Source organism: Takifugu rubripes, chromosome 1 (assembly GCF_901000725.2).
Source record: "Takifugu rubripes chromosome 1, fTakRub1.2, whole genome shotgun sequence".
NCBI classification, from domain to species: domain Eukaryota; kingdom Metazoa; phylum Chordata; class Actinopteri; order Tetraodontiformes; family Tetraodontidae; genus Takifugu; species Takifugu rubripes.
Genome location: NC_042285.1, coordinates 15,050,498 through 15,192,090, shown reverse-complemented (window position 1 = coordinate 15,192,090; position 141,593 = coordinate 15,050,498). Strand labels below are relative to the sequence as shown.

At 43.9% G+C, this 141,593-nt stretch overlaps 6 protein-coding genes and 1 long non-coding RNA gene across 20 annotated transcripts in view; 3 read left to right on the top strand and 4 right to left on the bottom strand.

Annotated features, from left to right (window-relative positions):
- The window catches only part of LOC115251200 (uncharacterized), a 4,076-nt gene extending 1,546 nt beyond the window's left edge, over positions 1-2,530 (top strand). Inside the window, exons 2-3 of the long non-coding RNA XR_003889763.1 lie at positions 641-800; positions 2,260-2,530. This is a non-coding gene — a long non-coding RNA (uncharacterized lncRNA). The remainder of the gene's footprint in view (positions 1-640; positions 801-2,259) is intronic.
- A 53,397-nt stretch (positions 2,531-55,927) lies between these two features.
- ppp2r3b (protein phosphatase 2, regulatory subunit B'', beta) lies at positions 55,928-69,250 on the top strand. Of its 4 annotated transcripts, XM_011607047.2 has the most exons (15): positions 55,928-56,082; positions 56,547-56,933; positions 62,895-63,080; positions 63,405-63,508; positions 63,927-64,029; positions 65,078-65,152; positions 65,246-65,332; positions 65,689-65,845; positions 66,361-66,409; positions 66,476-66,565; positions 66,645-66,820; positions 67,386-67,504; positions 67,579-67,685; positions 67,979-68,017; positions 68,697-69,250. In XM_011607047.2, exons 2-15 carry the CDS (start codon positions 56,583-56,585, stop codon positions 68,749-68,751), a joined length of 1,698 nt encoding a protein of 565 aa, XP_011605349.2. In that variant the 5' UTR covers positions 55,928-56,082; positions 56,547-56,582; the 3' UTR covers positions 68,752-69,250. The 4 variants fall into 4 exon arrangements, with proteins under 4 accessions (XP_011605349.2, XP_011605335.2, XP_011605343.2 ...); XM_011607033.2 differs by lacking the exon at positions 67,979-68,017 and having other exon boundaries at positions 68,613-69,250; XM_011607041.2 differs by lacking the exon at positions 67,979-68,017 and having other exon boundaries at positions 55,947-56,042; positions 68,613-69,250.
- An 88-nt stretch (positions 69,251-69,338) lies between these two features.
- On the bottom strand, positions 69,339-81,453 carry LOC101067307 (cohesin subunit SA-2). Its single transcript, XM_011607057.2, has 32 exons — positions 81,323-81,453; positions 80,894-80,988; positions 80,730-80,814; positions 80,432-80,590; positions 79,990-80,086; positions 79,828-79,904; positions 79,676-79,747; positions 79,382-79,586; positions 79,156-79,307; positions 79,005-79,078; positions 78,798-78,921; positions 78,628-78,726; positions 78,116-78,195; positions 77,904-78,011; positions 77,629-77,749; positions 77,378-77,492; positions 77,004-77,113; positions 76,835-76,927; positions 76,669-76,755; positions 76,297-76,497; positions 76,079-76,155; positions 75,886-75,973; positions 75,730-75,810; positions 75,329-75,421; positions 75,080-75,254; positions 73,313-73,449; positions 72,878-72,979; positions 71,639-71,790; positions 71,440-71,568; positions 71,169-71,356; positions 71,021-71,090; positions 69,339-70,918 (listed from the first exon to the last, which is right to left on the bottom strand). The coding sequence occupies exons 2-32, from the start codon at positions 80,944-80,946 to the stop codon at positions 70,786-70,788; spliced, it is 3,537 nt and encodes a 1,178-aa protein (XP_011605359.2). The 5' UTR covers positions 80,947-80,988; positions 81,323-81,453; the 3' UTR covers positions 69,339-70,785.
- A 780-nt stretch (positions 81,454-82,233) lies between these two features.
- Positions 82,234-85,045, bottom strand: LOC105416900 (uncharacterized). Its single transcript, XM_011607065.2, has 8 exons — positions 84,747-85,045; positions 84,395-84,513; positions 83,640-83,700; positions 83,481-83,548; positions 83,265-83,367; positions 83,009-83,127; positions 82,776-82,921; positions 82,234-82,695 (listed from the first exon to the last, which is right to left on the bottom strand). The coding sequence occupies exons 1-8, from the start codon at positions 84,805-84,807 to the stop codon at positions 82,587-82,589; spliced, it is 786 nt and encodes a 261-aa protein (XP_011605367.1). The 5' UTR covers positions 84,808-85,045; the 3' UTR covers positions 82,234-82,586.
- Positions 85,046-85,608: 563 nt separating this feature from the next.
- Positions 85,609-100,529, bottom strand: med14 (mediator complex subunit 14). 2 transcript variants are annotated; one of them, XM_011607078.2, is made up of 29 exons: positions 99,845-100,529; positions 99,323-99,349; positions 99,133-99,238; positions 98,872-99,045; positions 98,008-98,137; positions 97,765-97,893; positions 97,498-97,605; positions 97,177-97,309; positions 96,935-97,085; positions 96,743-96,854; positions 96,328-96,453; positions 96,115-96,193; positions 95,721-95,880; positions 95,393-95,602; positions 94,627-94,761; positions 94,444-94,520; positions 94,197-94,357; positions 93,869-94,015; positions 92,305-92,549; positions 91,331-91,600; positions 90,950-91,199; positions 90,406-90,528; positions 90,051-90,230; positions 89,216-89,454; positions 88,963-89,142; positions 88,681-88,788; positions 88,341-88,466; positions 86,422-86,611; positions 85,609-86,339 (listed from the first exon to the last, which is right to left on the bottom strand). In XM_011607078.2, exons 1-29 carry the CDS (start codon positions 100,018-100,020, stop codon positions 86,266-86,268), a joined length of 4,326 nt encoding a protein of 1,441 aa, XP_011605380.2. In that variant the 5' UTR covers positions 100,021-100,529; the 3' UTR covers positions 85,609-86,265. The 2 variants fall into 2 exon arrangements, with proteins under 2 accessions (XP_011605380.2, XP_011605386.2); XM_011607084.2 differs by lacking the exon at positions 90,406-90,528.
- Positions 100,530-100,851: 322 nt separating this feature from the next.
- On the top strand, positions 100,852-123,631 carry usp9 (ubiquitin specific peptidase 9). 10 transcript variants are annotated; one of them, XM_029850043.1, is made up of 46 exons: positions 100,852-100,990; positions 103,678-103,937; positions 105,359-105,504; positions 106,018-106,097; positions 106,660-106,772; positions 106,992-107,210; positions 107,605-107,720; positions 107,821-108,072; positions 108,170-108,305; positions 108,398-108,550; positions 108,800-108,904; positions 109,064-109,270; positions 109,378-109,514; positions 109,703-109,836; positions 109,940-110,030; positions 110,146-110,259; positions 110,343-110,571; positions 110,754-110,849; positions 111,470-111,681; positions 111,955-112,195; positions 112,294-112,443; positions 113,542-113,662; positions 113,778-113,908; positions 114,085-114,375; positions 114,491-114,616; positions 114,756-114,893; positions 115,075-115,241; positions 115,357-115,465; positions 115,540-115,686; positions 115,781-115,927; positions 116,030-116,237; positions 116,319-116,539; positions 116,761-116,948; positions 117,031-117,204; positions 117,289-117,430; positions 117,576-118,332; positions 119,123-119,246; positions 119,323-119,548; positions 119,705-119,891; positions 120,141-120,326; positions 120,405-120,625; positions 120,701-120,804; positions 120,892-121,048; positions 121,159-121,371; positions 121,469-121,567; positions 121,655-123,631. In XM_029850043.1, the coding sequence occupies exons 2-46, from the start codon at positions 103,842-103,844 to the stop codon at positions 121,922-121,924; spliced, it is 7,881 nt and encodes a 2,626-aa protein (XP_029705903.1). In that variant the 5' UTR covers positions 100,852-100,990; positions 103,678-103,841; the 3' UTR covers positions 121,925-123,631. The 10 variants fall into 10 exon arrangements, with proteins under 10 accessions (XP_029705903.1, XP_029705943.1, XP_029705930.1 ...); XM_029850083.1 differs by having other exon boundaries at positions 100,858-101,109; positions 114,085-114,363; positions 119,705-119,834; positions 120,716-120,804; XM_029850070.1 differs by having other exon boundaries at positions 100,858-101,109; positions 114,085-114,363.
- Positions 123,632-125,238: 1,607 nt separating this feature from the next.
- rpl8 (ribosomal protein L8) lies at positions 125,239-127,987 on the bottom strand. Its single transcript, XM_003961621.3, has 6 exons — positions 127,854-127,987; positions 127,174-127,317; positions 126,958-127,099; positions 126,601-126,819; positions 126,367-126,482; positions 125,239-125,436 (listed from the first exon to the last, which is right to left on the bottom strand). The coding sequence occupies exons 2-6, from the start codon at positions 127,309-127,311 to the stop codon at positions 125,278-125,280; spliced, it is 774 nt and encodes a 257-aa protein (XP_003961670.2). The 5' UTR covers positions 127,312-127,317; positions 127,854-127,987; the 3' UTR covers positions 125,239-125,277.
- Positions 127,988-141,593: the final 13,606 nt, after the last annotated feature.

Sequence of the window (141,593 nt, the reverse complement as noted above, 5' to 3'; positions counted from 1 at the left end):
AAGGGCCCCAATCATATTTTGACTTGCCGTTTATTTCTATCCAATCCCGCCCCCCCACCCACCCCGCCTCCCCTGCTGCTGGAAACAGACGTGTTCCATTTAATTTTTCAGCTGTTTATGATATATTATTAGCATGTAGCATTTATTATTATTGTTATTTAAATGTTCGGCTACAGAATAGGTCTAACCAATGTGACTTAAACCCATCTTAAAAACTGAATTCATGAAATTGCAAAACCTTGAGATTTCGAGCTGCCCCTGGCTGCAGAGTTGCGCTGATTTCCAGCCCTCAGCTGAGTCAGGAAGTGACAAGCGCTGTCATTCACTGTCCATAAAGCGTCTCGTTCCCTGATCCTCCCATTTACTGCTAATCAAGGCGCTGAGAAATCTCTTCTCTACCTGCTTGTGAAAGCCTTGGAACATTATCAAGACATCAGCAGAGTAAAAGGAGGCTACTCTCAGAGCGCTGGGGGACAGGGAGACAGAGGGAGGCTGAGTGCAGAAATGGGCAAAGAGCACATGGGGACTGGACGATCACATATCAGGTTTACACGTTTGGGTTGTGCGTCAAATATTTGAAGTCAAGCGTGTTTTCAGGCTGCACTGTGGGTGAAAGCTTCATTCCCCTATCTGATTACAGATGAGGGGAGAGGAACGGAGGGATGGTCGGAGCAGCTGCTGCCTGGCTGGACTCAGAGCTGCGCTCTGAAAACACACGCACACACACACACACACGCACGGAGAAGGCTGCGGGTTCAAAACCCAACAGTTGACTGAGGCCTTTTTGTGTGGGGAGCAAGGTTAGTGGTGCTCAACTGGTTGTGTATTATTATTGTGTGTGTGTGTGTGTGTGTGTGTGTGTGTGTGTGTGTGTGTGGGTGTGTGTGTGTGTGTGTGTGTGTGTGTGTGTGTGTGTGTGTGTGTGTGTGTGTGTGTGGATAATGGACAGATATCTCAGCCTATTCTCCCTGCAACATGAACCCCCCATGTTTGAATGGCCGGTTGATCCCAAATGGAGCTTCCTGAAATGTTGTTATGAGAACAGCAGATAATCTGCTGAACTCTGGCGAAGTGTTTGATGGAACCACATTGGGAAAATCGTATTTGCATGTGTTTGTATTACTCTAATCACAGTAGGAAGCATTTTCTGCTCGTTTGAATTTTCCAACCCGTCGTCTCCCTGCTCTATATTTCAGTAAAGTCTTAACCCGTGACAGACACAATCGTCTAATGTTATATTTGACCCCAAGAGAGCCCAGTGTGTTTTGAAAATTGAGCCTTAAAAACAACGCCTGAACATCGAGCTTCTAATATAATTCTCATGGCTGCAGAAGTGGGGTTTTTTTGCTGTTTTTTTTTCGAAGCCCCGTTTATCTCCAAATATCATCATCTCCCACTGCAGGGACAGAAGAGCAGGGGGAAAAAATGCAATAAAGTGTTATACTTGAATCTGATTCAGCCGTGCAGAGATGTCATATACGGATGTGGGCCTGTCCACAAACTGACAATGGGATTCTTCCCCTGGCAGATCACTTTTAACTTTCCCTGAGAGGACAACGAGGATTTTAGCTTCCATTTATGCTAATTGTGTGTTTATTTGTGTGTTTGTTTGTTTGTTAGAGTCCTCTGGTTTGTCTGCAGGCTTCTTTTGCTCGTTACAGCGTTGAGCGCCTTCATTTCGGGTCCTTTTTGCAGGGTTGCAGGAGTCCACAGAGACTAAAGGCTGCGTTTAAAAGCATTCTCTGCCATCTAAATGAGGCTTTTGGGGCAGAAAAGGGAAAAAAATCAATATGAAAATGTTATTGTGTGCTACTAAACATTAGTCTGCACTCGACTGGGGTCTTTTTAAGAATCCACTCCTTTTTTTTGGGCGGGGGGTTGTTGTTTTTTGGGTCACCCTGTTGTCTTGTTGGGGGGGGTGCATGAAATTGACATATCATTAACAGCGGTCCACATTTGAGGAGAAAACAACAGTAATTGACTGACATTCTGGACTAACAAACACATTTGGTGTCTTAGCCCCCCTGCCCCCCCTTCCCTATTAAGCTGCGGTTTGCACTTATGGTGAAATGTTCTGATCAATTACGAACATCTCCTCACAATTATCTCATCTGCCAAAAGGGAGAGAGCGTTTTCCTCAAGTTCCTTGTTAGGATACTTTGGTTGTCCTCTGGGGAAACGCAACAATTTATACAAATCAATAGTGCAGCAATAATTCATGGCTGATCACGTGCTGGTTTACCTCTTTATTTTCAATAGAAAAAGCAGGACTTGGCTCCCAGAGGGCAACATGAAAGACCTCTGGTGGGGGAGGGGGGAGGAATCAGGGCCCGGAACCCGAGACAGAAGACGCGAGGATAATAGGAAGACATCGATCATCTGGTCCACGAGAAGACATCTGAACCGGTGAGTCCAGGCTAACGGGTCGCATCAGTCCTCCATTATTTAAAGGCGTCTGGGCTCCTCGTGAAACGTTCTGTTGCATCAGGTTTTCATCATCGTCTTTGGGATGGGAGGCGTGTGTGTGTGTGGGGGGGGGGGCAGTTACCTGGAACAAGGAGCAGGATGGAAAAACATCTGCTTAAAAATAATGCTGTTGTCGTCCCACCAGCAGAAGAGAAAATAAGAAAATATATGGATGACAAAGTTGTCATTTTGAAGTCAACACCCCAGCTGAAATCAATTTTCATTTTCTCATTTGAATATTCTCAAATCTCCTGTAACAGCATTATTAGCAGGACTGCAGCTGCTATCTGCTTTCATTGTTGATTCATCTGACAGCTATTTATTTACTTATTTTTTGGTGGTGCATGTCCGGACCTCATTTTCATTAGTTATCAGCCGCCGTTTTGTCTACACAAATGTCAGAAAATGGTGAAAAACCATGATGAAAGCCCGGGATGATGCCTCCAAATGTCTTGTTTTCGGCCACAACCCAAAGACATTCACTTAACTGTCAGAGCGGATTAAAGAAGCAGGAAAATATTCAGATTGCAACGCTAAAATTAGACAATTTGTAGTCTTTAGTCCCTATAAAGTACTCATCAAATATCAATAAATAATGGTAAACTGAACCAGGGACAAAACCAGCTCGTACTGTGACAGCATAAATCCTCCTCTGGACGGCCTGAGTCAGCTTGTAACGTAATGGAAATTAATTTTGTAAATGTGAAGACGGATCAAGTTCCTTCTTGGCAGCAGACACCATCTTACAGACATGTTAACAATGTCTTCAGAGACCAATGAGGCCCATTTACAATAAGAGTCTGTTTCAAGTCGCTGGCTGTGTGTGGATGTTAGCGCGTCTCACCACAGCGGGCTACAAGGGTCCCTCTGGTGTCAGACGCAGAAGGGAGGCTGCCTTTTTATGGAGTGATGCTACACTTTCTCAGTCACACAATTCAAGCCTGGTCATGGTTCAGAGAGGACGAAAGTGAAAGAGCTTCTTTGACTGAGAGTGATTTATGCTGGAGTGGTGAGAAAAGGGGAGTCCGTGATAGATGACTTCATTAGATTTAATTAACAGAACTGAAGGCCCGACTCAGACAGAAAGAGATGGAATGAGAGACACGGGGATAGAAGGTGGATTTGTGGGGTGGATTGAAGGATAAAAAGGTGAGGAAAAGCCAGAGAAGGGGTCCGACCGGGATAACACAGAGGGAGAGCGGTGGGAGAAAAGGGGAATGGAGAACAGATGCCGGAGATTAGGATGCAAATTCTTAGTGTGTGTTCGGACAGGAGTCAACTGTGGGTCTCGGAGGAACGACTTTCAGCCAGAGGAGTTCATATCTATTGATAGAACGGTCACAGAACAGACTGTAGGGAAGCACTGAAAGATGGAAGAAAAGTCATCCAGAACCATTCCAACAGTACACAGCAGCATGTATGTATGTATGTGTGTGTGTGTGTGTGTGTGTGTGTGTGTGTGTGTGTTCAGGCCAGTAACAGCTCAAACCTGATGTAATTCTCAGACTTAGAACAAGACTTTATTGCCAACAGACTGGCCACACTAGCTGGAGACAACTGAAATCTGCCCTCTGCCCCGCAAGTGATTCCCAAAAAAAGGACAGATGATAAATGATCTGATAACTAGTCTCTAATTGATGGCGTTTGATATTTCGGGGGAGCCGTGGTGGTGCTGTATGTGTCCTGTGTAGACAGTCATCAGAAGCCTGCAGCTGATGGCTGACAGAGGCAGACAGAGAGCACCTGTCAGCGCTCATCCGTCCATCTTCGTGCGCTTTTACTCTGATGTGATGGAGGGAAGACGACCCTCGTAAAGGCCTCACAAGCTGGGAGTCGTAATTATTGTAATTCCCACTCAATTTATTTGACATCCTCCATCTATAGGTGCAGCCAGCGCAGATGCCTCACTGAGAATGTGTCGTATTAAATATGGAATGTAACAAATTTGAAGTGCAACCCTCAATCCTTTTTTCCCCCCTCCTTTTAATTACATCATCCCTTTCAACCTTCCTCTCCCTTCATCCTACCCTCTCATCCATCCGTCGCCGCTCAGATGGATTTGGGCACCAAACACTTGGTCACATGACATGAATGGTTAATCAGTCAGCGTTAACATCCTCAAAACTGAAAGACGATTCGCTCTCAATATTAAAGAGATAACAGAGCAGGGGAGCGAGCAGCAAATGGCCCCTATCCTCCAGCCATGCTCCCCTCCAAAGATGTTTTCCTGGAAAATTAGGCGATTGACTAATGGCGTAAATGTTGTTAATTACCAGCACCAATACCCCTAAGAGTCGACTCTGCCTGTAACTAATAAGAAATCAATTAGCTAATGAATTGGTCATTAAGTGAAAAGCTAATTTTGGCTGAGGTATTCTTATTTTTTTTTTGCCTGTGATCCTGGCTAATTGCCACTGTCATACAGTGCTCTCAGCTTTCAGCATGCCTAATGAAGCTTCATTAGATCATAACTGGCACTCTTGGAAGATTCACAGGCAAACCTGCTTCCCAATTATTTTTAATTGCCAGACATTCTGCACAAACAAGTGCTGCTGCACCTTGCGGAGCAGGAGAGCTCAGGCTGGCTGTGCCGTGTTCCCTTCATGACTTCATTTGAAGCGATTAGAGCATGGGGCAGGGTCGCTGGCGAGCTGCTGTTGTCTGCGGCGGATTTAAAGAGCCCATCAGCTCAGCTCGCCGGGCTCATTGTTACGCTTGGTTCCTCACTTTGATTTGGACTGAAGAGAAAAGCTGCTGGCTCTAACTGATGTGGCTCCGTGTCGCCGCGTGCGCGCCGGAATTGATGGACACGTTGTCTGCACATTAAAGGAGAGATCCTTGCATTTAACTGCTGGTGTATTTCTGCATAATTAAAGAAACGCGCGGACAGATACACACATTAAAACGCATACGTCAGCCTCCCACCTGAACACGTGTCAGCTGACAAAAACAAAGGAGAGGGAGCATTCCTTACAGGCATGAATAATTAAGAAAAGACAAAAGAGCCACGTGTGTGTGTGTGTGTGTGTGTGGTTCTGTCTTTGAGTTGGAGCTTAATAAGACAGAGGGTTGCTCCGTGGTGCTCGAACAACATGTTCCTCTCTAATGTGTGAAAACATAAACGCTATAAATCAATTTATTCCACATTTGCCACCAGGCTAGCGTTCGGAACGACGAAGGACACGACTACGGCCGCAGAAATGTGCCTCCTGTGGCTGCTTTTGTCCTGCAGAATAACGTGTCGAATGCCGTCTGTATTTAGGACGTTTACGTGAACGTCGTTATAAATACATGCTTTTATCTAATGACCCTGCAAAATGCTGCAAAGCCTTTGAGAATTAAGTCTTTGGTTCAATCCCAGGGGGTGTGAAGGTGGCGCGGAGGGCTGTGATTTCCAGGGATGTCACCTGATCCTGGCCAGGCGCCATTTGTGAGGGCGTGAGCGCCACGCTGGGGTTACCTCAACGCCACAGCAGCAGCAGATGTCCATCAATATTTAGCAGCGAAGGTCCCAGACAGGCGGCAGCGGAGAGCAAGAGTTGGACTTGGAACCCGATGGGTTGCCCTGAGGAGCGAGGAGACCTTCTCAGTTGTTCCCATGTTTAGTTGGTGGTTTGTCCACACCAGGCAGAACACGGCCAGGACCAGGACCAGGACCAGGACAAGTCCAGTCAGTCCAACGTACAAGATTCTAACCTGATGAAGGAACTGATCCAACCAGTGGGGCCCAGTGGTGCGTCTGCTTTAACGTCCAGATCAGCCATTCTGGGCAGAGCCGTCTGGCCCCGCCCCTTCCTATATAACTGGTGCAGAAGCCCGATCCTGCCCTCTGATTGGTCGGAGCACAGTGGACAGAGATGTTCCCTCTCATGCTAACAGTTAGTGAGGAAAGCAGAAGGCCCTGTTGTCTTCTAAACACAACCTTTGGTTGAGGCTTTAACTGTCTAACTGCTTAATGATGCTACAATATCTAGAGAACCTGAATCAATTAAGGGGGTTGCAAGAACGACCCCACGCGTCCGCTAAAACTACAATTGCGTCCGACGTCTTTAAAAAGCGGCGTTGCGAAGGTGTCGAGCAGACACCAGCAGCCGGCCTCTTTTTTTAGTTGTTTTATTTCCGCTCAAATGCCCAATCAAGCAGGCAAAGTAAGTTCCAAAACAACCGCGGCGCCGCTGACCCTTCAACCCCCTTCATGGCACGCCGGTTGTTTTTAGACATTCATTGCACTGATTCCGGGCTCTTTCTTCCAAAACACACTCGGACACCTCCGCCCACTCCGACGCGCCTCCTCAAATCACATTTCAGCGGAGGTAATTGAAGTTTATGATGCAGAAGACAGCATATGTTCATTGAGTCAACGGAATCATTAGGAAAGCACACAGTAGGCTGAGGAGCTGCCTGAGCAAAACGCAGGAGAGCTGCTGCTCCCTGCTCGTCTGCGGCTCCACGCGTGATCGCGCCGGTACTGACACGCGCGGAAGAACGCTTCAAATGCAGCCAGACATTTTTCCATTACCCAAATCTCTATTTAGACCGTCCGTGTCTTCAAATCTTCCAGCACCTTGATTCCCCCTCTGTGTTTTTGGTTTTTTCCCCCCTCCAGCGGAGCTCTGACATCCACACATTCTGCCTGACATCGCACCCTGTGGTTGGACGCTCCTTGACCGGCCTTGATCCGCCGATGAGGGAGTAAGTGGAGGAGAAGCGAGACAGACAGGGGCGAAGCCTTGTCAGAGCTAAAGGCAAACAGACATTTAGCTTTCCGCGGCTGCAGCCGCGCGCTGCGCCTCTCCTCCGCCCCGCGCTTTATGAAATTTACATGACGCATCAGAAAGGCCACAAGAGCCTCTTTGATTGTGGAACCATCCCTGAAAAATACATCAGTCGCCATCTTTTCTGCTGTTGGAGCTGGGAGACAGAATGAAAACCCTCGCGCATATTCATTTGCAAACAGCGCGCTCAAAGGCGAAAAGCCAAAGAAACAGCCCCCCCCCACGACACAGACGCACAGCTACTCCCATTCAGCCGTCACCCCGGGTGTCTATAACACAGCTGGATGCAGCTCCTCAGTGTCATCTTTAATCGCGGTGATCTAAATGTATAAGAATTGATGGCGCCTTCCACCAAATGCTGTTATTGGGGGCCAGGTTTGTTTATTTAATGAAGTCGGTGTCACACTGGATCTGCGTCCTTGCCTTTGGAAAATGGTGGCAGGTGTTGGTGGCAAATTTCCCTCAAACAGGGGCCACTGAATTAACAAATCACATTAACATAACACTGGCGTCAGATCTGGGGGCTTGTTTCTCTGGCACGGCTGTCCCTTCAGTTTGCCCGTGCGGACGCTCGCCTCTCGTGTCCAGATGTCCCCGCAGTGCCAACGTCCTCTGCCCAGAAAACACCAAACCTGCTCCAGATTGGAGTCAAACACATCACGGGCCACAACAACATGTTTACCTTAAGCTATTTAAACCCTTATATGGTGTATAAAATAAAAATGTAATGTTTTAAGTCTTAAACAAATAAAGAGGGAAAGATACTGCTAAAAAAGTAAGTAACTATAGAAGAGAAGAGGAACGTGTTTTATCTCTAGAACTTTTACAGCTGCATTAGTCTCCGTCGGACTGTTCGGACAGATGTTGATGAGATGTTGCCAAACCCATTCGAGCGGCTCGCGAAAGTCGGTGGTGTTGGCAAAAATGAGCTGCGATGAATTAGAAGTTAAATTAGCCAAATCGTTGGTTTATGCCCCGATAGAGTTCTCATAGATCCAAATAAACTTCACAAAAATGGAGCTTCCCTTTCATTTGCGGTGGGTTCTAAACATGTCCCGAGTGTCCCGCCTGGCTCTTTAGCCTCTGTCCCCCCCCGGTCACATCACGGTGAGCTCGTCTGTAAGGTCTATAAAGACCAGGAGCAACACACGACACATAAGCTTGACGGGGAATCCACCTTCATTCGGACCCTCCGGCTGGTCTGAGACGGTCTGACGGGGCTAGCTTGGGTGGTACATGGTAGTGAATCAGGTCTCAGCGGGTTTCAGCAAAATTCTCTGTCTTCCACAAACCAGGCATGACTTCTTATCAAACAACTTTATAAGAAAGTTAGACAGACAGCTGCAGATAGAGTCTGTAAAAACAGTCTGTAAATTCTGGTGTAAATTCTCACTACAGCTGCTGCTGAGAAGGCTTGAAATAGGCAATTACGCGCACGATTACTAGCAATAAAAATGAAGATTTAAACCAAACTAGCACATCCTGACTATCACTGGATGACCAAAATAAAAGATTGTGTGTCCATTGATTGAACACTTTACAGAAACATTTAGAAAAACACCAACTTCTAAGTGTGTTTTCATATTCTTAGCATATGAAACGAGAAGCGATCGGACTAAACTGTGCCGAGGACTGCGCATTATATTTGCTGTTTGCAACTGTAATATATCTTTACAGTCATTTCAGAGGCCTCTGAAATGACTGTAAACTGGCTGTCAGAGTCATTTTAAAACACTTCATCCATCGACCTGATGTTGTGGATGTGCTGGCAGCACAAACGGAGATGGCCCAAAGGCTGTCTTCTACTGTTAAAAACAGTTAGCAGCACTTAGCCGCGCTAACAGAATATTAATGCCTTTGGAGCGAGACGGCCGAGCGCCATTAAAACCTCAAAGTTAGATGCCGTGCAGATATAGATTCCATTACCTCCATTTACCTTTGCTTTTGTTCACTTGCTGACAGTGGTAAACAAAGAGCAAAGAGCTTTAAATGAACAATCCAGCTCCCACTCGTAATAAACAACGTTTATTATTATAGGGAAACTGATTGTGACGTTACATTTTCTAATCACCTGATCTCGCAGGCGGCTGCGGCTGCCAGCGCCGCTTCAATGACATTAGCTGTCCTGAGGAGAACATCTGGAGTGAAGGCTCACGTCCAACCGGCTCAGTGTTACCCAAGCTGTCACCAAACGTAGCCGGACACTCCAGCTCAAGTTACGTATAAATGACACCAGTTCAGATAGAATAGTAGGAGAAGAGGGGGTTTATTCATAATTACTGGTTTCAGTCGCGTGGATAACGTGCCGCTGCCGTCGGTGGATAAACAGCGACGGCTCAGAGACTTATGCTAATGGATGTGTGACAGCGGATGGCTCAGTCAATCATAAATACCTCTCATCTCATAATCACAAGCCAGAAAGAGGCCGGGGATGCCAGCCCGATACAGTACGGCACAACGCTGACAAATATAATGATCAACAACCACTGACAGGCTGCAACCAACACAAACACCAACTGAACTCTCTCAGATCCGCGGATGTGACAGAGGGATCCAAACTCCGCGAGCACGTTGGTGGTGGTGGCGCTGAGCCCGTATCTTATTTTAGAAGGAGGCAAATAGAAACCATTGCCTGCATTTATTCACAAAGGAACTTCCCAAATCAGCTGCAAACGCAAAGTTTGCAGATCACTTTAAAAGAAGGAAGAGCAAATTTGTCACTGCACTCTCCAATTCCCTATTGTTGGAGTTGGGGGGGGGGGTGCAGCTGGCAGCCACCCTGCCTCCTCGGCTCTGTCCATTTCCATAAGTGCTGCTGGCTGTCTTAGCCAGACCAGAAAAAGCTGCTAGGCTAAATGCCTGGGTATCTCTTTTCCCTCATTCTGTTGCTCACCTATTCTGAATCAAATGTTCATTAGCATACGGGCCGCCTTGGAGAGGACGCAGGAGAAAAGAGTGGAGCCGAGATCCTTGACAGCTTGATGTGACGGAGGTCAATTGAAATAACAGGTTTTTCCTCTGTTTATATTTTAAATGGGCCGCTCGTGTCGGCTGTTGGTGGCTCTGGGCAGATGGGGAAGTTGGCGAGCGCGGCTCTGGATGCAGGGCTGTTTGGAATAGCGGGAGGCTGGGACTCGTACAGTACTCACTGTAATGAGCAGGTTATGCTAACGCACAAGCTGCTAAAATCTGTAATTATAATCAACCTTTCTCCACCCCTCCACCACAGCCTCATCTCCATCTCCCTTTCCTCCTCTTCTGTAGTCTACATTAGCGAGGAGACATCAGGGAATCTTTTATTTAGAACCAGAGTTAATGAGGTTTATTGATTAACACACAGACCTGAATTAGGACTCTCAAATTACTGTTGTTTTACATCATAAATAGGCTCTGGGCACTTCAGATTGCTACAAGACCATTACCTCATTAGACCCATCAGCAGTGTTATCAATGTTAAAAAAAATAATAATAATCTCACCGGTGGTCATGCTTTCATTTTGGAAGATGCTAACCTGCTAAATTCCACGGCTAGTTTTTGAGGACTGCTACATTGGTGTTTGTATGCTGGTAATGTAGCTGCTCTCTCAAGCTGCTGGCAGCTCTCCATCTGGCAAACCATCTGGAAGTGGAAGCTCACGTGTGACCAACATAACTGGTCTGTGACCCCCTCTCTGTGACACATTTCAATTCTACTTTAGTGATTTTCACAAGAGCCATTGAAAAGAGACTGATAATGTATCGGATTTATGAGTGAACTTTGCCCCCGTACATTGCATCAAACCTGATATTTAATTGAATCCACTTCCCTGACAAATCAGACAAAGACATAAATAAGCAGTCCTTTAGCTATCGTGCTAATCCTGTGTGTTAGCACTGGTGCAGCTAACGTCTGTAACTGTGGTTAATCTCATTGCACGACCCAAACTCATCATCAAGGCCATAATATAGCATAATACATCACTTCCTGTAGTAAGACATCATATTTCAAGCATTAAGTATTAAAATTCTGTTAAATAATACAGGTCGTGCATGTAATGTTCTATAGTGTTTAATTGTAAAGTCTATGATTATATTTGATTTGGTTTTTGTCTGTATTATTAATGTTGCCGAGGGTTTTTTTCTTTTGCGTTGCTATTTGATGACAGAGAATAAGTTTCAGCTGCTCTATACGAATATAAATCTGTATTCATGTGTGTCTTAGTGTTAGCATTACAGAAGCATTCTATTTCCTTACTCCTGCTTTAGTGCTCACTTCCCAGCACAGGTCAGGAGAGCGAAACCTGCTGGAGCGCACGGATGCAGAACGGAGGGATTACAAACGGTGCAGTTTAGCTTGTTGTGTTAATTAGAATTCGGTTGAATTGGCAGTAACAGGACATGATGCCGGAACAACCCAAAAATGATGGGTGTGTCCTATCAGCACGTTAACCAACCGGCAGGATCCTGTTGAGCGTCTGGAGGACCTGTGTTCCACCTGGAAATGCTCCAGAGAAATAACGTGTATTGAAGTCAAGCGCAGCCTAAAGTGGCGCTCCATCCCTCACAGTCCGTCACGTCGGCTCGCAGCAGCACGCGCTCGTCCCCCAGGAAGGTGACTGGTTTTCACCGCTCAGCCACGGGGAAGTCTCTCTGCACGCTCTCCCCGTTTTAGCCACCTGGATGCTTCCTGTGAAGGTTCCCGGCGTGCAGCGTGTCAGAGGCACTATGAAGACACCAGTGAAATGGCAGAGCAAAGCGTCGACATCAGCCTCTCGCGGGCGCCGCTCGCGCGCCGCTTTGATGTGATGGGCGCTCTTTGCTGCGTGATGTGGAGGAGCTGTCAGATTAGTGGGCCCGTCACGGCTCTGTCTGCTCGTCTGTTGGGCTTGACAGAGCCTGTGATGGAGTCAGGATAAACAAAAGGGTTAGCACCTTCCCTCCGCGAGGCCAAATAGTTCTTTCATATACAAGCAAAGAGGGAGAGGGAGGCGTCATAAAAAAAAAGTATGTCACCCTTCAGCCATCATCAGAAACGCGAGGAACAGAGCATCTAATTATATATGTAGCGGGATATATTCAAAATACGGCATAATTACGAGCTTGCTGTCTCTGAACGGACACCTCTGGCGCCACCCTGGCGTCATTAATCAATGGCTCTTAATAAATATCATTACCTTCGCTGACACAGCGCTAATGTGCGCACCTGAGAATTAGCCTTTATGCTAACCAAGCTCCTGCACACGTGCAAAGAGCAGTATCTTCCCCAGTCGTGAGAGAGTTTGTACAATGAGGGCAACACGTCCTCAGACAGGAAGTTCCTGCTCAACCGACTTCCTGTTAAACACATCTGGTACTTGAAATGGGGCACAGCAAGAGTGATCCTGTTCTGAGGACACCTGGCAGCCGCATGTCTACAGGTGCAGAGTGTGTGTGTGTGTGGGGGGGGGGGGGGGTGGACAGGGGGGCCAGCATAGTGAAATAACACGCTAATGAAGAGTGATCACCGCTGACACGGCCAAGCTTTCACGGTAATACGAACTTCCTCTTTCAAGTAATTTTGATTTCCTCTTTGACTCGTAGTGTAATTAAGAGGCCGGGGTCCAACTGCCGTTGCTGCGGCCCGCCTGACTGTGCACTTCTGTTCAGCGCCTGTACAAAAACACACACACACACACACACATACACACACACACAGCCCACGTTTAACACTTCCTCATCTGCGAATCAAAATGATTAGAGAGATCGCCTCCAGCACAAGGTAAATATGTGCCGCCTGGGTTCTGGAGGAGCCCGGCCGAATATTCAGACGTTCCTTTGAGCAAACGCTCCCCACGTAACACCGACAACCCGTCTGCAGGTGGGGCACATTTCCAGCCAGGACAGATTCACGCCACCTGCTTTAGCGGTTTCAAACAAACTGAACTCACCCCTAATTTAGCAATCAAGACTTGGTTCAGGAGCCAGGCACCGTGCACGATGCCCTGGCAGAGGGCAAACAGCCCAACAGGGGCAGAAAGGGCAAAAGAGGGAGAATATTGGGAAGGTGAATCATGAATCAGGGACACGTGGCCCCCCAGTGACAGAGGATGGAGGGATCTAATGAAGGTAGCCAGCCGGTGCTGCGGCGCTGCACACTGCAAACCGGTTGGACACGCCCACTGAAGCCCACGTGCACGATAAAGACTCGGGCCTGTCTGGAGGAGCTTTCTGACCCGCCGTTCTTTGACAACATTACCTAGCGCCTTCTCCCAGAACCTCACATTGGCCTCAGCACGCGTCTGGTGAGGGGCCATCGCCGCAAACATATGCATGCATGCACTTATGTGCTGTATACGTGCACGTGTCGCTGTGGATAAACGCGTGCACGTATACAGTACGAGCGTTTACGTCGCTGTGCATCCGTACAGTATATCCATTTAAAGATGGCGGTCCTGGCGGGGATAGTAAAGTGTGTGTGTGTGTGTGTGTGTGTGCGCGTGTGCGTGTGTGTGTGCGTGTGCATGTGCGTGTGTGTGTGTGTCCAGAGGAGTGAGCGACAGTCTGGGGAAGTGTGGCGATACACTTATTCACACTGATGGAGAGATCAGAGTGAAACATGGCAGACGTTGTCATCGCAGCGGAGGAACGAAGGCGTGCGAGCACGGATGCAGCGGCCCTGGTGGGCAGACAGCAGCGGTCCTCTGAAGAGAGACAACCACCCAGGACAGCTCCGCTGTTCCAGGAGGAGGAGGTGGAACACGCTCAGCAAATAAATGGTGTCTACACAGTATGGAAATGATAAAGACGAATAAAGTGCAGACCGCCACTAAATATCGAGCGCTTTGAACCGTGTCGTAGTCTTGACTTGCCGGTTTCAGGTGGCAGCATCAAGTTTGACCGGATCAACTGTGTCAGGAGTTTTCTTAGGGAAGCAACAATATTCCCCAACGGAGCGTTCATGTGTTCCAGGAACAATGTGCTGATGTCTGATGTCTTCAGAGAAAACGTTACAATGGCTCCAAGTCAGACTGTTACAGTGGGAATCATTCAATATATGTAGGAAGGGAGGGAGGGAGGGAGGAAGGGAGGGAGGGAGGGAGGAAGGGAGGGAGGGAGGGAGGGAGGGAGGGAGGGAGGAAGGAAGGGAGGGAGGAAGGAAGGAAAGGAGGGAGGGAGGAAGGGAGGGAGGGTGGAAGGAAGGAAGGAAGGAAGGGAGGGAGGGAGGGAGGAGGGAGGGAGGAAGGAAGGAAGGAAGGAAGGAAGGAAGGAAGGAAGGAAGGAAGGAAGGAAGGGAGGAAGGAAGGAAGGAAGGAAGGAAGGAAGGAAGGAAGGAAGGAAGGAAGGAAGGAAGGAAGGAAGGAAGGATATGACAGACATTTTAAGGGTTTAGTAAATGTAGGATCAGAACGTGGTGATAAAGGCATCAGTATTTTAGTCACATGACTTCAGGCTAACACAATAAATATAACTGTCAGGCGTGCACATATGAGTGTGCATGAGAGGGAGAGAGAGTGAGGGGGGGAGGAAGGGAGAGAGAGTGAGGGGGGAGGGAGGGAGAGAGAGAGAGACAGAGAGAGACAGAGAGAGAGACAGAGAGAGACAGAGAGAGAGAGAGAGAGAAGGCCTTAATTCCAGGCTTCAGGGGGACAGTGAAATAAATCAGAGCCAGCTGATGTGTGTTTATCCTCCCTAAACCCCAGGAGAGTTTGGGTAATTGAGCATGAGCCGAGCAGCAACAGAAAACCCTTTTCACACAGATTGATACACGCGCTTAAAGATGCTACACGCTCCCAGTTAGCAGGAAAACACAAACACACAGCCACTTCCTGCTCGCTCCACTAGTGAGAAATGCAAGTCCACAAACTTTAGGCCCAAAAGGCCCCCGGCCAGCTGTGGGACCACCTGTGGAGGTTGAGCACTGGTTCCAGCAGAGGATTCAGAATAATCACCTTTTGACGCGTGTCATGGAGCCACCGAGGTGATCATGGAGGTCTCAGCAGCAGGTCCCTGGAGCGTGAACGCGCGTCGTCTTTATGTAGTTACCGAGTCTCCCAGGTGGGGGAGACAGAGGCGACGCCGACTGTTGACGTAAGATAAATCTAGTTGAACATGGTTAACATTTGTGGTGAGTGTTCAGTGTGTGTGTGTGTGTGTGTGTGTGTGTGTGTGTGTGTGTGTGTGTGTGTGTGTGTGTGTGTGTGTGTGTGTGTGTGTGTGTGTGAAAGCTGAATGCTCCAGACAGGACTGTTACCATTGGATCTTGCCTTTAATCCATGGTTCTATTTTTTGGTTCTATTTTCAAGCAACAGTCCAGCATGTCAGGAGGCTGGAAATGTTTTGGGGGTTTTACGGCCTGATCAGAGTCTAGTTCTAGTCCGGCTCTCGTCCTTGCTCTCCTCTCTGGTGCGGGACAGGCGTGACAGCGCTCTGCTGCATTCAGTGTACCGCTAAGTCTTAAAAGCACCTGATTTGCTGTGTTACGCTACTGCGAACCCGTTCTCAGTCAATAGTTTTATGATAGCAACTGTCTTAACTGAACCAATGGCAAAGCTACAATTATCACAGAGATAAAAGAATCACCCTAGCATGCGTGTGTGTGCGTGTGTGTGTTGCTGCCATCCCTGTGGCCGCGGCTCCATGGTCTTGTAATGTACAAATGTAATGGCGTAATGAAAATTCATGATGAGAGCATGTTAACTGCATTAGCCACTCTCAGAGTTCCAGCACATGAATAAAACGCACAAGGGGAGGGAGAAGAAAACAGGGAAACTCATATTGATGCCTAATTATTTTTAGACTTGACAGCCATGTGGCCTGCTCTCTCTCTCTCTCTCTCTCTCTCTCTCTCTCTCTCTCTCTCTCTCTCTCTCTCTCTCTCTCTCTCTCTCTCTCTCTCTCTCTCTCTCTCTCTCTCTCTCTCTCTCTCTCTCTCTCTCTCTCTCTCTCTCCCTGTGTGTGTGTGTGTGTGTCCCCTCGGTGTTCTGTAGTAGATGCACAGCAGGCCCCTTCATTATGGGCCATAATGAGTACATCCTGATACAACAGTCCCGGAACCTTTGTTGCATTGTTTTGCTCCACCACTTTGAGCAACAAATCAACACATTTTGCGAGACTCAATCACCATTTCTACGTTTTTTTCTCCCATATTTTCTATCCGCGCTATCAGCTTGAACTGGACCGGCAGGAATGATGACGCTAAAGCACCATCCGCACCACAATCCCCGTGCCAATATCCTGGACGGCTGCGGCTGAGAGCTCATGAGTTTGAAAGCAATCATATCTTAAGCAGCACTAGTGCTCGGAATCCATTTACTGACTGTTTCTTTCCCCCTCCCGACTGTTGACACAAGGCCTGATCTGCATGCTGGAGTCTCCCATGTTTTCTTTGTGGTTGCTGACATCTCTGTGTGTAATCCTGACACAGTCGTTGTTAGTTTAGTGGACTCAGATGTTCCTCTCAGCTCGCTTCGCTGGCAACAAAAATAGATCCTCTTGGAGTTTGTGGTTTGTTTGATTCTGCGAACGCCGTCTCGCAGAGATGAGCTAAAAAGGCGAACGGAGGCGCGGCTGCTTTCGGAAATGGCGTTTAGCGCGCGCCGTCCCGCGTAAATGCCGCTCAACTGGCTAATCAGCTGACCAAAGTTTTCTTGGATAATCGGAAGCGCCTGTTCGGCACAAATGACGGTAAGTGTGTAATCAACCCCAGGGGACTGACGGAATCCTTCCTGCTCGTGATGAAGACGCGCTCCGTTGCAACGGATGGAGCACAGGATTCCTGAAATCACAACCTCCTAGGATTAGGCATGGAATGAAACAGGAATGAGACATCCGGACATCCTTTGCTGCTCTATGATTGCCCTTATCCTAACCGCATTAACCCCTGATTGCTTAAGCAGACTTTATTAGAAGCTTCCAGTGGAACGCCAAGAAGAAGAGGAGGCAGTCACGCTCGGCGGCCCGTGTAAAGAATTTAGGAAGAGGACACAAAGAGACAAAGAAATCAAGAGGAGGGGAGAAAGAGGAGGAACAGCGAGGGAGGTGGGCCGTTCGATCCTCCGTTAAAGTGCAATTGCGCAATTCCATTCCTGTTGCAGCACAATGAGGAATGAGATTAAGCTCAATTTGGACCTGTTCAGGAGCTCTCCTCACCTCCGTCGGAGGCACGGCCTGCAACAAACGCGTGCACAAACGCCCTCGCGCGTGCACCTGCGTACGCACGTGCATCCCTCCGGAGCCCCTTACCGTGTCAGCACCCCTCCTGGGAAATCAGGCGTCTGGAGACAGGTCAACCCTGGCCCATGTATATATTCATGGGCTTAATCTGGCATCATTTCTCTCCGCTGCCGGAAAAAGAAATGTATTTAATTTACACAATCCCCATTTGGCCTGTTCACCAAGGAGAGAGACATATAGGGAAAGTAGGACTAAAGTCGGGGTTTCACCCCTTCAACAGAATCTATTTTGCGGGAGTGTGTGTAGGTAAGTTTGTGCCTGTACGATTGTGTCTGTGCAAAGGAGAAAATAGAAATATATTATCATATTCCAGAGCTGTACAGTAGACTCAGAGGCAGCTGTGCTAGTCAGTTTGAATGGGAGGATGGGAGTTGTACCCAGCAGATGCTGTGTGTGTATTAAATAGATTAATTATTAAAACATGCTTGACAGATGAAAAGTGGGTCCTCGGGCTATAAAGGAAAATGTTTATTCTTCTGCCATAGACTGTAGTACACTTAGCTTCTGCTCTCAACTTATCCGGCGCCTCAATGAAGAGAGTAAACACTTTCTGCCGCGTGGTTTGAATCTCACGCACAACAATTTGGAACGGCCGCCTGGGACGAAGCTTCAAGTCTGAATGTGGGTTTAGTGAGACGTGAGGAGCGCGCAGCACTGGCCATCTCTCTCAGAACGTGCAGCTGATCAACACATTTATATCTTCCCCATCAGCATTGGGGGGGTTTCCACAGGGCAACGCTGCAGTACACTGATGTATATAATGAGTGTGTGTTCTTAATTGGATCGTGTTAAAATATATGTTTAGGAAGTGGAAATGGACAATTTGACCAATTATGATGGTTCAAGTGAAAACAAAGTTCATTTTATTCAAAGATACATTTGATTTTTGAATAATAAAGTCGTGCAAAAGTGTGGGATGCCTTTTCTTTCTCTTCCACCACAATGATGCCGACCTTCTGTTCTGGTCTGGCTGCATTGACACAGGTTTGGGGTTTTTTTTTTAATCTTTTGGTCTGTTAATCTAGAACCTTTATTGAAGGGAATTGTTGGGCCTGGAGTGTTGTGGAGTGCCACAGTGTCATTCTGTTCCTGCTGTCTGTTGTTTTGTACAGAAGGAGACGATGCAGGCGGCCCCAGGAGAAGGAGAAGCCATAAAAAGGGGGGATGTTTGCAGCAGATGTGCAGTACACGGCTGTTCTAATAGGAAAGCTAAATAAAAGTAAGGCCACCGGCTCTTGCTTTTTAATGTGCCGAGTCCTGTTGGCCTGTAGTTGACAGCAGCCAAGCGTTCCAGCCCCTTCCATAGGTGGTCAAGGAAGGCGATGCAGTTAGCCCCTTAGCATCCCTCATGACTCCAGCCTGACTTCACTCACATAAACACTCACAGACTGAATAAAACCATTCCTCCCATCCCCCACTCCTCGCTCTCAGACGCACACAGACACGGGTTGCTGGGCCCCCTGTTGCCTCATCTGTCAGCCCCCGCAACAACGCACACCCACCAACATCAGGCGCACATACACAAACACTGTCCCGGGGGAGAGGGTCTCAGATGCAGATCATTGGTATTAGCGGGCGGCTGAAGGATTAGCATCCCCCTGCAGTGACCTACAGGTGTAGCCCAGGGTTAGTGCAGACACTTATCTTCCAGAGCATCGCTGGGTCCTGACCCCTGGGTCAGGTCCAAACACACCTAACAGGAAAAAGAGCACACAACGACTGATTGGGGGGAGGTTGCAGGAGGCATACTAAGGAATCAGAAAATACATGGTAACAGTTGACTGAGAGTGATTATTATTTGATATTTTAGATTTTAAAGATAACAAAACAATGACTGCGTTGGATGCAGTGCGACGCTCTGCCTGATCACCTTTATTTTGGCAATCATGTTGGGACCTTAGTAGATGGAGGGTAGAGAAAATGGTTGCGACTCATTTAACATTAACTTCAGTAAGATTAAGAAGTCTATGAACAGCTAAAGGACAACAGGTGGAGAACTAAAAAAAGATCAAGGATTTACTCTTTAATAGTGTGAAATAAATGTAACAGTGTCCAAGACAACTGTCACTCTTGGTGTCTCCTTTTGCTCTTTATATTTTTACTCATGAAATATGTGACATTTTTGGATGGCCTGGTAATGTGCGTCGTAAGTTTCGGCGTGATCGGCTTCATTGATCCATATTGTCCCGTCTCTCACGTCTCCACGTGTCTCCACTCAGCGCCACATTTCTGACAGGCTGTCAAACAGTCTGAGCAAAACAGTTTTTAATTAAGTGATATTATCCTACTGACAAATATCCAGATGAAACAGGCCCAACAACCAGAAAAACTATTCACAAATCAAAGCCGGTGTCATTAAGATTTTTAAGAGTCAGGTAATGTTTTTTATAGATAATCTGTCAGTGAACGGCAAACTGTGTGACAACAGCTATTTTGAACGTTTGTAATAATTAATGTGTTTCATTTTTTATTTAGTAATGACTGAAGAACGCGTTCTATTGAGATCCTCTTCAGTCAAATGTGTGGTTTTTTTCTTGACAGCATTTAGAAAATGTAAACAATAAAATCCACGAAGAAAAGTGGAATTAAAACTAAAATGTGGATACCGAAACACCAATTTGTAAAAGCCCAACATCATCTGTAGACTGTCACAGCGGAGATTGAGAACGTCGGTGAAAAGCCTCTTTTGATAAACAAACAAAAGTCAAAACAATGTGAGGATCAAGATCGACAAACAAAGGGCCTTTGGTGGTTGACATTCCCGTTTTGTTCGCAGTAATATCATCTGAACCTGGCTTGTGTTGCTGCCTCCCGTCGGACCTGCCTCGCTCTGTTGACATTTTGCTGTTATTTGTACGCGGCAAATCGGTCCATTTTCCTTGCATCAAAAGTGCTTTTTTGGCGCGTGTGTCAGGATGTCTTTGGTGCTTACCTTCAGCTCCTGTCAGATAGTGAGCGCGCGGGGCCTCTGCTCAGGAGCAGAGGGGGAAGGCTGCTTTGTGCCCTAAGCGTTTTTACCGAAGGCGAGAACTGGCTCAAAGGCTGTCAAAGCGCATGGAAACACACGCACGCACGCACGCACGCACACACACACACGCCAACAAGCACTGATTTCACTCTCAGCTGCACCCCGGAAAAGAACCAAGTGTTTGAAATGAACTCGGATTCATAAAGCAGATCTACACAGGAGCGCGCACGCTATGCTCATTACACAGGTTTCCCGCCCGCGTTTGTGCTTTTCTAAGGTTGTAGAAACATGAGGGTGGTGACTGCAGCCCTGATCAAAGCATGTAAAGTCAGGACTTAAGACCCCACAAAGGAAAAGAAGCCTCAGTGGGAACCGACGGCAACATAACATACGACAACATTCTCCGTGATACCACAATTACAGGAGAGACGTTCGCGTCTTCCCCCGTTGTGTGGCGAATCCAGCAGATGGAAACAGCGCTCTGCTGCTCTGGATGGCCTTTCTTCGCTACCACAGTGGTTTGAACAACAAGGTCACGGCTCAATGTGGGCACAGAGAATGCCTTTCATTAACGACCTTAGTGGATTATAGCATGTCGCCCTCTAAAACATGCTTTTTGTGACAGAAAGGGGAAAAAAACTGAGAAGCCACACATGCCAGTATAAAGTATAGTTGTGGAAAATTCGAAAGTGGTTTAATCACTTTATTTTATTGACTGAATTATACAACAGTATGTTAATTCTCATTTTTGACTGACACATTCATCCAAATAAAGGTAGCCTGTCTTCTTGGTGAGAGTCACCAAGTCTCCCAAGTGTTTTGGGGACGTCCAAGCACTAAACAGTCCCGGTACGCTGAGGACCAGTTGGACCTGGTCGTTGTTTTGCTTGCCTTTCCTCTGTCTTTGGCTGGAGGCTATATGCAGAATACAGACAGCTAGCGCGCTCAACACTAGCTCGTCCTCAACCTCCGAGGACATTACCAGGAAGGATGATGGGGAAAAACCTGTGTTTATTTATGTTTTTTCTAAAGAAATGGATGGAGAGAGGGGCAAACAAGATTGACTGGAAGAGGTAAGAGGACAGAGCTTCGTAGCTAAAACTAAAACAATCCATCAGGTGAAATATTGTTCAGTGGAATGAAGCCTTTCACCGACTATCAGCATTCCTCTTGAGTCTCATTCGCTTTGGTTTCAGCCGTTATAAAAAGGCTGACCACAGGCCAACGCTGCCTCGAATCATTCTCCTCCAGAGGAACATTCTTGAGTAGGTTTGGGTTTGCTGGCGAGCCACAGGTAATTATGAGTGAAGCAAAAACACCCCCAGCAATGTCCCCTCAATTAGAAAAAACAGGGTTAGGAAGATAGCCTGTTCTTCCTCAGCCAAACAAAGGAACGTCCCTGTAATTATTTTGTGCTGTTTACATCTGTATTTCAATCCATCAAAAAAAAAAAAAAACACCTCTAGTTGTGCAACTAAAATGTAGAATTGCCACTGATGTCACTTCTCAACATGTATCAGAAATCCCACTTGGCTGCTGCGTCTCCAGTGGTGATCACTCGTCTTTTTGATTAGTATAATGTCCCCCGTTTCTCTTTGGTCCTGATCCCTCATGGCTCGCCTGGTGGTCACTAAGCTCAGACAGTCTGAGGCCTCTCCAGCCCATGCCTGTTCAAATATGCAGTTTTAATTGAGTGATAATGAAGAGAGCTTGTCTGAGATGAGGTTAACAGGAGAGTATTAATTTGAATAGGGCCCTCCGGATTATCCCTGGCTCCCCATCCCCTTTGAGCTCAGAAAACGAACACTGCATGGAAAAACCAGGAGCAAACTGTATTTCTTAATGGACCACAAGACAACATAAGGGTGATTAGCATGAAATTCAGACCAAGTGTGAGGATATCATGAAGTACCTGGTTTATGTGCATTAAGATAAAAATCTACACAGATAACACTAAAGTAGGAGGAGAGGTAATAACCAGAGGGCAAAGATAAAAATCTATATCTCTTAATCACAATGTTGATTTCTATCGTTCTTCCCGTGTCTCTTCCCGTCTGTCCCTTTCCTTTTCTCTCCGTCTTCCACCATTGTTGTTATCAAATGATACAGTTGCTCAAGCGCAGCGTTTGAATCCTAAGGACCTCTGGGAGCAGATTTGTCTCCACCAAGCCCGTTCTAACGGGGATTAAGCGGATTAAAAACCATAAAATGACCCCAGCTCAGGGTCCCCAGAGCCAGGACCAGCTTGCTTTAGCCCGGGCCAGCCAGGAACGGAGCAGAGGCCGCAGGCCTTCTTTACCAGTGGCCCCTTAAAGCTCCCTGTTAGCATGACAAAGAGGAGAGCGGGCTCCTGATCTGCCAAGGAGGCAGCACAATGGGCTGACTGCTTTCTCCCCTGCTCATTTTCATGGGGACAAACAGCATTACACTTGGCAGTGACATTGTTCTAAACTCCAACATGGAGCCCCTCTTTCTCTGCTGAGCTCAAGGTGTCATATTAATTATTTAAATCTGATGTGGATTTTCAGCAAGAGATCCCTCCAAGGCCTTACCCACAGCCAGAAGGTCTGGGATCTGCATTCGTTTGGTTAATTAGACCTGAAAACACGCTTTGATCTCCACAAAAATTGAAAAAAAGGGAAACTTCCAGAAGGTATTATTTCCAGGCCCATCCTATTTTCCACTAAAGGTCCTTCTTAACTATTATTTTTATCTGATTTATAATTTTGTGGGGATGAACATGCCGTTGTCTCCCCCTCTGTTCAGCCCAAATTTGAGTGTGTAAAGAGTGTTTAGGGTTAAGGGTTTTGCCGTTAACCAGCTTCATGAGGTCAATGATGAAGGTAATTGAAGGCCACTTTAATCCACTCAAGAGGCCTGACAGAACCATTTTCTCATGTCGTCTCACTGTGAAGGTACACTTGGACTCAGATGAAAGGGTAAAAAGTGGGCGATATAGAGAGAACCAGACAGCTGAGGCTGGGGTGGTCCTTCGTACATTCTCAATTCAACATGCAAGAGTTGAGCGCTGTCGCAGCGGAAAAATCAGAAACGCAACCAAAATAAGGAATCCGCAAGTCGGGACGGCTGCTCACCATGAGGATCACTGCAGCCGTGGATTACAATAATTTAAACAGTCTGGTGGGACTCGGGAGTCAACAAAGGTCCAGCTTTGTTTCGGCACGACTAATCAGAGTCCAGAGTTGGCAGCTATAAAAGAACATAACGTCACGTTGCGGTGACTCATTTGCTTCCTGGGTTTGATAATAGCAATGTGGGTGTACGGGACAAGACAGGCACTAAGACATGCATTAAGCTTCCTATTGTCATCCTCTGATAGATATTTCCAGACAGTCTCCTCCACTGGATTCCATGTCATTCCTCTTTGAACGGCCAAACTGACGAGTTTATGCATAATTGAGAATTATCGTACGAAAAAGACAATGAAGGGAGTGTGTTTTTACTGACTTTGAGTGGGAGATGAAGGGAGCTGTAAGTGAAGGGGGGGCGTCAGCTTCTCCCCCAATCATGCAGGAGACGGCTGAGAGGAAACTCTGCCGGAACTAAGTCCGAACAGGCGGACTGTCGAGAATCAATCTGGAAAATAAAACCAGTCGCTGTGCAGCAGCATCCTGTCATCCTCCACATTACCTGAGAGGAAAAATCTGATGAAATGTTTTATCGTGCAATGATTTAATCGGCAAATTTATAATACCAATGCACATATGTCAATGTCGTATGACAGGCAATTATAAATATAACGTGTATAATGAAGAATTTTACCGTAAATGTTCGATAAAATAATTGCTCCTTAAAGAGAGAATAAGTTATGTCTGGTCTTACTGTATGACGTCAGCCCCAAATTTGAAAGCTTTGCTTCTCATTTATTATTGTTATTGTTGTTTTAAATCAGGTTTTGTGGCTCTTGTGCTCAGCGTCTGGGCCATCCACCCAACCCTTCCTGTATGTGGCCAATTTAACTTGCTCCTCTTTGCTCCATTTCTTAGATGTAGATCAAACTCACACAACAAATATATCTCACTCTAATCTCCCATTTATTTACAAGATATACCCCTGACCAAGAGAGAGCATGTGCACAGGAACACACAGGCGTGTGCACGTCCCTGCACACGCTTGCAGAAAGCAAGACTTTAATGGCAGTTAGTGAAATAATCACCCACCTTGCCTGTAGTACTGCGGGCTTGAAGTTGACCCCCTGCCCTCAAACACACACATACTCAGGCACACGTACACACAATCAGCGGGGCCCTCTCCTCGGGCCCATACGACCAGCCCTCGATGAATACAAAGGATTGTGGGGATTAGCCAGACATTTGGTTGGGCATTGTTCTGGATTTCTAAATGAGGTTTGGCCGGTGGCAGCAGGCACGGGGGCTGGTTCCTGTGTGAAGCTGAGGCAGAGGTAACGGCTGCCCCTCAGAGGAAGAGTGATAATTACCTCTTCCTGAGAGAGATGACAGCTTTGGCCTCTGCATCCCTGAATTTTGGACATTAGCAACTGAATAGAGAGCTTTCATACTGTATATCATTTTAATCTTTCATGTTCAGATCCAGCAGATGGCTTATTATTGGCCTGGGTGAGGAGGCAGCGAGGAAGACAAATGGCCCATGTCTCTTTTAAGGAGGGATACTGGGGAAATGGCATTCATACAGGGCAAGAGCAGCAGATAATTGTATATCTGGCTGTTTGGAGGTGCAACGCTGCTCAAATACTGCCAGGCTATAAATCATAAAACTATTAATCTTGGGCAAATACTGTACCACTCAGAAGGCTTGATGGAGGACAGTGTGTTTGGAAAAATGAGACTGATTCCGAACATGAGGGAATCTCTTGTGAAATGCCACTTAACTTTACGTGTTCCTGCTGTTACGTATCTTTCATTTGTTCCATGTTCATGTATGTTCGAGGATTATCTATACGTTGCTGGGTGTGTTCCAATTTTATCTCCTCATTGTTTTGTTTGTAATTTTATTTTATCATTCAGGGTATTTTACTGAGATTCCTGCTGGGTCCTGCCCTGCAGTTCACGACTCACGATTAGTAGGAAGCCAGCAAATAATGCATGAAACCAGCATTTGACCTTTTACTCGTTGCTCTTTTTAAAAAAAAAAAAATGTGGGTGTGTGATCATCAGTTTAAGATATGCTATTTTGTTATGTTTGTTTGATGGTTTGGTTTTTACATTTCACTGTTTCGGCTATTTAGGAAGGGCTACATTTGGCGTTGCTTTTTCCTCATCCTCTCTTCGGCATCACCCAATCCAGGCAGAAACAATACAGTTTCATCTGGGCGCTGACACTGATGCATGAGACTAACAGGGGAAACACTTTTCAGGTGTTGCCATTAAAAGCCATTTTTCCATAGGCCCTGATGTGAAAGAAATACAGAGGCAGGCCTCGGTGTAATAGTCTAATACCTCCAAAGCTTTTCGTTGGCATCTGTGGAGTATTGGCTGCTGGACCGTCTCTTTTTCAATTACCTGGACTTTTTTTAACTCGGTGGGAAATGAAAAATGTGCGGCCCTGTTGGAGCGCCGCTGCAAACTGCCCCCACGCCTCTCTCACTGTGTCTCCCACTCTTTCATTCTCTTTCTCCAATCATCAGTTTCATACGTGCTGGACATGTTTTAGTGGGCGTAGATGGCTAAAGAGTAAGTACAGTAATGTCGTATTCATTTAGGAGCACATTAAAAAAAACACAGCAACGATACTCTGCAAAACGAGCCATCGTTTACGAGAATGCAGGGATTCAGCGGGACAATCAGCAGGTTTAACATCACCTGAGGCGCCGCCGATGTCTGGCTTCACTCTGCTGTCCAACTGCATCCATGAAGACGCAGACCAGCTCTTTATTAGGCCCAGCAATTCGAACCAGGAAGGGTGAGAGAAGGAACTGGTTATTAATAAAAAATGATCTTTCAAATGAGTCATAGTTTGGAAAGTCAGTGTAACATTTACTTTCGGCCGATCTCCTCATTACATGGGTTACACGAGTAGCTCAATAAGGACACATTATTTGGTAAAGCGTTAACTAATGCAGAGGATGTGCACCTTTTCACTGGATTTCAATTGAAACCATTTTTAAGTCACTGATGTTTCTAATGTCTGGTTCTTGCATGGCCCATCATCACTGAATGACCACTCAGATCCTCTCCGTGGCATGTTTACTGTTTTAGGGCTGTCCTGAGACGTGTGAGAGTTTTACCAGTGTTGCAGGTTAGCAAATGCGCAGTAAATATTTGATACCAGAGGAACAATACAGATGTAGACTTGCTTTGTAGCATGTGCTCATTTCTGTTTCTGCTTTTTTTCTTTCTTGGATCTGCAGCACAAATGCCTTTCAGTGGAACGATTTGCGGCAGCGCGCAGAGAAAGCTGATGGTTCACACCTCTGCAATCCACCACCAAAGCAGCTACATGCTGATTGGGGGCAAATGAAGTGAGCTGCATCTTTTGATTTTAACTGAAAAACAAAACTGAGACAAAGAGAGCTCCGTTTCCCTGTCTTGTCAGTGCTCCCTTCAGAAACAGAAAAAGATTTAAGATTTCAAAGTCGCACGCAGCCGCAGCTGCAGCGTCTTTTAACTCCGGTTGGAGTTCAAAACCTCGCAGCTCCTTCGATTGTGGCGGAATGAACTCACCACACAAGGTGCACACAAGCAGATGTAAGGAGAGAGCAGCTTGGCCTAATCTCCCTGGAACTGCCGGAGTCAGAGGAAAAAAGAAATACAGCTTGCTCGCAATAAATAGCAACATCTGATAAATAGGGTACAATCATTATTTTGTTTGTGAATTTCTAATGATTATCCCAATAGCCTGGCTGCATGTAACAAAAAAAGCCACATGTTCCACTTTAAGCAAAACAGGAGTGGGATAATACACATCACTCAATTTTGCATATTGCTGAATTTTTGCTTTTTGCTTTTTTTTTTGCTTTTGTTGTTTTCCTGTTGTGGCTTCGGCTTCACGTGCTATTGTTTATGTTAATTAAACAACAAAGAAGTCATTTTATTTTTATTACATACTCTCCCCCGTGACTAATTACTACTCGACTCCGAATGATGTTTCAGCCCCAGACAAAAGAGGGCCACGCTCGCTTCACGCAGGGAACCAATACATTTAGCCTGGATCAAAACTGCTGTGATTGGAGTGATTGGCTGATAAAATGCAAGCATCTGAGCCAGTTATTCAGATCACAGTGTGTGGAGGTTCCCTCCTACGGCTTGTCCCCCAAGATCTGTGGGACGAGAATGGCTGGTTTTGACTTTTCCGTCTAATACGATCCAGTCATTAGAGAGTTGCCGCAACAGGAACTGTAGGGTGTCCCTGGTCTATGGAATAATCCAGGAAAGACTTTGAAATAGAGCAGGACTGTAGAAATAAAACAGATGGAAACAAGACAGAGAGGAAGAGGGTGAGAGTAAGAGCAAGCTAGGCGCGCTAGGCCTCATTAGCACAATCCCAGAGGTAAGGGTAAGGGGCAGGGTGGGCTCCCCGCTAGTGATGTCATCAAACTGTTCCCATTTGTGGCTGGGACAGTGCAGGGAATGTAGGGAACAGCTGGAGCCAGTTTGAGTCAGTGACCCTCTAATCATCAAGCTGCAGGCCTACCACCTAAAGGTCAAAGTGAACTGCTCGCACTAAAAATGTGGAACAAAGATTGTGCACAAGCGTGAGGCAAGTGTACACGTGCAATGGCATTGGCTTTGGCCTCATACAAACACATCAGGGTTGGGTTCTTATCTTTCATAGTAACCTCATGATAAACATTTGGGGGGAAAAGCAGGGTGGAGAATTGCTATTCAATGTTGTGGCTCGACTCTTACGAGTGCAAAAAGAAATACAAAGAAGACACAATGTGAGAAAAAGATACATAAATGGCCAAACAATACATCCAAATTGAAAATCTAGATTTAATTAAAGCTGCTCTGGAGGCACTGATGCAGACAGATTAAAACACCTCTCAGTATGTCAGAAGCAGCACAATCCTACAGCAGGGGCGGACGTGTTCTGAGCGTTCTCTCCCGCTACCGTGCATCACGTTCAGATTTGTTGCCTTTCCTGACCTGTAACTGTTATTTCTGCTTACCCAACTGAACCACAAAAAAGGCTTACAGTCAAAAAAAGAGGCTGCAGCAGTTTCACTGGAAGACATGCCAAATAAATCATGTCTTTCAACATCCTTACGTCTCACTCATGCTGGTGCAAGTGTTTGTTTTTTTAAATCTGTTTTTTATGATAATCAGTAATAGAAAAGTTTTTTAAAACTATTTTTGGTCACTTGCATACTGGGGTTATTGTGTTTTTCAGTACAACTGTAACAGGACCGTCCGATAACTCATTTAGAATAGTTTTTTTTTCCTCTGTTTTCCTGTTTTGAATGACTCGGTCGGTTGTTAAGGACTATTTATATATTGTCGACTGCGGTCATTCTGCCTGGTAACTGCAGCTACGCAGGCGCAAAAGAAGTAATTCAAGGTCAGTTGTTCCGTTTGTGTTGAAGAGCTCAAATGTAAGTACGGTAGTTATAAAAATTGGAAAAAACAGTTTTTACTTGAGAGGTGAGAATTAAATTAACATGGCCCGTTGTCAAAGTTCTGTGCGTCATATTCACATTTAGTTCTATAGATTTGGTTATTACTAGCAGGCCACGCCAGAGCACCTCAGTAGCTTTAAAAACTGGAATAATTAATTGGCAGGATATTACTTTATTAGTAAATACCCAGCTAAATCTGCTCACCAGTGAGCCTTCCATTCCCATTGTAAATATAGGGAAATGACACCAAGATGCAATGTTTGAAGTATCAAACATTTTATGGGAAAATAATGTCGCAATTGGATCATTAATGGGAAATAGGTCTGCAAAATTATGCAACTAATAAGCTCAGGGAAATGATGCTTGAAGGTAAATTTGGGTGTGATCCAGAAACATCTAAAACTGCTTCACAAGTTCTGTGACCACCTCCATTGGATGCTATAAACCAAAGTGACAAAAAGTAATGGAAGAAAACATGCATGGGACATCCCATTTACAAAGCATAACACATTAAACAAGCAAGATAAACATGATGGGGCGCCTATAACTGCCAGTGGAACAGGCAGGTATTCATCAGCTATGGTTGAAACCAGGTTTACCATGTGAGTGGTAAACAAAGATGTAAAATATCTTACCTTTGCTTCATAAACCATATAGAGAATTGTTTTCAATTCAGATTGGTTCATTAAATATCTGTTTTTACGGTGTATGAGGTAATACAGACAATGAGGACATCACTGTGGTCACAGAGTCAACCTGTGGTCAAACGGCGAATCTGCGTCCTGATGAAAACAACTATCAGATCTGATTAATTAATTTGAGCTTCAAAGCCTCGGCTGTCATGCCATTAGTGTTCAGATCATCAGTTTATTTTAAGGTTATGAGATGTAAATATAATCAGGGGCTTATGTGTTGTTTATGAATCAGTGCCACTAATATGGAAAAGGCAGGCTTTTGTTGTTGCTCTGTCAGCACACACACACACACACACACACACACCTTATCTCCACACACACTCTTTCAGGAGGTTGGACACATCTCACTGTATATCTTTATCAAAACAGAATTGTATCATAATAATTGTCAGCTTTTACTATTTCCTGTCTTTTTAACATCATTTTGGTTGTATTTTTAGATCTGGAGCCTGCTTGAGATTCAGCAGCCCTAATTAAATACGCAGAGACACTCTCCATGCCAAATAAACTCCTGTCTTTTCCCAGGAACTCCACGAAGCCTGTCAGATGGACAGCATACACACTAGAGCACACGCACACACACACACACACACACACACACACACACACTGTAGAGCAGAGACATGCACACTCAAAACAAGCATCCCTGCCAGTAAGAGATGTGTATTCCAACCCCATTACCACATTTGTCAGAGTCTGACCAGCAAAGTTGTGAGGAAGCTTTAAGGGATGATTACTGAAACGATTAAAAACAGGAAAAAGTGTGTGTGTGTGTGTGTGTGTGTGTGTGTGTGTGTGTGTGTGTGTGTGTGTGCGTGTGTGTGTGTGTGTGTGTGTGTGTGTGTGTGTGTGTGTGTGTCAGAGAGACAGCCAGAGATTCAGCGAGATAATGACCTACGTGATTGATAATCAATGGCCTCTCTCTCCTCCTGGCTTCTGTTTCTGTTCTGGGGTTGTGTTTTAATGTCGCTCCTCGGCTCGCTGACCTCATTAAAGGATCTGGTTACCCTCAAACAGCTTTTTAATTTAGCCTAATGATTTTTTGCATAATAGATCAGATACTTGGTAACCTCCAGGGAGCAGCCCTCCTCTTCAAGGTGCCTTTATAGTGAGAGGAGTTGAGATTTGGGGTTGTTATTGTGCTATACATGCTTATGTATAATTTGAGTTTTTTTTATTTCACTCATTAGCTTTTTGTTACTTATCTTTGTTCATAAATGATTATGTGTGTGCTAAAATCGGTCCTCCCTTTATTCAAGTCTCCTCAGCAAGACAATATTCTATTAGTTTGTAACTCTGTGTATCAGCTAAATATGGATAAAAAAATAGCTGGATAAAATCTTTCTGTGGTGAAATATGTGCAAATATCAATTTATTTTATTCTGGTAAAAACATCTGGTCACTGTGGAGTGAATGCTTACTGCTTCAGAGTGACACCCTTGAATGACTCACCCACAAGAGGGAACAAGTCGCCGCATTTTTGAGTGATAATAGAGCTTTGTGGCTACACATCGAACAGAAGAAAGAATATTTTACACTGGCCTTTGGAAAAATGGAACAGAAAAATGATAGCACTGACTGGTTAGAAATGAAAACGCAACCGTGCTGCACTTACTATCTTTGATAACGCCGGGCCCAGTAAAGTGGTCATTTTCACCACCATCTGTCTAAAACTATCCCAAACTGGACCGTCAAGAAAGTCAAAGTTAACTAACACATTCACACTTCCATTTCACCAAAAACTCACACAGGTGATTTGTTACCTGCTGCGTTTCTGACCAATCACATCTGTAGACTCCATGTATATATGCAGGGTGGCGGAAAAACTGGAGCTATGGAGGTGTCAACCGGTCCAATGCAGGATACAGCCTGAACAAGCCGTCAGGTCATTAAAGGCTGGTATTTAGAGGCACGTAGAGACTCTCAGTCACACCTCTTTACTGGCTACTCAGAGTAACCAGGTAAGCTGATGCCTATGTCTTAATTCTGCTAGAGAAAGCTGGACTTCTCAGAGGAAACCCATCCAGGTTCACTGCTGCGCCCGTTAGCATTAGAACTGCTACTATTACTACTGCCACAACACGGCGGTTTGTTGTTTATGCTTAGAAACGGGTTATTTTCTGTCTTCCTCTGGTGGATCAGAGCAGACTGGGAAACTGAACAGAAACTAAATTCATATTATAATCCATCTCTTCCAGGATGCTGTAGAAACACGACAGAGAGCAAAATTCTTGCACCCATGGAGGCGGGGGCCACATATATATTTATGTAAATATCTATAGTAATCACCAGGTTTATGAATATTAAATGGATTTTCTGACAATAAATTATTAAATATCAGATATGTATGAGAGACCTTATAGATGAAATAATTATGAAATTATGAGGGCAGTGTTAGAGTCTAAGTGTTGTTTGCCTTAATTAATGTAGCACTGAACTATGTCATAATTAACCCCTCACTGGCTTTAACATGGAATGCTCCACCAATCAGCGCTCTTCTTTGGCAGAACTCTTCCCCATGATCACTTTGCTGGAGACACAAGGTTATTCAAAATTCCAGTTAGCTGCAATGGAAAAGGGACAAAGGAGATTTATTTCCCAGCCCTGGGCTTCACATGCGCTTCTCAGTCAAATGTTTTGGGGATTTACACACACAGTCGATGAACTGTCGCACACCCAACCAAAGCGATGAGTGGAGCTCAAAGTCTCTCTCTCAAATGTTGCTTTGCTCTCCATGTCTGTGCAACATCTTGTTCTAAAAACACAATCATATTTCTGCCCCTCACCCACAAAATACATAGCCAACACACACACACTCACACAACCCCACACAAAACAGAGGCAGCAAATGTGGGTGGAAGCGGCAGACAGCGAGCTTGATCAGCAGTCACCCAGGCCTCTTCGTCTCGACATGATCACTGCCTGTCATTAGTCAGTTACTCAGTAAATTATTTAACCATGCACATGTTTGGAACCATCTAAACACAGCAGACACAACGCCCGGCAAAGTGCTTTCATGCACAGAGCCATGCGCTGACACACTCTCAGAAAATCAGACTCTTGGAATGAATGAATAAGTAAGGCGGGGGGGGGGGGTGAATAGATAAGTGAAACAAACAAAAAACAAGATTCGATAGGGTGGAAAAGGGAGGGGGGCCGTGTGTGTGTGTGTGTGTGTGTGTTTGTGTGTGTGTGTGTGTGTTTGTGTGTGTGTGTAGGGGAGGATGCTGTAATTTAGAGCTCGACTTCAATCTCAATCAAATTAAAAGGGAATCTTAATGCACGTGTCTCTCTCAGCATTGATGTGTTCTCACTTAGCGATACAGCACCGGGATGGTGGAGGCAATATGCCTGCCAATCTATTCCCCTACTGGCCCGGCTGCCACTCAAACTAAACACAACGCTACTGTAGCTATTAGACAAGCTCTTTTGGGGAACTGTTATCTTTTCAGCAGAAAGAGAATCATCAGAGCTCTTTTGTGTATGTTTTTGCAGCTGTGCCTCTCTGCATATTTCTGTGTGTGTGTGCATGTGTGCATGTGTTAGTTTGCATGTGCACGCGCGCATCATGTTATTTGTCACAGGACTCTGCACATTTCTGCATATAGCGCTCATGCATGCAGAGTCGGTATGAGTGTCAGAACTCGGGGGCCTTGTAATCAGCCTGACGAGGCCCTTCCCCACCTCTGAGCCAGCTGGAACTTAACACAACATTGAACACAAAATGGGTAAACAGTGTTTGACATGTTTTCAATATGGTTACATTAGAACAAGCTGCGTTTGATTGAAAAGCTAATATTCAAGCCATGCAAATCATCAATCATGGGAAAAGGCCTATTAATTATTCAATAAAACAGTCTAATTCAAGAATCGATGTAGGGAAGGAAAGAGAGGGATGAGGGGGCTCCCAGCAGAGAGAGAGGGAGAGAGAGAGTGGGTAATATAAAGGAATAGGGAATTACCCCTCTCTATCGGCGCTGCGGCCCGTCTCGTCCCAAGCTGTCAAAAACAACTGCCACTCCAGCGTTTCATCTTGCCAAGTTTAAAGATGACTTTGGAAACACTTCATTTTCCTCACAAAACTTGTTAGGTCTTTGTTCCTCATTAGTTCATCTTCCTTTCTCCGTCTCTGTCTCGGTTACTCCTCCTCTGTTACCCCCCCGCCCCCCATGCCTATGTCTCCCCTTTCTTTTTTCTTCGAAGCCATCGTTACGCTCTTACGACCGCCTGGCTCGACCGTTTTGAAGTTTGGTATTGTGCTGTCTGATCTCCGGCAATTACAACCGGGCCAAATCTCTTCCTTGGGAATTCATTATTTACGTTCAATTAAACAAATTCATCAGCAGTCTGCTCTTTAGAATCCGGGGACTGTAAGTGGTCGACTGTAACGAAGCCGGGGCCCAGACCGGCTCAATCAGCCCTAATACAAAGACTTGTCGTGTTTCCTACAGTCGGGCCCCCCGGCCTCCTGCACCTCAAAGGTGGCTTCATTAGTCACTGGGGACTTCTTAGGACACAAAGTACACCCACTTCAAAGGTCATTATTATCTATTATTAATGAATTAATATCCAATCTATGATAGCCCGAGACATCTTTAAAAGTTCTACAGGGAGAGTTGACTTCATTCGGATCTCATTTGGTCGGCTGCTGACTTTTTTCTGAGGATATTTTGGCCTTTCTTTCCACTGAGTTCCCTCAAATTGTCTTTTAGACTGAAGGGTTTCTGGAGGATTGGAAATGTTTTAATTCCACAACTGCAGCTGACCTTATTTCAGCGACTTTGGACTCAGACAATGGCTTTACAGTGAGGGCCGATCAGGGAATATCACTACCGGTCCTGACAGGTCGTTATTGTACGAATACGTGAGCTCGTAGTTTCGTTTATTATTTAAATAGCAACGACTGAAGTCCTTTCGTGATCCTCCTTTTCCTGACAATAAACCCTCAATCTGAACTTTTAAATCCTTAATGAAACGTTTTTAATCATTTTTAATCGTACATTCCACATATTTTATCTGTGTATTTGAATCCATTTGTCTCCATTTTGGGGGCCAGCACTTCCCCTGCACAGGACACACACGTTTTACTCAAACTCTGTTTCCAACCTGATGTGTGTGAACTCAACTGTGCTACGAAACATGCAGCAGAGCTGAAACCGTGCTCACGTTTGAATATCAACAGCTAACATGAGGTCATACAGGGGATCTGAGCAGCATGTTACCATATAATGAATCATACTGGAAAAAGGATCTTTTTGAATGTACACACTATTATTCAGTCACAGTGGTCAAAAACAGTCACTTGAAAGTGTTCACAAACACGCGTGCGCACATATACACACACAAATGCAACAACAAGGGCTCTCTGTGTGCATGTTAAACAATACTCTGACTGTCAAATATCAGGCATAAATTAGCAGCCATTGCCTTTACTGTATTTATTCTGGTAATTACCTCCCAGGAGGACATTCACAGACGCATACACACATGCACACACGCACACACATGCACGCATTCTCTCTCACGCATACACACACAACAGCATGGCACAACACCCTTCCAGTGCAGCATCACTTTGACTCTGTGTCTGAAGGAGGGAGGGGTCTGTTGATGTTTCATCATCAACATCATCGTGTGTGTGTGTGCGTGTGTATTTGTGTGTGTGGGTGTGTGTGCACAGACGTTATTCATCCTTTGATTGCGTTCAGGAGCTTTAAACCATATAAAGCAGCGAGCTGATAAAAGCTAATCATTCTATTCCATTAGGGGACAGCAACCTCCGAGACAGATAGTGACTGATGGATTGACAGTTCTGAAAAGATTACAGATTTGGATATCAGAGTTCAATAAAAACTGACAAAGAAGAGTGAAACAGTGAGGCAGACAAGGATAGAAAGAGGGAGAGACAGAAAGAATAAGAATAAGAGACAGGAGAGCCAGAGAGGGAGACAGAGAGAGACAGGGACGCAGGCAATGACAGGGACATGAAATCTCATCTCCATTTTTGACAATGGGGGAACCATCTGAGGAGCAGAGAACAGAGGGAGGAATTTAACGGCTTTCATCTTGTCATAATTATCTCCAAGAAGCCACATGAAAGTGAAAATCTGTGTTTTTTGTTTATAAATTAGAGAACAAGGACATTTTCTGTGTCAACTTTGATGGCATTTTTCCTCTGTGCATGGTTGAGCAGTCCTGGGCTAATGATCCCTTCTCTTCTAAAAGTGAGGGAAAAAAGCACTGATGAAAATTACAATAAAAACAACACTAAACACAATTTAGCAAATGAACGGAGAGCCGAAGTGTCATAATTCAGACAGCATCATTATCAAAATTGCCACAATTGTGCATCCATGTACTGCGAATGCATAATAATTTCCCAATTTCAAACTGACTGAAGACACGCTTATTATTTCCGTGGTGAAAGAACCCAACCGCCCTCTCTCTCTCTATCTTTCTCTCTCTCCTCTCTCTCTCTCTCTGAGGTGTAAACTTCATTAAAAGGACCCGAGGTCCTGTTTATGATCCACACAGTTGGGCTTTTTCATGAGCAGATCAACAAATGAAGGCCAAAACCAACAGCAACAACGATCAATAACTCCCTTCAAGACACACAGGAGCACTCTGGGTATCCATCCATCTCCACCCTCAAGACATGAAGTGAACCACAAACTGGAAATAACTGCATGAGATCGTCAGCACATTACTGCTACAACAAGTCATCCTGTTCATATGTCCGTACAAAATATATTCCAAAATCCTACAGTATCTTAGATTTTGGGATTCAAACCAGGAATTCGTAGCCAGCACCACATTTTAATGTAATTTTGGCCGTTCCCACGGTGAAGATAGCTGACAGGGGGCAGCCCAAAATTACACCATCTGTCTTAAGACTGGACACATCAGGCAACAAGCTGCTTTGTTGAGGGAGATAAAATAGTACATGTGTGCAATATTAGGTCACGTGAAGTATTGGATGAATACTGACACACAAACTGCAGTTTGGGTGGATACAAGTTCTATAATAAGTCTATTTTTTTTGCAAATCTACTCGTTTCAGTTCCAGGTAACTATTCTCTTGCCAGATTGTGAATTATCTGCATTGTGTCTCTCCGTCCTCTCCGTCCTGGTTAGCAGTTTCTGACCATCTGTGGCCACTTTCACCTTTGACCTTTCCTTGAGGTTAACACAGGTCAAACGTCTTAGGTTCTACTAATGTAACAGACACACAGCACATTTCCATATGTATATGGGATTTGATCACTTGTCTTAATAATTAAATCACAATCCATGGATAAAGAATAAAACTTTAAAAATGAATAATCTAATATTATTACAATGTACATGTATTTATGAATACAAAACATAAGAAAAATAACTCATTTTATGAGGACAATCTATGTTTACAGGATCAATAACTGGCTGAACTGAACTGAGACTACTACCATTCCATCAAAGGCCAGAGAAAAGATGCCAGCAGAAATTAAGATGGATCGCCTGCCTAAATCCAACAACATGCCGAGGGTTTTCCTTTTCGTTTTGGAATCATACATGCTTTGCTTCCCCTTTTAACCCTGGGTTGCAGTTAACAGGGACAGGGTAATCACTTGTGAAACAGGGTGTGTTATTTTCTTGCCCACAGTGTGAATCCTAAGCAGGCCAATCCACAGTTCCATTGCTCTATCTCTCCGGTGGCTGAATCCTAATGGCAGGGTGAAGAAGAGCAGCAGTGAGGAAGAGAAAGAGAGAGAGGGAGAGGCTGACAGCAGGGCTTGACATGGGCATTAAATCATGCCCTGAGGAGTCCTCCATCCACAGGCTTCTGACAGCCGCACTGTCATCATGCTCAGGCCACTTCCTATGCCTCTTGACAACACTGGAGCAGAATTAGTCAGAGCATCAGATGTAAATTGGAGCTGTTCAAGGATAATAATGAGCACCAAGATACATGTCGATGTCACTGACGGGACGCCATCATGATTGGCTGCCTCTCGCACCGAGCTCTATTAGGCCTAATGGTATTCAGGCCAGGTACGGGGCTGAAGGCCGAAGCTCGTCTGGAGGAGGCAGAAGAAGGGATGGCCAGGGCAAAAGTTTTCTGTTGGGATCGCTTTGCTCTGTTTCAGCACGTTAAACCCTGTGGCCAGACAGGAAGACGTTTAAGGAAGGTGAAAACCGGCATAAAGCTGTCCATTCCCTGACATGCATTCCTGTCCGGACTTTCTCACACTTCCAACTCCTGTAACATCAAACTAACTAACAGAGAATCAACCTTTTATACAGTTACAGTGGATTTGGAGGTTGGAAGTTCAGTGTCATCGAGGAGTCTCCTGTAAAAACGTGGCACCTTTCTTACCCCAGTTTAAACACTTCCCAAACACTCAAGTCCAGGCAGCTAACTTGTAGCTTGACGCGTGCTCAGCACAGTTGCTATTCACAGTGTGCACCGCTTGCTAACATAATGCAGTAATAGTTGTAAGCGTGCCATTTTCCCTGCCCATGCTGTGGGTGAGCCAGCCAGAGCTTGCCCCAGATGCATACATTTCCCATAATGAGGCAGGTGGCCTCGACAGACGGCTCGGTCGTGTGGGTGACACCATGTACACCAAAACTCTGGGCATCTGACTGACAGATCGTACCGGTCCTGCCCTCCTCTGCTCCTTCTCTTTTCTGTCTTTCTCCTGCTCCTCCTCCTCCTCCCCTCACTTTTCCACATTTTCTCTTGCTTATTCATTCTCATTTTTTTAAATTTTCCGAGTTGGCACAAGTGCGTGTTTGTATGCCTGCCTTTCACCTTCTTCGTTTCACCCTGGGATTTGGGTAAATTCCTGAGCTCCACAGCAATTTCAGATGAAGATAGCTGAAGGTCATTAATTGAACCGCCGCCATTTTAATGGTATAAAACTCCCAGTAATTAAAAGCGAATAAATAATTGATTATGTATATTTTCTCATAATTGGGTGCTCAGTACCCTTATACACGCTGAATGCTAATTGATGCTGAGAAATAATTACCATTTTACTACTGAAGCTGGCTGTACATACAAAGGGTAGTTGAAGATAACATATCATGGTCGTGGCCTCTTCTGTAAGGTCAAACCAAGAGCATACTAGATAAAATGGCATGTGAATGAAACTTGAAGTGATGGAAATACCCCACTAGCCACCTAATTGAGACTATTTAGCAAACTAGCAGAGCAAGTAGTAAATGGCAAGAATTAGGCCAGAGGCCATAAGTAAAAGGATCTATTAGGAAGGAACACCCAAGGCCCAACACTCCAATCTGAACGCAGGTCTAGTAACAGAGCAGCATAAAAACACAAGAGTTTGCTGTAGAGCAAATGGAATTTACTGGATGCCATTAAAAACAATTAAATAAATCTTGCAGCGACAGGAAAAACGACATAGACTGAGATGTCTCTTTTGTGTGAAAGACATTGGAAAGAAAAAGAAAAAACCTTGCCCATCTCACATTAGAGAACCCCCACTGTCTAGTGAGCAAGGGACAGACTGCTCTCGGTCGGTCGGTCTGTCTGTCTGTCTGTCACACCGTCTGAGGTGTCTTCCATCTTCCACAGCAGGCCGGGGCCGGGGCAGCTGTGTGAGGACAGCAGCGGCCTGCAGGTTCTCTGCATGTCACTCCAGAGAGGCGCTCCTCATCTCTCCTTATCATCTCTTCTCCATCATCTCATCTCCATCATCTCATCTCCATCATCTCTTCTCCATCATCTCTTCTCCATCATCTCACCTCCATCATCTCACCTCCATCATCTCACCTCCTCAACACCTGCATTACTGTTCACATCATAGATTATTTAATTATTCCATTACACAGTGACAGAAATATTATTAAATATATGTGGTGGCTTGTTTCTTTTTAAGTACATTGCACACAATAAAGCTGTTTACTGTTCCTAGAAAAGCTGGAATTCTTTGTTATTTCACAGACGGTGCTGCATTACACCGTAGCAACATATTTCACTCCTCTTTTTTTTAGATTGTTTTATTTTTCCCTAGTGTCCTCCAGCAGCTTTGTGCATGTTTAATGTTTCAGTCATTCAGGTGGGGAGTGACTGGTATGGCATTGTGTTTTAGAAGTGAAGAACTTGCTGTTATCCGAAGGCTGTGCCGGGTGTAACTGAAATTGACGCGCCTTTCAGTACACGGTGGAAATCTGTGATTGGAAGAGACAGCGTTTATTCTGTAGAACTTTTCATCAGACTCTATCTCTGCACAGCTTTCTGATGTGGATCCCTTTATTGAAGGGCAGCCTGCACATGTATGTGCGTGAGCGTGTTTATTAAATAAATAAGTCCAAAGGCAAATCGATTACCTCTGAGAAAAGTTTTGTGAAAGGCAAAAAAAGGTTAACTACAGATACAGTACTCTGTGAAGTTGGCCTTTTGATGGGCAACAGTGCGATGTCATCCGTCACTGCACCACTTTGACCTTTCCGGGAGTTTCACAAATCGTTGTGTCCCAGCGCACAAACTGCACAAGCATGGAAACTTCCCAGTTTGGGATTGTGGAGATGCATAAATGTGACAAGAATGCTTTGTCATTACCAACAAGAACCGCTGCTAAAGTTGGAGAGAGACCGTTCAGTTATGTCCTCTGTGAAAGGAGGAGGTAACTGTTCCACCAAGACCCAAGATGGAATGAAATAATCTCTTTTAATCATCGAAAATGCACAAATTAGTAGTTCTAAATCTCTTCTAAGTCTCACAGACCTCTGTACAAGTACTAATACAATTAAAGGTAGAATTACTACCCCGATAATAATATTTTTTTCCTTTTACAATAATTATAATAACAATAAATCTCTATCATCTTCACACAAATGGCCAGGAGGGATGGAGCTACAAAGACCCATAAAGACGTCTCTCTGACCTTTGATTTCTTTTAATGAATAATCATGAATTGTGGAAAGGGAAAAAACACTGATTTCTATTTTTACTTGTTCCTGCAATTTTATTGTTTATAAAGAAAAGCATCATCTTCTTTACAATAACTACTGCAGAAGCCTTTACCTCTGGCTATAAGAATCCCCCGAATCTAAAACCTTTCTTATATTTGGCCTTTGATAAACACAATAACTGTTGCTAACAGCCCCCTCAGCTGAGGTCCTGCTTGATTGCACCTGGATGCAGGCCTGAACATCTGTGGCACCGGGAGATGAACCAGGCAGGAAATGAGAGGATGCTGATCCTGGAAGGATGACATGAGTTGGATCCGTACGGCAGGTTTCAGTCCAGGATCTTTGAACTGAATGCCACACTGACTTCTTTTATGCTCACGTCTCTGTTGGGAGGTATAAGAGCTCTTCCGGATGTTTGTTGGCTCTGATCATGTTTGGATGGGTTCTTCTGGCCTCCTAAATGTAAATGTAGTTTGGACTGGCTTGACATATGTGAAGACAGACTGGGGCGTTTGAACTTGTGCACAGTTTGGCTTCATCTGCCCAAGGCCTCGGCTCACCATTACACACACATTTTTGCTTTCTCTCCCATTTTTTTCCCCTCTCGCTCCCTTGTGGCTCTCCATCCTTTTGTTAGGGTATGCATATTGATTGAATGAGTGCCAAACTGGGCTGAATCTGAGATGCTGATACAGTAAAAACCTATGCCATCTCTCTAATGAGTACACACACACACACACACTTAATGCTTCTTGGCTATTCCGCACCAAGAAGAGGAGGAAAACTATTTGAAAGTGAATTTTAGATTTCCGTTTGTGGAGCTTTGCCTGAGAGTGGCAGCCAAGCAAAGGTGCAAGCAGAGCACACACATGCGCGCGCACGCACACACACACGCTCAGTTTCGGCTCCAGTTGCTCCTGCACACAGCATGGATGATCAAAAGAGGCCAACGGCTGCCGACCATTATGCCAATGACACTTTGAGTAAGAGTCCAGAGAGCGCACCGACATGACAGCCATTAGGGATTGAAAGTGAGACTTTAAAGGAGGGCTGAAGGACAACTGTCAGCGGAGAATCAAAGGAAGAAAGTGAAATCTTCATAATGTATTGCAATGGAAAATCCCTGCACTAGCTATCTCTCAGCCACTCCGATTCCTAAGCATGCCAAATGCTGCTATGCCATTCACCTCTCTCCACAAAAAAAACATGAAACAGCCAGGAACAAAGGGTTGATGAGGGGAGTTCAGAAAGTGGCACGCTGTAAATGAAAGTGAACAGCAGTGTGGGGCATTGTGCGGGTGGCAGACAGATAGATCATTAAGGACTAGAGCAGGTTGCAGTCAGAGCAGAGGACTAGCTAGCAACTCCGGCAGTGCACCTCTGTTCCTCCAGCTTAGATCCAGCCAGCAAATGTGACTGAACCAGTATGGCAGCACAATTACACGTAATGGATCTCACTCTGTCAGTTATAAAACTCAGTCCAACTTTTTTCAAAAAAGCACTTTGTGATAATACGTGTCCAGAATACACCTTAGCGTGTGTGAAACTGTTACAGTACTTTCACGTTTGTTTCCCCCCCGAAAAGTAGCTGGTTTTTGGTTGTTTTTTGGCGATCAAGGCATCGTGGCACTGACCACACATTCTGTTGCTCTTTAAACTTGGCAAAATAAAAGTGTCTCTCTGTCGCATAATCAAGGATTTCACAGTCTAAATCTTTGATCTGGGAGAACCCTCTCTGATGGGAGAACCCTCCTACCCCTAACACACACACACACCATACACACAACCCTCTTGGATCTCTGATCTCACTCCAATTAATGATGTCAAATGAGTGTGTTTACAGGCTCATTAGATTACTGCTGCAGAAGTATTGCACCGCCCTGCATGGTATGCACACTTCATTGCAGGCTCTCACTGTCTTGACACAGCCCTTGGAAAGAGGCCCGATGGCAACGGACCAAAGTGCTATTGCCACTACATTTATAATGTGGATTGGTATGGTTACCGTGCCATGTTGGCATACAAACACTAGGTGTTAAATCCAGCTGGAACAGTTTGGAGCCTGTTAAAGAGCTGGTTAAGCTGCAGCCAAGCAAATCCCCAAAGACACCCGAGACACAGGCTGAGGCCAAGGCTCATAGGCAGGTGTGTGAATGATAAATGAAGACAGTGGGGCAAGGATGGATGGATGTAAGAAGAAAAGGAATAGATGGGAAATGCTGTGAGGCCCAGCAGCTCCATCCAGTGATTCTTAGTGTTTCATTAATCAGCCAGTCTGGTTGTTTTGCAACGATAAGAGCTTTTTACCAAGACCCATTTTACGTGACCTCTTGGGCAAAGTTGCTGACACCAGAGGCGGGATTATTATTTTTGTGCTGCCACCCACTGGGCTGGAGGTCAGCCTCAACCCCCAGCTGTGAGCAGCACAGGCCCTCACACTCACCTTTGCACTAACCACCGAGCTTGCAGGGCCCTGCTTTTCAACCAACGTTAATTAAGGCTCTAATTAGAAGAGTGTGAATCAGAGGGTTAGAGGCGGACAGGAAGACAACTTTGACATGCTGCTTCAATTACAGAGCAGTCTGTCTTTGTAGAGCCCAGAGACGAAAGGATTTGAGAGGACTTAAGAGGATGAGAGAGTGGGGGGAGGAGGGGGGCAGATACAGCCCCTGTAATTCATATTTAATATCTGCATCTGTGTTTCACAGCACCTAGCAGGCCACTTGTGACGTAACCAGCTCCCTAATTGGATGGGATTGTTAATGTATGAGTCAAATGTTTCAACATTAACTACAAAAAAGATGGAGATATCCACCAGGTGATTTACAAACTGGACATATAATTTTCTTTTTATCGTTATCATGTATTTATTTTGTTGTGGAAGGAATTTTTGGTTATTTCTTTTTACTCCCTTTCTCTATTTGCGGCACCTCGTTAATTCATTGCAACCATGTTGTCTCCGGGAGCAGTGAAAAATGGCGTACAGTGAATGCATCCTCTTCCTGTCTTTGCTTCATTCCATATATTGATGATTGATGATGATGATTGATGAAATATTCTCCTTATTGTCAGCTATGTATTGAACAGATATTTGTTTATTTATTTTGTCTTCTTCTTGACCGCTTTATGCCGTTCAGGGTCACAGGGAGGGTGCACATATGGGTGAAGGCAGGGTACACCTGTCGATGGCTCACCAGTTCATCGCATGTGAGCATTTATGGCTTCGGTACCTTGCTCAAGGGTCCCTCAGCAGTTCTGTCAAGTTGTTCTGGCACCTTCCTCTACTACCAGAACACCTGCAACGTTTTGTCCACACTAGGTCTCAAACCAATAACCCTCTGCTTCTCGGGCCAAGAGACTCAGCTACCACCACCCTATTTATTTATTTCTTTATTTATTTATGATTGTGAATTTGTCTCTATAAAGTGCAGACTCATCCGCAGCATCTGGGCAGCACCCTGAGCCTCTGCAAGTTTGGCTTCTCTCTCTTAAAGTAATTCAGCTCCAGTAAGTGTTTCTCGACAGCATCTTTGACACCGTGACCTCAGCTGAAGCGACAACCTGTGACAAGAGTGCCGCCTCAGCAGACACCACAGCACACTGAAACTCCAAATTTAGCAAAAACCTGTGCACACATTTGTAGCATGTATAGGCACCCACAAAGGAACAGGAGAGACTGAGAGACGGAACCAAACACCTGGTCCAGGAAACAGCACATTCCCAGGTGGCTCCATGCAGATACACTCTCGAGATTGAGCACAGCGACCTTTTTTTTGTCCATTAGAATCCAATAATGAAAATCACTGCATTTTAAACACATACAAGATGTTCAATCTTAGCAGTCACTGTTCTAAAATTATTCTTGTTGAAGTAAGTAAAAAAAAAACATTAGCAGGGGCAATGCTCCTCTCGGGCATCATCATATTAGAGCCATTACAGCTGAAGCCTTTTTCTTTAGGGCTGTAGGTTTTAGGCATCTTTCCTCTATCCTTCGGTCCTCTCTTATCTCGTTACACACTCTTCAGGCTCTGTGGTTAAATTATGTATTAAGGTCAATGTCAAAACATGGAAGATGTGTAATCTGCAGGGAGTTTCCTTTTATTCATTATTACAGTGAAGGCTGAGCACAACTGTCAGCCAGCAAGGGTTGTGCTCAGCATGGAAGCTCATACGCTCAGCAGGGCCCCACCGAGCCTTTCTCCCCTGCTTTCCCTCTCCACCTATCCCCTGCCCTGCCAACACACACACACACACACACTTCTTCTCTCGCCGTCGTTCTCCTCTTTCTTCTCCTCGTCCCAGATGGACCCCTGATAGATTTACCCAGATAACTCATCTCACTTTGGGATCTCTATTCTACAACATCAATCTGAGAGCTGTCAAGCACACCTATACATCCATGTCATAAATCTGTGCACGTAGGATACCAATTGGAGAGAGCAAGTAGGACAGACAAAGAGGTTGGTGGAAGAGTGTGTGTGTGTGTGGGGGGGGGGGGGGGGGGGTCGGTGTGTGTGTGTGTGTGTGTGTGTGTGTGTGTGTGTGGTGTGTGTGTGTGCGTGTGTGTGTGTGTGTGTGTGTGTGTGTGTGTGTGTGTGTGTGTGTGTGTGTGTGTTGGGAACTTGTAGTTTAGGAAATGTATCTAATCTGAAATCATGTCAGGATACAGAGAGGCTGTGAAAGTCACTCTGCTTCTCATGTTTCACATGTGTGAGGACCTAAAATACTGAATCGATAGGACAGAAATATCTGAATATTTTTTTGTCTTGCTGTACTGGCACTGACATCAATAGCTGATTGATAAGACGTCCACGCTGTCCAACGCACTTGTTCTACAATTATATTTGAAAGGAATCAATCAGTTATTCCTATCTTGTATTATCCTTGCATTGTAAAAGATTATTACTAATTATTGTTATTGATCAACCGTCAAAAAGTGTGTTACGTCAGCAACGTTAAGTAGCTGTTTTCCAGAGTTTTCAAAAGTATTTTATAGGGTTTTGTTATTTAAGGGTATATTAACAACATTAGAAATGCAGGTATGAATTCTGCTGTTTTCCACAGGGATTTAGATGGGGGGGGATCCTCTCTTCTGTCTCACAACAGCTCAACACTTGACCCCTTGTTTTCTCAATTGCTGTCAGTCAATGTCAAAGCCCCCTTTCTGTGTCAGATATTTACTGACAGCTCAGGCACAGGAAGCTTTGAGGTGCATAAATGTCTTTAACCCGACTGAGGCTTATAGATCTCTTTCTTTAATCGCTCACCAGGACAGCAAGCGGCGTGATAAATCTGCTCCGGCTTTGTCCCAGCCAGTGTAATTATCTTCCTATTAGATTAACTCAGTTAGGCCTCAGTCACATTTACAATACTAACAGAATTCCTCTGAGGCGACCACTCTGTCATGGTAACGTTACGCAATTATGTGTGTAAGTGATAATATAACTGCTGTTATTATCAACGCTACAACATGCAAAGCCCACATCAACAAACACCCGCGACCAGTCGGACAAATTACAATGAAACTGAACCAGTTTACAACGTGAAAAATGGGAAGAGATAACGGGAGAATGGACACGAGTTCAGCAGAACAGATGGGGAGTCGCGTCTGTGACGGGCTGAAACAAAAGACCCACGTTCTCAACCGCATTCCCACCTTTTTCCTCTGCAGGATTCTCTCCTGGTGCATCTTCTTCCACAGCACCACGTGTTGTGCTTACTAAAATGCCTCCTGACTAGTGGGCCTAATTACTGGCTCTTCGCTGACCCACACAGGGCCAAGGCCTCGTCAAAACACTGATTCAACATGAACCCCGCACCAGCCAGCACCTCACACTAATGAATACTAATGAATAATTATCAATGACTGGCTGGCACGCCGGCCCACTGAAGGGACACGTGTTAACACACCCACTTGTCGAGAAATGTGTGAAGAGCACGGACTCTTCCTGGGAAACAGGCAAAAAGGCAGTCATTCCAGGCCTTAACAAAGATGCAACTCTCCAGGGAAAATATGGAAACCTTCAACGTTAAACAACGGCTGGAATAACTACGATCCTCTGATATCTGGGGAAACTGCTGGGATTTCCCCTCCTCAAATCAATGAGATATATACTTTTTTTTTTAAGGAAATATTGATAATGTTATAGCAGAAGGTAGGAGACATTGTTAATATTCCATCAGTATAATATTGTTGAGCAACAGGTTCACATTTGTTTCAAACCTTTTATTCAGTATCTTATTAAACATTACATGTAACTATAGAGAGCTCTAAATTATTATTATTATTAGTAGTAGTAGTAGTAGTAGTAGTAGTATTGTTGTTGTTGTTGTTGTTGTAGTATAGTCATAGTAGTTGGAGTAGTAGTATGAGCAGCTCTAGCTTTTATACTTTACTTTTACATTCTATCTCACATAAGACTAGAATAGAGAGAAAATACATTTTTCCTATTAAATAAAAAGCTGTAAAATAAGTCTGATCAAAACACCAATAACATATGTGGGTTTGGGCCAAAGCTCATGAAATTACCTTTATATCTGGGGTGCGTGTGGTTTCTCATGTGCTGGTTTTCCCCCTTGTGAGGAAATGTAAAACTTCTCGCTGTATTATTTTTCTCCCCACCGTTTGTTCTTTTGATCTGTGTGTACATTATCTGCAGCTCTTTGAATTTCAATTTCACTGTCATGTAAGCTCTTTTCATCACACTCGACGGTTGCAGCTCTAATAATATTCAACTTTAGGTCACAGTGGAATGCTAATTAGATTGCTATTTTAATTAATATGTCCCTGCAGGTTTCCGTATTGGATCAGCTTTAACACTCTACCGTGCACTTTGAGCCAATAAATTGGAGGGAGACCCAAAATAAAAACCTCTTCAAAAAGGGAGGATTTTGAGGTGTACAGGAGCCAACTCTCACTTGAACTGTTTTTACATAAATTCCTTATTGTTGCTTAATAAACTGCATAAAATTAGCCACATCGGGGGGGGGTCTGAAAGTGTTTCAATGGGATATAATTGGTGATTCTATTTTCTACTGATAAATCTGCACATGAACCCACTCACAGGATAAAAGCCTCATCTCAACTGATTGTCACTGAAAGTAGAAGCAGGAATCAGTGCAGGTGTTGGTATATTTCTCAGTGTCTGCTAGTGTAGCCATTAAGCTGCGTGTGAGCACGTGCGTTGCCAAAGATCTACAAATGGTTGTTTTGTCCTACAGCTCAGGGTGATCCATTTATCATGCTGAGAAGGATCAGAGAGGCCTCAAATGTGAGCATCTCATATTTTCCTCTTCTGATCAAAGGTCACACTGTGGCCCAGGCTTCAATTCATTTACTTCACAATTATACACAATTATACCCAGTTTTGCCCATATTTTTTGCGAGGATCGGGTTTAGATCACATTATTTTATTGTTAAACAACCTGTTTAATATAACAATGCAGCACATCACCACCAAAAACTGGTAAACACTGCATCATTCAGTGACCGCACATCTACCGTGAGAACAGGAGCCAACACAAAAATAATAATAATATTCATGGGTGGGGACGGGGGGAGAAACTATTTGGATGTTTATTATACTTTAAAATGAAGTGATCCGCATTTCGCTGCCTGCGAGGTAATTAATGAGGGGAAATCTTGAATTAAAGATGTAAATCCTGACACTTTGGCAGGGGGGCCGGTAAGGGACAGTGGTCTCCAAGGTCTAGATTATTCTTAGCATATACCAATTAACACCATGTATCTTCTTTTATGTTCACTTCAATTAAGAGCCTTTACAATTTTTAAGTTCTTTTCTTCTTGGTAGTTAGAGAATGTCAGAGAGACTGATCAAAGGCACGAGCTGCCGTCCTCGCACCATAGGTAATGCTGCTTTGCATAAAGAAATCTGCATATTGCCAAGAAGGTTTTCATTTCATTTTGCATGAATTACACAGACGGAGTTGCTCTGAAGCTGAGAATGTGTGGAGCTACACAAGCGTGCAAAACTATTTAGCAACAAATGCAACTTCCTACAACAGGGGGGGGGGAAATCCCAATATCAGGATGAAATATAGTCTCATAGTAGCTGAACGAATGAATCCATGGTACTTTTGTACTTGTAGCTGTTTGGATTGTAAGTGAGAAATTGTGGTTGGCTGCTGTGAGAAGCTGCCACTCACCATTAAGAGTGTTAATAACAGTGGAGAGTGAACACAGCAATGTTAGCACCCAATAACTCTGTATCCAGAAGTAATCAGATCCTGATTTATGTTGGTGATTTCAGCATCACTAAGCTTTGCTTTTTTCCCCCCTAAATCTTTTAATGGACAAATCAGAAAGGACCAAAAATTGTCTGCTTTTCCTATTTGTTTCCATGCCGAACCTTCTTCTGTTGCTCTCATTATCTATGCCTCAATTTTTTGGGACTTTTTGGGACCCTTTTTTTAAACTCAAATGTCCACGTCTCTAGCGGTGAAGCATTCGCTGTTCTTAAGGTATAAATCCAAGAAAAAAGAGAGAAACAAGCACATTTGTTAACAATAATCACCGTTAATTCAATTACGCTGTCAGCCACCAACAGATCAATGAGCAAATGAACTGACCAACTATGAGGAATAGCCACGCCGTGCACCGTGCGTCTGCATTATTCTATTGATGTTCCAACAATGGTTGTCCTGGAGATATTGAATGCTCTTTAAGTGAAGTGCTGACATAATAATGAAAGGCCACCAGGAACTGTGCTGCTGTGCGGTTTAGAAGCTTCAGGCTAAAGACACAGATGCCCTCTGATGAAAAAGAAGAAAGGCAATCTTCAAAGTCAATACTGCTACCAAGTGCTCTGTGTGGCCACATTTATTGTTCAATATTAAGCTACAACTGGTCTTTTCCACACACCGCGTATGCAACGATATTAGCCAAAATTACAGAAATGGGTTATAGTCAGGATGATAGCAATCGTGACGTGTACCTCTGACCTGCAAATGTACCCTTAACTTATTTTTCAAATCACTCAGTTAGTCAGTCAGTTTAGCTGAGAATCAGATCTGCACCAGAAAAAAGGGTTTGCGAAATATATATTAAAGTTGACATTGCATGGAGTTTATTTTTAAACCTATTCCAATGCTATCTGACCCCAGTGGGTGCACATCTGTACCTGACTTTTGTGTTGACAGTATATTTCATCCATTGTTCGTGACTTCATAAAAAAAAGAATAATAATAAAATAAGGCTCGGCAAATTCAAACATCAAAACATTAAGTTAGGTGCTTTGTCGGCGTGGCTGTGTGTTCTCATAACCCGAGTGTCTCAAAGCATTATTAACAAAAATCTTTTGTAGGTCCCTGCATCTCCAGGGCCAATGAAAGCAGCATGAGCACGGTGAACCGGTTCAGATGCAGAGCATATGGCATAGACAGCCATCTAGTGTTGCAGTGGTGCAGATGCATCACACACGGGGGGGGGGGGCAAAAAACAGTTGCAGTCGACATCAGCTGTTTTTCCTTTTAGAAAGAAATACAAACGAGGATATGAACAGCAGCACCAGACCAACAAAGCCTATGTTATCAACAATGAATTACTTATTATTGTTGGACAATATGAGATGGACAAATCGTCCCGGTAGTTTAACATGGAGTTCATAGTCAGGACTGGAACAGACCTGGTTAAGGAGCTTCTAAGAGCTGAGCCTTTTCTGACCATCACTGACTCCAGACAGCAGCAATGACCAGAGAATGCATCCACTTTTTATTTGCCCCCATTTGTATTATATTCAGCAATAGTGTTTTGTTAATGTATACACCCCAAATAAACAGAAATTACCAGCAAATGTGTGTTATTTCATGCATATTGAGAGCATGAATATGCATATGCTGCGCGTTCAAACAAAGACACAAAGGGAGGCCCAACCTGTTGTTGACTCAGCCCCTTTTCTCCCTGCTGTGAAATTTGTGCTCCCTAAATAACCTTGCGTCATTACGACAATAGATGTTAGGCAAAACACATACACCACTCGTAAACAGGGGAAGGAGAGCGCAGACAAACGCGCATAAATGCTCCACGATGTACGTGCCGGTGCAGCTGTATAGATTCCTTCACCTCGGTGAAAATCTAATCAGACACATTTTTACAGATTATCTCCTCATTGCCTCCTGTAGCAGGGAGGGAGCTGCTACGAAAGGCCATTCCAGCCAAGAGCTGCTTTCACAGACTCATCCCCTAATTGTGTTTCATTGATCCTGTCTGACCAGTTGCCGAGTCTTCATTTTTTTTCCATGGCAGTCCCCCGAACACTCGGGCCTGATTTGAGAAGGGGGTACGTCCTTCCCACCGTGCTGACTCACAAAACAGAGGCCGCGTCTTTTCGCACAGTAAATGTGAAATAAAGGGTTTTGTAATTCTCAATTTGCTTTGTGAAATGTGATATTTTGGCATCTGACAAACATCAGTGTTCATGTTCAGGCTTTAAACTGACCCAGAACAAGGAATTGCATCAGAATGTCACTGGTGTGAGTGTCGGAGGACAAATGGACAGAGAAGAGCCCATTTTTGCTAATATATTTACAGATGTGAGCATATTTATGATTGAAATGTCTCTAAGGTGTTAACACCACATCACTTTAGTAGACTCATCAGTTCTTAATGTTAAGCTAAATGACTCTTTGGGAAAGAATAACTGAACTTCAGATAATTACATTTATTTATATTATGCCAAAAATTAAAATCACAGGCCTAAACCCAGGTTAAAAACATGCAACAGTATAGTATAAACACTTAACCTGCAGCTGTTTTTGAATGTGCTGTCAAATTTTTTGATACTCAGCTGGTTCATATTATTGTCTTTATTCATGTGTTTTACTTGCATGTAAACAAAGAGAAGCTGGTAAAGCCCTGTTCATCCTCACAGTATGTTCTTCCATGTTCATCTTTTTTTTTTAAGAAAAAGCACCTACTACTTTACATTTCTTTAACAGCTTACATTCCAGAATACCATATTGAAATTCCAAGACATCGTGTACCGTGAACACTCAAATGACACCAGATTAATGTTATGTAAAAATAAATGATGAAATTCAAGGAGTACAAATGAAAGCGACTCTCTCTCTCTCTCTCTCTCTCTCTCTCTCTCTCTCTCTCTCTCTCTCTTCTTCCCCTCCCTCCCTCCGTGTGCGTCTATGTTCAAAGGTGAGGCCTTGGGTGATGGAGGACAGGATCCCATACCTCCTATAAGTACAGAAGAAGATAAAAGGCAGCTATAATGACCTTATCTTAATAAGGCCATGCTGATTTTCAGCATTTTCTTGCTTTCACACCATAGATCCCTCCATAGGAGCAGCAAAAAGGGAGAGGAGGGTCATTTGTACGTCCAGCCACAACATTTGCTTAAAATTGATCATAAACTTTAGTTCCCATGTACCAGTCATTATGTAAATGATGCTATCTCGAGGCAAATGAATACATAATACGCACTTTCTTAATGGGCTGGCCCAGTTTTAGATAACCAATTTAATGTATGTGTAATGTCCCTAATTTGCAAAATGATTCCGAATGTGATGTAATGCTGCTTTCTTTTTATCTTGAAAGGCGGTCTGTTGTGTGGGACCGCTCCATGCAGCTAATATGGCACAACTAAATGAAAGGCATTTAAAAAAAAAAAAAAAGGATTTTCCACATGGAGCTGATCTAGTGGTGCAGCTGACCTCCAAATATGATTAGACGGCGGGAATGACAACAATGGCAAACAATAAACAACTGGTAATTGGTGTGATCCTCTCTTCTAACAAAATCTCTCTTGATTTGCTGTGAATTATAAGCATTAATGTTTCTGTACGCCGTGCCCTTCTGAGGATATCAAAAAGCTTCTGCGCCGTCTTGATGGGCTTGTCTCATTAAAGGAGAAATGGAGGCCAATGCTGTAAAGTGATGTGGAGTACATTTATTAGGATAAGTGGCACTGTCTCACATCTAATCCATGCTGTCTCTGTGCCCTGATATGAGATGATATGGAGGTCCGCTTGCGTCTGTGTGAGGCATAGCCTTGAAGCATCCTGGGTGAAGTCTGCCCCCTACAGGCGCATGCTACCACTTCGCTATTGCGCACCTAATCCAAATGTACAATATCTCCAAATTTAGCCAAATGTATGGAATGCTTATCACGCAGGTATCATAAACAGGGCACACATGAGTCCATAATATATCTGTTAACACAAAGGCAATTCTATTTTTGGTATTATGAGGTTTTTCCTCCATTATCTCTCCAACTCCATACATGTCACCGCTTTCATTAATATATGATGAGATGGCAACTCTCCAAAGACCACAGCAGGGAGAGGCTGTTTCTCTTTTAAAGTCATCTCAGATGGAAGTGGCAAACTTCATAGCACTGCTGAAGTGTCTAATGAAAGAAGTCTCCTCCTCTGTGGCTCCATTTCGCACAGCGTATTAGAAATCTAAATGTTGACTGAAGACGGTTTGATTTGCTTCTGTGATTTTTCTTAAGGAATAAAAACAGTGTGGCGTGTGTATATTTTAGCCATAAAAGAGCTATGAGGAGGCTCATCACCACCCAATGCCATTTTGGGAGGTGCAAAGTGAGGTTCATGCCACAGTTCATTTGATAGCCAAATCAAACAGAGGATGTTTAAGAACGAGATCAAAGCAAAGAAATGACTTTAATTTATCAGCTATTTCAACAGGATCTTCCTTATATAAGAACTCAGACAGATAAAATAATATTTTCAAGTCTTAATGAGCTATCAGCTGTAAATAGTTGCACTATCCAAAGTTTTTATTGATGAGGGAAATATATGTATGTTATATTGGTCTGCGCTTGTCATAAATCAAATGCTGTTGTCTTAATTGCACCAAAACTCAATAAGGTTTAAGTTTTTAAAAATATAATTGAAATAATTGACTTTCTGGATTGAGTCACAACAAAATCTATAGGACTTTGCTTTTTAGCAAGCATTTCATTTTTTAAATGCAACACAAAACAATACAAATCTACTCTGAACTGTCATTGTACTATAGTGTGGTTGTAATAATAACTACCAACCCATGAGGAGAACTACCCCGCTGCCCGCTAAATGCAGGATATAGTAAAGGCACTGAGCAAATGTATGTAAGATTTTAATATAGTTGCTAGATAGTGCTCACAATTAAATCAGCCCAGTGAACATCTTGACATAAGGATCATAAAGGTCAGCAGCTGCAGGGTCACACAAATGTTTGCAGCCAGGGACCTTCATCCATCTGGTAAGAATGGCATGAAATAAACTTAAAAGAATCCACCTCTATGCCAGGAGGTTTATTTTGTGCATAATATGTGCACTAATACTCTCAGTGCAACTTGACAACGCATAGCAACAACGGAACATTTTTAACTTTTTTCACTTTCCTTCTTAGAGCAGATTGCTTATTACCTACTTCACAGAGCAGCTGTATAATATAGCTGACAGCATTTACAGAGGGATGCACATATAAACTCCTCACTAACACTTTCCTACACTAACTAGCTGTCCCCCTGTGGTTTCCGCCTTGGCTAAACCTTTGAAATGTCCTTCAAGGCGCAAAAAAAAAGAACATCCAGACTGCTTTGGGTAAAATCCTATTTGTGTTCTGTAATTACGCTTTGAAAAGTTGCAAAGTGTAAAGTTTAAAGACCTTTACTTTTTTCTCTTCTTATTTTTGATATTGATTAAGGTCTAAAAACAAACCTAAAACACATGCAGCTCTGAAGATCTAAGTGTTGCATTATATGTTGCACCTCACACCACTAAAAAAAATCCCTTTTGATTTATGGAGTTATCAAGAGAAGCTGTCAGAAAAATAAAAATCAATGTTTCATGTTCATGCAAGCAACTTACTACTAAAAAGCTAGAGGCACTTTGTCTTCTTTGTTTCTTTCTTTGTGCTTAAAAATATGGTATTAGCAAAGACATTAGAAATGAAAATGTTGCTTTTGGTTGCACAAGTTCTGGAAGATTTAACATTCGAGTCTGGGAATTACTTTGGAGTCAATAAATCTGATTCTTACTTTATATTGATAATAAACTCAGGAGTCTCCAGAGACTCCAGGTTCATCTATCAGTTCTAACTGCTTTCTACAAATGCCTCAATAAATCAGTAATAACCTTTAAAATATCAGTCTGGATTAGCTCATTACCCAAAATTCATTGCAATCCACTAAACTAAAACACAACAATAAGAAGCAAAATAATTGGAATGACATAGGAACCATTCCTCAGCAACTACAACAGACAGACAAAACGAAAAGGTTCTCAGATCACTTTTGACACCACGCACACGCTGCACACCCACTAAAGTCTCCTACCGCCAGGTCTGAGAAAAAGAGCAAGGGAGCCGTGCCAACTTTTGTGGCATCATCCAACAGATTAATAAATGGCCGTTGTGTAAATAGCATATATAGCTGTTTTTATCCCAATGTATGGGTTTTAGTGTGCCTGCTGGATGAAGTTCACAATAATCAATAAAAACTGACAGATATCATTTGACAGATACATTCGGCGACAGATGTACATTTATTACTAATAAACAATAAATACATGAATTTACTTTGATTGGATGAGTGAATACATTTTGAATTCAGATTCAAACCCCCAAAAATACATAAACAGGTATGAATGTGATTAAAAAAAGAAGAGAATTAAGAAAAACAAGGTACTTATTTTAGACTCATCATATATGTTTTATCAGTCCATTAGAGATAGTATAAAATAGATCATGAAAATTTTGTTTTTGCTTTACCATTTGTACTAGGACTTAACAATTTGTACTAGTAACCATTTGTACTAACTATTCTTCTAGTAAACTCAACAACCTAGCACAACTAGAGATTTTTTTTTTTTTAAGTGATTTATTTCTTTTTAAAAGATATGAATCCAATGAGTGATGGGAATATTTTCTTTCACTACCATCCGGGTGAACTGAGAAGTTTAAGAATCTGTCTGCTATTGAAAACTGGTGGCTGGCTGAACACTTGAAGAACATAATAAAATCTTGTTTTATTATCATAGCAATTTTCAACATTTCAACAGTTATCTATTATTATCACTGTTATCAGTAATTGTGGTATTACATGTTTGTTTCCACAACTTTACATTTCATCACTTTGCTGACTTAAGAAATACATGTATCAATATTGATTTATCAATTAAATATATTAGTAGAATAATTGCTTCTTGTCGTTCAAACGTGTCCACTTAAATCTTAAAACGGGCGGATGACGTACTTCCCATTCACACTTCCTGGTTCCGCACAGTTTGTCAGCTTCTGATTGGTTGAGCTCTTTGTCAATCACATCATGGCCTCTGATTGGCCCAAGCAATTTCTGACCGGAGGGAAATATGGGAGAAACGATACTTTGAAAAACGCCAAATAGAGCTCACGTGACCAACCACGGAACCCCTTGGTTACCAGGGGAACATGGACCTCAGAATCCACTGCCGTCATCTCTGTTTTTGCCCATAATGTACGAAGGAATTACGACTTTTCATCTAAAAAGCTCTTAGGTAACCACGCAGTCTGTGTGCGGCCAAAGATATGTACAATTATACACAGCAAATATGCACATTTCCATTGACGTTAGCTTGCTATATTAGCTTAATGCTATCGTCGCTATCGCACCGTCGTTCTTAATTATGTTTTATTAATCTTAAATTAAATGCGTCCTCTTTGCTAAGAGTTGGGGATTATTGTTTTTAGTTTGCCGCTTTGAGCGTCTGTATTCAACTGAGGAATAAAAAAGACAACGTTACCGGAATCAATAGTTTTAATAAGATTATATTTGTTTACAGTCCTTGATGATTCATTAGCTAGTCAATTATTTCTCAAAAAGATAAGTGTCCTGCCTAAATTGTCTGTGTTTTGTTAGTACAGTTGTGACGCCTTTTAGAAGTCTGTGAAGGATGTTGATGTGTATTTTGACCTTTTTTTAAAAAACATATCTCTTGTTTCTTTTTTACCTGCTACACAGGCATTTTGATCCCAAAAAGATTGGCAAACCATCAAAATGCCGTCGTCGTATCTCCAGCCAGTTCTGAAGATGAAGGTGGACGAGCTCTTTTTCACCTGGTTGAGTGATCCTTCAACACAGTCATCACTCAAAGAGTATCTTGACCTAATCAAATCGGGACAACGCGTTGATCTGGATGAAGGTGACGCCCCAGACAAAAAGTCATTGACCTTTAATGAGAACAACAATGTGGCCTCCCAGAGGAACCTGGCAGAAGAGAGGCCTTTCTCCAGCAGCACCCTGTCGAACCCTTCGCCCACCAGTGCCCTGCCCTCTGGGAGTAGCTGCAACGCCAGAATGACTGGACCCAATGGCAGAGTGTTGAGGAAGTCTATCAGCACCAGAAAGGTAAATTACATAGAATATCGGGGAGAGCATTTATATGTTGCCCAATGTTCTGCCATAACTTGGATTCTTTGGGATTAAATTATGATGCTAAAAATGTCATTTTCGAATTTTTTTTGTAGTATTAGTAGTGAATTATCCATAGTTTACTGGACTGGTGCATCAGATTTTTTTCTTTTCTTTTCAGAAAATAAGTTGTTGTTTGGCGGTGCATCATCCTGCTAGGTCGCTTACATTGAACAGATCATATAATTCAAGTTTGTAAAAAAAGAATAATTTAAAAGAAAGCCTATTGGATCCCTCCATACGGGTGCATTTTTTTTCAAAAGATGAGTGTGGAATTGAATGGATGTCACGTTGATGCAGGCTGGAGCAGCTGCTCTCACTTTGACATTACTCAGTGATATAGATAGCTTCAGTTCCCTTTTGTTGGTATTAGATACCCAGAAGTCAGCCAGCGGGTTGAGGTGTGGCAGCACATTCCTGTGTAATTTGCTCTAAAAACATTCTGATAGACTCCTCGGCAGGAGTGTCCAGCCTGTATTGAGAATCCTGAACAGTTAATCTCTACTCATTAGTCTCCGTGGTGGCTCAGTTTGATAAATCACCTTTTTTTAATCTCTGTTAGATGAGTGCGTTTGGCTACAAAGATCTCAGCGGTTTTAGTAACAGATGAGTTTGTAGATTTTGACTTTTGCACTTCGAGTATTTTTTCCATAGATCCATTTTCATGGTATTCCTGTTTTGGCTCAGCAACACCGCAGCTATTTGCAGCAGGGGTCATATTATCATGTGCTGGACCTGTCGGAGAAGTGTTAAACTGTTTCCCCACATATTCAAGCACAAAACATTCCACAGTGCACGTTTTAGCCAAACTCTAGCAGCTTAAGCCTCATGGTAACCCAGCAGATGTTAACAGCGCTGTTTCATCCCATAATAAAAGACAAATAAATAATCCAAAAGAAGAATTCTGTTCAGAATGGGCTTTTTTTGAAACTCGACTCACTTTTTTTTTAAACTTTTAAACGTGCCATGTTTTATTTAATGTAAAAGCCTTTTTCCATCAAGAAGCTGGTTTGGTTTAAAGGGTTCTTTCTTGAGTAGGTTCCGTGGGTTGTTTTGAAACGTGTCTTTTTCGCTGTAATCTAACTTCTGCAGGGATGTAAACCAGCCCACAGCTTTGGTATCGCTGCATGTATCCCTCTGCCCTCGTCATGTTAGCCTCGTTAGCCTCCCGCAGGCTGACCTTCTTGTCAGTGGGGTCTATTTTTACCCCATATTGACATATAACATAAATCCCTGTCTCAGACATGTGATTGTGCTGGAACGTTCTGGATTCTGCTGTTGATGTCGCAGCAGTTGTGGCTCTGCTTGACAAGCACGCCGTGGCCTGATGGAGACAAACGTCAGCGGTACAGTTCATACTGAGGCTCTGCACATGTTTGTGGGCCAGCGTGCACGTACGCATTCACAGAGAGAAAAGCCTTCAGGCTCACTTTGATCACTTTGTTTGCCCCACCCTGGAAACTCTCCGCATCCCAGGTTTCCTGTTGAATATTGGTTAGAGGAAGAACAAAGAACCAAATTGTAATGTGAATCACTGTAAAGAATATAGAATCTTTACATCGTTCAAAGATCTGTAAGTAAGCCAACGGCTGCTGGATTTTCCAACGTGCACATGTGCAGACGGCAACAAATGATGTGATCCTAGCATCTATTGTGCATCACAACACACGAGTGTTTCCATGTGTGGATGGCTAACAGCGATACCGGGATGGAACGCTCGTCCGTGGGAGCCAGCTCTCCTTTGGAAGCTCTTATTTGTTTTGAGTTGATGTTCATGAAAAACAGCCATCGTCAAACACTAAAATAGACCTTATCAAGCATGGGCAGTGTCCTGTGTGTGTCCATAACAGGAAATGGGCTTTAGTCAAACCCCCTGCAAAACCCTGTGCTTTGTGCTCCCCTTCTCTAAAAATACTATGGGTGTGCTTTCGCTTTCTTTTTTAAATAAACAAATACGGGACTGTTTACACAGCCTGCCAACGCGTAGATTTCAGTATCATTTACACCATCAGGCGTTGAAAGGTGTGCACGGTGTGTGTTCGTGATCAGCGGAGATAAGGCCGCCCCGTCAGCATACCTGCTGGGAATTGGTGTAATTGCCAGCCGTGCAGGACAAACAGCCACCGGAAGCTTGTCTGAGGACTGAAGATGCCCCCTTGTTCATCAAGATCTGGTTTCTTGGATTGCCCAAACAGTGCTCGCTGTTGCTTTTAATAGGCGCAAACTTGTTCGGTCATCATTCTTTGAATTTGACATCCCCCCATCCTCCTGCTATTGCCCGTCAACTATAATAAGACATGGAATGGCAGCACAAGCTCGCGGAGGGAAGGGGAAAAACAAAGAACACCATCGGATCAAATCCAGAAGAGCTGTTTCTGTGTGCGTTGTGTCTTTGTTGTTCCTGATTCTGTGTGGTAACGTCATCAGATGTGGGCATTTTCCCTCATTAGGCTTGCTTTACCTTCCCGCCGCTCTTGTGAGAGCAGATTTAGCAACCCATACATGCAGCCTTAATAGTCACACTTTCTGTTTTCCAAGAGTGAACTCTTCAAAGCGCCTGTGGGTGGTTCTAATATTCACGGTTGTAAAGTTTTACTGAGGAATCTGGCAGGTTTTCAGTAAATAAGCTGGTGAACGCGAGCAGCACCTTTGGAACAGAAACCTATTGCAGCTTCTGCCTGCAACAACAGGTTTGTCTTTTTACATAACCTTCCCTGAGCACAGAGGAATGTCAACTGGAAAGACGGATCCATTGCACACACGCACACGCACGCACACACCCACCCCTCTCAGTCCACATGTGCAGTACACTTCGTGACTTCCACACACACACTTCGTCACCTCTTATCTCCCCTGCTGCTTTGAGGTGAGGGCTCCCTGACTCTGTGCTGCGTGTGTGAGGGAATTTGCGAGCAGATCAGGAATGGTCGAGAGAGTCAGAGTAGCAGCTGCTCTCCTGCATTAAGAGGCTCTCGCTCTGCCAGAGGACAGTCACAGGGACACCAGGACTGCCGCCGCCTCTCTCTTCCAGCCCCGCTTGCGAGCCGCCCGGACGTGGATCACAGCCGACCCGAGCACTCCGCCTCCGTGCATGTGTGCCCCATCCTGTCTGGAGCGAGGATGAGGATGAGGGAGCTGTCTCTGCGTCAGGACCCTGACCTGAGGAAGGAGCTGGCTCTGCTGGCACGCGGCTGTGACTTTGTCCTGCCCTCTCGGTTCAAGAAGAGGCTCCGAGCCTTCCAGCAAGGACAGGCAGGTTTCTCGACGCCCCCGCTTTCACCACTGGCCTTAGAAGTTTTTCAAGCAGTGTTAAGCTACAGTCATTCCGGCTGTCGGTTCTTTAAAAAAGGAAACTTTGAGCACGTGAACGTGGAGATTCCTCTTTGTGGGGCTGTGTTAAACCCCCCCCCCAGCTCATTGACAGTGATGTGCCTGATGGAATGTGGTTGCTGTAGAGAGCAGAAATGTGAGATTTGCTTCCTGGAACCTGGTTCGCGTCATGTTTTATGTTGCTTCAATATTTGTTCATGTTCAAGCTTTATTATTGGGATGGTGCAGAAGGTTCCTCGGGCTGTTTGACTCAGGATCCCGTTAGCATGGAGCAGAGGGGGAGACAGTGTGGGGCAGGGCAACGGGAGATGTTTCTGACCTTTTATAGCCATGACTGACACCAGCACGTAGGACAGACATGAGCAGAGGAGCAGCACTCATCATTTTTCCACTTCTATCGAGCAGCTCGCTGCCAGCGTGAGGGGCAGAGGAATTGTGTTGCACGAGGAACAAATGTCTTCTTGCTTAATCCGAATCTTTTCTCTTGGTTGGCTTTGTTGTTTCCATGTACATTGTTGTGGAAAAAGGTCATTTATCCTCTAGAATACTTTTTGTCTTTTGGCGTTTTTGCCACACATGCATATCCACCATTTGTGTAGATTAAAAAATGCAGTTTGAACAAGCAAAAATGCTGCTTTTTAACGAGTTAAACCACAAACACATCTAAGCACGTGTCAGCAAAGACAAAAGGAATTTCCCTGTAACCTTATTAAGAAATTGTTCCAGCTTTGTACCAAGGTGGCACCAGATTGAAGCCTGGACCTTGACCGGGTCCCTCCAAAACCGTTTGGAACCACCCGGGTGTGGACCTGGTGCCTTTCAGGTCTTTGTCCTGCTGGTACATAAGCTAAGTGCCCAAGAGGTCACACTGCCAGCCAGGCCCTCTCCCCGGGGGTCGTTCTGGTAATGATCCCAATCATTAATTACAGGAGGCTGTCGGGTTCCTGAAGCAGCCCTGGACCAACACACCGCCCCCACCTTTGACTCGGTATCATGCTTTTTTGGGGGGGGTAGCAGTGGTTTTCACCAGTGGTAGCAGTGGTTTTCACCAGTGGTTTTCACCACTGCTACATGTTCTGGGTTCTTCTGTGACCTCCTGGATGAGTTGTCGGGACCCCGTTGGAGTCATTTTGGCAAACCTCAGGAAGTGAAGCAGGCAAAAAGATTCCAGAAGCAGCACATCGTGTGGTTCCGTGTTTGATTTCTTTATTCAACAGGTTAAGAAACCTTCATTTCATAAGTGCGTTGTGTATTTGGGTGGTGTCCGTCTTCTGAAGCATGTTACTCAAGCTGTTTTAGTAGCTGGCCGTATGTTCGACCTCACCCGCTGGGTTCTATGGATGAAGATGCCGTATTGACCCGTGTTGGTGCTCCTGTGCTCATTTATGTACAAACCAACACTCAATAGCACGTACTCACAGTCCGAACGGAGCAGGTGGAGCAGCCGTGTGCGCTCATTTAGGGTTCTGGTTCAGGTAAAAGCCTTTCCTGACATGCTCGTGTACAGACGTGCACTCCTGGAGCAGCCATTGGTGTTTGTCACTTGCATGGGTGTTGGTGTCTACTTGTACTGGATTCAACAGTCTGCCAGCATCATCCGCCCTCTCTTTGGCTAAAGGTTGGCTCAGACAAACGTGCACATAATATTCAGCTGGCATCTCCTAACAGTAGGAGCTGTTGAATGAAACTTAGCCGTGTCCCAACGTAGTGGGGGAAAAGTCTCTAAACAAGTCAACGCGCTGCATGTGTGGACCTGACCTGAGGAACATGACCTGAACAGGAGCTTTCTACTTCAGCATCGGGGGGGGGGGGGGGTTGCATGATTCTAATAACTGACCTTGAAATTTGGACTTGCTGAAACACAACGAATGTAAAACTGTTGCTTAACTCAATCAGCCATGGTCGCTGGGGTAATTATAGCTGTTCTAAACAGCATGTGCATGCCTGGTTTCTTTATTAAGCCTGACTTTGCTTTGCTGCTGAAGCTGTTGCTCGGCCGAGACAAAGGCAATAATAAAATAAAGCCCTTATCGATACCAGTGACTGAGCTCCCTCTCTGCTCCTGCTCCTAGCTAAGTGGGATACGTGCACGACATTCGCCACATACCGTGCTAACCCAGCTACGGTTTCACACCGTTTCAATGGCTGTCGTAAACAACTGCTCTCCACTCAGGAGATTCATATAAGATCAAAGTGTAACTGAATTATGGGTTTTGTGTTTGTTTTTATTGGCTCTGAATTCACACGAAGTTAAAGTTTATTCCAGCTCTGACTATAATGTGATAAATGACTTTAATGTGTCATTTAAGCTTTCAATGAATTGATTATTAGTCCTCACACATGCATATTTCCTAAGATATTACACCCTTTAATCGGTCTGAGAGCAAAAGCATAAATAAAAATAAATAAATAAAAATGAGGAGTCATTACTTTTTGCTGGTGGGCCTCCAGCTACCTTAGTGGGAGGCTTGCTGTGTTTATGTGAGCCTCATTAAATGTTGGACTGACTCAGTCATGTTAGCGTTAGCTAGCATCTTGGGCTAACTGTTTACTCCTGTGTTGTCTCAGGCCAAGCTGAGGACGGAGGAACCTGTTACCACAGTGCTGAGTGAAAGCATTCCAAAGTTTCACTTCCCACAGGGCCGGCCTCAGGCCAACCTCAACATCGACAGCCTCATTTCCAAAATAGAAAAAATATTTTCCCAATTTCCAAATGAAAGGGCCACCATTGAGGAAATGGGGCAGGTTGCCAAGGTGAGTATGTGAGCTTTGCCATTAAAGTCCTGCTGCTATTTTTCATTGGTGCTGCTTTTCTTTTGACTTAGCACGTGGTTTCAAGCCTCTGGAAAATATTATCTGTCTCTCTGAATGTAATAAATAATAGCTGCCTTGAAGGGAGCCTGAGTGAATCGTAAGTTTCCTCATGGAAATCTTAGTGATGCAACGCTGCCTGTCAGCCGCGTAATGCCCAATTCTGTCATTTGTTTTTGTTGCATTAAAGCTCACATCATTATTTAAGAGCTCCATATTTTCACGTCTTTGTTCCCTGCCCTCGCTCTAATTTCGCTCTCCCTGTAGGCCTGCGAGTGCTCCCTTTACTGGAAAATGCCCCTCTTCTGTTTGGCTGGTGGCGACAGGACCGGCTTTGTGTCCGTTCACAAGTTCGTGGCCATGTGGAGAAAGTAAGACAATGGTTTCCTTCTTTGTTGCTGGATGACTCGCAGCTGGATTCCTGATACTGTCTCTGCATGCAGCTGTCTTCTTTTTCAGTTCTAAACAGGATTCCACAGTTATAACGCTTTTACAACTTCCCACCAAGTCATTGCTGCACTTGTACTGTATTTGAACGGAGACATCCACGTTCTGCCTGTAACCCAAAGGATCTGTCACGCTAGCAGCACGTCCTGCTGCCTATAACAGCCACACACACTCCTGCATTATTAGATACAGATATTAGATGCATCCAATCCTCACAGAAGGCGGTCAGTTATTTGGAATGCTAATGACACAACTATTGAAAGCTAATGTTTGAGGTGGAACAATGAAAGTGAAGAAGGGAACATAAGGGTGCAACCATCTGGTCTTCCTTCCCTTCCCCAGGACTCTGCAGACCTGTCATGATGAGGCCTCGAAATTTGTGCACCTCTTGGCCAAGCCTGGCTGCAATTACCTGGAACAAGACGACTTTATTCCATTCCTGCAGGTACGGGCTGCAGCACTAGCAGGGAGGGGCTGGGCTTCGCTGTGTGGTGGTTACAGTGCACTCATGCTGGCTGGGACTCTGGAGTTCCGTGGGGGGGCGGGGGTTCAAGGGCAAAAGACGATTGATTTATAGTGGATTAGAGGGACGTGCAAGGGAATGTTGTCACTCGCTTAAGACTGGACTTTGGTTATTTTAGCTCTGAAACACGGATGAAATTTGTTTGATAAGGATGGTAAAATGGATAATTCACTCAGTCTTACTTGCTGTGCTAGCTTTTTCCACTCCCATTCCCCATGACAAGCTGTTACCCCCCCCACACACACACACACACACACACACACGCACACACACACACACACACCTGAATCATTTCCATGCGATCAGCAGTCACTGTGCCGCCCCAAACACCCACTGGCATCCCAGCAGAGATGCCTTGCCGCTCACGCTTTTTAATTTGTATTGTCCCTTTGGGCAAATGTCCCCTGACTGCTTTGATGAATGAAGGCTGGATTGCTGCGGAGTAGATCTGACTGTCCCCACCTGTTTCCTGTGCCCAGTGATTTATGTGTTTCCCTATGATTTAATTCCTCACAGCAAAAGTCAGGGAGCCACGATAGCTGCCCTGAAATGAGGCCTTTTAATTTCACTGCCACCTTCACCATTGTGTCAACAATTCTCACCCCCAGCAAATGAGAAACGGGGCTGCAGTTTATCTGAAACGCCGCGCCGAGCCCGGCGCCAGCGAAAGGTTAAGCATTCATTAGCAGATGTCTTCTTTTGGTTAAGAGAAGCACAAGCTCGCCCAAAAACCAGTTCACCCAGTGGTTTCAGACTTCAAAGAATCATTTCGCTTTGATGGGAGGCTGGAGAAAAGATCCAGTTACAGAGCATCTGTTGCACAGCGATGTCGGTAACCACTGGCAACGGCTGATGTTATCCAAGTAGGCATTTATGTTTGAGCGCCATATGCTCCAGCATAAAAGCCGAAGTGTTTTCTCCATGTAGCTGATGTCTGGCAGTATTTTTGACATCCTGAATTCTGTCTCAGGACGTGGTGAACTCGCACCCAGGCCTGGCCTTTCTGAAAGAAGCCCCAGACTTCCACTCCAGATACATCACCACGGTACGCCCCCCCCCCCGCCACAGGGCAGCCCCCCACGTTTAGGAGTGGTAGGAGAGCAAATACGCTGACTTTATGGAGTTCAACTCTTTCTAGGTGATTCAAAGGGTATTCTACAACGTCAACCGGTCATGGAGCGGGAAAATAACATGTTCTGAGCTCAGGAAAAGCAACTTTTTACAGGTACATTCCAATATTTTCATTTATTGTGTGTAGTTCTTTAAACAATGAAGTGAAGGCAGCTGGGAATCTTGTAGGTGTCCCACCACAGCCCTTCTTTTTTAGAACTAAAATAATCTACATATAATCAACGTATACAAATATAAAATGATTTCATCATCAAGAGTTAATTTCAGCTCATCATTAAACTATTGTCATGTTTATATTTTAATGATGCACAAGTTGTATCAAGAAAACATCAGTGTTTCAATAAAAGCAATCCGTGTTATTTTCAGACAAGCTGCTCATTTATTGGAAACCTTGTTTACGATCCCTTCGTAACTTCTGTGTTGTTGTTGTTGTTGTTTTTGGAATGGCAGAATGTGGCGTTGCTGGAGCAAGAAGAGGACGTGAACCAGCTGACAGAATTCTTCTCCTACGAGCATTTCTACGTCATCTACTGCAAGTTCTGGGAGCTGGACACTGACCACGACCTCTACATCGACCAGAGAGACCTGGCACAGCACAACGACCAAGGTACCGAACACGCCGGCGTTGCTCGCCACCCACGAGCACGACTGTCCCCTCACGCTCGTAACAAAAAACCCCCAGGGTGGATCGGTGCCTGGACACGATCGCTGGCCTTTGCTCCACTGTCTGGGATGTTTCTGGCCCTTGCAGCAGTGTGTGTGTGTGTGTGTGTGTGTTTTATCTGGAACAGATTTACTACTCACATTCACACACTTATATATATATATATATATATCTCCTTGATATCTCCATCCCAAACCCTCGCTAACACACGTTCTTGGCTGATGGTGTGTGAGTGGAGCAGGGAAAATAAAAGGAGCTCTATAAAAGTGCTGTAAATACGTTAGCAGGATGACAAACGGTCCAAATTTAAAGTTTCAAGTCACAGCGATGATACAAAAGTCTAAATCTACAGCCTGATAATGGGTAACAGGTGGAGGGGAAAGAACAATCAGAACCACTCTTCTGTCCTGGTTGTTTATGTCCTGTTGTTTATTGTTTCGCTGGTCTTTTCTTTTCAGCCATTTCCCAGAAGATGATTGAGAGGATTTTCTCAGGAACAGTAACGAGGTGAGCAGGAAGGTGAAGAGACCAGCGTTTGTGTCTCGGTGCTGATGTTGAGCGTCGTTCCCTCAGGGACAGGCGGGTGCATAAAGAAGGACGGCTCAGTTATGCGGACTTTGTCTGGTTCCTCATCTCTGAGGAGGACAAGAAGACAGACACCAGGTACGGCCGCTCCATCAACCTCCACTCAGTGTTTCCTGACCTGATCCTTTCTAGTTCTCACTTCTTCTTGGGTTTCTAGCGTGGAGTACTGGTTCCGCTGCATGGACCTGGACGGGGACGGGGTGCTGAGCATGTACGAGCTGGAGTACTTCTACGAGGAGCAGTGTCAGAAGCTGGAGGCCATGGCTATTGAGCCCCTTCCCTTTGAGGACTGCCTCTGCCAAATGCTCGACCTTGTCAAGCCCGAGTTTGAAGGTCGGACACTTACAGCCGGCGCCGCACGTGGAGGGTGGGGTTTTCTCTTGAATGTTGGTGCACGCTGGGGGCAACAGGCCAAAGGGAGGCTAATTCTGCCCCACTTTCTGTCTTTAACCTGAGTTCTACACCTGAAATGTTCCTCCGCCGTAGTAGCGTTTCCACATCATTTCAGCTAACATCTGTGCACCAAACAGAACCAGAACCACTGATCACATGACCACGCTCCTGTACACTGGCAGTGTGTTCATCTAACTTAAACCCGGCCTCGCACACAGAGATGATAACGCCTTTTAAAGCACTGGCCTAGAACGGTTTGGCTCATAATCACGGCTAGCAAAACCAGCAAAGTTGTTGTTGTTTACATGGTCGTCAACGTTGACCTGCGTTGTTCCTGTAACGGTCGTATAATAGCAGCCTGACCAGCCAGGGAAGGACGGCCAATGTCAACATGGTTTTTCTACACATGAACGCATCATTCAGATGATCTGTGGATGGTCTTTTACTGTAGCCACTCAATGTTGCATTAGCTCACCTGTGTTCACGAGGCCCCGCCCCTTCACAGGTAAGATTACTCTGCGGGACCTGAAAAGGTGCAAGCTGTCCCACATCTTCTTTGACACCTTCTTCAACATCGAGAAGTACCTGGAGCACGAGCAGAAGGACCCCTTCTCCGTCATACGCGTGAGTGGTGCCAGCTAGCGTCGCCGCTTGCTGTCGGCGCTTAAGTGGCTCATGTGACCCGTCCTGTCCCCCAGGAGTTGGAGACAGATGGACAGGAGGTGTCCGACTGGGAGAAATATGCTGCCGAAGAGTACGACATTCTGGTGGCTGAGGAGGCAGCCAACGAAGAATGTAACGATGTGTAAGTCTTTTCTCTCTTGTCCTGGAACGCACCACCGGCTGCTCTCTGCGGAATGTCCGTTTGTCCCAGTTTGTCCCAGTTTTAGATGTTGTCATCAGCTTGATGACGGGAGGCAGAATATTTCTCCCAGACGTTGAATGAAGGCAAACGGAGAAAAATTGCAGAATGTGTCATTTTTAGGATGAGACGAGGACAAGCTGGTTTTAAAAGACTGTCCAAAGGGACGCTGATCTGTCCAGAGCGTCATTGACTCAGACTAGACATTTGTACTGTATGTTGTGTGGCGGTTTTAGGAACAGCGCCAAGTCAAGATGGTCGTGGACCCAGAGCAGGTAAGATGCTGAGGGGGAAGCGGAGCGGGCCAAAGTTCCTTCCTGTCCATCTCTGGTGAATCCACTCCTAGTTTCCGCCCTCGTCACCCTCATCAAGCCTCAGTGCTGCCTGCAGGAATTAGCTTCCCATGTCTGACGCCTGCACCATTTCCAGCTGTTTCCCTCCCGTTCTCTCCAGCCCCCATGTTCTGTTGCCTGTTCAGAGGAAAGGGTGGGGGAACCTTTTGACCTCATCTGACCCGGTTTTACACCCACCCCAGCATCTTGTTGGCTTAGATGAGCATGAAGACCCCCTCCTCAGCGCCTGACGTTATTCCCGATTATGTAGTGGTTCATTTGCTTTTCTATGGATTGAACATTTCTAGCTTTTATTGTCATTATACAATTGTTGTACTTGAAAATTTCGATTTTCTGAGCACATTAGAGATGCTGGGATCAACTCATCTTTGTTCACATCTAAGCTAACACCAACTGCTGGTTTCATTATTTTTTTGTAGCACTGGTGTTTCTAAAGCGAGCAGACATCTTTTGAGTTGAAATGCCGTCTTCCAAATGTCTGGAGAGATGCAATATTAATATCATTCTCCTTCTTTAGGTATGAAAATGACTTGATCCCTTTAACACAACACAACTCCAATGAGCTGGGACTGATGAAGAGACACTTTTTTGACTTTCCCAGTCCAGGCTGCAACCTGAACCTGCAGGAATATGACTACGAAGATGACTTTGAATGATGGGCTGGAGCCCACGGACGGACGCTCGTATAGGAGCAGTGTGAATTTTTAAGACAAGATGCCCTGATGCTGAGGAAACAGACACAGTATGACAGGAAAGGATGCGGTGGGGGAGGTCCCAGGGAATGAATGCTTCCTGAAACTCATTTTCCTCTGGAGTCATTGGCCAATGTACATTCCAGTGATCAGAACTGAGGCTTTTGTAGAAGAGTGTAAATACTGATTGTTCCTGTAAATGCCAGATAATTGAACGCGAGTGCGCACGTCAAGCTGCCGCGCTGGTTTGTACAGCTGTTTGTGGGAGGTGGGCTTTAAATTATGAGTGAAACCAAAATGCAGATATTTATTTGGGGCTTGTGGTGTTGTAAATGATGTGAAGAGTTTTAGTTTTTTCTATGTTATGTCAGTATTGAAATTGAATGTACTTTGACAGAACAAAAGGAACCAATATTTTAAGTTTTGCTTTCAAATAATAAAGATTTGGTTAATGAAAATTAAAGAAGCCCTTTTTTGACGTTGTTAGTCAAATGTTGGATTCAGGAAGATAAACCCACGGCTGTCACATCATGTACGGCTCCGGAGCACCAGGTCTTTATTCAGATGGACAAAATATGACTGACAATGATTTGGAATGTGTCCAAAAACACATTTATTGGAAAGGACTCCCAATATTTATTTTAATACGTAGTCACCACAAGGAGGCAAATATAAAGATAAAAAGCAAAATTTGTAATAATCTCTTGATTTTATCCACCTATTTCAAAACAACTGGTGTCACTTTAAACATTAAAGAGCAGGATAATCATGTGTTCTAAGGTTTCCGTGGACATCACATGAAATCTTGTGACCAAAGCTTAAATGCCAAATCACAACAGTGATCACGATTGGTTTACTCTTATTTTTTAAAAATAAAGATTCACTCCCTTTATGCTCTTCAGTAGCTGAAGGAAGCACAATTAATGTGCGGTGATTTCAGCAGTTCAGGGCTCCAGTGTCTGATCCAGCACTGGTGACCCAATAGTGGTGCCGGTCAGCACGTGCACCTTTTCACCATGGGGACAGCCTATGAGCCGCCCCCTATGGTGGGGTGGGGGGGGGAGCACATCAGGTCAGCACTAAGGACAAGCCAACCTTATTTAGTAAATAAGCAACATAAATGACATTTGCATAGCATATTATTACTTAATACATGGCAAAAAAGGACCAACGATGTCTGTAACTACAGGTTAAATATTTGAAGCAGTTCTTGGAGTGTGAGAGTTTCTGAAACCGTCTTCCTCCAAACGGAAACCCAGTTTTTCCTTCGATATGCACAAATACGGAGAACATCGGCTGCACGTGGAGGCGTTTCCACTGCGGGAACATCGGAGTCGTGGACGCCGGTGTGCGCCTCCACTGCAGGGAATAGACGTTTACAGGACAGGAACCTTTACGGGGCCTAATCGGGTCCCTGTAACTAGGCAGGTGAGGGGTTCGACCCCACAAAGCTACACCGAGAGCACGATGTGACGCAGGACCCAACAGGCAGCGCTGCTCCCGACACGAACACACAGACCACAAACGCGGCGGCCGCCGGTCTTATTTTAGAACTACCACAACACAGCACGTGCTGTTTACTCAATATTTATCGACACTGATGTGTACACAGAGTTTGCTGCGACAGATCGGAACAAAAAAAACCTCGTGGGCAAAACTCTGTGAGGTCACAGTTCAGAGAGCTGAAGGAAATCATGTTCTCTTCGACTGTTACGCCCCTTCAGCTCCTTTCATGTTTACCCCCCTTCCTCGTTGTTGTTTTCTTTTCTTTGTTAGGATTGTTGCTTCTGGCAGCTCGCCTGGGTGACACTGCTGCACAATTACGCGCCCACCAAGCTCATGACCTCGCCGAGGGGGACCTCCCGACCACGAAGAGGGCTGAGTGAGAGGACCGGTTCCTGGGAGGTTCCCACCCCCAGGATTCACCAGGAACTCCCGCGGTGGAAACCCGCCTCGCGTCCAACATTTCTCTCTCACGATTCCCCAAACTCCCAGTCGCTACGCCTCGATCTCCACGGTGTCGTCCTCCGGCTCCTCTCCACCGAGGACGGGCGCGCCCGTGTTTGCTCTCTTGGCAGGAGGCTCCGTGGCGACTGGCAACAGCTCCAGGTCCGAGGCCTTTTTCTGATGGCTGAGGGGTAAAATGAGGAGGATGATGAGGATGATGCTAACAGACCCGGTGCTGCTGCGCGAATCCTGATATTTGCTGCAGCAGAGTCTTGCTGAGCCTCACCTGTGAGCGAGGCCCGATCTGGAACTTTTGCAGGCCTTGGGGTCAGCGGGGGTGGACACCTCGGGAGACTCTAAAAAGCCAGCGGAGATATTTGGGGATGGTGAGAGTGGAAATGTAGCGTGCCTCTATGCGCTCTGTAACAAGATACCTTCCAATTTCTGCTTGGATAACTGGCGAGTGGCCACCGGCTGCCTTTTGTCCGAGCTAATGCAGGACGCAGCGTCCTCCGCGTCAGCCACGGCCAACAGAGAAGCACGGTAGTAGCCCAGCGGCTGCCAGCACTCCTTCCTCAGGTCAGCAATACAGTCTGCTGTGTGCTTCTGCAGGTACGAGAACCTACAAATGCCAAAAAAAACCAAGAAGCGGAATTCAGGACATTTGAAAGCAGGTTTGTGAGGCCTGCTGAGGGCAGCACTTACACCGTTCTCTTGTCTGGTTTGAGCAGCTTACAGGAGAACTCGCTCAGGATGGCCAAGTACGACAGGTTTGGAGGTGCAGGAGTCTCAGGTGTCTGACTAAACTCCTGGAACACAAACTCTATACCGTTCCTGTGGAGCACACACAGACAGAGTCACACTCAGGCCCCCGTAGCAAACAGCAAGTCAGCGCAGCACCGACCAGTGGATCAGGACGACGCCCTCGCGGAACTTGATGAGATCGCCGAAAGTGAGGGCGAATCTCCTGGCGAGCTCTCTGATGCCGGTGAACGTCTGGACTCCAGGATGGACTCCACCTCCGCTCTCCTGCTCCTGTTTAAGCCGAGTGAACAGCTGAGAAGACAACAGCGGGTGAGGATGAGATCTCTCCTCCTTCTTTCTAAATGATTGGTCACAGGCTGAAAGTGAATCAGTCCTGGATGTTTGCGGTCTCTCTCTTTTTGTCACATCACAGACAGATGCGACAGAAAAACGCCACCACAGGGAAATTTGCAAATCACAGAAACTGTGCAGGAACAAAAACTTACAAACCCCAAAACAACTGCAAGAGAAAAATGTTTGCCCCATGATGGAAGTGCACCAGGCCACTAGGGGGAGCCAGCGGTCTTGAAAGATGAGTAAAGTTCGCTAACGTTAGAAGGGGACAACAAAACGGTACGTTAGCCCTTACGTTGGGGACCAGAGACTGTGTCCAAAGGGAAACATCAGCAGCATCGAGGGCCCTCGGGTCGGACTGGGAATGATAACTATGAGGGCGGTACCAAGACTGCATGGCTGCTGGTACTGTAGTGACAAAGTGCTCCTCACGTGGGCGGCCCCCTCGTCCCGATCAGCCTTGAACGAGCCTGGACTGCTGTGTCCAGTGCGGGCCCCTGGGATCTACACTGCAGCTACTGCCTCCATTTGGAGGAGCGATCAGCTCTTCCTCCGTTATGGATCCCACTGGTTTGCCCACATCGTCACCCGTGGCTACCAGACAAATGCCCGCTTCCCTCCGTGGGAGGTGCCACGCTACCAGGAGCGTTATGACATCACGGGCTGCCCTGAGGGGAGCGCCCCCTTGAGGACATTTGCGCCGCAGCATCACCGAGCACATTCTACTCTACTCCCAGTATTTGGTGCTACTCTGGTGCCACCTGCTCCATCAGGGTGGGGGGGGGGTTCAGAGAGTGTGTGAGCGAGTGTGTGTTCGTCACTGCAGTTCCCGGCGGTATCTGGGGGCACTATTTTTCCAGTGGAAACGCTCCCTGAGATCAGTCCCGTCAGTGGAAATGTGGCAGCAGTCTCCTCCGGGTCATCCAGAGGTCACGGGTGACATCGTCCGTATATGTACTTGAATGGCACACGCGCAAAATTCAGCGCTTGAAAGCAGCGATTGTTGCTGTGGTAACCTTTGGTTGCCTTCCGAGACGAGCTTTACCTGCTGCAGACAGAGCACCAGCGCAGCAGCACTCTCCATCTTATCCACCTGCCTGCTCCTGTAGATGGTCTCTTTGATGATGTCTCCAAAGCTGTTATAGTGCTGAAGACAGAGAAAGAAATATATTTAAATATCAAAAATAGATATATTTCTTCTTGCTCACACCTGCATGGCTGTGTCATTTATTAGGGATTACTTCAGCCTCTGCAGCATCTGGGGCTTTATGCCCTTCAACAGGTGCTAGCTTCAGCCCAACACGGGTTATTTCATGGAGATCAAAGATCCCAACCTCAAAGAGATGAGCTCATGACAGAGGTCGATGTGTCGCAATGGTAGGTTTTTTCTGGTTCCTTTTTAGGTGAGTAACTGATGGAATTATCAGGAGAGAAATGCTCAACATTGATGCTTTTAGGTGGAGGCAGAGTGAACTGTTACCTTCACATACTGCATGAGGACCTCGGCTGCCATGCTCATCTCCAGCACCCCGTGGATGATCAGCTTGCAATAGGCCGCCAGCACGTTTCTGCGCCTGTGAAGGTCCTCGAGCCTCTCCACCTCGGAGCGTTCACCCACTGAGGGATCCAGATGGAGTCGAAGCACACGGTTGACGGGGGAGGCGACGATACATCAAAAATCAGAGAAAAGCAAAGAACAAAGCAGAGACCAGTGTTTCAGTTTGATTCAAGACAATGGCTTTAACAGGTGGAAATCAAAGATAACAGAAGGCTAGAGTTATGCTTGTGACACCATGTGGCTTCAATTCTTCACAAGGCTAATAAAACGGGCTCGGAGGTGAGCTAGAGTTAATGGTATTTTCTCACGGAAAGACATTGTCCTGATTTTATGATTTAACTCAGGGCCCTCGGCCTCCGAGTGATCTCTGATCCAGCGGCTAATAGAAAACACTGTCTGTGTAACCAAATCGTTACCAGACCAATCCAATAAAACAATAGTTTTTATTGCATGTTCAAAGAGCAATAATTCTAATATCTGACTTGGTTGAGGGGAGTTTAAGGCGTCCCACCAGGACATGCATTGACTTCTCTGGACAAGCCCATATTTGGATTCAATGCATCTCTGGACAGGCTGATCTGCTCTAATAAACTGTTCTACTTGCAGACAGCTTGGACAGCCTTTTCGGAGACTTCAAAACAAATGGAAACTTACTGGCATCATAAATCTGGTTCTTGAAGTCAGCATTCTCTGTCAGTCAAGTCGGTGTCTGTCTGGACGCATTAATAAAATCATCTCTCGTCACGTGGATACAATTTTTAAACTAGTTTAAATATCTGAAAGCTGCTCGGTGGCCACTCATTAAAGCAAACATGTGGCCGTGCTTATTTATACTACGTAGTTACAGCTGCTGTACTGAATACAAACTCAACTGGGAGAGGAGAGAGCCCGACAAAAGGATGCTGCAGTCAGACGCAGCCCCTTCTACTGGGAATTGGTGGATTTGATGCTGACATTTGTACAACTGCACCAATCTGCAACAGTTGGGATAACGATGTTTATACTTTATGTGAAGTCAACTGTGCCACATTAACATGCACATACAACAACAAATATATACTGGCTTCAAAATATAGAAATGAACAAAATATTCTGAAATGGGTAATAGTTCAACTACAAACAGATTTTAACTCTCAACCTTTTTATGATATTGCTTTGGTGACATAACTTTAGTCCATCATGAGGAGCGGTCAGCAGCCATGCTGTTGAGCCAGGGGGCATTTGGAGGTTAAGGGACTCTTTATGGAAGCATAAAGACGCGTGTTATGTTATGGTTCAGTTTGCAGAAGCCAGACTAACAAATCTTAAGTATAAAAGTTAACTCAATGCTGATTTCAAAATATATCTACAATAACGAAATATTCATGGCTATAGAATGTTAGGGTTCAATATGTCTTGATTTATTTTTGCACCAAATTTATTACAGATATTTAAACGACAATTTGTCATAACTTTTCTTCCACAAAGACATCCTTATTCAAAGAAAGTACTCTTTAGATGTGTAAAACCCACTCTGAGCGAAGACTATTGTGGCTGGGCTGTTTCCCTACAAAAATATTCCCAAATATATTGTGGCCACCTAAAATTTACTTGTCACAAAATTCACATCAGACTGTTATTTACCTCGAATATACAACAGCCTAATATATAAAACCTGTCTAGCGATGTGAAGTCAAGCCGAGGCCTCACCACTGTCGTGACTGTCACAGTCCGCACCAACAAAGACGTGCAGGCATACGAAGGACAACAGCGCCCTCTGGAGTTTGGGACTGGGAGTGTAAAGCACCACACTGAAGGAAGCTCGATCACACACATGAAGCTGGTAGGAATGGGCCGTCAGCACATCACAGACACTCAGAAAAGCCTAGAACAGAGAAATGGCATAACTAACGTCACAAAGAGAGAGGAGCAGACATGAGGTCGTTGTTCAACCTTCACCTGATGTCGCACACTGAGGTCAACGTGGGAGAGGCAGCGATGCGCCCACTCACAGAACAGACGCAGCTGTAGTCTCTGGTCCACAGATTTCTCCTAAATCACATGTAAATTAAAAAAAAGGAACAACTGTTGAAGTTCTTCAAAAGCAGGCTTGATCCACCTTGTTCGTGTACAACAATCAAATTCATAATCAGATCATGAAATGATTAAATTATATTTAAGATAAAACTTTGTCCATTAACATTCAAAATATTTCTGCCATTCCAAACACACCATTTTGATAAAAAATACTAATAATTAAATAATCTACAGTTATTATTAGTGGACAGTTATTATTAGTAACTAGTTTTTTTTAAGACGCATAGGCGCACAAGTCGATATCCCAAAAATATGTGACTTACAGTGGAAGAAAGACGTTCACAGCTTGTGTTGAGAGACCAGAGGATGGAGTAAGACAAACACTGCAGAACCTCCAGCAGCACCTAAGGACAAAATAATAAAGAGAGGAGGAAACACAGCACAGCAGGAGCGCGGCCAGTTCCAGCCCATGTTGGTACCTCAGGCGGTGCTCCTCCCTGGCTGCTCTTTACTGACAACAACGGTGACAACAACTCAAACAGGTTCCATTGTTGGAAGTCGTGACAGCTAACAAAGACACAAAGGAACAACTAGAAATGAATAACTACATTCCTCGCTGCCTGTTGCATGAGTGTGCAGCTCAAGCTTGGCACAAGTGTTACCAAGTCTCACTTTTGAAAAGCTCCAAGTTTCTTCATCGTAGCCAAAATTTCTCCAGTTCTTTCTCCATCAGCAGTGAAACAGTTACCCTAGAATGCACAATACCAGAAAATGATACGGTTGTTTTCACCTCTTACAAAGTTTTTCATTTCTTTATTTTTATGCAATTTAAAAAGCCTTTTTTTCTCCCTTCTAGATGAGTCGGCTGACCCTCCAAGAGGTAAACGCACCACAAGTGAGTCATTCAACAGTAGCGTCAGCTGGTCCACCCAGCGCTGGATGAGAGAGTCCCTGGTAGCCTGGGCCACAGAGCACCATGCCGCCCCCTCCTCACAGAGACTGAGGAAGGTTCGAGCTGCAGCCTCCAGAACTGCAGAGCTGGAGTGGAGCTCCAGAGCTGTGGCCATCTCTGCCACCATGCTGGCAACAGCCTGAGGAAGAGCGGACGAACAGCACACTGTCAAAACCTTCACTATTATTAATGAAAGCAAATAAAATCAGATTCAACCCCTCGCCTTTTAAGTAGTTGCTTATAATGGTTTTATATGTTCTTTTAATCTGCCATTTATATTGGTGGTATACACCAAAGCAGGAAGGTAGACCTGTGTGTCGTGTGTGTTGATGCATTCTGGGAGGAAGTACTGTGGAATCTTCATCAGGGAGGCCACAATATCACAACTACTGGAGAACTGCATTTAGAAAAACACCAGTGTTAAACTCCAGAAACTGTTGATGTATCAACGACTGCATGAGAATTACGTAAATAACCTTGGACAGAAGCTTAGGAAGCATGATGAGAAGGTGGTGAGTGAGCTTAGTACAGTCATCTGTTTGAAGTTTCTTTTCCCTGGCACTCATCACCTGAAACAATCAAACACAACCCTTGTGTGTTTTTGCAAGTTCTTGGATTCTTTAACAAATATGGATGACCTCTGACCTTCTTTGCTCCAGTCCTCCCTGCCAGAACTGGTCCTTCAGAGGCCTGACGCACAGATGCCACCAGGACCTCCACCAGCACAGCCTGTTGTGCCTGCGTAAGACCCAAGTCTGTATCCATAGACACACAAGCACAGACAAACCAATTAATCAGAATTTCCTGACCTGCAAATTCAACAGCAAAATGAGCTAATTGTTTTAGCACATAATGCTATATTAATTAGACTGAAAATATAATTCTTTATAATCCATGTTAAAGCTTCGACGCTGGCTGCAACTATTGCCATATGTTAGTGAAGAACTGAAAAATAACATTCTTGTCTGCACTAGGGTGATTTGCTGCCAGAAACTGGTGCAACTGGGCATCATATCTACCTGAGCTGGGGGAACTGTCTTGCAGGAGTGCTGATGTAAATGCAGGCCAGTCCTTCAGAAGAGCCCCACCACAGTCCCACAGACTGTCCACCAGGTAAACCACATGTTTGTGCAACTGACAGTGAAAAAAATCAGGGAATACACGGTTTAATTACCAAATTGATAAAAGACCCCAAACAGCACATTGACGTGATTGTAGGTTCAGATCATCTCATATGTTAAAAGACTGACTGTAGCATTCGGGTTATCACCTCCGACTCCTGATAGAACTGCAGCAGGGCCTTTATTCGGGCATATGTCTGCTGTTTACATGTCTCCTCATCATTCATTTCATCTTGGGTGACAGAAGAAGAGGGCTCAGTACTGAGGACTCTGAAAGCGACCAACAAAATGCCAATTAACCTTTCCTAGACCCTGATTGCGTGTGTTGGTCACACTCAGTTAAAAACTCAGATGTTTTGCTTGTTAAAAGCACACGTTATTTACCGTCATTTATTTTTGCTTAAAGCAGTTGAAATATAAATACCTTGAGAAGACCAGCTCCCCCGCAGAGGCCGCAAGAGGGCGCTGTGATGAATAAACAAACTGAAAGAGCTGTTTGTAGTCCTCAGGCGTCAGTACATCATCAGAGGATCTGAGGAGAGAGAGGAGAGAGAGGTGAGCTGCTGCTGCTGCTGCTGCTGCTGCTACAGCAAAAGAAATGGAGGATGCTTGGAAAAACAAGACAGAAAGACTCACTTGGAAATGAGAATAAGAAGTTTCATGGTCTGCAGAGACACTTCATTGTCCTTATCCAGGGTCATGGAGATCAGGCGTTCCTGTATTAGAAATTCATAAACACACACATGCACAGGACATTAAGCATGTCTGTCTTCATGTGGATACATGGCCGTGAGCGATTTGATGATAATAGTGTTTATAGGACAGAGATAAATGCTTGTCGTATGATCTTGATAAGGTCGCAAAATTGGACAAAGAACCATGAATGTGGTCTTTGATCAAGCTTAAACATGTAAAATGTGCAGCCACCATCTCAACATCAACCCTTACAAAGTTGGCCAAGCTGCAGTATGTCAGGAGTAACTTCAGCCTTCAGGTAAAAACGATGCACATGATTTCAAGATCCAGATAAATCGCTGTGCGTTGCATCTTTGCCCATTTTAAGGAGCTTCATTATATTGGCTGAATTTATATTTCACAGTAATGTGCAACATTCTTTAACTTGTGTTCACTTTCCACCAAGACTTTACCTTAAATCTGCTAGTGAACAGGTCCAGTTTTGGAAGGAGCAGAGGGTCTCCATACAACCGCTGCAGACTCAAAACACACTTCAGGCGAACATCTGGTACCTAAATGATGACACGTATATCAGTGCTGAGAAAACATTTTAAGCAAATGCTTTATGTTTGTTATTGTTCACCTTATCGTACATCATCCAGCCCATGTATTTGAGGTAGCCATCATTGAGGAATGCAGAACTGTAAAGCTTCATCCACACACCCAGCTCCTCCATACAGAGAGAGCGGACTTCTGGAAGTACGTCACTGAAAGGGTACACGAAATATTAACATTAAATTCAAAGGCACAAACCAGAAGCAACGCTGAGGTCGGAAACAAAGAAACTCACCGATATCTTTTCAGGAATATTCCTTTAAAGAGGATATCCATCATGCTTTCTATCTCTGCCCGTTTCTCCTGCAGCTTTTTGAGGAACAGCACGGGACAAATGAGACAACACTCGTGCACTGTTGTGCTTTACGAAGTGGCGCTTTTCTTACCTCTGTGATCTTCCGCTGTATCTTCTCAAGCTGCAGTGGGCTTTTCTGTCTCGTTGTCTTTGTCCTCTGCACGTCGTACAGCTTCTGACTGTTCTCGATGCTGACATGCAGGCTCAGATTGACGCCAACAAGAGCACTCACAAACTTCAGCGCTGATCACGGGAGTCAAAGATACCCATTAGTTTCATGAATGCAGTTAAACATCAGCACATGTTCAATGATTTACCTGCTAGTGTGCAGGTGTGTCTGAAGGCCCGTATAGGTGAGTTAGACAGCTCAGTGAGCAGTGACATAAGAGAGTTCATCAAGTAGCTGTCAAATAGGACACTGTGCTGACACTGGCCCACCAGCACCGATATGAAGTCACAAAACTCGGAGTGGAACCAGCGGCCATAGGGTCCTGACTGTGTCAAAGGATACTCCACCCCATCCTTCATCAGAGAGATAGAAACAGAGCGTTGACCGTTGATAGGGCAGCAAATATTTGAAGTGTGGAATCATAAAAATACTGAATACTGACAGTATCAATGGGCCATGTGACTGTGAGGATCCATGGGAAGGCCAGAAACTTCTTGTATTGCAGACCAGCAGCCTGAAGCACAGAGTAGCACATGGTTAGTTTCAATGTTCAAACTAATGTGCCAGTAAAAGCATCAGGAAAATCCATTTAACCTCATCCAGATCCTCCACCATCTTGCTCATGATACCATCGCCTTCTTCGTTTTGACACAGCTCTGCAGTGACAACACCTAAGACAACAGGCCAGAAACAGAGCTGTTCTGCTTTATCCTCCTTGTGTGCATGTCTGTGTGTCAGCGTGTAAGAAGGTATTACCTCTACACCCACAGCACTGGATGAAAAAGTTAATGAGATCAAGCAGAGGCATATCTCTGTCCATTGCATATGCCTCGATCCAATCATCGATTACCATCTGTGCAGATGTGGATGCATGTTACATTACTCAGAACAGCTGTATAATGACAGTACATCTCAAATTTCAGAAAGATCCAATTTGACTTTGTCAAGTATTAGTATTATTATATTAGTATTAGCAGTGATATAATAAACAATTACTTGCTTTATTCAGCCTATAATCACATCAGCACTGTGTCTTTCTTTACTATAAAATAAGATATTACATAAAAACTAACAAGGTCCACCTTCATGGGTGGGTTTGTATACAATATTTCTGCAAGACTGAATTTAAAAAAACAATAATATATTTACTCTTAAGCATGAGTTATAAACCAGGGGCAGGGAACTGCCTGCACTTTACCTGCATGGCACTCCTACCCATTGAAACCACCTCAAACAGGGTGACGGCCTCCACCTCTTTCCGTTTACCATGGCCACCTCCTGCTTTTCTTTTGTGCTTTACTTTGGGACTTCTGTGTTCACCATTCTCTGAGTCTTTGAGGACAATCTTGCTTCGCCTCTGCAAGAAACAACGTATCGGCAAACGGATCCATCGGATTCAGAAAGAGGTGGAGGCTCTTTCAAAACTTTCATCACATTAATATGAAAATATATTTATTGGGTTTTCATGCAAACTAAATGCAAGAGGAAGAACTCACCTGGCTCCTTTGTCTGTTTTCGTTGCCTGAGTCTTCCTCTGAGTGAGTGAGGGCTGCAGAGGTGTTGGCATCCTGACAATCTTTACTGGGAAGTCACAAACCAGGAGTTAGTTTACATTTAAAATCCATAGAGACGTAGAAGCTAGAAGTAGAAGTTAACACACTCTTTGCTCTTTGAGAATCTGAATGAAGTTGTAGTTGTGGGCTCAGGTATCATCTCCTCCTCAGATCTGGATGTGCGGCGTTCAATCACGTAATTCTGCGTATGAAAACAAAGTTGTTATTGAAACGGGTCTGGAAATAAGCAGCCGAACCTTGTATTTTAACGAATATGGGTTGAAATGAAGCTTTGAAACGTGAGAGATGTACAGTAACACTTGGGCAGCCTCCGTAATTGGCCTCACGAGCATTGACAATGACAACAAAATAACACAGCATTCCCGTATCCTATAACTCAGCTAGACAAAAACCTATTTTAAAAAAAAAATAAAAAACTTAAGTATGAGCAATTATTTTCTCAAGTCTTTCTTTTATGTTTATGCATTCTCAGATTAATATGACATCTTATATGTCACGAACTATCGCAAACCTACCGCTTTCACAATCCATTGGTGCTCACTGATGTGACTTTATTGCTAAATCCGAACGGCTGTCAGTTTTATTATATTTAAACATTTCCGGCCCGTGGACGTCCAGCGTCTTCCTTGCTCTCACAGTCAAGTTTCTGAGCACCCTAAACCTAACGCTGATTGGGTGACGACCCCAGATGAATGAAGGCGATTGGATGGTGAGTATAGCAGTCACTTCTTGTCCCGCCCCTAATGACCGTGACGAACACACGCGGTGATGTTGGATTTAGTATAATAAAAACATCCGTCTGGACTGACACTTGTGTCCTTTATGTTTGATGATTTACAAACAACACAGAATTCCCACTATACGAGACCAGTCCCGTAAATTGTTTTCATGTTATCCTGTGTCATGTGTGTATTTTACTGCTCAGTTGATTAAATAGGGAGGTGTCTATTTAACATGTTATATGAGCTGACCGGCAGGAAGAAGGCTGAAATGAAGGTCCGGACTAGATTGGATTATAACTAAAAACAATCAAGATGCTGAGGAAGTATAGACTTGAAACTTCAAGATGTTTCTCAAAAACAATTCACGTTTCGATGCAGAGTGCTTCAGTTCTTAGAAGATCAAATGTATTCTTGACTGCTTTAACCAGCAGTTTGACGGGTAGTGTCTATGGCCTCATTAGTTTAAGACCAAATAAAGCAGATAAAAAGTCTGGAGTTGATTTAAGATGATTAAACATATGGTTGTCATTTGAAACCAAAGGGATAGGGACAGTGAAGGAGGAAATAACTGAACTGAAGAATCCAAAGTAAATCTGGCAGAACAACCATTTGGTACGTTCCTATAAAAAGGCACATGAACAGATTTCTGGATGTGTATACACAGGATGCAAAACAGCAAAATGTCTGAAAAGCCTTTTCTCAATATCAATCAATTTTATTATTCCACTTTATGTAAAAAAAAAGATTTATTTTGTTAACTTAATTAGCTAAGTTGTAACACTTAGCTAATTAAGCACACTAAATGATTCAACAGTTTTACCTTCAAACAGAGTCATATGGATTAACTTATGTTGCATTCAGACAGAATATAAAAACATACGTTTTATTTTTACCACCCATGATTGTTCTTTTCAGCACATAATAAAAACAAGGAGGGGGAAAAATGTGGCCCCACCAGTTAGTTCACATGATCAAGTATTTCACCATCTCACAGTCAGTCAACATGTGTTTGTTCACATCATCCACACAAATCAGAGAGAGGATCTTGTAGCCTGCATCAGGACAAAAGTTGTGACACAAATGTAACGGCTTGATGAAGTTCATCTGTCAGCTCCTCCGGTAAGGACAACACCATCGACGTCAAACTTTGTGTTATCTGTAAAATCCTACAAAGAGAATGGCACCGCTTTGTTATGTTCTTCCTGGCGCATGAACATTTCCGGCAACACGATGCGTCACAACTCACCATGTGGTGTACTGAGCAGCCAGCTGAGGTTCGTGCTTGGAACCTTCATCTGTGGACAAACACTGTTTCATTTGCTTGAAGTTGGCTTCGATATCTTTCTTTATTTCAGAGAGCGCATGACTTCCTCTGAAGGTGCAAATGACTTGCTGCACAAAGCAAACAAAAACATTGTTTTCAGTGGATTAAAGGCATAAATATCAATGCAGAGCAGTTTAAAGGTTGGTACTACTTGCATAAATAACAGAGAGCTGGTGAGCGATGTATTTATGACTTCCGAGGTGTCTGATATCTTCCTCTAGTTGCTGACTCAGCACCAGGAGTTGGTTTAGTTTGGCAACATGGAGTAAATAATCTACACAAGAAGCATGTGGTTAGGATAAAGGTGCCGATGTAAACCTAAGTGTGTACTGGCTTTTTCATTTTATGGAACAGTGTAACTGTAGCCCTAATAAAGGGTCTTTATCTGAATTGTGACAGTCTTAATGTTACCATCCATTGGTGGCCTCTCCAGCATGTCAACGGGGCTGCCTTGAATAAGGAAAACCTCTACACGAGGAAACATTGCTGATAAGCCCACGATATCAAGGTAGTCCTGAGGAAACACACAAGAGTTCTCATCCAGCAGATGCCATCAATCAGAGTCCTTCTGAGTCATAGGACTGTTCTTTTATTCTGGGGTAAATTTGATGATCATGAAATGATCACCTCTAGCTCAGGCATTGGCTTTGGTAAATGTTCAAGGCACTGCAACATCCGGTCAAGAATTTCTGACCCTTGAGAATGAAAAATGCAAAGATACAGCATTTATTCAAAACAAGGTGCCACCAAGTCAAATAACACATTTTTATAGGTAGTCCAACCAACCTTGAGCCTGGAAAGTGTCCGACTCCTCTGGGCTACAGCCTTGTCCTAACTGCTCCTGGAACTGCAATATAGAAACGATGACTGAAGAAACAGAATGCACCCAGATAAAAACCATGGTTTTTTATTTTTTATTTATTTTTTTAATTTAACTTGAAGACACTGCATATTTATACTTTATATGTACATGGTAAAATGTTGTTGTTTCTGTTGCTGTCTGTTTGGAACCTAGGAAAAATAGTTATGGTCACCTTTTCCCCGACATGTTGATAATGTTGAAAGGGGTGATTGAAAGGTAAGAAGCAGTCCATTGGAAACAGCATTCCAGCACGTTTTTGTTCCGAAGCTGCATTATATACCAAACACAAATGTCTAATTTCTAAACTTCCATGGACACCACCTTTAATGCCCAGTACCTCAATATGCAGAGAATGGCCAGAGCATACTTGGAATGGGTATTAACATGTGTTCAAGTGAAAAGGGTGGAATAAAGCCATATTGTCGAGTTAAAATATTGCCATTGCTTTTGTTCAATATAATCTTTTACACAGGCGCCTCTGCCTGGTATCTGCTGCAAAGAAGACAAATCTTAACACTGGAAATTAGATTACCTTTTGCATTTTTATTTTTGGAAAAAGAAAAAAAAAATCCACATCAGCTTATATATTCACTACCATATTTAATACACAGAACATAGGGCCAGGGTGGCTCCCTAAAACTACTACATCCGCACCGACTGATGCAAGTGATGCATCTACCTGCTGCATCTGTGCCCTGATGAGGAGGTCCAGTTGCCCACAGAGACACAGCATCTCCAAGCCCACCTGCTCTGGACTCAGATGGACAGGCATAAGCGGTCTCTTCAACTGTAACTCCACTGGACACACAAAGATCTGGAGGTCAGAACTGTAGGTCCTTCATCACAGAACCACCCAGCGTTTCTCTCAATCTTAACAGGCCACGGGAAAACCCACCGCGGCGTCATGTCCACAAACAATAGACATCACAGCCTAAATGGGAGCGGCCAGTCATTGTTTTAAGTGACTCGAATGGACTAAAATCTTACAGGACAGTCCGAATCATGAACAAGTGGGTGCTGCTGGAACTTACCTTTGAATACCTGATGGTACGCGCACGGTTGACAGATCGGTTCTGATGTGTTCACGGCCATGACTGTCTTGAAACTGCTGGTTTTGGTCGGTGATGTTAGCTGAGCTAATAAAAAAATGATACTAATTTAAAATAAAACCACAGGCCTTGTGTAGGTAAGGAAAAACGGTTCCATTTGTTTATTTCACTGTAGTCCATCTGCCTACCGGAACGGGGTGTGTTCAAGTGTCAAATGTGCAGGCGCGGTGAATAGAATCTAAAACGACGTCATTTCATTTTTCACCGTAGTTGGTCGTTTTCTTATTGACGATGCTCCCCCATAAGGTAAAAACATAAGCATGTATTATGTGTATTTTTTCAGGTATCGAGTTTTTCGTGCGGTGATAAGAGAGAATAGCGCATTCGACAGCAGCCGGTTAGCGGAGCGGTGGTTTGTACACTTGAACACACCTCGAGTGACTGAGAACGAGCCATTCCAAATGATGTCATGTGCCGACAGACCACCGAGGGTCTCTTCAGGTTCTACCCCGACTAAAGTCATTGCAACAAACACATCCAGACACTTTTCCCAGGATCTCGATTTTCTGATGCATTTTATAAAGCCTTTTTGGTTCTGATGTACTTTCTTGTGATTTCTATTTGTGTCATCCAATGTGGAAATCGTGGTTGGGATAATAGGTAATCCTAAGAATGAAATCCCACCCTTTAGGCTCATTATTACTGCATAATGTTTAAATTTATACAGCTCCTTTATAGTTCAGCATCATTCAAACATACTATGAGCTGAGGTTTTCCCATGTTTCAGTGCCCTTCTGTTTAAAAAGCACTAAGATTTTAACTTTGTGCAAATTTGTACATCCCATTGGAAGATCAAAAACCAACTCTGGGCTTGGTTTATTAAATAGCAGTCAGAAGACATGGTAAAAATCCTTCATTAAGGACAGGAAAACATCCATAAAAATAAAGCAGGCTTATAAAGTCTGTCACAGTTTTTCATTGAGCCAAGTGAAAGTTTGTAATAGAAAAAGCAGAGAAAATGAATGCAAAAGACATTTAAATAGTGTTTAACATATCTCTTAGTTCTTTTGTAATAGTCTGGTGTTATAAAAGGGGGGAGACAAAGAAAGGAACAGAGACAATCCTCACAAAAGATTATTTTCAACGCTCAAATATATAACAATGTACACATCTTGTAAACAACCTCAAGTTGACAAGATAATGCCGTTTACAAGTGCACCTAGGGAAAAATATATAAATCCATTCGCATCAGTTGCCACCCCACAGCAAAAATATACTAACAAATCCTGATCTTAGCAGGAATTAAAACTGCAGTCCAAAAGTGTACATTTGACTCTTAGAAAACAATTATTTACAAGGTCTGGTGGCTGTAGGCGTGCTTTCGATATGTTGGGAACACCGTTCATAGGACAAATTTTATAAATGAGATGAGGAATAGGCTGAATTCTGGGGCACAAAAGGAGTCCATCTGAGGTCAGGTACTAGTTCTGGACTGGTAAGTCTACTGACGAGTGCAGGGGGGCAAAGTGAGGTTGGCCATCAACTCGTGAACAGAAGCAAATATTGTACATTCACCTGAAAAGAAAAGAGAAAATGGTCAGTGTTCACAGATCCATCTGTATTCGTATTGTAAGCCTGCACGGCCCGCTAGACTCACCCTGTCTGGCCGGATGCAGTTCATTGAACCTCTTGAGGATATTAGAGACCATGAGCGCTGCAGCCCCAGACGAACTGTGCTGTCTGGGAATGTCAGCCTGCTGCGTGAGGCCTGTAGCCATGTCGTACACAATGGGGACAATGATGCTTACTGGGTCCTGGGGAACTGGGAGCCGCTGGGTCAGTTGTAACTGCAAACATGGAGAATCAGGGTTATGACGACTCAGGCAATAATGTGAAGTATTTAACAAACTGGCCTTCTCAGATATTATCAATAAGCTGAGGCACCTATCAACTGTCACATGAGTGGATTGATAGGGAGCTAAAACAAGGGTGAGTTTCTAAAGACAACAAATTGCAATATTTTTATCTGCCAAATTAATCTTTTCAACTGCATGAAGTTCAGCTAGTGAAGAACTAAAGACTGGATATTATAAATATGTCATGAACAGTGTTGGGCAAGTCACTTCCATAATGGACTATATTTCATATTACTTTATATTACTTGCATTTGATAATAAGTTACTTCACCATATTACCCCCTGTCTAAAATTATAAGTCACTTATTACTTTTCAGCTACTTCCACAACAATAATCACTGGGTATATGGCATTCCAAAGTCAAGGTATGCAATATTTTGCCATGTCAAATAATCCTCATTTATCTGGTGTTTCTCTACTTTAAAATATGAGGAAAGCAACATCAGTGCTTGTGTTGAGCTCCGCTCCCTGTTGATGTTTCATTGCTTTTACTGTACAGCAGCGACTAGTAAAAATGTGAAGTACAAATAAATGAAAAGCTGCTGAATAGACTGGACAAAAGCGAGAGGCTGCTCGTTTCACAGCAGCTACTTTTAGCTGTAGATAATTCCCTTGCTCTTCCACCAGCTCAACAAATGCACCTTACTGGGACGTTCTTATTTCCTCCACCACTGAGGTTAATGTGAGTTGGCATGTTAGCAACACAACAAAAAAAATAGTGATTTGAATTTTCAAGAAACGTTAATAATGGACCAAGAAAAAGTTTATTCAATTTTGGTGAGGTTCCAATTCCGGAGGGACCTTGGCCTTTAATCTTCCAAAGATCAGAGGGGCCGATCAAAGGTTTTGATCAAACCCCACCTACTATTTTATGCAACCTTGCATTATCTCACAATATGTGGGGATACGACTTGTTTTATGTCCAACAGCCTCCATGAAAGGAAGATAACTCAGATCTCTCTCCAAGTGCCTCGATTCTCTAAATGGGATCATAGTCTGTAATCGGCTGACTCATCAGCAATCCTTTCACCGAGGCTAGACCTCGAGTACAAAATGAGCAACAGATGGAGGCAGACAAACTCGATGAATGAAACGTAGATCCATCAGCAACGCGCCACCTCTTTCTGCAGCACCAAGACTCCCGCCTGTGTGACAGCTTAGATTGTGATGCCTTACCAGACTCAGCAATAGTAATTTGACCAAAATATAGCAATGCCTTGCTTACCTTTGTAAGCCATTTGCCCAACACTGGTCATGAACTGTAGCTGCTATTGCCACATAACCCTCAGGTATGAAGAGAACATCAGATCAAGCTTGACTATGTATCACTGGCTAATGGTTTGGTTTTGGAATGGTGGATAAAGCCAATTTTTGCTCGTTTTCATGTGGTCCATATTTGTATGCTCACTACCAGGAGGATGTGGTCAGCTATAACCAGACACATCTGAAAGTGGTTATTATAAACACTTGCAACCACTTGTGATTGGACAATTCAAGAGGCATATGAAAACAATACTGAAACTGATATTTTGCATAAAATTACTAAAAGAGTTGCAATTTAAAAACCCTGTTGAAGCCAAAAGGAAAGAACAAAGGCCCAATGCACAATGTCTTTAAAATTACAACCGAAGAACCATTTTTTCCTAATGGGGATACTTACAAAGAAAAGCATCTTGGACTTGAGAACCACAGCGATGGTTCCTGGGGGTGCAATTGGAGGAGCACTGGGAGGAATAGTGAGGCAGAATTGGACATTCCATTTTAGCTGTCCAGCCTGATCAGGGAACTGCAGAAGCGACAAAGGTTTGTGTTTAATGTACACACTTACAGCACAAAATATGATTTATGATGACACAACCTCAGCTTCATCTTTATGTTACAAAAACCTGCACAGACACCAATTTTCAATTGTTTTGTAGACTGTTATAAATTACATTTTACAACTCTTCAGTTGTGATGCAATACATGTAATTTTGTATGTAAAATAAGCTGGTACACACCAGTTCAAGCTTCATAATGCGCACACAGTCCCTCAGGATGTTGGTAGGTGCCCCCAGAAGCTTTGTGAAAGCATTCAGGGTATTGTACTTGAATGGAGGACCAGCAACCTAGAAGTTAGACAGATTTATGGAAGGAATGATCAATGTTTACTGGAGGACAAGAATTTATCTTTAGTTGAAACTAGATAAAATGTAGAACTCCAAGCAAAACCCAAAAATCTTTAAGTATAATATCACATGTGTGAAAATAAAAATGTTTTTAGTCCATATAGGGTCACTTACCCGTGTCTCAAAGAACTTTTCTAGCACCTGAAGCTCCTCTTGAGACCATGGACCGGTGTTTTCTGGAGTGACCTTGAGCTGCAGTGTCTGGTAGTTCTTTGGGTTGAGCGCCACTCGGCACTTGAGCATGTCTGTCTTGAACATGATTACCCCTGGTTCATTTGAGTTCACAATGGACAACTAAAGAAAAGTAGACAGAATTAGGAGGGAAACAAAACACCAGCATCTTTAAAATGTTCTAAAAGGCTCTTACGTTAGCCTCCTGCTGGATGATTCTCTGCAAGTGCCTTCTCATAATGACCGAACCTAAAAAACGCTCGAGCGGCGAGCACAGGTAACTTCCTGCCAGTCCAGGCACCAGGCAAGGAGTGGGTGAGGGAAGCAGCAGCACATGCAAGGCATTGTGGGTAAGGATAGTAGGAATGGAAGCAGCCCAGGGGCGTTGAGGTAGCTTTCGGGGTGGAGGCATACTGGTAGGCATGATCTGTGAACCTAGACCAAAGGAAAAAAAGATATTCCATCAATCACAAAAAGATACCGTGACATTTTTAAGAACCATCTCATTAATGAGAGAATTACCCAATTAACACAAATCTGACTTGGCAAAAGAAACTGGGTACTGAATAGAACAGAAGCAGATTAAGGCTTCAAGTTCTGGTGGAATGTCTGGCTAAATGTATATATATCTGTCTTTGATTATTTATCTTTCCATTCCCACAACAATGAAAAGTGAAAATCGAATTATGGGGCAGATTTTGGAATTTTAAAGAATAATGAGTGATCCCCAGCTTTACCCCAGCTTAAAAACTGTCGATCATTTGACAGTCTCAGGATTTATAATTTGTACCCAGAAATTGTTAGTTGTAATAAACACGTCAAGTCCCACTATTGTTTCCAACTAAACAATAGTGAACTAATGATGCATTATATTTGTTAAGAGCCAATTACTCAACTTAAGTAGATCGGTAGAAGGAAAAACATCTGCCTCCAAAATTTAGTGGAATAAAAGTTGAGCAGTAAAAAAGTAACTTAAGTACAAACGCTGCAGTCCTGTTTTATAGTATTAGTAAATTGACATTAATACTCACTGGTCCCTGCACGTGGTGAATGAGGGTCTGGGATGGGTGAGTGTAGTGATGGGTTACCAGGGGACATGCTATGGATCCTTGCCCCAGGAGAAGGCCCTGAGAACTGTGGCGAGCCTGGCCACTGACCTCTGTGGCTTGGAGACACCATGGCATATGGAGAACTGGGGTCCATCCCGGTACCTAGAATGAAGGACAGGTGCTATTTGATTAATGTTCCATGCATCCAACCCTCACATGACTACACCACTGTGGGACAGGTAACCAAAGAATAGTCATCATGTGCATCGGTGTTCAGTTCAGCCCAGCAGACCAGATAGACCACCAGCTTGGCGATTACAGCCACCCTGCTGCTTACCATGGGGACTGGCAAAGCTGGTCTGGCCCATGGCTATACCCAGAGAAGACGGAGATGGGGTGGGCCCAAAAGGAGAGGGTGCCCTCAGGACTCCACTAGGGGAGCCAGAGGTATGGATATTTCCTGCATGTGCGTACACACAGACACACACCAAAGGCTCATCAGACTCTCAGGTTGACAAGATCTCTTGAAACACACACACACCACTCCGTCACTCAGACACACACATGCTAAAGCAAGACGGGAGGGCTGCACCCTCTGGCTGGTGGAATGAGATGAAAAGGAATGAAGGAAAAGCAGGACGAGTGAAGCCGTTGTCCCCTGGGAGCAGGACGGACAGCCTGCTGAGTGAGTAGCTGATCTGAATTGATACAGGTAAAAATGCTGATACACAGTAAGCAGTGTGAAATAAAAAGCAAAAAGAACCTATAAAAAAAACAAAAAACATTTTGTAACCCTGTATGGAAGATTGGGATTGATGACAAGGCCAATACTGGACATCATTCATTCACATTTATAAAGTCTGAAGTAAGCTTGCCAATACCTGGTGACTGTGTGGGCATCATGGATGGCGAGGGAGCCACATTGGCGTGGTAATTTGGTGGCGGTGAAGTCAGAGGAGGATAGACGCCTCCTGCGGTGGCTCTCATCGGCTGTGGCTGCTGTTGCGCTTGTAACTGATTCATCAGAGTGTCCGTGACGTCGACACCCACTGGCGAGGGGGGGTTATCATCTTCATTGACCGAGCGTCTCCTTGCGTCCTGATTACTGTCTACAAACATGGTCAGGAATGTCTAAAAAAACCAAAGCAGAAGTGCATAAGTTGCATATTGTTTCAGATGGTTCAGCTGCCAAGTCAAAGGTATTTATGGTTTTTTCATTAAGAACTTTATATACGCTACAGCGACAAATACAAATGGCATACCTTCAGCCCAGGAGCAGGATAGAAGCCCTCAACAATCTTGGTGTTGTCAAAAAGGCTGTAGGCTCCGTCTCTGATGGCTACCACACCGCGACTGCGACAGTAGATGTCGATGCAGTACATATTGCGAAAGGCCAAGCGGATGTGTGTGGCGGACTGGGGTAAGATGGAAAAGCACTGGTAGGCAGTGTTGGTGCGCTGAGTCAGACCGAGCATGGGCACTGTTGGCAGCTTGTTGATTGCATTTAGTGGCGCCTGTGTATCGTAAAGAACCTGAAGGAGACAGCAAATGGTAAATCTTTAGCTGGACTACACAGAACATTGAAGTTGACTTGTTAATGATGTGTAGTGCAATGAAAAGTGGTCTGTGTCTGAAATCACACACTCATTCCACTACTCACTACACAGGGATTTGGCTTGAGTGAACTACGACACACTCACTGATAAGCTGAAATTCCACTTTTGGACACTTAGCCATGGTGCTTTAAATGCATCATATGTCCCAAAATAGATAACTAAATACCAGATTGACATCAGCGTGGGTAGAGTACCAGTAATTATTTTAAATTAATAAATATAAACCGCTCACTGGTTGTTTGTTGGACTTTTATGTCAACATTTATTTTATTAATTCATTAATAATTAGCGTCATGTTTATCTCATCACATGTGATTGTAAAGGATGAGGGGATCAATTGTTCGGTGATCCTCACTTAACATTCAGACACTCCAACAAAATGGCATACACAGTAGTGAGTGCACTATATAGGGTATAGTGGGAAATGTTTGCACTCTAATGGTTCCTCTCAACATGAACCACATGAGTAAAAATATTATTTGCAATTTGTGTTCTCAGGACTCAATGAACTGGGGAACAAATACACATATTAACCAGTAGAACATAAACCAATAGTATGCATATATTTACAGTATGTAGTTAAACAGTGTGGCTGTATTTTCATTACACTGTTAATGTACCTGCAGCAGTTGCATCACATTTGGATTCTTGTTGAACATCTCTTGTAGCTGATGGAGGATGATATTGTGGCAGTTGGAACAGCCAGAGTTTGGGCCCACTGTGCCCAAGGCAAGGTGGAAACGCTGGCTGCTTGAGTTCCACTGGATGGTGACAGAACTGCCTTTGGTGGCACCGTAGCACAACACCAGCTTACGGTAGTTGTATAACCGCACCTCTGAGAACAGGCTCAGGTATGATGGCATATCTGTTGGACACGGGCCCAGAGACAAGTTTAGTCTGTGACCAACAAAACTGGTCCCACATATTGATCACATGGAAAGGTGAAAGAGGTCAGCCGATGAGAAAACTGTCGCTTTTATTGATCATAACTATGCTTGGCTTTTGGATGCCGCAATGTGGAAAATGGAAAAATGTCCAATGATTATCATTTCTTGAGCGGGATGTGTTGTTCTGGACCGAAGGAATAGGTGGATTTCTGTGATCATCCTTAAGGATCGTGAATCTCTGTAGCGAACTTTTTATTGATATTACCCCAAATATCATTTGTACTTCACTACTTGTGCGGTTTTCTGGTCTTGATACCCTTAGTTTATGTTTTGTGTGTACTTTGACTAAAATGCTTATGATTAAAATCCTATGGTATGATTCACGCTAGCTAACCTGATTAAATTTGACGAGTGAAATTCATATGTACCAAATGTCCAAAAACTGATTAATAAAGTCTTCCTTCTTTACACTAAGTATAAGTACCAAGTATATTTGATCACCTGTTACATTAAAGACTAGGAAAAGGCTCATGTCAGTTATCTGGTATTGGTGCTCACTTGGTGCATACAAACATTGTTGCAGTGATCTTGCATATTATCCAAAGCAAAACATTTATCCCTCTTTTTTTAAATTTATATTTTCCAGGCACCAAGAGGAATGATCTGCTTTCAACAGAGTACAGGTGCAGCCGCAGATTAGAAGCTCCGTAAACATGGATTTGGCGATAAATATGGTTCCTGCAGTACAAATTTCCAACACTTTTGTGATATAATGATTCAGGGCTTCTCCACTGAACTGGCTGCCCTCACTGGTGAAGATAACATTGCTAATTCCATCGGATAATGTGACTTATTTGCAGCAGAAATGCTGTGGTTAACTACTCATATTTCCATCCAACATGGCAGTAGAAACATTGGATCACGTGGTTTGATGGCAAAGGCCTATAGCCTCTATAGGCAGTAGAAATCAAAGCTAATGTGTTTCATGTCCTTCTGGAATTCGCAACACCACCAAAATTAAATCATCTGTCGTCTAGTTGATTATCAACATATCCTAAAAATCTCATTAAATCAATAACATTTCAACTTATTTTCCAGAGTAGCTCCTCCATTGATGGAGGTAAAAATGTTAAACAGTCTTGAGTGGTGACTATATTTTTATGTCATTACATCTTTCTTATTAATATACTGCAAATATCATTGCTTATATTTACTTTTGAAACACAGAGGCAATGTCAAAACCATTTGTTTTGCTTCGAAAAGAATTAAAAGAAATGCTTTCTTTGTGTGCACCTACCTGGCAGTGTACGAGAAAAATTGAGGACGCACTGGTAGAGCTGACTGATAGCAGTCCAGTCATTAAGGAACATTTCCACCACCTTTCTTCCTCCAACTGGCTCCGACAGAGGGTTTTCATAGGTCAGGTAGATGTGCCGCGTGGAGGCTGGTGGTGCAGTTTTTTGTTTAGAAAAAAATAGCAGATTCAAGCCCCCCAGTCAAGTATGTTTAAATACAGTGTAACCATTTTTAAATAGAAAAGAGATATCAATATTAAACAGCTGCTGTATAATAATGGCAAAAAGAATTTCAACACTGTTCTCTTTCATAAATTTGGGGGGGTGTACCTTGCTCTTTGCTGTGCGTGCTGTTTAGAGGGCAATTGGCCAGCACGAGTTCAGCCACCCAGGTTCGGTTGTTCCTGCCCTGCAATCGGAATGTGCAGTCCAGCAGAGACCGTTCCAAAGCTCTCCTTGTTTCTTCTCCAACACTTTTACAGGGAGGAATCCTGCAGGATGAAACATTACACATTTTATCAATTAGTCATTGTGAATGCGTATATTAATTTCAGGCATCTCTGCTTGAATCTCTTACTTTAGTAGACAAATTGCATGACTGCTGCCATCTCCTTCCACTTGGACTCCTTGGTTTGGGATCTCCATGTTTGCCAGCTGGTCAAAGAAAACAATGAGACATGCAAATGAGGTGTCCAAGTGTTCTGAATCTTTCTTAAATGTTGGCGATAATGATTCACACTTCCATAGCATCATATCTTACCTCTACCCTAAGGCCTATAAAAGGCATATTGGTGTCACACATTGCTACTACATGAGCCAGTTCTTTGTTGAAGGCACACATTTCTCCAGACCGCTTTGGCTTCTTTGGCTCTGGGTCCCCGTGTTCCCCAGATATCTACAGGACGGTAATAAAATGTTCACATTTCTCATTGCTGCTGCTTTCACATTCTTAAAGTGACACACATTGTAGCAATGCAGTCACCTCTTAATGTTGGCAGCTCAACACCACAAACAGATGACTTTCCAAGAATGTCAACAAAAATGCATCAACACAGCCTTTAATAAATGAGCAAAATGACATTTTGGTATGATACTACACTTTATAGGCCTCTTTGCACTGAAATGCTTTACTTGTATGAACATCCTTTGGAGAATTAATCAAGATACGTTTCTGTGTTATTCTAGAATTGGATTCATGCTGGTAAAACAGGAACTACCAGGATTGTTGTATATGCTGGCTAGCCGTGTTCATAGAGTCAAAGCATTAATGGACATAAAAAATGACCCTTCTTCGGCACAGGTGGCAGGATTAGTGCAACATGTAGAGGTCTAATCTGCCTAGTTTAACTGGAGATGAACATCAGCGGTTCTTGTATAGCAACAGCTGATATTATTTACAGAAATTAAAAGCACATATGGTTTTGCCATCAGGAGACGAGACGTCACTGTTGATGGGGTCTTATGTCACTTAATATCTAACAGGTCAAAGGCAAGCAAAGCCGGAAAACATGCTTGGTCACACGTACTTTAGCACTTGCTGCTTTTCTCTTTGTTCCTGGTCGAGCTCCTTTCCCTTTTATGGTGTCTTGGGCGAGTTGCTCTAGGTTGGGTTTAAATGGCTGCAGGAGTTGTGCACATAAAGGGCCATCTTCTCCTTCCAACTGAGACACAGACAGGAAAGAGTACTTGTACTGCAGAGCTGTGGGACTGTTGGGCATTTCAAACATTTCCACCGCCTACAGAAAACAGAAAAAAAAGAAAAAATATATAAAAACAGAAAGGGAGGACACAGCAATGAGCAGCATTTTTCCCCAGAGGAAGTTTCTCCATATTCAGCGATGTTGACAAACTTACAATGTAGTACTGTGGTAGACGAGTTAGCTTAACAAAGAGTTTGTGTTTGGACAGGCTGTCAACAGGGTGAGAAGCCGAGTTTGACAAGTGAAGGACATTGGTGCACACAGTAGGAAGGTGTTTCACAGACTGTCGACAGCGCTGCTCCCCCAACCAGAACCTTGACGGAGAAAAGGAAAGACCTGTTGTTACTCTCAGTAAAGTCAGAGAACTCTAGCACTGCGGGCTCGGCCGAGCCAAGTGTTTGACAGCTATCATTACCTACTTCAATTATTCAAGGTGACATGACGGAAGCAGGTGTCAGACTGCAAATGGCTCATATTTCTCCACTGTCTTTGGCTTTACAATACAGTACAACATTACACTAGTGCCTATGATCACACATCATACTTACTTCAGCTGTTGAAGCCAAGAAATGATGCGTTTCATATTATCGTTTATGGACTTTTCAATGTCATCCAGCATAGACTGATCTAGGGAAACAAACCAGTTTATTGCTAGAGAACACGCATACAAACTGCCGTTTGCATTTCTAAATCAAGATATTTTAGTGGCTAAACAAGGAAAATATGACAGAAAAGGAAAAAAGAGAATCATTTGTCCATACCTAATCCGTACAGCATAGGTTGAAACATGCCAGAGTGCAGGTCTACAAAAATGTGTAAACACTCTGAGCGGCCACAGGGTTCAAGTATGGGAATGATGAGTGTGGGTAAAGCCGTCTCTATGAATGCTGAAATAAACATACCAGTGTAAGCAGTACTGTAGCTACAACTACAGACACCAAGTTACCATCAGAGCAGCACAAATCAGCACAATTTCAGAATAAAAATCAAACTTTCAGTGTCACTTTTCATCACTGCCACTAAATATTAACTCGTTTTCATCTACTAATTGGTATCGATAGCTGGATATTTACATTGGTTAGTGCACATCTGTGGAACTGAAAACATGTGAAAATGTAACAAAAACGTGCTCCTAAAATTTGAAAGATTCTGTATAATGAGAAGTTAAACACGCACCATTGTCGCTGGGATTGTTGGCTTTCAGAATGGCTTTCAGCTCTTGTAGCTTTTGATGGGACCGTGCATGAACACTGTCAATCAGAAGCTTTTCTACCGACAGATGATCGATCTAAATATGCGAGAGAGAAAAAAGAAATGAGTTTATTTTGATGGTAAATCATGAAAAACATTTTAGGCCAGCATCCTTACCTTCATTGCCCTCTCTATTAATTTAGAGTCACAAGACGGGAGAGGAGGCTCATGAGAGATCTGCAGTGGTTTTGATCCATCACTTTCATCGATCTTGATAGTGACTTTATATACAGATGCTGTGCCTGTTTTTCTGCCTAAAACCTGCTGGCTAAAGAATACAAGAAAAGGACATTTAAAATAGGTTGCGTGATTTTGAGCATTCATTCCTCAGTGTGTTTGTTCGAGGAAGGCGAGCATACTTCCAAACAGACAGTGTCAGGTATTTGGCAGGGACATATCTCTCTTCCTGCACCAGGTCTCCCCATCGCTCTCTAATCAGCATTAATGTCTGAGAGTGAAGCACTTCCAGTTGAAGTGACAGACAGAAAGAGTCTGGCAAAAACACAGTCAAGGAAGAGAACATATGAGACAGTCAAAAACAGTCAGGTTCTGCAGTTTTTTTCTTCTTGACCTTCCAAACTGTACATTTCCCATCATGTTCACTTTAGGATTACTGCAGTTCACACCAAAGAGAGAATAAATTACAGGTTTGTGCAAGGTGATGCGGACTGTAAGGATACGCAAACAGGTGTACATGTCCTGTAGAGGTTTTTCATCTGCACAGAGCCGTGCCTGGACCAACTCATGGATAAAATTCACCTGCAAACTGTGGACCAAGGCTCTACCATCTGCCGAAAATGAGAGAGGTACACAGGAAATAAAAGTGTATGAGACAAGTGGCAGATGAACCAATTGGTATTAAAGGAGACAAATATAAGCAGTCAAGTTGAACCAATGCTTTATGATAAACACTGAGCTGTCCAACCAAGACCAAAGATACACCTCACCTCCAGTCTCTTTGTCCTCCACAAGGATGTCCAACTTCAACAGCCTCCAAGGAATATCAGGATCATCCCCCATCACAGTCAAAGTAGCCTCAAACTCTCCCTCCACGCGAAACTTTACACGGCCGTTAGCTGCATAAATGTAGAAAAATAAAGACCTTTTTAATGCAACACAACTGAAACGGAGCCAACAGAGCCAACAGAGCCAACCTCACCGTGAGACTCACTACCAAACATTATGCTTACCAACAGTGAGATTGGCCAACTGAGGTGGCAAGTCTGTGGTGACAAGACGGTGTCGTAGGATCTGATTAAGCTGGTTTAGGGTGGTCTGCTTCTCAGATTTGGTGATAGGATCGGGTGGTATGATCTTATCCTATACAAACGAACCAAGAGATACAGTTAGCTCCACCGGTGGCTAAATATACTTTTTTTTATCATTTTCCCTGCAATTAAGTTCAAATCAACAATATGAAAGTAACACCAATGAAAACCTAATGAGGAATTACAGCTTTTCTATGAATAACACCTCCACTTTAAGCAGCTCAAATCATCTGGACAAAGTTAACAAAATGAATTTAAAATAAGCAAAGAAAAAGAAAAAAGTGTATAATGGGCAGCAGACAAGAGAAGGAGCACGTCAGCGGAGTGATGTGGGAGAAACACAAAAACCTGCCTCTCCGCTTGATGTGATGAGTGAACATTACTATGTGCACAAAGATGGATGATGTTTTCATTTCACTAACGACCCTGCTGATGCCAGACGCACTACTCAGGGGCTTCAAGATCTGGTACAGCGCCTGGATAAATGGATACGTCCTCCTGGGGACATTAATCTGTGCGTTCCCTCAGCAATGACTAGGCACAATTGAATTTATCGAGGACATTTTCAAATCGGGACTGTTTTTCCCAATCCACACTATAACATCAGATGATGTGACAGTAAAAATGTGTTCATTAGTTACAAATGGCGCATGAGGAAAATACAACTGTCAAGTAAAAAGGAACAAAATAACAAATGCTCTGCTTGTCAGATGCTTAAATCTGCCGCGAAACAAATCCACAGCAGACGCGGTGGCATCTGGTGACCATCTGCAATCAGGGACTTACTCGTATACACGTGGGCAAGCGCGGGTACGATCCTGTTGTCAGGACATCGATTGCAAAGGGAATGGCGAAGCTGGGCAGGCGAGCATGGACGAGTGCATCTCTGGCCAGAGAGGCGAGCCTGTCAGCCGTGTCCACAAACAAGATCGTCTGTTGATCCAGGAAGCTGGAAATCATCTGTTACGATGGATACGATGGAGGGTAAAAGTGAATCGACAACATCTGACAGATTTGACAATTTACATGTCTCTCATTTTGACATACCGCACATTTCTCCACCTTCCCGGCATTGCTCGCCCATTTCACCAAGGCCAGAAGACGCACAAACAGCTGCCTTGTGCGACTCGCAAACTGGACGATCTCAATTTTCCTGAAACCAATTCAAAGGTTTAATATCTGCTCCACAATGTTAGCAAATAATGAATCGGTGACTTGGTGAAATTGAGAAACGTACCTCTCCATGTCAGTTTTCCTGGGCAGACTAATGAATGAACAAACAGAAAAGAAGGAGAAATCAATAAAAGACATAAAAACAACAATGCAGGTAAAGTTTTGGTCAGTGTCTTCATCTTTGACACGGCCACATGTGATATTAGCTTCCATGTGTCAGCAGTTTTAATGCAGGTTCTTCACAGTAGCCTGTTTTTATCCGCCTGTAAAGGAGATAAAAACAGCAACTAAGTGCTGGTGAAGGTCCTGCTGTGGTTTTGTACTGGGGCTGTACTGGTTTCAGCATCTTACTGGGACTATTTACTGTAGCGTCCTGTGACACCGTCACCGATGGTCGGCTACTTTCTCCTAGTTCATGTAAGCCAAGAAGGAATACAAGACTGTACAAAGGCCGCAATCGGTTTATTGAATGATGTGTGATTATCGCATGGCATTTATTTAATGAGTCTAGGAAGCCTCTGCAGGTCATCATGGTTAATTAGCACACTGATTAGCACTGAGGCCTAAACGTCCTGTTGCTACTTACAGTTCTGCCAGGAGCGTAATTTCATGGTAGGTCCTCTGGAGGAGAAATTCAATCAGCAGGCTTAATCGGACCCCCTGGGTGGCCCCTCCACCCGTCGGCGGAGGCTGTGGGCCCGAAAGAACGGGACCTCCAAGCGGGACGAGCTGCCCATCAGTCCCGATCTGCACTGGAGCCATTTTACAAAGACGATGGAGGAGTTCGCTACGGCGACGCGCATCTAAGGCTGCAGCTGAAACCTGCTGTTGTAGGAGCCCGAGTCCCGTGGAACCGCGATTTAAGCGGCCTACCACAGCATCGTGGTTCCTCGGAAGACACTCGATTTCTCCAAGATGTCGCGGAATTAGAAAATACACCAATTTGCGAAAGTGGTTACGGGAAAGGCTCACAAGCCCGCGACCGCCATCTTTGCAAGGGACCCGGGCCGCCTGGTGGGAAGGAAAACCCGGACCGGATCTTCGAGGAGGCGCTCCACGTTTGAGGGCACCAGTGGGCCTGGGTGTGATGCTAAACGCGTATTACTCCAATAGTAAAGCTTGGCTGTATTAAATGACCTAATAATGTTAATTTCTTGCAGTAATCAATACGCTGACTGACACGTAAATCTATAAATGAATAACAACAAAACGCTCTTTATTTTGGCAATGGGCACGGATTAAAATACCGAACGCTTAAACATGAAATAAGGATCAATTTGGTCATTTGACAATGACGTTACTGGTTTCTGACCAGTCCCTGAACTGGGAGGAGCGTCACTTCCCCCGCTTGGTTGGAAGCAAACCCCGACCTGGATTCCTTAGTGGAACCGGAGTCATTTTACCGAAATCGCGAAGGATTTAAGTAATTTCCATTCGGAAGGTGTTTCGTATTCCGACCTGTATTTGCTTGCGGTGCAAACGGGACCACACGCAGCGCTGACACGGGGTTTGGCATCCCCGCTTTGGCCTGTTTTATCCCGCAACATTGAGTGTCCGTCTGCGCTTCCGCCATGTTGAACTGATTCAAGTTGTGTGTGACTGCTGGGACCGAAGTGACAAGCTCCAGAAATCGGACCAGATAGAGTTTGGGGGCTGTTACGGCGCCGGGTGACGCATGAAAAACACCCAGATGCAGAGGAAAATCGTAGGAATTAGATTTTTCTCGTAAGAGGTTTGTGTCTTGCGAAAGTATCGCCGATATAGGCCACGTTTATGTAATATACGACGACACCATCGTTAAAGACTGCACTTTATCCCTTGAATAGAGGGGGAAGTCAAAGCGAATTCCTGGTGAGTTCTTAGCTAACTAGCTCGGTACTCTTGCTGGTAAATGTTAGCTATCTAAAGCTAGTACTAGGGTCAGTTGGTGACGGATGCAAAATGATTGTATGCGGTTTAGTTTTTGTGTAAATTTCCATTTTCTTTCTCACTATATATGCCACCTCAATGTATCTTTTACTATGTCAATTGATGTAATCGCCTCTGCACAGTCGAAACAATACACGATTTGGTTAGCTTGCTTCTCTACAGTGACTGACTCGAAGCTAATGCTAACTACGTTGTCCATAACAGTCGATCTACAGATTGGATAGGTCCTGTGAACCTCTCGTCTACAAGGTATTGAAAAGCATTTATTGTCTACGTACGACTGCCAAGCTTTCCTTCGTTACATATTTATCACTCCACTGTCGCTGCGTTAATTTGCAGGTGCCGGGGTTTAAATGGACAAATTTTTATTTATTTTGCTGTGTGTTTGCCTGAGCGTCAGGTCTGAACACTCATTTTCAGGAAATAGACGACTCCCCTGTCAATAACGTTTGGCGTTACGTTAGCCGGGTCGAGTTGTTTCTATGACCCAAATGGCGAGAATGAAGACATTTGGCTTGTTGGTTAAGTGTCCATCCTGCAAAGTTTAATGGGAGTCTGGTAAGTTGGACTAGTAAGGCCATATCACCAAGCCGCTCACCACAACACAAATGTTAGCTCACTGTTGCTTCGGGTATTTACTCGCACGTAGCCAGCTAACAGCTAATGTTAACGCTTTACCTCGGCTGGTCCTTTAGCACCCTCGCACAAAAGAGCTCTCTTGTAACATCGCTTTGTGCGTATTTGCCACTGGGAACGTGTTGGTAATCGATAGTGGTGTAGTTATTAACCGGCCCGTGTGTGTTTTTAGGGGGCAAATTGTGTAGCGAAGGCTCGCTTGGTAGTTGTGCTGTCAGGCCTGACCGAGCGATGAGGCCTTCGTGGCTCCGCACCGTGGACTCCGGACGATAAGGCCGTCATTACTCTGGTCTGGGCGGACCGTCTTGTGGGCTAACCCACTGTTAGTTTCCACGGTTAGCTGGTAGCAGGCGTCAACTACCCCGACATGCAGCCGGCTGCGTCGTTTTACGGCGCTAGTGTTGTGATATGTGACCGTGAGATTCCTGGATTCGGACCGTCTAATAGTCGATCTGCCCCGCGTCTCTTTGCACGAAAATGCCCCTTTAAGGCTCCGCGTTGAGTGTTTCCCCACGGTAGGACCGATTTCTGCAGCATTTTCGGGTGCATTTGTGCTTTTGTGCGTCACGAGGAGCCGATCCACCATTATTAATGAACTAGTGCTACAAGATAACAATGTTGCTGCTCTGCCTCGGCCAGAGACCACTACTGCACTTTATCACGCTATAACACATGTTATAAGCCATGCATGGCGCAATGCATATTGTAGTTATTTAAGCAGGTGTCTGTGGACATCTGGTAAACAGGAAATAACGGGGTTTCGCATATTTAAGTACAAAAAGTGCATGAAAATGAACCTATTCTTCAGAGAAATGAAGCTTATTTTGGATATATTTTCATCTCCACCTGTGTTTCAGTGTTTAATTTTAATAGTTCCTCATAAAATGGCCAGTTGATTCCAAGAAGACAAACCGCATTAGCTGTCTTCTTGGTTTATTGCACAGCTAATACATGTTTTTATTAGATTTCCTGGCATGTTGTCTTGATGTTGGTGAACTTGCAGCCCTCCGAGGTCAGTGGAACAGCAGTCCCATTGAGGCCGTTTAACTGCCACTTAAAATACTTTTTATTGATCTGATCTCGAGTTTTCTGGCTTCATCACTTGTGTTTGTCTCCGCTTTTGACCTTTTCGCTCCCTGTTGATTCACGTCACTCAGATTTGCCCTGGATTCCTGCGTGTCTCTGGTCGCCCGCTTCCTTGACCTTATCTGTTACCTTCGAACTTTTCTGCCCGTCTCTGAATATGTAATATAGCTGGTGGTTGTAGCGACGCTGCAGGAAATTGTTATTACACATCCTCCACAGAAAATATCAGGGGACTGTTTTTTCTATGGTCGGTGTGTGGCTGCTTTAAATGAGCTGGAAGGCTCTGAAACAGCAGAGGGGAGCGTTCATTCTGCCTCCAGAGAACATGACAGAAGCAGGAGACGATGCGTTTGTAAACAGTAGCAATACTCAGTCCTGTGCTTCAATTAATCAATCATTTTATCCTTAATAATTGTGGCTGCACAGGTGCAATAAAGCCCGTGGACCGGGCTGTGTCCGGAGCTTTGCTGGAGCGTACGAAGGATTCCTCAACGCCGATGTTGTCTTTCAGACAGCTTCTGTTTAGTCTAAATCAGATCACATGGGTCACTGTGGAGAGCGGCTCTGGGTTGAGCCCCAAACTGTAAATATATTCATTAATTAGTGACAAGAGAACAGAGCAACAAGGTTGTCTGTACAAGACAATAGTGCACGTGATGGTGTTTTCACTCTTTTTTTATAGATATTGAATGAAATAATGCAGATGCAATGTGATTTGTATGGATCTGGGCCTGGATTCTGACCTCTGCTCCTGTTTCTGTGTTCCAGTTTATGCAATGGTCTCAGCAGCACACCCAGACCTCCAGCTTGTGTCCCGCTCTTGTGTCTTTGGGCTCTCTTCCCTCTGCTCAACAGCTGAGGTGGCTGTGATTTCACTCCTGGGCAGCACTCCCTAAAAGGCCAAGATTGCCAAGATCTGCCCTGTGGCGAGCATGACGGCCACCACGCGTGGCTCTCCGGTGGGGGGCAATGAGAGCCAGGGCCAGGCACCCGATGCTCAGAGCCAGCCACCGTTGCCACAGAACCAGGTATGCCTCTCTACTCTCAATGGCTGTCTTTGCGTTATTGTATTTGCCCCCACGTTTCTCTACTCGGTATTAAATTGTGCGGTGGCGTCACAGTAGCAGATGCTAACGGATTCTAGCTGTGCTGACACGAAACCATAGTTACGCCACTGTTTCAATCAGGCGTTGCACCACAGCTTTCTGACAGATCCAGCTCATACCTAACCACACAGATGGAAAAGGGGGGGGCGAAAATGGAAGGGACGAGGGAGCGGAAAAGGGGGAGAAAGGGAGCCACAGCGAGGCATCAATGAACAGAGCTTCCTGAGTGATGGATAAGGAGTGTGTATATGTGCAGGCCTGTGTTGGTGAGAGCGAGTCTGGGTGAGACGTGAGAAGCAAGCTGCCTATGTAGGTCAGCCAAGCAGAAGGAGCCTTTAACCATACACCCCCACATCTCATATTTTTCATTTGTGCCTTTCTTTTGATTCTGTTTATTCTTTAACATCTTATACAGCACAAAGCTGCTCACTGCAAGCGCAGCCGCCTTTGGTTTCAACATAAACGAAGAGGGGAATGGTCATATAGGGCTTAAGTGGTTTGCTCGTGTTGCCTTTCATTCCAAATTCATCTTTTTCAGCACTGAGAAATACTCTATTGTGCAAATAATGCACACCTATACATTCCGCTTGCATATTTCAGCTTTTTCTGCCTTTGGTCTAAATGCAGATAAGGATGAAAACAGCATTTCATTGTATCCTTAATACAATGAGTAGAATGACCTTTTTGTTTGATGGCCTTTCAATAAGAACACCTGTTTCTTTATAGCTATAGTGAATGTTTGTGCTCAGTAACGGGGCTTCAAGACATCCCATCACACCCAAGGAGTCGACTTTGCGTGACATATGTCACTATGGAAACATGCATAATTCAAAGGACTTGCTTGCCAAATATTGTCCAGTATGAACTTTACTTTCCCTCTAAAAAAAATAAGAGATTTTTGGAGATGTTGGGTTGACAAATGACGATGTCATAGAATCTGGATATTTAGAATGTCTCTTTAATGAATGAAGGTTGGAGCTTCACAGTCTCATAGTTTGTTCATGACTGGGTGGTGAAGGAGTCAGTCCAGTCATCCACACGTTTCTACCTCAATTCCAAAATCCTTAATGTCCATATGGGAGGTATTAACCCCACATTGCTCCTGAAGCTTCCATGCGCCCTCTGATGCAGGCCTGTGTTTATGATGATTTCAAATCTAGACAGACTCACTTTCTTCGGAACATTTTAATGACAATATTAAATACATATGTGTTAAATAGCTAGAATTCCATTTGCAGTCACATTTATACTATGAGAAATAAGGAATAGAGGTTTACTTCTGAGTCCATAACTGAGGCTGATTTTTTTTTTTTTTTTTTTTTAATGCAACCATTCCATTGCAGACATCATCTCCTAACTCGTCAAATGAGAACTCTCCAGTGAGCCCAACAGATGAGCAAGGCCAAGGAGACGGGACACATCGGCTAGAGAAGGAGGAACCGGCCTTCCCACACGCCGACCTGGCCAAGCTGGACGACATGATCAACAGGTATTTTCCAGATGTAGTTTTGTTTGTCTTTAAGTGGATCATGACAGCATCCACATCAGTGTCTGAGTGCTGACTATCAAAACAGCCCCTCCATTACAATTCAGACTTACTGTTACTTGCTCATTTATGCAGAATCTTATTTTATATTACAGCCCCTGCTGTAATATTATTCCCCCACCAGGTGTCGCTGTTAATGCAGCGGATGAAGCTTTGAAACTGAAACTTTTTGACAAACCCGGGTGTAAACATTTTATGTTTGACGGCTAAAGTGGGCTTTAAGGTTACCTTTGTGCTGTGTGGGCTCCCCTCTTACTTAAATCTGCTTTTACTGTAGACATTTTGGACTAATACCTGACTTATTGCACAGCTGTGTTCAACGTGGTCACCATGAATGTATATTTTCGAGATTGGATTCATCTATTTACCTATATTGCATTTGTTTAACAATGTGGTACATCTTACTCATTAACAAAAACTTGTTCTCATTCACAAGTGTTTCTTTTCTTCCTCTAGGCCTCGTTGGGTTGTGCCAGTTTTGCCAAAAGGAGAACTAGAAGTTCTTTTGGAAGCTGCAATCGACCTGAGTAAAAAAGGTAGAAATGCACACATTATTGGATGGATTTGTTGTGTTGAGAATAAACAATCAGAACTATTTTATCAGTTTTACTGCAGTTGACTTGAGAGCATGCCATAGATTTCATTCTGCTCCGTGCGTAACCAGACATCTCCAACACCATCATGTCCCATATTTCCAGTCTTGCGTACCATAACAGTGCACAGGAGTTTTCCTGGAACAGAATGCCTCTAAAACATGTGTTCTCATCAGCACATGATTTTATTTTATGCAATTTTGCAATTAGCAGTATTCTGTACATTTTGTAATTTGGTGATTGCCTCCGCTGAGGAGGTTAGGTGACGTTTATCTGTCTGTTTGTGAAGAAAATAACAAGTTTTTTTTTTTTGAAAAAGTTATGAACAGATTTTAGTAGAATTTACTAAAAATGTTAATAATGAGCCAAAGAACAGATGATGTTGGTTGTCTTACGACTCATAATATTATACCATCAGTGTAAATCTCAATTTGTGGAGAAATGACCTGTTTGGCGGAGATCTGCCCTCAACTACTTTTTTCTTAGTTATTTATTTTGCTTTCAGGACTGGATGTGAAATGTGAGGCATGTCAGAGGTTTTTCCGAGATGGTCTAACAATCTCCTTTACCAAGATCCTGACAGATGAGGCCGTCAGTGGCTGGAAGTTTGAGATCCACGTGAGTTCATATTTGATAATATATTTAATGTAAAATTTTTTCTGATGTACAGTTGGCTTTAAGGAAAAATAGGTTATATATTGAACCCCTAAATAGGTGAACTGAAGAATTGTAACAAGAAAAAAGTGGTAGCAAAAAAATTAGGACGGAAGTCATTCGTGATTCATGTCTAATTTATGTTATATGATTTTATTTGTGATTTGTTTTTTCTCCTCACAGAGGTGCATCATCAATAACACCCACCGTTTAGTGGAGTTATGTGTGGCCAAGCTCTCTCAGGACTGGTTTCCACTGCTGGAGCTGTTGGCCATGGCAACGAACCCTCACTGCAAGTTCCACATATACAATGGCACTCGGCCTTCTGAATCTGTCCCAGCCGGGGCACAGCTTGCTGACGATGAGCTCTTTGCCCGACCACCGGATCCTCGCTCTCCCAAGGTGGCTCCTTGCTGTAAAATGAACATTAGTTGTTCAAATAGATGTGTCAGTTACTCACAGTGATTTCAGTATAATTGTCCTGTCATGCGTAAGATAATTGCCGATCTAAAGCTTTAAAGCAGACCTCTCTGTGATGGTAGTGATGGTATAGTAGAGTGCTAACATAAGCAGCAGCCGAACACGCCACAGCTTTATGTAGACCAACTACTTATTAGAGATATTTTCTTAATGAATGTATCCAAAACCAGAGAGGCACAGTTTGATTATTGATAAATTATGGATCAAAAAAATTAAGTGAGTTGTGTGATGTGCTTTAATTCTTTACTCACCTTTTTTAGTATGTATTTTTCTTAATACTGTTCCTTGTGTCCTATTTCCTTTTTGATATTTACAGGGCTGGTTGGTGGACTTGATAAACAAGTTTGGCACGTTAAATGGTTTTCAAATTTTGCACGATCGCTTCATGAGTGGCCAAGCACTGAACGTCCAGATCATCGCTGCACTTATAAAGTAAGGTGTTTGTTTTTTAAGATGAATACTCAAAGGTTAACGATGTTTTTACGATTATTGTGGACACAAGTTTATGTGTGCTGACTGCTCTGTGTTTCAGACCTTTTGGCCAGTGTTACGAGTTCCTCACATTGCACACTGTAAAGAAGTACTTCCTTCCAGTCATTGAGATGGTTCCCCAGTTTCTAGAGAATCTGACAGATGAGGAGTTGAAAAAAGAGGCCAAGAATGAAGCCAAAAACGACGCACTGTCCATGATAATCAAGTCTCTGAAGAATCTGGCCTCCCGAGTACCTGGGCAGGAGGAGACTGTGAAGAATTTAGAAATTTTTAGGTTAAAAATGATACTTAGGTGAGGCTCATAAAACAAACTCTTTCAGTCCCCCTGATGTTATCAAAAACATCCAACATGTATTTGATGTTAAACAGGCTTTTTTTTTCCTTCTCAGGTTATTGCAAATTTCTTCTTTTAATGGCAAAATGAATGCACTAAATGAAGTTAATAAGGTAATCTCTAGTGTGTCCTACTACACTCATCGGCATAACCCAGAGGAGGAGGAATGGCTGACTGCTGAACGCATGGCGGTGAGCAGAACTCGGTAGTTTCGTGGTTCTTATTTTAGAATTAATTCCTTCATATTTAAAAAAAACCCTCCCTTTTGTGTCATTCATATTAGGAGTGGATCCAACAGAACCACATCCTGTCTATTGTGCTGCGTGACAGTTTGCATCAGCCACAGTATGTTGAGAAACTGGAGAAGATCCTTCGCTTTGTCATCAAAGAGAAGGCTCTGACGATGCAGGACCTGGACAACATCTGGGCAGCGCAGGTAACCTCAAACTTGCTAACCATCCGAAATATTGAGTCTGGCTTTTTAAGTGTCAGCAAGTAACTGTGGAAGAATCTTTCTAAACATTGTTATTTAATGTAAAAAAAAAAACCCGTTTCTCTACATGAATAAGGGAGTCTTGATTAAAAAAAATTAAAATGTTTTAAATTTTTTCCCATCAATATGTATATATTCTTAGATAATTACAGTTTTTACTTTAATTACTGCCTTTTGTCTGTTTATCTCTAGGCTGGCAAACATGAGGCAATTGTAAAAAATGTACATGACCTGCTGGCAAAGCTGGCCTGGGACTTCTCACCAGAGCAGCTTGACCACCTATTTGACTGTTTCAAGGTAAGAAAGAGATACCCTAGTTCTGTTTTACTCAGTATGGGGCTCATCTGTGTTTCATTCTTGTTCATTATGTAGTTCAGTCATTTTGGGGAGGGGGGGTTGAAAACCAGTTTTTTGTAAAATGTCCATTTAAAATCCTGTTTGGTATCTCCTCTGCAGGCAAGCTGGACCAATGCTAGCAAAAAGCAGCGTGAGAAACTGTTGGAACTCATCAGACGCTTGGCTGAAGATGATAAAGATGGGGTGATGGCCCACAAGGTCTTGAACCTGTTGTGGAATTTGGCACACAGTGATGACGTACCTGTAGATATCATGGACCAAGCTCTTAGTGCTCACATCAAAATACTAGACTACAGTTGCTCTCAGGTACACATTATGGCCTTGGTCAAAGTGTTTAAAGGTGAATGCTGTGCGAATTATGATATAGAACACTTGTTTAATGCAATGGGTGTGATCTTAAATTTTCCTCACAGGACAGAGACACACAGAAGATTCAATGGATAGATCGTTTCATAGAGGAGCTACGAACCAATGACAAGTGGGTGATTCCTGCCCTGAAGCAAATCAGAGAAATCTGCAGCCTCTTTGGTGAAGCCCCACAAAACCTCAGGTATGGCCAACGGTGAAAACTATTTTGCAGGATAATTTGACTGTAAATGTGATGTTCATGATGTGCTGGATGTTATGTCATCCACCTTTATAATAAACCCACTATTCATTCATTCGTTAATTCCAGACATATTTTAAACGTGTTGCATTTCTCATTTTCTTATTGTGAACTTTAATTTTGTTTTTCAGTCAAACCCAGAGAAGTCCTCATGTCTTTTACCGCCATGACCTTATCAACCAGCTTCAACACAACCATGCTCTGGTGACCCTGGTCGCTGAAAATCTTTCAGCTTACATGGAAACAATGAGGCAGTTGTCTAAAGGTGCATGACACTATGAGAACGGCTGCTAGTCAGAACTTTTATTGATGTGTGCCAGTGTCTGTAATGTGCACTGTTTGCAATGTGAATATGTTTACGTTTACAGAAGAACAAGCTGAGTTTGACCCTCAGACAGTCAGGCCAGGTAGCCGCTACAGCCATGTCCAGGAAGTCCAAGAACGACTTAACTTTTTGAGGTACATTTCTTTAAGCCTAACATTGTCGGTATATCTACGGTAAGAATCAAGGGATACTGGGAATAAAACATTACCAATCGCACAAGAAAGAGATGGCTATTGTTTGTTTTGCCAGGTTCCTGCTAAAAGATGGCCAGTTGTGGTTGTGTGCCCCTCAAGCTAAGCAGATCTGGAAGTGTTTGGCTGAGAATGCAGTGTTTTTGTGTGATCGTGAGGCCTGCTTCAAGTGGTATGAGGTTTTACCCAATGTTGCTGTTAAACCTACTGAATTTCGTGACATTTACCAATGTGTTGCTTTTTGCCACCTAATAGGTACTCCAAGCTCATGGGAGATGAGCCAGACCTGGATCCAGACATAAATAAGGACTTTTTTGAAAACAATGTCCTGCAGTTGGACCCTTCTCTATTAACAGAGAACGGCATGAAGTGCTTTGAGAGGTTCTTCAAGGCTGTCAACTGCAGGGAAGGCAAGCTGGTAGCAAAGCGCAGGGCCTATATGATGGATGATCTAGAGCTAATAGGCCTTGATTACCTCTGGAGGGTAAGTATTGTTAAAAACTAATTGCAAAGGTATTCACTGATGATTTTGAGTATTGAAGGGAAGAATATTCTGTACAGTTATAGTTGCGTAACCCAGTACAGACAGGAACTTGATGACAATAGCTCGTCCTTGAAATTAATGGTGTGTGTTGTTGACGTGTAAGGTGTCTCATTATCTTTCAGGTGGTAATACAAGGAAGTGATGACATTGCAAGCAGAGCCATAGATTTGCTAAAGGAGATCTACACCAATCTTGGACCAAAACTGCAAGTCAATCAGGTACATTGACGTTCTCGTCCTTATTGTGGCAAAATTTGGGGATTTTGCAGGCTTGCATATTATTCGACCGATTTCTGCCTACGTGGAGAGACATCCCAACTGTCAGCTGTCATAATGATTCGATTCTTTTAAGATAGTTGGCCACTTATGCAGGGTTAGCATATGTAGAAACATTCGGATTCACACCTGAGGTCAAGTTACAAGTTCACTTTTCCTAAAAATGCGTGATTTCGGACTCTGGGGGGAAGCCGAGGTACCCGGGGAAAATGTGGAGAGAACATACAAACTCCACAGCAAGAAGATCCCAGGTTTAAATTCCCATGTGACCGGGGCTTTTTGTGAAGTGGCAGAACTGACCACAAACAAGAGCCATCTGTCATTATATGCCCCCCCCCCAAAAAAAGATTATTCATGCCAAACATTAAAACACAAATAGTTGGTAATCACAATTCACATTTGCAAGATATGATTTTGCATCAATAGTTGCTTGTCTTAATACTCGGATAGTTGGCCTTTTTTAAATGTAACCTTTTTAAAAAAAAAAAAAAAAAAACTAGGATTGGTTGTAGAATCATTTACATTATTTTAGCTCAAATTCATTTGTTTTTGTCTGTTTTTAGGTTGAAATTCACGAAGATTTCATCCAGTCATGTTTTGACCGTCTGAAGGCGTCCTATGACACCCTGTGTGTGTTAGATGGAGACAAAGACAGTATCAACTGTGCTCGTCAAGAGGCTATTCGCATGGTGCGAGTTCTCACTGTGCTTAAAGAGTACATCAATGAATGTGACAGTGACTACCACGAGGAGAGGACTATACTGCCCATGTCAAGGTGCAGTCAAAATCTTTCTGGAAGGTTTTTAGGAAACAATATTTCAGCTTTTTTTTTTTTCCCCTGATATTTTACAAACCATGTGTCATTCATTTGTGATTGTGTCTTATCAATTTTTTCACACCTTAACAATGCCAGAATAAATCCACATTAAAGACAATATGACAAGTGATTCAATTAAATAGGTGTAAACTTTATTGAGACGAGTGTCAACTTAAAATAAATGTTCTTACTCGGAGGTAATGTTAAATTTCTGCTTTGCTTCCTCTACAGAGCTTTCCGTGGGAAACATATCACTTTGATCATTCGTTTCCCAAACCAGGGGCGTCAGGTAGATGATTTGGATATCTGGTCACACACAAATGATACAATAGGCTCAGTACGGCGCAACATCCTGAACAGAATCAAGGCCAATGCTGCTCATACCAAAATTGAGCTATTTATTGGTGGAGAGGTTGTTGACCCCGCCGACGACAGGAAGCTGATTGGACAGCTCAATTTGAAAGACAAAACGGTGAGGTTATTATGATGATCCACCCTTCTTCTCTTTTCTGTGTAAATATTTAAAGACTAGTGTTGTCAAATGATTAATTTTATAATTGGTCTGTCTAGCTGATTACAGCCAAGCTGACCCAGGTGAGTACCAACATGCCCTCCAGTCCAGACAGCTCCTCTGACTCATCTACTGGGTCCCCTGGCAACCATGGAAACCACTACAGTGATGGGCCCAACCCAGAAGTAGAAAGTTGTCTTCCTGGTGTGGTGAGTTTACAAGAGAGATTTTGATTGTTATATTTTTATATTCAATTGTAACTCTTTAATGTGCTGTCATGGTAACTATTCCCATCTAGGAGATTGTTACTGTTTTATTTATGTTTTACTCATATTTTATCTTGACCATATATCAGAGCTTTGCCTTTAAATTGGTTGTCTTCATTCTGGTAGGGTGGATTTATTTCCACTTTATTCACTGCTTATTTATTCAGGGAGGACTGGTTTTGGCAGTTTTTGGCTATTTGGGTCCACATTGGGACAATTCCATTCAATTTTCAAGCACACATAATTTGCTTTTGCCAAATTTGTGGCTCTTTTTTTAGAGAGGTGCCTCTCCATGACACATTTGCAGCAGTTTTTGCCCTACAGTTTGGCCCATTTGTTACAAGTTTACTGTTTTAAGGCCAATGGTCCTGTATAAGTGCTCAAGGAAGCATTGAGACAACAAAACGGCAGCTTTAGGTTACTTGTTTAACCCTGGTTCCTGGCCTATCATAAAATTAGAGGACTTAACTTTAATAATTGCTCGGTAAGAAGGGTTAACTTTGGGCCCTACTAACTTAACTACGGTAAGTTAATTTGGTGGTTGTCTGTAACTACTGGTACTTTTAACTGCGGTGTTCTCTACAGTGACACAACCTGATCTACGTTGCACTGCTGACCGTTACACATGGATCTCCTGTTTCCACTGCTATGTTGTGTTTGCTCAAAACAATGTGAAAGCCTCTGAAGTGCTTCAATAAAGGATATCACAGGGGAATTGGGATTGTTACTGTGGGGTTTCTCCAGGAAGAATGAAAAATAGGTTAAACTATCCAAGCGTCAAAGAGAAATTTACAATGGCTCATTAATTTCTGAGTCATTGAGGTTCATGTTGTTGGCTGGTTGACCAATTTTGGTTTGTTCTTACATTTCATTTGATTTCTTGTGTTTATTGTGAGGCTTTATGTATCACTACAAAAATGTAAGTTTATTTAAATCTGTCATCTGAATGTTCTTGCGTGAAATTTGGAAAAACTGGTAATTTCATATTTGTCATTAAATCAGGGAACACTACTCAAAGCACCACCTCACTTTTGTTCATAGATTATGTCCTTGCATTTGCGATACATCTCCTTCCTTTGGCAAGTAGCTGATCTGGGCTGCAACCTCAACATGCCACTACTTCGAGATGGAGCTCGGGTTCTTATGAAACTTATGCCCCCAGGTAAATATGCACCTGCGGTCTGTCCATTTTCCTGTTTTATCAATAACACGGTGGACTTAAAAGCACCCATGTTACATGCGAATAATTTTATTTTGGTTGTGTTCGATGTTCCTAGATAACACTACAGTAGAAAATCTCAGAGCCATATGTTTGGACCATGCAAAACTTGGAGAGAACAGTCTCAGTCCATCACTTGACTCGAGATTTTTTGGACCTTCGCCTTCACAAGTCCTCTACCTCATAGAGGTGGGTGTAACTGCTTTAACACTGCAGCTGTCAGTTTAACAGCTACCACTTGACAAGCCTTTAATGTGTACCTTTTTGTTAGAATATTTGAGCATTGTAGCTTCTTCTCAGTTTCGGCAATGTGAGAGAGATTTGTTCTCTGATTTGTTCTCAATGTTTCCCCTCCATCTTTCTAGGTTGTGTATGCTTTACTGATGCCAGCCAGTGCCACTCTGGGCGAGGACGCCAGTGATTTTCAGTACAACTTCTTAAAAAGTGGTGGCCTTCCCCTGGTATTGAGCATGCTTACCAGGAACAACTTCCTCCCTTCTGCAGATATGGAGACCCGGCGTGGGGCTTACCTCAATGCACTTAAAATTGCAAAGCTCCTCCTCACAGCTGTAGGATTTGGACATGTCAAAGCTGTAGCTGAAGCCTGCCAACCCAGTGCTGATGGAAATATTCCCGTGTCACCGGTGAGGCAACTGGTATAACTCGCCTATATTACATATCCTTCTTATTACTTTCTGTATAATAGACTTCCTCCTAACTGACACGTTGTCTTCTGTTTCTACAACCACCACCTCCCTTACGTTTGTACAGATAAATCAAGCTACTCACGACCAGGCTCTGGTCCTCCAGAATGCCTTACAAAACATCCCCAACCCTGCATCAGAATGCATGCTGCGCAATGTAGCCATCCGCCTGGCCCAACAGATATCTGATGAGGTAACTGAAAACATAAGCAACCAACTTAAACACCAAATTGACCTTTACAGAAGGGTGGGGTGGTAGGGGAGGGAAATGCATGTTCAAATAAAAGGTGCAAATTCATTTTTTACATTTTTGTTTCCTGATTCTCCACTAGAGCTTTTTCCAGGCATCAAAGTACATCCCAGATATATGTGTGATTCGTGCAGTTCAGAAAATAGTGTGGGCGTCAGGCTGCGGTACAATACAGCTCGTCTTCAGTTCAAATGAAGAAATTAGCAAGATATACGAGAAGGTGAGTTAATTTGTGCTTCTCGTGCTAATGTTTTTTGTTTTGTAGTCCAGGTATTTGAAAAACCTCACCAAAACTAAATGTCCAACTATCCCTCCAAAATTGGGTCACAGTAAAACAACTTTAATATGATTAACAGGGCAGTGTTATGGTTTTGGTAACATGCATCCATTTTTATCGTTAGACAAATGCAGCTAAGGAGCCGGATGGAGAAGACGAGCAGGTGTGCTGCGAGGCCCTGGAAGTAATGACATTATGCTTTGCCCTCACCCCCACAACTCTGGACACACTCAGTAAGGAGAAGGCTTGGCAGACTTTTATCATAGACTTGCTTCTGCACTGCCACAGCAAGTAAGTACACCTGGCTACATGTCATATTGGCTGCTGAGTCACGAGTGGAAACACTGTACAAGTGTTATCCTCTCCGGTCTTCTCCAATGGGGATATTTTCATTTGTGTTAAACAGATCTGTACGTCAGATGGCCCAGGAACAGTTTTTCCTAATGGCAACTCGATGTTGCATGGGTCATCGACCCCTGCTGTTCTTCATCACCCTCCTCTTCACTGTGCTAGGGGTAAGTGGTTGCGTTGCTAAATGGCAGATAGGTGGAAATTTCCAAGTTCCTAATTTCTGATTATTCTTTTCCAGAGTACAGCCAAAGAGCGCGCCAAACATGCTGGGGACTACTTCACCTTACTCAGACATCTTTTGAACTATGCCTATAATAGCAACATCAACCTTCCAAATGCTGAAGTGCTCCTCAACAATGAAATTGACTGGCTGAAAAGGATACGGGTAAAACATCTGTTAATCAAATAATTGTCTGACTATTGTAGTTCAGATTAGTCATAGTCATTCAAAAATACATGTGTGTGTGTGTATTTACTAGGATGAGGTTAAACGGACGGGAGAGACTGGTGTTGAAGAGACCATCTTGGAGGGACACCTTGGAGTCACAAAGGAGCTTTTAGCATTCCAGACACAGGAGAAGAAATATTACATTGGCTGTGAGAAGGGGGGAGCAAATCTCATTAAGGTGCAACATTCAGATACTTGTATTTAAAAAAAACAACTTCACTTCTTTATTGTCCCTTCTCATAAAAGCATTAACAGGTTTTTCCATTTCCTTTTCAACTAGGAGTTGATTGATGACTTCATCTTCCCGGCGTCCAATGTTTACCTTCAGTACATGAAAAGTGGAGAGTTTCCCACCGAGCAGGCCATCCCAGTCTGCAGCACCCCTGCTTCTATCAATGCTGGCTTTGAACTATTGGTAGCATTGGCAGTAGGCTGTGTCCGTAACCTCAAGCAAATAGTTGATACCCTGACTGACATGTACTACTTGGGTAGGAATTCTCTCTGCCAATTTAACTCTTGATCTTCTCTTACATTTGCAAATGGTGCATAATGTATTTTTTTTTCCCAAGGTTGTGAGACACTAACAGAATGGGAGTACTTGCCTCCAGTTGGGCCACGGCCTAATAAAGGCTTTGTGGGACTGAAGAATGCTGGGGCCACCTGTTACATGAACTCGGTCATTCAGCAGCTATACATGATCCCTCCCATCCGCAATGGCATCCTCGCCATCGAGGGGACGGGCACTGATGTGGATGATGACATGTCTGGAGATGAGAAGCAGGAAAATGAGGTAAAGCAGCCCCATAAACTAGCTCTTAGTCCTGGGAGTCAAAAACATTTGAAACTCCTTTCACCCATTGTAAACATCACTATTTGGCACTAGCAATATGATTCCTCCACAATACATTTGTTGAACCTTTGCACTACTCACACTACTTGTTGTTATAACACAGTGTCATAACTCCTGCATGTGTCAGTGTTGTGTTTAATCTGGAGCTTCTGACTCCTCAGAGTAATGTGGATCCTCGGGATGAAGTATTCAGCTACCACCATCAATTTGATGATAAACCCTCCAGTAAGTCAGAAGACAGGAAAGAATACAACATCGGGGTATTGCGGCATCTGCAAGTCATTTTTGGACATTTGGCCGCCTCACGGCTGCAGTACTATGTTCCAAGGGGGTTCTGGAAACAGTTCAGGTACTTTGAAGGAAAAAAGGAACTTTGAATCGGTTTCTCTGTGTTATATCGGTTGCAGACAAACATTTTATTTGTGTTTTAGATTGTGGGGTGAGCCAGTAAACCTGCGAGAGCAACATGATGCCCTAGAGTTTTTCAACTCTCTGGTAGACAGTTTAGATGAAGCCCTGAAAGCCCTGGGCCACCCTGCCATGCTCAGCAAGGTGCTGGGAGGATCATTTGCTGACCAAAAGATTTGTCAGGGGTGCCCACACAGGTAGGTGCCGTCTAAGTTTGCATAGCTATAAGAAATATTTTATGAAAAGTTCACCCTAATCCCTTGTATTTTTTGCAATGTCAGGTACGAGTGTGAGGAGTCATTCACAACTCTGAATGTAGACATCAGAAACCACCAGAACCTGTTGGATTCCATGGAGCAATATGTTAAAGGAGATTTGCTGGAGGGAGCCAACGCTTACCACTGTGAAAAGTGTAATAAGAAGGTGAGAAGGACACTCGCCACAGTTATAAGCAGCCACAAATCATTATTGATATGAAAGGAGTCTTAAATGTTCTGAGGTTTAGGTTTTTTTAGGATGTAATTGAATGTTTTTAGTGTAACTGTTGACGGCCTTGTTTGTTGTTCAGGTGGATACGGTGAAGCGCCTCCTGATTAAGAAGCTGCCACCTGTCCTGGCTATTCAACTGAAGCGCTTTGACTATGACTGGGAGAGAGAGTGTGCCATCAAGTTTAATGACTACTTTGAGTTCCCCAGGGAGCTGGACATGGAGCCATACACTGTAGCAGGTGTGGCCAAGCTCGAGGGAGACGACGTTAACCCGGAGAATCAGGTCATCCAACAGAATGAGCCCTCTGAACCGACACCTTCAGGGAGCTCCAAGTATCGTCTGGTGGGAGTGCTGGTACACTCAGGACAGGCCAGCGGTGGGCACTATTATTCCTACATAATTCAGAGGAACGGAGGAGATGGTGAGAAAAACCGCTGGTACAAATTTGATGACGGCGACGTGACTGAGTGCAAGATGGACGATGAGGAGGAAATGAAGAACCAATGTTTTGGAGGAGAGTACATGGGCGAGGTGTTTGATCACATGATGAAGAGGATGTCATATCGAAGACAGAAACGGTGGTGGAATGCCTACATCCTGTTTTATGAGAGAATGGACTCACTTGACAAGGACAACGAGATTGTGAAATACATCTCTGATTTGACCATCTCCGCCACAAAACCTCATCAGGTCAAGATGCCTGGTGTCATCGAGTGCAGCGTCCGCAAGCAGAACGTCCAGTTCATGCATAATCGAATGCAATACAGCCTGGAATATTTCCAGTTCATTAAGAAACTTCTGACCTGTAACAGTGTCTATTTAAACCCTCCTCCAGGTATGAGTCAGTTTGCTGTGTTCTGCTTTTAAATAGAAAAAGAATTTGGTGCATAACAGAGGTTATTAGAATCATAATGCTTTCTAATGATTATGACAAAATGGTTCACTCACCCTCAGTCAGTCAGTAATTGTAGCTTTTGCAGGAAGGCTAGTATTTTAATGATGAAGGTCACCACCGGAGAACAATGAGATTACGTCATCGGTGTAAATCTGCATCCTGAGGCCACTGAACCACACAGCCTCTGCAGTTTTGAGACAGTATGAGAGTACCCGTCCGGAAGGGTCTGATTTAATGGCAACAATAAGAAAGAATTTCAGAATGATGATACATATAGTCCCTATATTCCAAAAACAAACTCACCCGCCACCCTAATCGGCCGTTTCAGAGGCTTCATACTATAAATGCTTGCAACAAGTCTGATGCACAGCCCCAAACACCATTTAAATTCCCGAGTTTATCAAACATGTCTCATAGTTTAAAGGGTTTGTTGTAGTTTTAAGTAAATCAGCCCCTGAAATTAGAGATTGACCAAAATAATGAAAGTTGTGTAAATACCATATTTTTATGAATCATTTAATCTTCAAATTATACTTTTCTTTTGGATCCATTGTGGTGACAGAATGTTGCCTCTGTTGTTTCAATAATTCCATGCCAGAAAAAAAATCACAGAATATTGCAAACGCATCTAAAAATATTTAGTTGTCTTGTGTATTTTATGGTGTGTGTGTGTGTGTGTGTGTGTGTGTCTCGCGCCATCCTCTCCTTAAAATTATCATCTTTTAATTAGGACAAGATCATCTTCTCCCAGAAGCTGAGGAAATTGCAATGATCAGTGCTCAGCTTGCTGCCAGGTTCCTCTTCAGTACAGGTTTTCACACCAAAAAAGTCGTGCGGGGCCCTGCCAGTGACTGGTAAGCCTCGCCTCTCTCCTCTTCAGAGATTCTCTTTCATTTTTCTCTAACTATATTTCCTTGGTTTCTCTTTAAGGTATGATGCCCTCTGCATCCTGCTGAGACACAGTAAGAATGTACGCTTCTGGTTTGCACACAACGTTTTGTTTGCGTACCCTAACCGCTTCTCGGAGTACCTGCTGGAGTGCCCCAGCGCTGAGGTCCGTGGTGCTTTTGCCAAGCTCATCGTCTTCATAGCTCACTTTTCCCTGCCAGACGGCTCGTGCCCCTCCCCGACAGCCTCACCCGGACCTTCTGCTCAGGTGGGTTCTGGACTTTGAGCTGACCCATTTGGGGAAACATCGGCTCTCGTTAGGACTCACTAATGGATTCATGAGGATTAATTATCAGTCAGTGTTCTGTTTGGAGCATCTGGCATCGCTGTGAACTTTCTGGGGTTTTCTGTTGTTTACTTGCAGGGTTGTGATAACCTCAGTTTAAGCGACCACCTGTTGAGAGCCGTACTCAACCTGCTCCGAAGAGAGGTTTCCGAACACGGCCGTCACCTGCAGCAGTACTTCAACCTCTTTGTCATGTATGCCAACCTCGGTAAGGAGCTCGCGTTGGGTCACTCAGCCGCCACGACCACCTGCTCCTCCGTGAATTGTACAAGTGACTAAATATCTGTTTTTGTCATCACATTTGAAACACATAAATATGTCAACCTTGTAAAACAGTTATAGTCATTTTTTTGGTAAACAGCCGAATTGGTTTTTCCTAATATGAATATTTCAAAGAGTGTAAATTGAATATTTAATTAAAAAAAACAAGGTATTTAAAAATAGGCCTGAATGTTTCCAGCTGTGAATAGTGTTGTTGTGTAATTTTCCAGTTGTGTCCCCTCCTCTTCTGCAGGCCTGGCAGAGAAGACCCAGCTCTTGAAGCTGAACGTTCCAGCTACTTTCATGTTGGTCGCTCTGGATGAAGGTCCTGGCCCCCCAATTAAATACCAGTATGCTGAGCTGGGAAAACTCTACACTGTGGTCTCCCAGCTCGTGCGCTGCTGTGACGTGTCCTCGCGCATGCAGTCGTCCATAAATGGTTTGTATTCTTTAATAATGCTACGTTCCTCTGACCTGCCTAGATTTCAGGATCGAATCAAATCTCTTCTTTCTCCAGGAAATCCTCCGCTCCCGAACCCATACGGGGACACCAACCTCACAGCTCCGGTGATGCCTGTGCAGCCACTGGTGGCAGAGATCCTGTTTGTGAGGACCAGCTATGTGAAGAAGATCATCGAGGATTGCAGCAACTCTGAGGAGACGGTGAAGCTGCTTCGCTTCAGCTGCTGGGAGAACCCTCAGTTCTCCTCCACCGTGCTCAGTGAGCTGCTCTGGCAGGTAAGAGTCCAGGATGTGTCCACCGTATTTCCACACCGCTGGGACGTCCAAAATCCACTGAAATTAATCTTGAAGGTCGTACGTGTGCAGGTGGCCTACTCTTACACCTACGAGCTGAGGCCCTACTTGGACCTGCTGCTCCAGATTCTGCTGATTGAGGACTCCTGGCAGACGCACAGGTCCGACTGATCGCCCACAGTCAAGGCCGAGTTCTGCACTGTCTTCGTTTGTCCTCTGCGTTAAGTTTGTTTTACCCTGTTCTGTAGGATCCACAACGTGTTGAAGGGCATACCGGATGACAGAGATGGGCTCTTTGATACCATCCAGCGCTCAAAGAACCACTACCAGAAACGCGCCTACCAGTGCATCAAGTGCATGGTGGCGCTCTTCAGCAACTGTTCTGTGGCCTACCAGATCTTACAGGTGGGACCCATTTGCCTGTTATTCTAATACCAGTTATTAACATAGAAATGAAAGATTAAGCCCGCAACAGGTGTAATAGTCTTTACTAATCCGCCCGCTCTCGTCCGCAGAGTAATGGTGACCTGAAACGGAAGTGGACCTGGGCGGTGGAGTGGTTAGGGGATGAGCTGGAGAGGAGGCCTTATACTGGGAACCCTCAGTACACCTACAACAACTGGTCACCTCCAGTTCAGAGCAACGAGACCTCCAACGGCTACTTCCTGGAGCGCTCTCACAGCGCTCGCATGACATTGGCCAAAGCTTGTGAACTTTGTCCTGAAGAGGTAACGACGCCGCCACCGTCCGTGGCACACGTGCACGCGCCTCCTGAATAGTCATCGTTAATGTTCGGTTTTCCAAAACTGCTTGTGTGTCTGCCAGGAGCCTGATGAGCAGGAGGCGCCTGATGATCAGGACACCTCCCCTCCTGAAGACACCTCTTTGTATCCACATTCTCCTGGGACAACCCAGTTTCAGCAGGTATTGTTGGGACTCTTTGGACAGTTCAGGTTGGTTCCAGACACGACTTTTCTTCACTGACATCACCTGCTTTCCTCTACCAAACAGAACAACCACCCCCATGGGCAACCTTACACTGGTCCTGCTGCTCAGCACATGAACAACCCCCAGCGTCCTGGTCCTGCTTCTGCCCCGACTCCTGGCCCCAACCAGAACCCAAACCCGAACCCGAACCCGAACCCAACCCCAAACCCAACCCTCACCCCTGCTAGCACCACTCCCGCACCAGGGCCACGAGCACAAGAAAACTGGGAGAGCACCGAGGAGGTCGCTCCTGCCCCGACCACGATACCAGCGCCCGCGCCACCGAAAGAATAACCCCCCTCCCCCCTCGCTGTGCCTCAAGCCTCCATCATTCTGATCTACTTCCTCTCATGTTTCTAGTTAACAGGGCTCCTCCGTGGGCCTCTGTCCCCTATCTCTGTCTCTCTGTCGGGCCCCAGGGCAGGGCAGAGCCAGACCACCCCTCCCATCAGTCTGTCAGGGTCCCTGGCCTGGGGCTGCCGGACTGTGTGACAGGGACCTGCTGGTGGCTGCGGAGGCCACAGAGCGGACAAGAGTTCTACTAAAGAAAGCAAATTTACCCAGAGCCTACAATGTTAATGCGCTTGTCTACATGACATAAAGGTGTACATAGTATGTTTATGTTTTTGACTGTTCCGATTTCCCCGGTAGCATTACTTTGTGGTTTGCTGTTGGGAGATGTTGAAGATAATATGAAAAACAAAATGGATATTATAAATAAAAACACCCTTCCCTTCCCAAAAAAGCCTGTAAGAAGAAGACTCCTTTGTTTTTTCACCCACGTACGGCAGTGAAGTTTGTTCAGATGGTTTATTGTTATTCAGCTGTTGAAGGACGCATTGTTGCTATTATTATTATTATTATTATTATCCATCAGCTCTTTGTAACCCCGCAAACGATGCCAAATCAACTCACGAGCTGTGGTTGGTTTTAGTTTGGAGTTTTGGAATGGTTGGTTGGACTTTTACGGTGTTTGATGTGGAAAAAGCAGCGATGCAACATTGTTCTCAAACCCAATGCCTTTCTTTCTTTCTTCTTTGTTCTGGTGATTCATTCAATCCTCTGAAAATCGGGTTAATATGCTGTAATACTTAGCATGGCTTCTCACCGAAATAGCTGTAGCCTGAGGGAAGACTTGTGATGACGATAACAACCTGAACCTGTTCTTAATCCACAGCCCTCTTGTCTCTTTTTCTACTCATCAACCTGGTCTACAGTGCGGGTGATCTTTTGAATTGATGTATGAATAAGTGGCTTTTCAATTGCACATTATAATCCTCCAACTCCATATTTGGCAGTCAGTTTTGGTGAGATAGACGGCTTAGCTTTCATCTTTAGGAAACCAGAAAATGAAACATATGCAACAGAAATGCTGCACTGGGCTGTCTGGTGTATAGTCAACTGTGGTTTGCTTCTGTTTCTTCAATAAAACCTAGTTGTAGACGGACTCGTTGCCCATCGGCTTCCTGTGGTTGAGGGCGTCGGGGTTGGCACCCAGCGGAGCAGCAGGGTTGGACTGGAAGAATAGTGGCCGATTAGTCATGTTGCAACTTGTAATTCTGTAGGAGTAAAAGGTAAACATCAGTAAATACTGTATTTAATTGGTAACTTGAATGCATGTATTTTTGATTTGATTTTTTTTTTCTTTTCTTTTGGGGTTTTGTTTAAAACACACCAAATACTCCTGCAAATGAAAATATTCAGCCCATCGTATTATATTTAAATATTTTGCTCTTATTTTATAGAATTTATTTTGTTGTATTTCACTAAAAATAGAATTTGATTTAAGAGGAACATTTTGTCCTTGTGTTATTTTTAAAGAAGATATTGACTGTACAGAGTTCTTCGCCGTTTTTTGCCGACTTTTGTTTTGGCCTTGGTGGTTGAATTCTGGAGCTACAGTTGCAATGTGGATTTTCACTTTGTGAGTTTTTTTGTGCACAGAATATAACAAAAAAAAAAAGCATTGCGCCCTTAGCAAATAAAGAACATGGAATCTTGCCTGTGTTTTATTTTACTGGCAGATATAAGCAGCACAGAACTGCTGGCTTGTTTCTACCTCTGAACTCGTTTACACACATCTGTACCTTTATTCTGGATCCCTCTGACATCCAGTCAAGTGGGAGATTGTTTTCCCTTAAATCTCCTCTTTCCTGAGGCTGCATCATGGTAGTTGCTCATAAATGAATGAGTTTTGGGGCCATTCAGAGCCGAAATTGGGTCAGAATATAATTTCTTGTCCTTGGTGCTGCTGTTTCACCTATGAGGAATTCGGATCCAGAGATCGGCTGTGGATATATTTAGAAGTTGGCACTTTAATTTGAAAAGTATTTTTACTGGTGTTACGGACATCAGCACTACAATTTAAATGGTTTCAATTGACAAATGACGTCGGTTAGCCGGGATATAGCGCCATCTGCTGGAGTGCGCCGTTTCAAACATTTCCCAAAAATGAAGAAAACTGCATTCCTGATTGGAGTCGTCCCCTCAAAGTTCGGGATAAACAGTTATAAAGGAAATAATAAAAAATAGAGTTGTATGTCTTTAATACCAGCGCCACCTTCCACCACAGAGAGATCATACACGTACTCATATCTGATTCTAATGTTTACATTGCTGATGTCATGGTGATGTCGTCTGTACGTGTGGTGCCTTCTTCACACCTGTCCGTCCCAGGGAGGGGGGCCCTCACCTGTGGCCCTCGTCTGTGGCCCTCTCTCAGGCTTCTTCTTTTCTTAAAAGGCTTCCCTGACCGTTTCTAACAGAGGGGGCGTCACCACTGTGCAGACTGTAACGACTCCCGAGAAAAACGATGCGATTTGGGCTCTAAATAAAGTTGATATGAGTTTATTTCAGTCTGTTTTTGGTCTTTGTTTTTTAAAATTTAGTATTTTTGTATGACGGGGTTACCCCGGTAACGACAGCTGCGCGTCACGGTGCCAGAGCGCATCCTGCCCGGTTGTGTCCAGGTGAGACCAGCCGCTGGGTTCTGGTTCCGTGAGTCGAAGTGAGGCTGGTACCGGCAGCAGATCGAAGCTTCACTTTCCCAAACCGAATCAGAACCGCAGCGCGTCGTCTGACCGAGCAGGAACTGACCGATGTTGACGCGCCTCGTTACGCACAATTGTGGAGCTGGATGGAGGGGGCTGTTCGGGTCCGTGCACGTCCTGGACTTCGGTCCACTTCGATCCTGTATCGTGGCGTCTTTAAACGCTGGATTATTATGCACAGCTCTGATCACAAAGAGCGATTTTGGCGATGTAAAGTTCTTTTACTTTTTTATAACGTGTTCGTTCGTGCATGAACCCGGTAGATTCTTAAATGTTCTTTTAGCTCGGCTTCGAGACGCGAAATGTTCAGAGTACAAACATGGATCTATCATCACTACAGAAGTGCACATGTGCGTGTTTCCACACTTCACTGACGGGTTCAGGACGGCTGCGTCGTTGTGACGTCTCTTAACCGCGTCAGCAATGTGCTTAATTGCAGTCATGTGATTGGCTATTTCAATTTAAGCGAGACCACGTGACCATCCGGTCCATAAACCCGACTAAATTGTCAAATATTGTAAATGATCCAGTGCAATCAAAACAAATGGGACAAGCGTACTGATTATTGAACAGATTTTATTATCAAGACAGTCAGATCTAGTTCTCCTTCTCCTGCACGGTCTTTGTTCCGCGCAGTCTGCCTGTACGTCTGGCAGCAATGAGACCAACCTTGCGACCGGCAGGTGCGTCCCTTCTGATTGTTGAGGGTTTGCCGATGTGCTGGTGGTTACCGCCACCGAAGGGATGCTCCACGGGCTGCGGAGAGAAGAGACGGTGAACAAGTGGGACTTCATCACACCTCATTTTAAAGACAGGACCGGCTCTTGAGGTCGGGATCGAGTATTTCTAACAATTACAGCCCATCTCTCATTGGCAGAGGGCAGCTAAATGCTTCTGTGGGCTACAATAAACACCGCTGGTGTCAAACCCGGTCCTGAGGACTGACCGGCCACCAGCAGCTGCAACGATTCTAGAGCGACCACAGGTTCAGGAGAGGAAGGCCGATACGTAAACATGAGCCTTTACGCTCCAATCTCAGGTTACACATCATCACTGCCTCCGACACAGGAACGGGCCAATCTGTGATGACATCACAATGCACCCTCACTACCGTTACTGTCAATGCTGAGATCACTGATCCCCCAGAGGAAAACAGGAGGATCCCAACAGATCCCTTTAACCTGACCAGTAGCACCTGTATTTCTCCTTTTATTTAAAACCTCACCAGAATTAATAAATTCCCTCTAAAGCATGAACATCTGGAAAATTCACAAGGGAAACCTTAAACCAGCAAACCCAAAACATGATTAAGGAGCAGCAGCAGGAGACATCAAACTGTGCTGGTAGAACTCCGTTTATGTTTCCTCTGAACCGGCATTGTGCACGGGGACCAACTCATGTTGGAGCCTGATGGGCATCCACTCTCCTCAGACACAACATGAGTTCCCCCAATATTTCTGGATCAAGGAAGTGGTCTAACTACCAATACCGACCTGTTAAATACGCAGCTGACATATTATTGCAGAATGTCACAAACAGCAGTGGTTTATAGTTGCTATTGGCCATTAATTAAGGGCTCCTCATAGTGACTTAAATTAAAGGAAATATCCAAGGTCTGAGCTCATCCCAACCGTCGTCCCAGTTCGGAGTGGGACCAGGTACAGCAGCAGGTGTGCATGGACTTACATTCATAGCCACACCACGGACGCGTGGCCAGCAGTTCCTCTTGGCCTTGTATTTGTGGTAGGCCCGACCAGCCTTCAAGATGGGCTTATCAATACGACCACCCCCAGCAACAACACCTTTGGCAAAACAAAGAGGGTTAGTCCATTCACAAATCAAACCCTAAACTACACGTTCCTCCAACCTATAGAAAAGCAGAAAACACAATATTGTCTGTGAAGCACCAACAGTCCGTACCAACAACAGCTCTGTTGGCAGAGGAGATGACCTTCTTTGAGCCTGAGGGCAGCTTGACTCGGGACTTCTTAGTCTCGGGGTTGTGGGAGATAACGGTGGCGTAGTTTCCTGATGCGCGGGCCAGCTTGCCACGGTCCCCAGGCTTTTCCTCCAAACAGCAGATGATGGTTCCCTCGGGCATTCCACCAACTGGCAGGACGTTGCCGATATTCAGCTGAGCTGTGGGACAAACGCAGCCGGTCACGAGGCTGAGAAACTGACCGCGCATCAATTTTCACCCACTAAATCCACACATCAGAAACTTGAAATACAGATGACAAAAAAATAAAAATAAAAGCTTCATTCAAGCCGATTTACCCTTCTTGCCACAGTAAATGAACTGCCCGGTGTGGATGCCCTCAGCGGCAATAAAGAGCTCTGTCCTCTTCTTGAAACGGTATGGGTCACGGAACGCCACCTTGGCCAGGGGAGCGCCGCGGCCGGGGTCGTGGATGATATCCTGTAAAGAGATGAGGTGATTTTGAGTGTCGGTTTCAGCACTGGCTCAATTAGAATAGGGGTCCGCTCCAGTACCTTCACAATCCCCTTAATGTATCCATGGCGTTCAGCAAAGTCAATATGCCGGAGTTTAGCAGCACCTTTCCTGTGCTTGACGTGGGCTTTGAACACGGAGCCCGCACCTTTCCTCTGTCCCCTGATCACACGTCCCATGGTGAACTGTAGGACATGGCAATTTAGTTGGGGGCACAGAAAAATACGGATAGACATACATACACTTGCTATAAATATCTAGATATTAAAGGATATATTGGTAATACCATTTACATAAAAAGAAAAATACATTAATTCACAAGTTCCAAGCATCATCATGAAATCTTGGCTAACGATAGCACAGTTAGCACTACACTACCCATTCGTTTGCTTTTGGACGAGAGGAGAACATGGAGTCTAAAGCGAAGGGCAGACATTTCTCACATTTAAGGGCTTATGTCTGTCTCTACGTTTTAGGTAATAACAGTTGTCTGTCGGCATTTCGCCTGTTGGACAACGCCAGCGTTCCGGTGAGAGCGCCATGTCTCCCACGAACCATAGGTTAAAATACTTTAAAACAGTGTAATGTCATTAAAATATTCATGTAATCGAGTCTTTAAACATCTGTTACATATACAGAAATGTTGTTTTTAAAACGATGGACGAATAAAGCGACGATTTACAGAAGATTTGAAATAGCGAAAATGCAATGGCCGTCCTACCTAAACTCCGTTGACGGAAAGAGGAAGTTCACGGAAAAGGGTTGAGGTTTTCTTCCGGAGAAATGCCTGCAAGGGCCGATGGGAAATGTAGGCAGATGGTATAGCCTTCCCACCGTATGCGCATTCATTTATATGATCCAACCTGCCAAGCCTAGTATAATTTAATTTGTGGATATAGAAAGAAAATTACAATTCTTGTTTCTTCTTAAAGAAACACGTTAAGTATTAAACAAGACCATACTTTTCCTTGATTTGATTTATTTTTCGTTAGGACGAAATGCTTCAACCTTGGCGTTGAAAAACTCGAATAATCAGTTTCCCAGGGACTCCTGAAAACAAACCATAAAATACATCGAGCTGAATCAAAGTGCAACTAATATCTGTATTGCTTTTCATATATTGTCCGCTAGATGGTGCTGTCTCACTTTGCTTTACCTAAAACTTCACGCTTCAAATTCAACACCTCATTGTACACGTTTTTATTTCCTAATATAATGTATTTCCTCCAGCCGGATGCCAGTATTCTGAAATTATTCTGATATAAGTGAAAGCAGTGTGATCAAATTTGATTCTCAGTGCTTAATGACACAAAGTTAAAATAAACTTAAGATGCAGTATATCTTACAAATAGGGCAACATTCTCCCTTAATCTTAAAATAATGCTTTTAACAATAGCAAGTTTAACAGATAGAGGTTAAAATCTACAAGCAAACAAATCTACAAACAAGTTATGTTTGTTATTCTGTTCTATCATTTCACATGATATTTTGTGGCAGTCTGTTGGTTCCTTTGGGCCAATACTCAGGGTTTTATCACTTCTGAGGTTTCATGGGAGCAGCTTAGAGGACATAACATGAGGTTCTCCTCCTAAGATCACCGGATACTGCTGTGATTAATGAGAGTGTTTGCATATGTGTGCGTGCCCCCCCCCCCCCCCCCCCCCCCCCCACACACACACACACAGACAGCGAGAGCCAGAGAGAGAGCTGACAGAGGAGGTGATAAATATGGCAGGCAGCTCACTTATGATGCAATATTGTTTTATATAGTCCCACCGGTGCAACACGCATATGTATTATGCTCACACGTGCACCAATCGCTCTTCTTTCTTTCTTTCTTTCTTTCTTTCTTTCTTTCTTTCTTTCTTTCTTTCTTTCTTTCTTTCTTTCTTTCTTTCTTTCTTTCTTTCTTTCTTTCTTTCTTTAAAATAACCCAGAGAAAGATGAATTTAATCAACGTTTCTTGGTTTTTTTAAAATTGCATTTATTGGTGATTTTTCATCATTCATCACATCAGTACACAAAGTCATGAGACTTTAATTTCTCTCTGGATGTCTAAATTTCATACATTATCTATTTCTGTACAGATAACGTGGCTGGAATGTAGAGTAAATTGCATCAATTTGGTCTAACTGTCAGAAACAGAGACAGAAACACAATCCACACAATCTCCTCACTTCCTTGGTTCCTCTCCCTCTCTCCTCCCCTCCCCTCAGCTCCCCTCCTCTCCTCCCTATTCTATCCCCTCCTCTCCTCTCCTCTCCTCTCCTCTCCTCTCCTCTCCTCTCCTCTCCTCTCCTCTCCTCTCCTCTCCTCTCCTCTCCCCTTGTCTCCTCTCCTCTCCTCTCCTCTCCTCTCCTCTCCTCTCCTCTCCTCTCCTCTCCTCTCCTCTCCTCTCCTCTCCTCCTAACTTCCACTAACCACATTTTCTACTGAAGTTTTTACTCTCTCTCTCTCTCTCTCTCAGTTTATCTCTCTCTCTCAGACAATATGTAAATAAAGTCGAATTTCAAAAAGCAGGTCATTTGCTAAATCTAGTGAGTAATGACTGTTGCTGGTGAAAATGGCAAGAAATTTGTCTCCTCGGAAGGAGGAGGAGGACGGGAGAGGACCTCTGGAGCTCTGAACTCCCAGTCATGGGATGATTTAACCCTTTTTTACTGTGTAAGAAGGAAAGTTGCAAGTATGACAACCCAGCTCTATTCTGCTGTCCAACAAGACTGTGCGTGTGTGTGCGTGTGCGTGTGTGTGTGTGTGTGTGTGTGTGTGTGTGTGTGTGTGTGTGTGTGTGTGTGTGTGTGTGTGTGTGTGTGTGTGTGTGTCCTGATCATTAATAATGTTAGATTTGTCAGATCTGGGACAGGATAGAACAATAGAACTAACGTGCGTTCTCTGTTCCACTGTTTCAGTTGAAACTTTGTCCCATTTTCTCAGCTTTAACCAGAAAATCTCAGCAGCATTTCTCTCATCCTGCCGCAGCTGTAAAATATTAATGACTAAAAGTGCTTGAATGCAATCATAAGTTAATCTTCAATTTTTAGACGACAACAAAATTTGTAATTGCAGGAATAGATATATGAACGTGTCAGACCAGAGTGCATCATCCTGTTCTCAGTCCAGCACAATAATATCACCTCAGACTTTGCAGCATGCTGGCCAAACAGCTGCAACACACACAGTTCTCTCATCTGCCTGGATTGTATCTCCTTTGTGTTTATTGCTAGTGAGAAACACCCTTTTTCCACAATAAAATCACAGAATCATGCAGGCCTGTCATCTGTTTTCAATGCTTGATAGGTTTGTGCTCATTAATCTGTGTGACCCTGATGTCAGTCATTATCTACAGACAAGATTCTGCATCTGATTACTTAAATAATAATATATTTATTAAAACGGGAAGGGAAACACATTAGTGTTATGTTGGCTAACGTTCAGATAAATAGGGCAAATGTGTGAATTTGAGGATTAAATACAGATAAAACTGATAATAGTCTATTTTTGTGCTCTAAATACAGCGAACATGGCCATCCTTATTTGGACCACAGACTACAATGATATACACCAGTCTTGCATTGTTTTCACTCTGGGGTCTCTTCATCAGTCTCGTCCAGATTTGACCCTCTTTTCACATGCTGCTTCCAGTCGTGGGTCTTTCCCATTTGTTCCATTAAGCCCTCTGGGTGACATCTCCTCCTTGTGTGTCAAACACTGTGTTTAGACAACCACGCGGATTCAGTAATTTAACCTAGATTTCATCATCTCAGAAATATTTGCAGGATCCCGCCGTTTGTTTCACACAAACATCTGGATTCATGCGTTCAGTGAGGGCTGGGTTACTGCAACTTCCTGTTAATAGGCAACTTATAAAAAAGACCCCCATCTCAAATTCCACTGCCAGAATATTAAACCCGGACTAGAACATGTGCAACACCGGCACGTATGATTTGTGAGATATGACGAGCTTTGTCGAGGGTTATTATGTTGTGTTCATGCGGCACCATGAGTCCCCCTTATTTCAACTTTTGAAAGAATTCAAATGTCAAGGAGACCATTAAATATTTCACACACACCCATTTAGGACACAGCTGTGTCTCCAACTTGACACAGTTGGTGGTGCACGTGTCTGTGAGCCAACAATAAGGCAGCACAGTGGAGGACAATCAACGGCTTTATTTACACAGGATGTTGAAACGGACTGGAGTCAGCATCCTGGCCCTGACAGCTTCAACACATGTGTGCTTGAGAGCGTCATCACTTCCCAAAGTCTGCTATTAGGGTTAAATAAGGACCAGAAGGACCGTACCTATACAGTAGCAGGTGCAGCATTCACGGAGGACGCCACCCACCCTGCTCATGAACACATGTCCCTCAGTCTGAAGGCTAACAAACAGCTTCTTCTGTCACAATCCAAGTCCCTCCTCACAACGTTAAAGGGCTGTTTGAGGGTTACGCCTCAGTTAGATATGTGTTGTGTGTCAATAAGTCCTCGCAAAGATAGAGATACAAACATGAGAGTGTTTTAAGACATCAATAAACATCAGTCGACTTTCCCACACAATCTATGAGAACCATGGGCAGGAAATATAAATTTCAACTTTAATTAGTGTCTCTTGTTCACACAGACACACACACACACACACACACACACACACACACATACACACACACACACACACACACACACACACACACACGATACTGATTCATGTTTTTTTAACCTCGTTTTTTTAGCCCATTTGTTTCTACTTGAACCTTTATGTGGACATGTGGAATTGCAACAGTCCACAGAGGAAAAGCATGAATGGAATCCATCTTCCTGTGTCTGCCTTTTATCTCAAACAGTCATTTAGGCCTTTTGGTTTTATTTGTCCAGCCATTCAAAGGCAGCCACACACTATTTTAATTTATAATGATAATTCTTTCATACCTTATTTCCAGGCTACATGTTTTTGAGTGTTTTGAAGCCCTGATTGTAAGCATGAAAGTCTCTTAGCCTACAAGTCTGTATCTGCTCAAGCTTCATTATTGAATGAATTTAGAATGACACATTAAACTAATACACACTACTTAAAAAGAAGCAGTTAGTTAGCCCTGCCTCCTGTTGTCAGGGTAACGCACCAGTGAAACTGCGACCTTGACCTCATGTGTTCATAATGTTCAAAGTCTGCATGCAAATGAAATTCTGTTTAAATGTTTAAAGGACCAGAGAAATGATGCATTTATGTAGTTCCGCTGCTGCGGTTCCACCAAGTGAGGGGTGAGACTGAAATCACATGACACAATACTACACTATCAAACACACAATTCATTCTTTTGTGTGCGTTTTGTTGTTCAGTCACAGATAAACTTTGTCATCACAACCAACGTCTCTCCGGCTCTCTGTCTCTCTCTTTCAGAGGTTGCGTCTGTGGACAGAACAGCTGTTTTGCTCCAGAGGGGTCGTGTCTGTGCTGCAGTGGCGATGCCTCCGGTCACAGCATATGGTAGAATTCATGATGTCATCAAAGCTATAGAGGAAAGAGGAATTTTTACTACAACCTCTCTTATGGGAAAAACAAAAACAAACTCTTCACTGGGTCACAGGGCATTTGTTGGGCTGGGCTCCAGAATTTTCTAACCGAAACCTGCGACAGCTTTCATATAATCCTGCTGGTGGCGCTCAACACACTACCCACACTGGGCTGGAGGTCGCTGCTGTTCTTAAACCAGGTTCTGGTCCTGGCTTTTATTTCAACCAAGAAAAAGAGACAGCAGAAACTCCCCTCTTCCTCTCTCTCTCTCTCTCTCTCTCTCTCTCTCTCTCTCTCTCTCTCTCTCTCTCAAACACACACATACACACACACACACACACACACATACACACGTTGCAGCTGGTTGAGAGGACCTGTGTGTTTGTTGACTTTGTTCAGATGTAGACAGTGTTACCGTTGAGAACATCCACTCAGTGAGCGAAGCTAATGATGTTTTATGTTTAGAGCCTCAGTAAAGGACACTACCAACAATAGACATCAAGTGCTGCTTTTAAAATGTTTTCTCTGACTAAAATGTGGTAAAAAACAAAACCAATCACTGTGTGTTTAAGATGGAGACTGACTAGGTAAGTGCTGAAAACAGGATTTATGTGGACAGTGAGGACTCTTTCATCTGCACTTATACTGAATCATTCTTTTCCAACGTTACAGTAAACGTGTTGAGCTTTGTAGTTTTCTGCAACTTTTTACTGTACATGGAGCTGAATATTCATTTAGTGTGTGGAGACCATTCAGACCAAACACTGTAACAACTGCAAATGCTAAAAAGAATAAAACAATAGCATGTAGCCACTATAAACTATTATCTGGGCTGTAGTTTAATGGTGAGCACAAATAATATAGCATATTAACTAGCGCTTGTTCTGTTCACACCTGCAAACTCAGGAGTTCAGTTCCTCATTCACTCTTTTAAAAAAAAGAAAGAAAAAGAGAAAGTCAGAACAGAACCAATGATAATTTTATGTAATTGTTGAAGCCTCTTCAGTGTTATGCTGTGTTGCCATTAGCCTCTGGTGTGGTTGTGTGTCCAGGATGTTTGGGTTGTTGCTCCAGCAGGAGTGAAGGACTAAAGTCTCTGACAGACGGAAGGTCAGAACTCAGCGCTCTTATTTTGATGTCCTAATGGAGGAGAGGCCTTGACAGAGGGGGACATCCTGCCCTGGCAGGAAGAAGAAGCAACAGAAATATAACATGAGTGTCACCCGTGACAACAGGTGCCAAAACATCCCCCAGATCCAATGAGCAGAGGTTCAGGCCAGGAAGCAGCCTGTAATAAAACAATTTGACCACGTTGGTTGAATCTAGATGTTAAAAGAAGAAGAATCGCTACTGTTTTTAGTTTCTTCAACCCAAAGAAACACTGTCTATCACAGTCATTGAGGAGGTTTCCAATTTGATCCAGGAAGCTCTGGTCCATACTGGGCCGAGCTGTTATCTGCTGTAACACACTGTAACACACTGTAACACACTGTAACACACTGTAACACACTGTAACACACTGTAACGTGGTTCTTGTTCTTGCCTGTATGGATCTTCAGCTGTGTGCTTGCACATCTGTGCTTCACACCCATGGTTACTGGTTCATGTTCTGGGGGAGTTCTGTGGCCTGAGCGTTGGGGTCATGTGATACTTCTTTGATCCTTTCTGTGTTCTTCTGTCACATCACTGTTGGTGATTCATATATCAACATCTCAGCTCTGAGACTGTAACGTTCACTTTCACAGCCACAGAAACCACCCCAGATGAGTGTGGGGGAGTGAGCCATTCCCTTCGGTGCCCCTTGATTTATCACCTATTGTCGGAACATAAATAGATTATACCCAGACACGTTTTTGTATATCTACAACACACTCACCACTATGTTTACATGTGTTTCTGGGCCAGTGTTTAGCTGACATCGCCGACCTGAGGCAAGTTGCACGTGTGTGTCATGTGACAATCATGTTGCAGTCGTGTCCCCCTGCGATTCCTCCAGACCAGTTCACTGCTCATCGCTACAGTCCGTCCTCAGTCATGGGTTCTGACTCACAAGGACCGAATGACAGAGAAACACACCCAGATGAACAGGCTGCATTTTCAGACCAGGAGTTCATTTGCCTTGTTACAAATTAGGGAAACGGCACTGATGAAAAAAAAGAAAAATCATAAGTTGGCTTTTTCTTTACAGCACTTTGAAAATCAGGTTTGAAAAGTTTGGGGTTTTGTTTGGTTTTTGCCTGCGTTTTTGCCAGCGAGTAGAAAACAGTGGCATCATTCATTTGATTGGAAGACCCGACCTGGGAGTTCACCAGTGGAGACAAGCTTTGCATACCAGTACACTCCTTTGGCAATGTAAGCAAACTGGATCAGATATATGTGGGGAGCACAGAAACATGGATTAGGACATGCAGCAGAGACGGTTACACGTCGTAAACAGCCCTTGGCTACAGTGGCATCCCTTTGTAGTGATTCTAAATGATGTTGGTCCTGCTGTCTGAGGGCTGTTATAAGTTGCTGTTTTAATTTTGGCTTCCTCCTACTGCCTGAGCCAGGAACATTTTGTTTATTAGAAAATGACATCACAATAGAGCGGCTCCCAATGACAAACCACAGCTGCCTGCATCATATGATAGGTCAAAGGTCAGCAGATATACCGCCGTGGAGCACAGACCTTACACGTGGCCTCCTCGTGGAAATATGCATCCCGTTGAACTGAGACGGTTAATGAATCATCAATAGTTGGAACCCAGTTGGAGCTGAGGGAGCTGGTCACACTGCAGTCTCTGTCTCTGAGCTGACATCACATTTTCCATCCCAGAAAAGGATTTAACACGACGGAATAGAAGACCCCCAGCAGATGAAAAGCACATTAGTGATAATTAGACACTTTTTAAGTCTTCTCTAATGTGATTTCACAGGTGGCCTCCGAGTTTCATTTGACATCTCTTATAGTCAGAGTGAACCTCATGGCGTCATTCTGAAAGGTCATTAATCTCCATCACCTCTTGCTTCATGCTGTTCTTTAATTAATCACTTCTTTTCACCTAAGTGCCCTCCATCGGTCTGTCTGTCAGCCAAAGTCAAGCTGACTGAAGAGAGAGGAACTTCATTAGCACAGATATTAGTGTGAACCCTTTATAGCTCACTCCCACCCCCCCACGGGTGCTGCAGGAGGTCACAGATATGGAGCCAACAGCTGGATTTCACTCACACACACACACACACACACACAGACCTTATCCGACCACAGTACTGTGTGTGTGTGTGTGTGTGTGTGTGTGTGTATGTACATTTTTTAGTGATAAGGGCCTGGGTAGATAAACTTCGGGATGAAGTTGTCCTCCACCCACTATCTGCTTCCACAGGCTGTGACAGGACCAATTAGATGTCAGCCTATAGCTGAGATAGGTTTTCCTCCTGGGGAGGTTCATCAACATAACTGTTGGTGGAGCTGCACATTAGCATATGTTCATTTAAGCCCGTGTGAGAGGTATCAACTGCATCAATAAAGAAAGAACAGGAAGTGGCCCAACAGCTCATCCAAATATGTAACGGTGGGGTTGGAACCCAACCGCTGCAGGGGTCTGGTAGAAAGACGGCCGGCTGCATGGGGCAGAACTGAACTGTGGCAGAATAATCCTAATTAGACTTTATTTGATGAGTTAGTACAATGTTTAAAGGGTTCTGTGATTCTATGTGTGCTGCTACTTGCATTGATGACCCCCCCCACACACACACACACACACACACACGCACACACACGCACGCACGCACACACACACACACACACACACACACACACACACACGCCCTGCACCTTATGGGCACCACATGATGCCAATGTTTTTCATTTCTGTTATCGTGGATATCTCTGAAATACACCATGTAAAGAATCACACTGCAGGTGCCCTATACAGATTATTTTTGTGAATTGTGCCTTTCAGCATTTTTTTGGGGAGTGGAGGTGTGTGTGTGTGTGTGTTTGTGGGGGGGGGGGGGGGGGGGGGGGGGGGTCATTTGCATCCCATTTAGCAAGAAGCTTCCAAATGTCACTTCTTCTTTCTAGCTTCCTGTGAACCCTTGAATGCACCAACTACTGACTGACAGAGTTACATGCAAGCAGCATTGTCATGGTGATGAATGGCCGCCATGACCCTGCAGCACAGCACCGTCCTCCTCAGATCACACTGACTGTCCCCCAACAGAAGGAAGAACTGTCTGCCCACAACAACTTTACTTCCGCAGAATCACAATGGCTCTTGTTCAATACAGGATGTGACATCAACCTCCTCAAGGCCGCTGGGACAGGATGGTGCACACATTGGTGAAATTTGGTATCTTTTAATCTCCACTGTGACATACATCAGTAGTTTATGAGTACTCGGAATCCCATTTTTAGTTGCTGTAATGGTGAACTTGCAGTGAAATCATATTTAGCCTTCGTCAAATGCAATTCATTTGCTAAGACAGGAGATGATGCGTCATTGTGGCTGCGCATTTTAACCATCAATCATCTCTCTTTTCTCAATCGGTGCTTCATCCTTATCAGGGTCACAGGGGTGCTGGAATCTGCCCCACCAGTCTTCAGGTTAGAGGCAGGAGTAAAACCCAAAAAACATGCAGGCTGGACTGATTTTTGTGCATGAGATTTAAATTGGAAATAACAAGACATTCTTGTATTACATGAAAATTGTAATAAGGCAGCGAGAGTCATTCTTATTTACTTAAACCTCGCATGGCCTCTCATTGTAAATCATTGTAGCACGCTTCCACCGTGTCTACAAATGTGTTTTTTGGAGGCTAGTTTTCCTGGCAAACTGACCCTGGAGCTGAATTTCACACGAGCGTATAGCAAGCTGATGGCTAGCTGATTTTAGATCAAGCTGGCAGATTGGAAAATAGCCACAACTGGAGCTAGAGCAGGCCAGAGGACAGAAAGCTGGTTGGGGCTCAGGCTTGGGAGGAAATATGTGGGTCTGAGACAGGCCTTGAGACATCATTCTCCAGACTGATCATCTATAAATGAACAATTCTGAACGTCTCACTGATACGCTGCAGACGGAAGCATAACTGGTGTGTGTCCACGTCACAGGTTTTCACGTAATGTGTATGTATTAAAAATAATGGTACTGTGAATTTATAGTAGGCTTCGCTGTACCGGTACTCACTGGAGGAGCTTCGATCCAGCAGCTATGTGGCAAATCAAAAGGACATATTGCTGCTCAGCTCAGCTTCCAGTGTGATCAGATGTTTGTTCACATCTGCATATGTTAGAAATAATTCCATAGACCCCTGAAAGAAGTGAGGAAAAAAATGTTTTGATGAGTGTGTGTGTGCGTGTGTGTGTGTGTGTGTGTCCAAAGGCATTTTTTAGTGACAGCTTGTGTTGCCTGTGGGATAAAAGACACACACACACACACATCCACATATCCACACACACACACACACACACACACACACACACACACACACACACACATCTGATAATTCACTACTGCTGTATTTGAAATGACCGACGCTGATATGAACAGTGACCCAGTTCACTGGCATCAGTTTATTTATGTTGACTTTCACAGTCGTCCTGGCCCGAGTTCAGTATTCTGTTTTCTGTCAGAGGGAAAGAACATTTCTATAAAGATATTTAATTCTCCAGGTTGTCTAAGTACAACCTTGCCTCTTTTTTTGTTTAGTTTGATTTAATTGTTGAACTGATGATAACGTTAGGGAGCACCGATGCGTTCTAAAAGGAGCCGTGAAACGCTGCTCTCTTGTCACTGTTGCAGAATCAGCAGCATGTTCAGGACTCGCTCTCCTGAAATGAAAGAGTCTCCCCTGTGTTTTGTAAAGAGAAGGAAGAATAATGTCTTATTACTCAAAAGAAAAACACTTACATACTCTGTAGCTGATACTCTGAGGTGGTTTCCACACACACACACACACACACACACACACACACACACACACACACACACACGCATGCATGCAGACTGAGTCCTGATGGAACCAATTAGTAGACGTTATCATGGCCTGGAGATGTCACAGCCTGTTCAGACACCCCCCGCCCCACTTCCCTGGGGGTCCTGGTCCCTGTGTGTGCATACGTATGTGTGTGCACGTGTGCATGTGTGTGCGTGCCTGCGTGCATACACCATAGCTAAAATATTTATGCTCCCCTGTGTTTGACAGTTTATTTTACCGACCTACATTTGTGTGTGTGTGTGTGTGTGTGTGTGTGTGTGTGTGTGTGTGTGTGTGTGTCTGTGTGTGTGTGTGTGTATTTGTGATGTCATAAATAACTGTCAGTGACCTCAGCTACAGGAATATGTCCAAACGAGGCTCTAGAGCTTCGGAGTGCTGCTAATGTTTAAAACTAAGCCATTTTTTAAGGTCTGATCTGTGTGTAAAGTGTGTATGTTTAGTCTTGTTGCTAAGAAACGCTGCTATTGATTTTAAAATGGAAAAAAATCTATATTTATAATGAAATTCTAAATAGAGGGAGACCAATGATTATAGCCGACATGGTAAGGTTAAAATGATGACCCATATTGTCCACTATGAAAATCCCTCGCAGTTTAAAGTCCCACTTCCTGCTTCCAGTCTGACCCACTTCACTTCCTAACTTTGTTCAGTTTTCCTGCAAAATGCTGTTGCTTATATTTTAAACATTCTGGCTCAAGTGTGGATCTGCTGTTGGTGTTTTTGTTTTGTTCTGTTTCTAATTTATTTTCGAGTTTCTTGATCACGCTGATTATAACACGATGACCCGAGTGTAAAACTATGCTCCAACAGTCAAGTTCTGTGTGACTGTGAGGATCCATGAAAAAGGCCAGAAAGTTCTTATTCTGGAGACAGTAAGCTGAAACACAAGCAATCACAAGTTAATTTAAACTGTTCAAAATGATTCCTGAACAGTAAAAGAAGAAGACAACAGGCCAGAAACAGAACTGTTCAGGGTTATTGTGTGTGTGTGTGTGTGTGTGTGTGTGTGTGTGTGTGTGTGTGTGTGCGTGTGTGTGTGTGTGTGTGTGTGTGTGTGTGTGTATTCGGAGAAATAAGCAGCAGTTTCCTCAGACTTTTAGAGATGTCAGTCCGCCCTTTCCATCCCTTGCATTTTGTCTGCAAACACACACCCACACTCATGCACACTCACACACCCACCCACACCCCCCCACACACACCCACACACACTCACACACACACCCACACCCCCACACCCCCCCACACACATCATGAGATCAAAGTCTTGTATCTGATAAGACTAATCTACGATCACTCCATGTGAACACAGCAGGGAGCCGCTGTCTATTAGCATACCACAGATAACAAGGCAACAGACATACAAACACACCCTTGGTCTTCTTGGTGGACAGAAAAACCAATTAGTACTGAAAGTAATCGTTAAAACCCATAATCTGTTCTTTGTTGATTTAAATAAATGCAGTTTTATTCGAGTTCTTCTTCTTCTTTATTTTGGAAATATCCTGAAATATACACAGAATACTGACATGTATGGCATGTCAGTGGCTGACATCAAACACTGAGCCAGACACCGACTGACTGACCAGGATCACCAGGATCTATAGGATCACCAGGATCTATAGGATCACCAGGATCTATAGAAATAACATCAAGATGTCACAGTAAACACTCGCAGTAAAGCCGTGCCGAAGCATCAGACCTCAGGGACGGCTACACTCACAACAACTGGCTATTTATACATGTTTGCAGGCCAAAGTGCTTTTTTTATTCTGAATCTCAACATCTGACTATTCTGGCTTACTGTACAAGAGAGGAATTATGGGAGTTGGAACTCGGTGTTTGTTTGTGTCTCTGCTTGCATGGAAACTGCATAATAATACAAATCTGGTTGATTTGGAAGCTCATGACTGTGCAGTGGTGAGCAGAGCTCCAGGCAGGTTGTAGTGAAACCCAAGGTTGCAGACATGGAGCAGCACCTCCTGTGATCCAACAAACATGTGCAGACTTTTTCACAGAAACAAAAATTCACTAAACCTTAATCATATCAATTTACTTTTGTTTTGCGACCTGACAAACAACCAAAATCCTCAAGAATGAAAGAAAAGGAGTGTTTATGGCAGAGACCATTGCACTGACAACCCCCCCCCCCCCCCCCACACACACACACACAGATATGATCACATCATTTCAAACTAGTGGAACTATTTTAATGACAAGCTAACATCTCTGTTGCTCCAGAGGCTGGTGTGTCTCAAACAGAGCCTGCTTCATCTGACAACGTACGCTGTTTAAGAGGAATCACCCAATTATCACCGTGTATCTCCAAATCAATCACATGTCCACCTGTTGAGTGAAGAGTTGATAGTGGGTCCGTTTCACCTGCTGGTGCTCAAATGGGACAGACGGCAGATTAAGCAGTGCCACGAGCATGGAGGAGATACCAGGAGACGGGTGGGTCAACCAGGGGCGGTGGAGTTGCTGTAGGAGGGCGTCAAACTCTACGACTGTCCAGCTGTTCAGAAACACACTCCATGAGGGTGGCACAAAGGCCAGAGCTTGGCACCGTGCAGCCCAGTGGACAGTTACCAGAGGACACTAGAACTGGCTGAGATGTTCACTTTGCATATGTGTGCAGAATGTTCTGTTGTCTCCAGAGTTTTCCAGCATGAGCAGTTTGGCAGTGGGTCAGTGACTTCCCATCTCTAGAGGGATGTACAGACTTCCCTGTGTGAGCTGGTGGTGTCCTGAGGTCCCCTCAGACCCATTGTCAGACCATCTGATGGTACAGTTGGCTCTGGGTTTGGGCCTCATGTGGCCCAAGTGTGTGACCATCCTGTTCACCATGAATCTAACCAAGCATCCCTGGGAGTATCGTCGCATCCCACAGGAGCTCGCCAGTACCCTGTGCAAGTGTGGGAGAAGATCCCCGTGCACACACTCATATGGAGACCATACAGCCACACGATGAGCCG

Excerpts from the sequence above, each read along its gene's own strand:
- LOC105416900 (XM_011607065.2), bottom strand. The coding sequence starts at position 84,807 with ATGGCCGTGAACACATCAGAACCGATCTGTCAACCGTGCGCGTACCAT. Across the intron at positions 83,368-83,480 it reads AGCCAATGCCTGAGCTAGAG|GACTACCTTGATATCGTGGG; the intron begins GTGATCATTTCA and ends GTGTTTCCTCAG. Across the intron at positions 82,922-83,008 it reads ACCAGCTCTCTGTTATTTAT|CAAGTCATTTGCACCTTCAG; the intron begins GCAAGTAGTACC and ends TGCTTTGTGCAG.
- LOC101067307 (XM_011607057.2), bottom strand. The coding sequence starts at position 80,946 with ATGATACCTGAGCCCACAACTACAACTTCATTCAGATTCTCAAAGAGC. Across the intron at positions 78,012-78,115 it reads CTTCTTATTCTCATTTCCAA|ATCCTCTGATGATGTACTGA; the intron begins GTGAGTCTTTCT and ends CTCTCTCCTCAG. Across the intron at positions 76,156-76,296 it reads TGTTGAATGACTCACTTGTG|GGTAACTGTTTCACTGCTGA; the intron begins GTGCGTTTACCT and ends TGTGCATTCTAG.
- usp9 (XM_029850043.1), top strand. The coding sequence starts at position 103,842 with ATGACGGCCACCACGCGTGGCTCTCCGGTGGGGGGCAATGAGAGCCAG. Across the intron at positions 105,505-106,017 it reads CTGGACGACATGATCAACAG|GCCTCGTTGGGTTGTGCCAG; the intron begins GTATTTTCCAGA and ends TTCTTCCTCTAG. Across the intron at positions 115,466-115,539 it reads TCCTCTTCACTGTGCTAGGG|AGTACAGCCAAAGAGCGCGC; the intron begins GTAAGTGGTTGC and ends ATTCTTTTCCAG.
- ppp2r3b (XM_011607033.2), top strand. The coding sequence starts at position 56,583 with ATGCCGTCGTCGTATCTCCAGCCAGTTCTGAAGATGAAGGTGGACGAG. Across the intron at positions 63,509-63,926 it reads TTCGTGGCCATGTGGAGAAA|GACTCTGCAGACCTGTCATG; the intron begins GTAAGACAATGG and ends TCCCTTCCCCAG. Across the intron at positions 65,333-65,688 it reads GGAAAAGCAACTTTTTACAG|AATGTGGCGTTGCTGGAGCA; the intron begins GTACATTCCAAT and ends TTGGAATGGCAG.
- rpl8 (XM_003961621.3), bottom strand. The coding sequence starts at position 127,311 with ATGGGACGTGTGATCAGGGGACAGAGGAAAGGTGCGGGCTCCGTGTTC. Across the intron at positions 127,100-127,173 it reads ACATTAAGGGGATTGTGAAG|GATATCATCCACGACCCCGG; the intron begins GTACTGGAGCGG and ends ATCTCTTTACAG. Across the intron at positions 125,437-126,366 it reads TCCGTGGTGTGGCTATGAAT|CCCGTGGAGCATCCCTTCGG; the intron begins GTAAGTCCATGC and ends TTCTCTCCGCAG.
- med14 (XM_011607078.2), bottom strand. The coding sequence starts at position 100,020 with ATGGCTCCAGTGCAGATCGGGACTGATGGGCAGCTCGTCCCGCTTGGA. Across the intron at positions 95,881-96,114 it reads TCTTGGCTTCAACAGCTGAA|GTTCTGGTTGGGGGAGCAGC; the intron begins GTAAGTATGATG and ends TTCTCCGTCAAG. Across the intron at positions 95,603-95,720 it reads GTCTACCACAGTACTACATT|GCGGTGGAAATGTTTGAAAT; the intron begins GTAAGTTTGTCA and ends TGTTTTCTGTAG.